General features: G+C 40.4%; 16 protein-coding genes and 2 long non-coding RNA genes across 34 annotated transcripts in view; 8 read left to right on the top strand and 10 right to left on the bottom strand.

Moving 5' to 3' along the window:
* Positions 1-2838: 2838 nt before the first annotated feature.
* On the top strand, positions 2839-6076 carry LOC144212576 (uncharacterized protein C11orf87 homolog). Its single transcript, XM_077740560.1, has 2 exons — positions 2839-3136; positions 3239-6076. The coding sequence occupies exon 2, from the start codon at positions 3382-3384 to the stop codon at positions 3715-3717; it is 336 nt and encodes a 111-aa protein (XP_077596686.1). The 5' UTR covers positions 2839-3136; positions 3239-3381; the 3' UTR covers positions 3718-6076.
* A 5778-nt stretch (positions 6077-11854) lies between these two features.
* Positions 11855-21684, bottom strand: mybbp1a (MYB binding protein (P160) 1a). The gene is made up of 27 exons (XM_077740555.1): positions 21443-21684; positions 20466-20561; positions 20277-20360; positions 20115-20189; positions 19796-19903; positions 19288-19478; positions 18946-19113; positions 18621-18738; positions 18254-18552; positions 18085-18189; positions 17893-18018; positions 17581-17787; positions 17201-17318; positions 17005-17092; positions 16383-16546; positions 16191-16292; positions 15970-16107; positions 15631-15801; positions 15384-15541; positions 15179-15310; positions 14977-15055; positions 14432-14563; positions 14287-14355; positions 13564-13677; positions 12786-12971; positions 12584-12708; positions 11855-12512 (listed from the first exon to the last, which is right to left on the bottom strand). The coding sequence occupies exons 1-27, from the start codon at positions 21671-21673 to the stop codon at positions 12191-12193; spliced, it is 3906 nt and encodes a 1301-aa protein (XP_077596681.1). The 5' UTR covers positions 21674-21684; the 3' UTR covers positions 11855-12190.
* A 426-nt stretch (positions 21685-22110) lies between these two features.
* tbl2 (transducin beta like 2) lies at positions 22111-24470 on the bottom strand. Its single transcript, XM_077740556.1, has 7 exons — positions 24297-24470; positions 23807-23925; positions 23547-23731; positions 23310-23461; positions 23120-23246; positions 22715-22867; positions 22111-22643 (listed from the first exon to the last, which is right to left on the bottom strand). The coding sequence occupies exons 1-7, from the start codon at positions 24421-24423 to the stop codon at positions 22184-22186; spliced, it is 1323 nt and encodes a 440-aa protein (XP_077596682.1). The 5' UTR covers positions 24424-24470; the 3' UTR covers positions 22111-22183.
* Positions 24471-25138: 668 nt separating this feature from the next.
* On the bottom strand, positions 25139-25886 carry LOC144212574 (claudin-like protein ZF-A89). Its single transcript, XM_077740558.1, has one exon. The coding sequence runs from the start codon at positions 25841-25843 to the stop codon at positions 25211-25213; it is 633 nt and encodes a 210-aa protein (XP_077596684.1). The 5' UTR covers positions 25844-25886; the 3' UTR covers positions 25139-25210.
* A 1345-nt stretch (positions 25887-27231) lies between these two features.
* Positions 27232-28319, bottom strand: LOC144212573 (claudin-4-like). Its single transcript, XM_077740557.1, has one exon. The coding sequence runs from the start codon at positions 28224-28226 to the stop codon at positions 27582-27584; it is 645 nt and encodes a 214-aa protein (XP_077596683.1). The 5' UTR covers positions 28227-28319; the 3' UTR covers positions 27232-27581.
* Positions 28320-31278: 2959 nt separating this feature from the next.
* LOC144212328 (high mobility group protein B1-like) lies at positions 31279-34674 on the top strand. 2 transcript variants are annotated; one of them, XM_077740106.1, is made up of 5 exons: positions 31279-31436; positions 32973-33153; positions 33394-33539; positions 33605-33779; positions 33999-34674. In XM_077740106.1, the coding sequence occupies exons 2-5, from the start codon at positions 33007-33009 to the stop codon at positions 34155-34157; spliced, it is 627 nt and encodes a 208-aa protein (XP_077596232.1). In that variant the 5' UTR covers positions 31279-31436; positions 32973-33006; the 3' UTR covers positions 34158-34674. The 2 variants fall into 2 exon arrangements, with proteins under 2 accessions (XP_077596232.1, XP_077596233.1); XM_077740107.1 differs by lacking the exon at positions 31279-31436 and adding an exon at positions 32309-32327.
* Positions 34675-35484: 810 nt separating this feature from the next.
* Positions 35485-41284, top strand: LOC144212329 (ubiquitin-like protein 3). The gene is made up of 5 exons (XM_077740108.1): positions 35485-36144; positions 39365-39473; positions 39562-39648; positions 40406-40483; positions 40553-41284. The coding sequence occupies exons 1-5, from the start codon at positions 36118-36120 to the stop codon at positions 40603-40605; spliced, it is 354 nt and encodes a 117-aa protein (XP_077596234.1). The 5' UTR covers positions 35485-36117; the 3' UTR covers positions 40606-41284.
* A 2014-nt stretch (positions 41285-43298) lies between these two features.
* Positions 43299-44349, top strand: LOC144212913 (olfactory receptor 1F1-like). Its single transcript, XM_077741107.1, has 2 exons — positions 43299-43718; positions 43795-44349. The coding sequence occupies exons 1-2, from the start codon at positions 43299-43301 to the stop codon at positions 44347-44349; spliced, it is 975 nt and encodes a 324-aa protein (XP_077597233.1).
* Positions 44350-44861: 512 nt separating this feature from the next.
* coa4 (cytochrome c oxidase assembly factor 4 homolog) lies at positions 44862-45910 on the bottom strand. 2 transcript variants are annotated; one of them, XM_077740714.1, is made up of 2 exons: positions 45697-45910; positions 44862-45529 (listed from the first exon to the last, which is right to left on the bottom strand). In XM_077740714.1, exon 2 carries the CDS (start codon positions 45526-45528, stop codon positions 45262-45264), a length of 267 nt encoding a protein of 88 aa, XP_077596840.1. In that variant the 5' UTR covers position 45529; positions 45697-45910; the 3' UTR covers positions 44862-45261. The 2 variants fall into 2 exon arrangements, with proteins under 2 accessions (XP_077596840.1, XP_077596842.1); XM_077740716.1 differs by having other exon boundaries at positions 45761-45910.
* Positions 45911-45922: 12 nt separating this feature from the next.
* Positions 45923-54343, top strand: LOC144212657 (uncharacterized). The gene is made up of 4 exons (XR_013329794.1): positions 45923-45980; positions 48620-48699; positions 53103-53196; positions 54091-54343. It is a non-coding gene; the product is annotated as an uncharacterized LOC144212657 (long non-coding RNA).
* Positions 47768-49927, bottom strand: tpbgl (trophoblast glycoprotein like). Its single transcript, XM_077740709.1, has one exon. The coding sequence runs from the start codon at positions 49919-49921 to the stop codon at positions 48845-48847; it is 1077 nt and encodes a 358-aa protein (XP_077596835.1). The 5' UTR covers positions 49922-49927; the 3' UTR covers positions 47768-48844.
* On the bottom strand, positions 53927-57842 carry smyd4 (SET and MYND domain containing 4). 2 transcript variants are annotated; one of them, XM_077740704.1, is made up of 10 exons: positions 57647-57842; positions 57266-57416; positions 56923-57012; positions 56101-56857; positions 55852-56037; positions 55630-55793; positions 55405-55540; positions 54844-54960; positions 54651-54774; positions 53927-54535 (listed from the first exon to the last, which is right to left on the bottom strand). In XM_077740704.1, exons 1-10 carry the CDS (start codon positions 57778-57780, stop codon positions 54412-54414), a joined length of 1983 nt encoding a protein of 660 aa, XP_077596830.1. In that variant the 5' UTR covers positions 57781-57842; the 3' UTR covers positions 53927-54411. The 2 variants fall into 2 exon arrangements, with proteins under 2 accessions (XP_077596830.1, XP_077596831.1); XM_077740705.1 differs by having other exon boundaries at positions 56104-56857.
* Positions 57281-67893, top strand: LOC144212656 (replication protein A 70 kDa DNA-binding subunit-like). Of its 6 annotated transcripts, none has more exons than XR_013329792.1 (7): positions 57281-57433; positions 58479-58526; positions 61557-61650; positions 61725-61793; positions 62614-62697; positions 63621-63707; positions 65809-67893. XR_013329792.1 is itself a non-coding variant. In XM_077740710.1 (7 exons), exons 3-7 carry the CDS (start codon positions 61616-61618, stop codon positions 65870-65872), a joined length of 339 nt encoding a protein of 112 aa, XP_077596836.1. In that variant the 5' UTR covers positions 58072-58354; positions 58479-58526; positions 61557-61615; the 3' UTR covers positions 65873-67893. The 6 variants fall into 6 exon arrangements, 4 of the variants coding, with proteins under 4 accessions (XP_077596837.1, XP_077596838.1, XP_077596836.1 ...); XM_077740710.1 differs by lacking the exon at positions 57281-57433 and adding an exon at positions 58072-58354; XR_013329793.1 differs by lacking the exon at positions 62614-62697.
* rtn4rl1a (reticulon 4 receptor-like 1a) lies at positions 65385-73279 on the bottom strand. The gene is made up of 3 exons (XM_077740708.1): positions 73125-73279; positions 68837-69291; positions 65385-67971 (listed from the first exon to the last, which is right to left on the bottom strand). The coding sequence occupies exons 1-3, from the start codon at positions 73135-73137 to the stop codon at positions 67129-67131; spliced, it is 1311 nt and encodes a 436-aa protein (XP_077596834.1). The 5' UTR covers positions 73138-73279; the 3' UTR covers positions 65385-67128.
* Positions 73280-74440: 1161 nt separating this feature from the next.
* On the top strand, positions 74441-94174 carry LOC144212950 (uncharacterized). Of its 9 annotated transcripts, none has more exons than XM_077741157.1 (9): positions 74441-74671; positions 76623-76772; positions 83788-83897; positions 88416-88505; positions 89719-89866; positions 90632-90716; positions 92523-92616; positions 92765-92857; positions 92964-94174. In XM_077741157.1, the coding sequence occupies exons 5-9, from the start codon at positions 89815-89817 to the stop codon at positions 93183-93185; spliced, it is 546 nt and encodes a 181-aa protein (XP_077597283.1). In that variant the 5' UTR covers positions 74441-74671; positions 76623-76772; positions 83788-83897; positions 88416-88505; positions 89719-89814; the 3' UTR covers positions 93186-94174. The 9 variants fall into 9 exon arrangements, with proteins under 9 accessions (XP_077597283.1, XP_077597281.1, XP_077597285.1 ...); XM_077741155.1 differs by having other exon boundaries at positions 90620-90716; XM_077741159.1 differs by having other exon boundaries at positions 92382-92616; positions 92765-94174.
* LOC144212951 (uncharacterized) lies at positions 93555-117391 on the bottom strand. The gene is made up of 5 exons (XR_013329849.1): positions 116886-117391; positions 111672-111719; positions 105025-105102; positions 94147-94232; positions 93555-93982 (listed from the first exon to the last, which is right to left on the bottom strand). It is a non-coding gene; the product is annotated as an uncharacterized LOC144212951 (long non-coding RNA).
* On the top strand, positions 109958-117699 carry pitx1 (paired-like homeodomain 1). Its single transcript, XM_077741153.1, has 6 exons — positions 109958-110095; positions 110795-110839; positions 111310-111381; positions 113203-113448; positions 114749-114984; positions 116808-117699. Exons 2-6 carry the CDS (start codon positions 110806-110808, stop codon positions 117384-117386), a joined length of 1167 nt encoding a protein of 388 aa, XP_077597279.1. The 5' UTR covers positions 109958-110095; positions 110795-110805; the 3' UTR covers positions 117387-117699.
* Positions 117700-118972: 1273 nt separating this feature from the next.
* LOC144212760 (pterin-4-alpha-carbinolamine dehydratase 2) overlaps positions 118973-121896 on the bottom strand; it is a 5926-nt gene continuing 3002 nt past the window's right edge. Inside the window, exons 3-4 of the mRNA XM_077740878.1 lie at positions 119219-119299; positions 118973-119151 (exon numbers count right to left, since the gene is read on the bottom strand). Of these exons, the coding sequence (XP_077597004.1) occupies positions 119056-119151; positions 119219-119299 (177 nt within the window). The 3' untranslated portion in view covers positions 118973-119055. The remainder of the gene's footprint in view (positions 119152-119218; positions 119300-121896) is intronic.

Here is a 121896-nt window from a genome sequence, read left to right as displayed (position 1 = left end):
GAAGAAAAGCTCATCCGCCCCACTATTTTAGTCGCCCTTGATGCAATTATTCACAGTAACAGTCAGCAACTCCTTGCAGATGGATTTATAGCCCGGGCCAGGCAGGATCCCACCCTAGAGCGGAGTTACGTCCATCCTAACGTGACGGAAAGGACGCAAATAAGGTTCTTAAGCTTGTTCGGTCCCAGCGGTGTGGCTTTACGTCACGTTGGCTAAACGACCCCGATGGAAATAACCACGTTTGCATAAAAATCAGCATGTGGCGGCCTTGGCTTTGACGGAATTATCGTCAGAGCCTCCTTGAGGGAGAAAAATGATCATGACTTGCGCACACTTGCTTTGACTTGTGTTGGTGTCAACAACTACAGGAGCCTAAATTGGTCATCTGCTCATCATGCATGCCAACACCCGCACTTTTCCATCGAAAAGTCATTCTCAAGTCCAAGTGATATTTACTACAACAGTTAGTCGCAAGCCCTTGCAAACTCCATCTCCAAGCAAACTCTCCAGGTGTTTATTACAGCGATGTGGGAAATATTGGGCGAACATAACGCAGGGAGACAAGGATTAAGCTCCGAGACAACATTAGCTCCCAAGTCGTAAATATTCAAATCCAGGTCTTTTTCTGGGAGTGCAGCCAATTCTCGCGTTGATAAAAAGCGTCCATTAACATTCTTGCCTCGGTGCATAATAGGAATTTCCTCATGAAAAATGGAACGACTATTCCCCAAATCAATCGTTGCGGTCCTCCCCCTGTGCTCAAATGGATTGGACGTGTGTGGTTGTCAATGGCGATCAGCGAGTAGTAAGTCATTTCTGAAAGGAATGACATGTAGTTTTGGAGTCAAGTTAACTAGCGAAAAGAATGATTCAAATTACTTTTAAATCCCAAATAGGTTTGAAGTACAAATTTGGCGTATGAGAATTAAAATCTCAAAATGAAATGAGATTTTTTTGGGGGGGTTAATCTTTGCTCTCATTGCTATTATTTGTAAATATGACAACTGTGATGGCACTGTGTTCAATTCATTTAGACTGGTGGCATCTTTCAGTCAGAATATATATTGTGGTATTATGAAAATGTAGAATATATAAATATGTGAAAAGTAATTTTTCACAAATTTTGATCATATCTTGTGCTAAACATGTTGAAGAAAAATGCAGCTTTGCTTACCTTTTATCTTTCTCTCAATATCAGGTGTTTTTGACATCATTTGCTTGAAAATAACTCCATACTTCCCCCGGGCCTGGAAAAAAAGCCAAATCACAAAATATTGTTTAATATCACACATGACAGCTGAGTAGTCCCAACTTTATGCAACCTAAAGTCATTTTTCAATAATATTTTATATAACATTTATTTGGAGTGAACGTTAAGCTTGACTTTGAGATGTAGATTTTTTACTATTGACAAACTGCACAGTTTTGGTGTCTCATGAATATGAAATAAAAGCGATGTTCACGGTGGTTAGTCACCCTCCCAACATTTGCCGGCTCTAAACTGGGCATGAATGTTTCAGCATGCACTTATCTACAGTGAGTTCATCATCCCGGGACCTTTGAAACATTCCCCGAGCACATCCATTTTTCATCGAGGCCTGCTGGCGACGTCCGCGGGAACGACTGGGGAATGACTGTGAGAATTATTCTTTCGTTTTTTTCCTTTTTAATTGTGGGGCTGTGGAATAACAAGATGGGTGGCCTTCGTCTTCTGCTTGAGAGGCGATACATTTTTTTAATCATATTACCACTTTTAAAGTAAGAAAAAGTCCCTGAATTCTTTTGACAACATTTTTATGCTGTTGCTAATCAATGAGTTTTAAGTAGTGTGCATGCAGAAGACTTAGAGCTCTGTCACTAGTAGTTTCCATATTTTAGAGGAGATCCACATAGCTGATTCCTTGATACACTGGGCTAAACCTTAAGGTCCGTCAAAGGTTTATAAATAGCATAATCCTTTTGTTATCTGAAACACTTGTTCTAAAAATACACTAAATAAACTCAAGCAATATATTTACATAAATACACACATACACACATACATATACATGTATAGTATATGTGTATGTATATATGTACATACATATACATGTATAGTATATGTGTATGTATATATGTATAGTATATGTGTATGTATATATGTATAGTATGTGTATGTATATATGTAAAGTACATGTGTATGTATATATGTATAGTATATGTGTATGTATATATGTATAGTATGTGTATGTATATATGTATAGTATGTGTATGTATATATGTATAGTATATGTGTATGTATATATGTATAATATGTGTATGTATATATGTATAGTATATGTGTATGTATATATGTATAGTATATGTGTATGTATATGTATAGTATATGTGTGTACACACATATATATACATACACATATACTATACATATATACATACACACATACATATGTATGTATGTATGTATGTATGTATGTATGTATGTATGTATGTATTTCACGTTTCAGGGCCATATTTGTCTGGGATGTTGACATGGATTAGACATCTAGTACCGTCAATGGCAGCTGATGAGTTATTTGCCACATCTCAAGGGTCTTAATGATCCCCGCAAGATCCAAATCGGAATCCGACCAACATCCTCGTCGCACTCAGACACCGACCGCACCCTTGGGGAATACCACAGTGATTGCGGTCCGACAGCGCGACGATAATTTACCTCCTATACACACTTATCATTTGGCTTCGGGTTGAAGCTTTGGTATTTTACGAACTATCACTTTCGGACGCTTGGAGGCAGAAATACTCATCCCGAGAGAAGCCAGCGGAGCTTTAATGCAGATGCAGCTCTCCTCATTCACATGCTGAGTGGAGCGGCAGAAGAGGAGGAGGAGGAGGAGGAAGAGGAGGGAGAGAAGGGAGAGGAGGGAGGAAGGAGGAGTCCCCCTCCACCCCTCTTCTCGCTCCAGCTCTGCTCATTGTTGGACAGCTCTCTCACGCACGCAGATGAGGAGCTGCGCATTGAGCGGATTGCGGCAATTAAGACGAGAGAGGTAGGCTGGAAGCTTTGAGCTCCGACCTCAACATCATTGTCTTCATCCTCCTCCTCCTCTTCCTCCTGAAATGCGTCACTGCGCCCTTGCATTAACTCATATGCCAGGTAAGCCTTTTGTTATTGACGTGCTCATTTAACCAAGGCGCCCTTTTCAATGCAATTTGTCATTTTACTGTGAAATGCTTGCGGTGTGTTATCTGCTTGTAGGTGAGCGCATGCGTGGTCCGGCTTCCCCGCGTTGAGCCATCACCCCTCCCTCCCTCCACACACACATACACACACACACGCACGCACGCACACGTACAAAAACCTCAACAAACTCACCCATCACGAAGGCTCCAGCGGGCCGGATGACGCCCCCGAGCTCCGCGTCGTGCCCGGGCGTCAATGGCACGTGCGTGGAGCAGCTGAGTGCGGCCTTCCCGCCCTTGTCGTCCACACTGGCTCTCCTGGTGCTGGTGGTCGCGCTGGCGGGCGTCGTGATCGTCTCCGTGGCCACCTTCCACTTCCACAAAAGGAGGCTGAAGAAGCGGAAGATCCAGAAGGCGCAGGAGGAGTACGAGCGCGACAGTCGCAAGGCGGCAGCGGCGGCGGCGGGAGGGACAGCGCGGCCGTGCGTCATTGCGCGCCCGGTGCGCTGTGCCGCCGACCGGGAGGATGGCGGAGGAGCCCCCGCCGACTGTTAAACTCAGGGAACGAGACTGTGGAATAAACAGGAAAAAGCAATAAGGCACAAAGAACTCTCATCCGTCTCTACTGCTGCTTGCCGATGACTCTCACGCAGAATACCGAGCTTAGATAGTGATTCCCAACACCTTGACATACAAGTTCAATTCCTCCCACCGTAACATTCATATATGGGAATTTCATTGGATCTAAGTTTGTAGGTATATCAAATCATTTTTTGAGAGTAATCCTTCACAAATTTTCAGTGATAAACGGTTCATTTCGGATTGGCTCGTTTCATAGCCGACCAATCCATTTACGGCTGGAAGCGACCGCTCGATCGGCTACAGTCCAAATAGATTGGACGTCTAGCACTGTCAAAGGCAGAGGATGCTGATTAGAGGTAGTTCTCAATCATTAGGACCGCCATAAAGAATACGCAGCTTTCGATATAGCATCTTCGCTTCCATTTTTCGTCAAAAAAATTGACGTTTGTTGCAAGACTTGCTTTTGTATCTTTAGTGCAGTGGTTTTCAAACTGTGGAACTCGGCCGGCTGAGCTTTATGATTATGATACAGCAGCAGGTGGAGCTCATCTTAGTACCGAGCATCTTTAAGAGGGCTTTAAAAATGAATGAAGAACAATACAGGAAAGGAATTTTCACTGCCTACATGGACAAGTTTGTGTTTATGTTATTCCGGGAGGAATGTTTGTATTTTAATTTAATTATTAAATAGAGGCCCTGCAAAAACAGTTTGTGAACAACTAACTGCAGCAGTGCAGGAGACCAAAATATTCTCGAAAAAAAACTAGGACCACTCAATTCAAAGAATTTAACTGTTTTTGATAAATGGAGTGGATTTATATATCTATATAAGAAAATATTAGTTATGTCAATCTACTACAAGGACCACTGTTAGTACTCCCACCCCATTTTGAGAACCACTGGCTTAATGAAGAGTATGCATAGTGACATTAAATATATTTCCTCTATTTTGAGACACAAAATAATCATATGTCCACACAAAAAAAACTCCGAAGTCAAACCACTCTTATCTCAAAGCGGGATTGTTTTTACAAGAAGAAAAACGTCAAACAGAACCCGAATCAAGAAATTATGACTCATTTCTTTCAGCACATTAGTTGGGAATCACTGGACTAGAGCAGGGGTGTCCAAAACCCACCCAGGGGCGTCTATTTTTTGTTGTTGACCCTCATAAAAGCCCCCATATTGTAACAAGAATACAACATTGAGCTCTAAATTGCTTTTTGTGTAAAACTGTCTACTTACCATTATTCAGTGCAAACCTCACCTGTCACTGTCTTGTGCTCAGGGAAAATAATTCAACATACAAAAATCTGATAAAAAATTATGTTTTGACTACATTTTGCTGTCAGGGAACTATGTTAACATGTATTGGTGAACTTCATTAAGATTAAGTTGTTCTCTGCTGCCTTTGCTTGGCATTTCTTCACAACCTTATTTAAGACTGTGGCATTTTGCTGTCTATTTATGTCCATACAAGAAGCATAAATGTGGCATAATTATGAAAAATTCAGCGCGACATTAAGAAACAAGATGAAGGGGGAAAAAAAAAGAGGGAAGAACTACAAAGATTTCTGGATCTATGTATGCGACCGACCCCTCGATGAAAACCCCTTTTCTCCTCGGACACGCCTGCTCTAGAGTGCCTCGCTCGGAATACATATTCTCCCGCTTTGCCTCTCGCCTAGGAAGCTTGGTTAAACTCTGGAGACGTTTAAATTTTAACCGGTCTTCGGGACGTGACACACGATTGTGTTGAATTATTCACACGAGGTGACACAACACACATGTCGTAATGGCTTATCAGATATTCCTTGGCATGTCCTCTGACGCCCTAGCATAATGTAGTTAGTTAGACTCTTAATGGATGTTGTGCTGGTGCTGTTAGGCAGTGCAAACACTGCACATATAGACATATAGGCTTCTTCATTTGGGCATTGTAGTATTACGTTCTTCCCTATATGAAGTGACTTGAAGTGCTCCAATGTCTTTTTTAGACATCTTAGCTCTAGTTATGCAAGACTTTTTGGCTGTAGTAATGCACATGAGATTTGTTTTTTTTTTTTCTTATTCCGTGTCAGATAGTAGCTAACCATTGAGTGCTAATATTTGGCGTTTTTAATCTAGAGATTGTGATTATGAGAATCCTTCCCCGGGCGCGTTTTCTTTCTTTGTAAACTCTGTAGTAACATTAAAGTGGGCCTATACATACATTCTATCAGTTCACTGTACATGTATGGCATAATGAGGAATGTTTTCTGTAATCTGCCTTATACAAGGAATATATTGTATGTAGTATTTAGCGTTTTTAAATAAATATTGAAGAGGGGAATGGGTCTTTTAATCAGTGGGGCTGCAATTCCATACATTATTTCCAATGCTGGATGTCCAATTCGAGAGAACTAGCAACCAATGAATGAATGAATGTAAAAAACATTTATTAATGGTATATATATATATATATATATATATATATATATATATATATATATATATATATATATATATATATATATATATATATATATATATATATATATATATATATATATATATATATATATATATATATATATATATATATATATATATATATATATATATATATATATATATATATATATATATATATATATATATATATATATATATATATATATATATATATATATATATATATATATATATATATATATATATATATATATATATATATATATATATATATATATATATATATATATATATATATATATATATATATATATATATATATATATATATATATATATATATATATATATATATATATATATATATATATATATATATATATATATATATACCTTATGTATCTATACGCATATATACATATATATATATATGTGAATATATATTTTCATATATAGACATATATGGTGCAGTCAAAATTGAACACTTATGGAATAGAAGGTGTCAGATAGCATTTCCAACAGATCTGACTAAAACAGTTGCTATTTTTTCCCTTTTTTTTTTTACAAGCGCAATTTATGAACATGTATCTTCTTGCTAAGACGTAAAGAGAGGAACTGACAGGAAAATATATGGATATTAGCTCCAGCTTAAGTGACTGGGAATGGATTGGGGAGAAAGTGACCATGGGAATATGGAGATGGAGGTCAAACTGGCTAGGAATAGAAAGAGAAGATGGCGGGAAAGGATCTGAATAGATGAAGGTCAAGAAGGAGAGGAGGTCGTACCACGCAGGGAATTAGTAGAGTTTAGCTGGGATTGAAGGGAACACAACAAATAAGTGAAGTGACCTATAAAGTTTGGACCGAGAGGAGAATGAAATATCTGACAATAATGAATAAACCTGGAAAGGATGGGGGTCAGCCAAAATCAAATATACTGCAGTAATTAAAGTGGTGATTTGGTTTGGAAGGGCCAGTCATTAAGATGGCGACCACGGGGATATAGGGCAGTATGGAATGCGGGTCGATGGGGAACGTTTGGAGGTCAGTCGCAGGGATGGATTTTGAGGGACTAAGGAATTAAATGGTAGAAAATGGTGGTGGTCAGTGGTCCAAAAAAATGCTAAAGCCAATTTTTAGGATTGTACAAAGTACAAACAAGACCAGTGACTATGGAATGGCTGCGATCCAAGGGGTAAAAATTGTCAGACTACTGACCATGGAATGGAGGTAATGAATATGTGGTCAAGAGTGACGAGAAAATGAATGGATTTCAATTACCATGAAAATAGCGGAATTAGACTCCAACAATGAATGGTGGGTGAGTCCACGTGATTGGTTTGATTGATAAGATGTTTAACCAGAAAATGCAATTTGTGGATAAATGACATGGAGGAACTTGCTCTCTTTCCTATGGATCACTTTCTGTTCATTTGTATCTCTTTACCAAAACCTAGATGATAACATTTGCCCACCTTGGTTTTGTGAGTATTCTGTTGTATGAATTATGTGAAACGTATAAAAGTAACATTTGAAACTTTGTAAATACTGTTTCTTTGGTATTGAAATTGCAATGGAAAGTTTGCCGGCATTGCGTATTGTATCAAGTTACAAAGAGACAATTTATGTAGGTTTTCATGGGGAATAACCTAGATTTCACAGGTGTCCTCATTTTATCATATTTGAGGCTTTTGTTATCTCAGGAGACATGAGATACATTTGCCAAAATAAAGTGCTTGTCCACAGTGGCTTGACTCAAGTGGCTTTTGCTTTTATTTTCCATTCTATATCAATTTTGTAAGTACTAATGTTTACAATTTACATTAAAGTAGTGAACACAGTCACGATGAAATGCCATATGTTTGTTAACAATCCATTATTACTAATAAAGGACTCTAAATTGATTAATTAATTGCCAACCTTTTATAGGACACTCATTTAACTCTAAGCGTCTAATCCTTTTTGACTGGTAGGAGCAAATTCACATTTATACTGTTCCCACATTAAATAACCTGGATGGATATCTACTGATGTCAATGGGAGGAAATAAGTGAAATCATATGGCCTATTCAAGTATAAACCGCATTATTATTTATGTAGAGTAACCTTAGAAATGGGAGTTGATCCATTTGTAACATCTAATATATCTAAGATATTTTTAAATCTCATTTTCTGATATGGTTTTGCAGGAGGTGAAGTTTAGTTTTGGGAGTTTGGAGTGGCTATATGAGAAATGAACTTGGCCCGGTGTTGAACTGATAAATCAGGAGTACATTTGAGGTCGCACTATCATCTCTGGGGGTACTTTACGAAATTTGATTGATTGGATTTCGCTTAGCCACAGCCCTTAGTCCTTTTCTTCGTAAAAATTATCCCAAAAATGCTTTACACATTACCCCTTCACTTACCATGTTCTCATCAGTTTAGTCTAATTTGTCTTATATTACCTGTTTTTATTGGAAAATGGTTAATATATTTTGTGTAGGAATTTGTTTTTTTCCGTCTGACCAAGCATGATTTGAGTGATTAGAGCACAGAACTAAGTGCTTTATTCTGTTGTTTTCATCTAAATATTTAACTGAAGATTATGACCAAGGGAAAAATGATGTATGGTCATTGAAATGTGTTGTTTTTTTTAAGCTAAACTTTTTCATAGAGCTGAAGTTAATGAAGCCTAAGATGCTTGTGTTCATACGTCTGTCAAATACAGAAATAGCACTCGTTACTGACACTGCGGCTTTAAATGAGATGCGCCATATAGTCGTGAAAATACGGTATTGTGAATAAATCTGTGATAGTGGGACTTTAAAGGATTACTACCATTTTCGCCCATTGCAGTTCTCTATAGTCCAATTAAAAGCATGGCAATTTATTTGTAGTTGTGTAGATACTAATTCATAGGCTGCCAGTGACAGATGGCCAAGCTATTTGAATTGAGTGTTTGTAGAAAATGGATGAAAGATGTTCATGTTGAGGCCTCTTATTTGAAATTGTACTAGTGACAAACTCATTAAATTCCCAGCAGAAAGATGAAAATAATCATAGTGTTGAACTATAAGAGTTAAAAGATATACACTATTTTGCCTGCCAGTCAAGTAGGAAAAATGCACCAAAAGATGCCCCAAAGACGGTATACATGGCACCACCTGTGGTATCGGAGGACAACACGTTTTAAGTCTGAATGCTCGTATATACTATTGAAAAACACGGCGCCAAGACAAATTGGGCAATAAACACTTATCAGATGTCCTTGTATAAAAAAATAAAAAACACTACAGTACATTCAAGCCAGAAGACTCCATAAAGCGAAGGCATGAATTCAAATGCTTACCTCCGTTTAACTTTGTGCCACAGTCGCTTCTCGCGGTCGCATTAGCAGATTGCTTCCCGCATGTCGCTTGAGGGGACAAGGAGGACGCCGCCGGGGTGCCTCCTCCTCCTCCTCCAACTACTGTCCGGGTTCATCAGATGATTTGTCACCTCGGCAAGCAGACTTGTTACAACAGGCCTTTTTTTCAGCTCTGTGTTGAAGGGAACAAACACTGGGAGGGAATAACAAGTAGGCCTTGGTAAAAGCACCCATCACTGGAAAAGCAAAGCACAATATAGGAGAGGCTTCTGGATTTAGGATCCGCTCAACCTTACAGTCTTTGACAACATTATGCAAGTAATAACAACATATGAACATATGAATTTTGATAGACTACAAAATGATTTAATTGAAAAAAACATGCTGGTTATTCTTCTTAAATTTGGACATCATTATAAGAAAATAAAACATTTGTCTAGAAAGTTAATGTAGAAACATACACTGATTTTAATGAAATGGCATACCGTTATATTTAAGAGATATACATATACAGTAATACCTTGAGATACGAGTTTAATGCGCTCCGAGACCGAGCTCGTATGTCAATTTACTTGTATCTTAAATCAATGTTTCCTGTAAAAATGGACTAAAATACAAATTCATTCGTTCCCAGTCTCTGAAAAACACAAAAAAACAGGATATTTCAATGGAAAAAGATCTTTTTATTGGTTTTAATTCATCACCTACTCACATAGTAACATACACCTATCTACTGGTTATGATGGTTCAAATGTGAAATTGCTCAGTACAGACAAATGGAGCAGACGAGAGAGAGAGAAGAGGAAAAGGACTTGATAGACGTACTGGTAGCATAACATAAACTTTAAATTATACACACACTTAAAAATAAGTTTTAATTTTACGTTCCACTAAATTTAAAGTCTTGTGCAGTAGCCGAGACAAAGTTGATTTCAAGTCCATGTAGATTCCGCTGGCTTTTTCCTCTTATTATCGACTTGGTCACGCTATCTCCCGCTAACTTTTTTTCTTTCATCCATATTAAAAGAAGGCTCTCCATCTCTTTATGAATGTCACTGCACAGCTTGGAAATTATGGTTAATCCTTTGTTTGGAAGGCTTAATCTCCTTTATACCATCCTTCTGTTTAAAGGATAGTACATATTATCGAACTACTCCACTCATATTGGCGAGCCATCTCAGTCAGGTGTACGCCACTCATGTTTTTCAATTATTTTGTCCTTGATATGGATTGTCATCATAAACCTTTTCTTCTCACTACCTTCCATTGCACCGGCTTCCTTAGGATCCATTGTTTTTTTTCTTAATTCTGTACTGATTAACGCAAAAAAAAAGCCCATCAAGATGCCACTAGGCCCCACTTAAGGCACTACCCGTGGCTCCAAACAAGTGGTCGGGATCGGAAGGCGTTCGTTTTTCCCGCGGCCCAAATGAGCCCGGTGATGGATGAGGCAGCCGCCCTTGTGACAAGTTTCCCGGATTGATGGCAGCGGGGCCTCACTAGGGCTACGCGCGTCGGTTCTAGGGAGCACTACATCAGCCTCGGACAGCCAAATTAGGCTTTGCCGTGATTGCTCGCCTTTTCGTGTGTTTGTTTGTCGGGGCGAAGCGGCGCAACGTCAAACGCCGCGTGGAGATCATTTTTCAATGTTACGTAAGCTCGATGGCCGAGTATGAGCAGTGCGCATTCTTTCAAGTAGGTAAGATGTTCCAGACAGGTTTAACTGTATTTTTAGTCTTTGTCCAAATGACAACAAGAATCGCTACCACTTAAAATGGATTAGTGCTGTCAAGTGGGGCCGCTTACATTAACTGGAGACCAAACAACATCTACATGTTCGGCAAATTAATTAAAAAACTATTTTGACAGTGAATAGTTGAATAGTTTGGCAACATTGTTGCCCTAAAAACTGTCCAAATTGCCGTACCTCTACTTAAAAATGTCTCTAAGTACGAACGTTTCAGGTTCCGAAACTCTTTGATATGTAAATATGGTATGTATCTGTTATTTTATCTTTAAATTGTCATGGTGCGAATGAAATAAATAAGCGAGTTATTCATCGAAAAACAGTAGATAAGAAAGTGGTGTGCGGTTGACTGATTTTGCAAAGCAATGCGGCCGGACTTTTTAATTTTGTCTATTTATCCACATAATTTTTGCCTCTATTATTATTCCAGTGCTGGGTTTTGCTCAAATGACAACATCAAATTTCCTGGCTGTTTGCACCTTCTTGTTGTTTTGTTAGCAACGATTTCCCACAGCTAATTAATGTTGCATAACACACAAAAGGTTGAAGAGTGAGTGCAAATTGGTGAAAAATCTCCAGCAGGAGAGAAGGATTTATTGTTGTATGGTTGCTTTTTTCCTCTTCTAACAATAGCATCGGCACATTGAGAAAAGTAAGCAATTTCATTCTCATACTCTTTCGGGACACATGATTTCAACTATCAAAATGGTTAATAATGCTATATGAACAGGAATAAAAAACAAAAAATAAAACAAACTGGATACTGCCATTGACAACAATAGACATCTAATCCATTGGAAGTCTCTACCAATGATGAACTTATCAAAAGAGTCATAATTTTGCTTTAAAAAGAGTCATGTGATTGGACGTCTATCAAAGTCAATGGCACTGGAAGATTTAGGGGGAAAAAAGATCTGGGAGTTGTACTTGCCGTGGATATTTTATATTTTCGTTTTCTTTCATTTTCTTGGCTTGTCCGGCTTGTGCCGCCTCGGTTTGCGCCGCCCGCTTTCTCTTCCTCTTGCCCTTTCCTTTCTCTACCCCCGCATTGTTTGCCGTTGGGGCCGAGTTTGCGGTGGCGGCGGCGGCAGGCTCCAAGACGGGCTGAGGGCGTTTTTTCCTCTTTTTGCTTTCTGGCAGGAAGCCCTTCTCCTTCTTGGCAAGCTGCTGCTGCATCGGCACGTCCTTGTCAGGTTTTACCTTCTCCACTTTGGGCCTCCTGAAGATGGCGATGATAAACAAATGAATTTAAATACGCACGTCAACATCTAATGTCATTGCAGCACTTACAGAACACCAAAGAATTTCATGACAGCCCAGTAGATGTTCTGTAGTGGTCCTGTTATCTGAAAGCTGATGCCTTCCGGTATAAGATCCAGGACCTTCTTGAGGTCCAGCAGATCAACGGCCAGCTTCTACAAACACAAAGAGAGCGGATGTTTGTTTTGTTTCTTCCTTCTTTTTGGAGTCGTCGGTTATGGTCACGACTTACCTGCTCATTGACGTTCTTGACCAGAAAGTGACACAGCTTGAGAGCTTTCAATACCTTCTCCCGCAGAGCCTTGCTCTCCGTTTGACCCTCCGTTTGACCCTCCGTTTGACCCTCCGTTTGACCCTCCGTTTGACCCTCCGTTTGACCCTCCGTTTGACCCTCCGTTTGACCCTCCAGCTTGAGAGCCTGAGAAAAAAAGGGGTTGATTTAATCAACTGTCCATTAAGGACAAATCCCATTAGGAAACTTTTCTATTTACATTTTTTATTTAATACAGAGCAGTGATTCAATTACCAACGTGTATGACAAAAAAAAAGTAAGCCCATCTGAGTTTCTCTTTCTATTAAATAATCATGTCACGAGACTCTCATGACAAATAATCAATTCTGCCTAGCGATAAACAAGGGGAAACTACCAGTGTGTGGAAAATGAAGCCTGGAAGTCTTTTTAACCCTTCAAAGGGCAACGGTTGCCTTTGACGGCGCTAGACGTCCAATACATTTTGACCGTGGGGTGAACTCAATGTCACAGGAAAAAAAGGTCCATTTTAAGTTTCAATGGCGGAAGTTTGTTCATGAAATATTCACAAAAAAATATTCATTTCCCCTCCCAGTCAAAATGGATGGGAAGTCCAGCGCCATCAACAGCATTAAAACATTATCATTCCCAGTCAAACTTAAACATTCTATAAAAGCTATATCAACAGTAATTTATTTTTAAATTAAAGCTTATGGCCACAACGCTGTCACCGGCAATATGAAAGGAAAATGTCACTCACCTCAGTCAGCTGTGGCGTCAACTTGGTGCAAATTTCCAACCATTGGTCGCCTTGCATCAATTTCTGCACAACCCTGCTCTGCATGGCAGCCAACGTCAATACACACGCTTGTCCCTAAAAACACACAAATTATGATATCAATACAGTAATCCCTACACAAAAAATGACTCAACTCTTTTGGTGCCATTGAAAATGATAGATGTACTCTCAAGTGGCTCTTCTCATTTTTTTTGTTGTGAATTGAAATGGGTTTGTCAATAGTAGACTTTCAATCCATTTAACCTTTAACGCAAGTCGTGGCTGCTTGGATAACTTTAAAAAAACGAACAGGACATACACCCGTTTGAAATGAATGTGTATTTAGTTATTTTATATGGGAAAAGTTGATTTGAGAAACGAGTAAATTGACATATGAGCTTGGTCCTGGAACGCAATCAGCTTGTATCTCAAGGTATTACTGTACAATCATCTTCTGAGCCACTCATGAAGGTCATGGGGTGCTGGAGCCAAATATGGGCAGATATGTATAGACATGTTTTTGCCTTTGAATATAAATTGGGTATTGTGGTCAAAAAAAGTAATCAAGGCAGGCTGCATCATGTACATTGTCTGATGGCAGCCAAAGAGTTAATAATTTTTCTACATTCTAATTTAAGTGACCTTGATAGATTAGAAAATGCCCCCCGCCCCCAAAAAAAGGTAGTCGGGAGGAACGACAATTACCTGTTGGTGCTCTCTGACGGCAGATGTAATGTGCTGCACCGTCGCGTCCAATAGATTAACACTAAAAACCTGCAAGACACACACGCACACAAGTCTATAATAGCGCCATCATTCGGGGAACCAGCTGTCAGGTTGCGCGGCTCACCGGAAATCTGTTAAACAGGTCGGTGAACATCTGGGTGGTCAGAAGACTATTTCTGCGACTCATGAAGGAGAGCAGCATCTCCCGAAAGACATTGGTCATTCGCTCCACGTCCACGTTGCCCATGAATGTGAACTGTGTAGAAACCCAAAATTAGCATGATTTTTATCATACAGGCTTTCGGCCTAAAGGCCTAAAAAATATAAGATATTTTTATTTGATTTTTTACCCAAATTTTGATTCAATAAATAAATGAAATCTATAAAACAGATATTCAAGAAACTATTAACTTGATGACTATGAAGAGCTAAACTGAGGATGGCCCAAATTATCTTAAACTGACCCACTTTGTGACCTAGTAAAATGCAAGAACTGGAATTGCATACAAAAAAAAAGATGACTGTACGGCTGGTATCATTTGCAGTTTTGATAATGGCACTGCATTAGCAGTCAAATCTTAATTGTACTTTCATTGCTCTTTTAACTTATGTGTTCTGACCAAAATGTACATTTTGTTACAGTGAAAAAATGAAATGGGACAAACGTACATCTTCAAAATTTCTGGGTAACGTTTTCTTTTCTGCAATGGGAGTTCCTCGCAGCACTTTAATGACATACATTGCGGCGCTACAGTAGAAATAAAGGAGAAAAGTTATTGGTGTTTATCATTAAATGGCCTCAAAATAAATACAGCCATCCACAAGTTTGTTGGACATCTCTATTATAATTAATAGGTTAAGCTTTTCTTACCTAAAGTAGTAGAGGGCAACAGAGGACTCTGACAACTTCTGCATCGTTGTGATCAGCTTCTCGGCTAAGTCATTGAGTTGCTGCTTCCTGTCGTCGACAGTCTTGCAGTACCTTTTGGAACTGTAGAGGTTCCTACAAAATATATATTCAAGATGTAACATCAAAAATCACAGGTGGCTTTCTTACGATGCTAACTGCGACTTGCCTGAAAATTTGAGCAACTCTACGTAGGAACTCCTGCTCTTGCTGTTCGTTACCAGATTTCATACCTCGTTCAATCACGTAAAGCAGAGGCTCTAAAAGGTCTAGAACTAGAGGGCTTGTGGACTCCTTGGTCACGAATACCTCCACTAGGTCTAGCACCTACAAAATAGGAACACGTTCATAGTATTTCATTTATTGCTTCTGCTATAGTATATAGTTGACACCAGCATTGTTATTCCTTCACTCACCTTTGTCTTGAAGTTGCACACAAGCAATTTCTCTTTGCGAATTTTGTCCTGGGCGTCCTTCTTGGCTTGGATTTTCTTCTTCTGCTCCGAGAAGAGTACCGATAAGTTCTTGTCCAGTTCCATCATGGTGTTGTCGTCTAAGTCTTCATCACTGCCTTCCTCCTCTGGAGCCTGGACACATGCAAAAACCACAGATTATGACCTCATCACCATGGGTTCCTTTAAAGAGGGGACATTTTATAGACTTTTTTTGTGAATGTAATGAGAGTGTCCATCTTGTATATAATAGCGCCACGGTGTGGTCACACTTAATATTACACACCAGTCGAAAAGACTGACCGTAGTGTCCTTTTGCTGCAGCACCTTCAGCAACTCCAGTTTGAAGTTTTGGTCCACCTCCATGTTTTCTTCATTGTCATCCTCTTCAGATTCATCATCCGAGTCATCTGAGTCATCTGACCCGTCTGACTTGGCCTCCTTTTTTTTTAGGAGTAAAAAAATTGACATTATAGACAAAAGCTCAGTGATAAAATTCTGCAAAAAGAAAAGTCTTCCATCACCATCTCTTCGTCACCATTCTCCGTTTTGTTCCGGGGTTTCTTGGCATCGTCCTCGACGATCACGGGGCCGTCCTCATCGCCGTCTTTATCTGGATCCAAGACCTACATGTACACAAGTGCAACAATGTACAGTAAAGAAGTCGCCCTATCAGACAAAGAAAAAGCAGTTTGAAAAAAAAAAGGGGGCCTTACGTCCAAGATGGTGGTGAGGGTAGCGGCATTGACATGGGGGCTGACAGAGGCGAAGACTGTCTTGCAAACCTGCCGGATTTGTCGGCTGTGCTGTGACAGGAGAGACAGCAAGATGTCCACCAGTACCTCCACCCACTCCGGCTCCTCCTCTTCTTGTTTGTCAGCTGTGAAAAGTTACAATTTTGACTCATTTACTCCCATTGATGGGATTGATCATTCACTGCCAAACTGACAAATTTTAGAAGTGTATCATGTAAAAAAAATGCCTTTATATGCACAAACAAAATTCTATCAATACACTATAATAGTATAATGGATTCCCAAACAGGAATTTGATGAACACATCCATATTCATATCAAAATATGCATATCCAAAAAATGCAGAATAACGTTGAGTGCTTTGGTCTGGTCTCATAATTTAGTTCAAGTAAAATTGTATTTGTCATTGGTTAAACTATACATTTAAGTGGACAGGCAAGTTTTCACTTTTGTTCTTCCCTTTGTATTTTGCTGGTACAAGTTGAGCATCCTTTTTTGGGGTGAGAAATATGTCCTCTTTTATTTTAGTATCATTGTAAAAACAAACTTACTTCACAACAAACGTTTCCTACACAGGGCTCACCTTTCTTTATTTTCTTGGCTCGTTTCTCCTGCGCTTTTTTAACGCAGCTTTGCAAATCTTTCATGACATCCACCAGCTCATCTGAAGCCTTAAAAGATACGAAAAAACGTCTTGTAAAATGTCATTTTTCACCCATGGAAGGCGGGCCTTCAAAAAAAAACGAATGTGATGGCAAAGCTAACTCGGGCAATCATACCTTGAAGAGGTTCATGCCCACCAAGAGGAAGAGCTGCTGGAAGGCAATGGTCTCAGGCGAGTAGCCCCTTCCTCTCCTTCTTTTTTTCTTCTGCAGGTTTGCCACCGACTCCAACATGCTGGAAGAAAAATGACGTTCAATACAATAAAGTAGTGATGGTACTTGATTAAGTTGCCTTCATGTTAAGTCCAGAAGCATATTTGGTGTCCCAGGAACTGCCCAAAAGGCCACAAAAATGTGCCTTTTTTTTTTAAAGAATGCACATTTTTCTTGTTGTAATTAAAGAACCATAATTAATTCATTACTAAACACCCTTCCTGACTATGATTGCAAATGTTTCAAAGTGAAATGTCGTCACCAAAGAATACAAGGGTGCCTACCTTTCCCAAGCCAGCTTGTGCTCGGCATTGAAAGGATGGACGGACTGGACAAACGTGTCCTTGCCCAGCAGCTCTTCTGCGTACTGGGCCATGCGGTAGAGCCACAAGGAGCCGTCGGATGTGACGCCGGATGTGCGCTTATTGAACAACGGCCCTTCTTTGGACTCTTCGTCCGCCTGGGGCAGGTTATGCAGGGAGAGGAGGAGCCTGGGGTGGCAGAGAAGAAACGTTTGCTCATTTGCTGCCAGCCCTCCAACTTCAAAATGGCTTGGACGTCAATTGCTAGAGAGAGAGAGATGGTCGAGCACTCACCCAAAGAAGGTACTGACAAGCACCGCCCTGGTTTTTTCATCCAACGGAACGTTGAGCTCATCTTGAGTTTCCGGAATGTCGTTACAGGTTTCTTTGGTGGCAAAGAATGCGTGGAAAAAGACAAATCTGGAAAGAAAAAAAATGGTCATTCATCAATATTAACACTTTTGGGACTCTTTTGTTTTACCGTACCGAGCAGTCTGCATAATGAGCGCCTCGTCCTTATTGACCTGATGGTTATCAACGATGGAAGCCAGCCTTGCCACAATCCACTTCCTCAAGCGGAATATGGACTCCCTTCAGAACCAAAGGAATTATTGAGCAGTTCACTTTGCAGGCGCCAGAGATCCTTGGGACTCACCCTTCTAAGTTCTTCTTTTCTTCCTTGTACTTCTTCTGCTTGCGTGAATCAAAGTTCAGCATCCCCTTCAGGTTGGGCCGCAAGAAGGTGGTCCTGAGCCACGCTACGTATTCCTGGACCACCGGCGGCCGCAGGTGCTGCACCACGCGCCACACAGAGGGCACCACCGGGTAGCCTTGATTGACCAACGAGGAAAAGCCCACCATCACCGCCAGTTGCTTCTTGTCATCCTCGCAACCCTCCAGGAAGTCCGAAACGTATGTCTCCATTTCGGGAGCCAGCTTGAAGCGTTCTTGTTTCTGGAACATGAGGTATAGATGCTCAGTTTTGCAGTTCCCGCGCAATTGAAAAATACTTCTGGACAAACCTGAGCGGAAACCACGTGCTCGCCGTAGTGAATCATGGCCTTCCCGGAAAGAAGCTCTTGAAGTTGCCGTAATGACAGAAAAGGCAAAGCTCTGCCCAACAGTCGGAAACTCACGAAGCTGCACGTAGGAAATGGTTGATTTTAATCACACGTTATTTAAGTGTGTATATGTATGTACATACACATATATACACATACATACATACACACACACACGTATATATATATATATATATATGTGTGTATATATATAGAATATTATACACATAGATATACATACACACACACACACACATATATTATTCTTTTTCTCCTCTTGACTCACTGTGTGGGCCCCCAAGACTCTTTTAGCATTCCCCCTACAATGGCTTTGTTCCAGAAGAGCTGGAAGCTGTCTTCCTTAAGTGAGAGCTTGAGTAGGTCCAGCGCCACTGGCGGGAGTATGCACTGCTTTTTCGTGGCCTTGGCAGCCAACTTTAAAAGGTGTGTCAGCCTGCAAGAGACAACAAGGCACAATGTTGTGGTCAGAGTAAAACTAGAGAAATTTTGATGCACGATTACAAAAAATTAAATTAAATTTAAAAAAAAAAAACGTCATGAATGCAGATATAACATGGAAGTTGGAATGATTCTAAACTAAGACAAAATAATACAATAATAATCTTACTTTGCGATATTGTCATTGTTGATGATGGTGGAGGAGCCCAACAGATTTTGAAGTTTGTTAGAATCAAGTGTTTGAGGAAATCGCTCCAGGGCCACCAACAGCAGTCGGAGCTGATCCGGAGTTTGGAAGGCTGCCTTCAGATCGGACTGCAGGGCGGTCAACAGGACCTCCTGAAACACCTTCTCAGGGACCTGATGGGAGATCAGAAATGGTAAACATTGCCTTTATCTAATACCTCTGTTTGTTGGTTATGTTATCTGTTTATAAAATAGTAACCCAGATGATGATACATCTAATATTATCAAAATTGTAGGATAGGTTTGTACCAAACAAGAGTTGATAACATTTTTAGGTAATGAGATGAAAAGTCACAGAGGTCAGAAAAGGCATTTCCCGATAAATCATTTCATGGTGCCTTGTTTTACCAAATAGAGCCACTCTTTGAATTTAGCTGCTTTGGCGAAAGCCTGCTCTGTTCAAACAGTCCTGTTTTTTTTCATGTGGCTACCTCATTTAGGATGTCCATCATGGTGTTGCTGGCTAGATCCTTCAAGTGTTGTCGGTACTGGCTGAGGTTTTGCAGAAGCTGCACGCATCCCAGCACAACCAACGGCTCCTGTGTTGCAGGGGAATTTCCAAAGTCAAATACCTCTTTAACATTCACTGGAAAAGCTAGCATTTGCCTGCTTTGTAGCTGATTTATTTTGGATTCCAAGTTCATTTCTCTGGCATTTTGCAACATCCATCAACTTTCTACAGTAATTGTTCTCATTAGCCTAACAGTTACACTTTAGATAAATACTTACAGTGTAGTGTACTGTACTTACTTTGATGAGGCGGCCGGACTGATGGAGAGCGAGGATACCAAAGAGGCTCCCAAATGCAGCATTTCGCAATAATTTCTGCGGCATGAGCAGAAGAAATAATTGATTTCTAATTTTTTCCCCCACAGTAAGTAATCTCACCAAAAATAAATAAATAACATTTACCTTTGGGGTTTTTTCTAAACTGTATTTCTCCTGGATTCTGCCGAGTATGTCTTGCAGAGTAAGATCTTCAAAAGCACTGAGGAGCTGGAAAGAGGAAAACAGTATTTCAGTATTGAAGCATAGCATAAATACTGGCAGGGCAAAAAAAAATGTAAACCCAAGGAAGGGTTGGAGGGAATAATCGCCTACCTGGCCCAAAGCCAGACTGAACCCAGGTCTTGCCACCTCCCGGTTGTGAGCTAGGCCATCCACCAGCCTCTTTAGTGTGTATTCCAGCTCATCCTCCTACAGAAAACAACATTTATAAACAACAAATAAGGAAAACATGTTCTTTAAATACACAATAGGAAACCTAATTAACTAAAGTATATATCAATGATTATTTTATTTCATTCAACTGGGATGGCTGGCATTGACTCATCATGTTTCAATGTCATTGACGGTAATAAATGTTCAATGAACTTTTTTGACAGAGAGAGCCATAAACAATTCATATTTTCAATTGTTATTCATTGAGAGCCATACTCAGAATTTACTAGAAGTAAAAATACATGAAAACGTGTGCATTTTTAATCATTTTACTGCCTTTAAAGTAAAAAAAAAAAGTCTCAGAATTATGTTGACAAACTTGTGACCCTGATGCTAATCAATGGGATGCATGCATGCAGAAAGGTTTAATTAAAAACTGGAAGATTAAAACGACTCTAGATATAGTGTTCAGATTTTAGCTCACAGTTTAGCGGGGGGCCATAAGCACCCATCAAAAGAGCCACACGTGGCTCCCGAGCCACACGTGGCTCCCGAGCCACACGTGGCTCCCGAGCCACACGTGGCTCCCGAGCCACACGTGGCTCCCGAGCCACATGTTCCCTACTCCTGGATTGGAGGAATATTGCAGATTTGCAGTCAATGTTAGCCAATAGAACAGTGGGAATGCACTTGATGTTGTTCCTAAGATTCAGTGTTGCAAATGGGAATAGACTATAAATAAATAATGTGTACTCAAAGTAAAAACTGTTCATTTTAAAAAGAACTCTGGATCGTTCATCATTGTAAATGACACGGATGCATTAGAATAGCAGTGAAATAAAAATATAGATCTGTGATACAATATAGTGTTCTAAATAATTTCATTACATCAGAAAAAAATTACAACGTGTTGTCACCTTGTTGCTGTCTTTCAGGTATTTAAGGAGGTTTTCCACAGCCCTGACACGAACTTCTTGTTGGGGTTTGGCTAAGTCCCAGAAAAAATCGAGAAAGACTCGGTTCTGATGGAGGATGCCGGCTGTCTGCTCCGATTTGGGGGCTGTTTCCACGAGATCTACCATGTTCGCGTCCATCTCACATGCACATGCTGCAAAAAGGGGGTGGTAAACGTGCTTCTCTTTTCCCATGGAAGCGTCTACATCCGGGTCGTATTTTGTATAGGAAACTTTATTGACAAAGATAATGCAAGCGTTTGAGATTGTACGTAGTATTTAACATTTTGTGTCAACGCCCATTTACAATTATGAATGAAACTTTTGTAAATCAGTCTATAGTTTTGCGATTTTAGTATTTTAATTGAGAACTCACCTCAGTTTTTGTCAAAGAATCCACCTGAATTCATTGTTTTAAGATGGTTGGCTAATATCACCTTTGTGAATGTGATATTATTTGAAGCAAAGGCTGTAAAATGTTTAATATAAACCTCAAGGGTTTGTAATTTCAAATCAACACTTAAGATAAAATTAAAACATTATAAATGCAAGGGCCCATGCCTGATCTTTAAAAAATTGAGAACATATTTTTACAAGCTTGGCAAAACAAAGGCACATCCAAAGACCAAAAGTTTATCTTGGAATAAAAAGATGCTCTTTTATTAAAACTCATTAAAAAGACAATCATGTTCAGTTGAGGTCCTTTCATGAAACACGAGCAGATAACACAGTCTTCAAGGCTCTCTGTGCTTCACTAATCTGTTTCTCCAGCCTCAGTTTCATGCCCTCGTTCTGTGCCTTCTTCAGCATGTCCTGCATGTCCTGAATGGTCGCCCGGTAGCCGGGGGCATTGTGGAACACGCGAATGGCCTTATCGCCACAGGACGCCAAATAGCGTCCGGTGGTGTCGAAGCGCAGGTCCTCGATTTGTATGCAGTGCACTGAGAGAAACCGCTCCTCCAACGCGCCGCTGCTCACGTTGTACATGGCCACGTTGCAGCCGTTGCTGATTGCCACTACGCGGCCGTCCGGCGACATCGCCACAAGGCTGCCATCGGATGACGAACACTTGACGGTCTTAAGCAGGTAAGGATCCTGCTGCTTTTTGTACTCAACGTTGGTGTTCCATGACTTCCACGTGCCATCTTTGGACAGTGTCACCATTCTGAAATCATAAAGAAAAAAAAAGAGTAAATTAACCTTGAAAATGACAAGTGGCTGAGACAAGAGTTTTACTTGTTGGAGTCATTGGAGAAGGCAAACGCGCGCATTCCTGCTGAGTGGCCTTTCAACTCGAAGGCTCGGGTCACCTCCTTAAACTCTCCATTCTTTGAGAAGCACACCTCCCAAACCTTGACATCAGGGGTGAAGCCACAGGAAGCTACAAACCTTGAAGGAGAAACTCTATTCAGCGAGGAATATATCCTGAAAATAATATCATGATATACACCAAATTTTGGTGGTTTTAGCGTCAGATGTATGCACATTTCTTAACTCAATGGCTGCCATTGATGGCAATAGGCACCCAGTCCAGTTTGACCAAACCATGATAGCAATTACTTTGCATTAAAAATAGGAGGCTGTAATAATATTAATAAAAGTCTTTTTTTTAATTATAAACAAAGGAAAGAGATGTACAACCTGCCACATGGAGAGATAGCTACGTAAGCATTGATCATCTGGTTGGTATTAATAGAGGCCAGTATTTGTCCTTTCAGGTCCCATATGTGTATGGTGGTGTCACTGTAGGCACTCATAATGAACTTGCCTGCATGAAAAAGCATGCTGTTACATTCAAATACCACATTCTTTGAACAATTGTGCCACATACCATTCTCTGCAACCCCAATGTTTATGATCTCAGCCTTGTGTTTAATCGGAAAGTCCTTGGGGGCAGCTTTGAAGCCCATGGTGCCGTCGTCTTTTTTGCTCATTTTGTAGACACGCATCGTGTCCTCATTAGCCAGCCAGGTGATAAATGCCCTGCAAGGAAAAATATGGGAGTTATAAAGCTGTTGATTTGTTTGCTATCTTTAATCAGATGTATTAACTTTCTTCCACGGCTAACCTGGAGTCCGGGCTAAAACGCACCAGCGTGGCATGGTCCAGTTCCACGTTAGCTCTTAGATATTTGTGTTCCCGGTCAAGGAAGTCTTTGGTGTTCCAAAGTCGTACAGTGCGGTCCTCGGAACATGACGCCAGGTATTTCCCATTGCTGCTGAAATCCAAGCATGTCACATAGCTGCCGTGGCCCTGAGCAATATAAAAAAACACTATTTTTATTGTACCCATTCACACCACTCAATGTTCAACCGCTTCTGCATTTACCTTAAGCGAGGAAGCCAACAATGGATGACTAAAGTTGTGTTGTGACGTTTTCTCTTTGCGGCCGCGGTGCTTGTCCAGCTTATTTTGTTTTTTGGACACAGGAGCCTTTGCTGCATTGCCTTAAGATGGAAGTACAGGAAAAAGACTAAGACAAGAGAATAAAAACTAACACAACTCAAAGTAGATGACTTGCAACAGTTTTAACTGGCAATGTTCATTTGCTGGCAGCGAAACTTTTAATTCACAACAGAAGGCTGTAAATAGGCAAAAAGGTCAAAGTTCACCTACACTTCAAGTGTTCATATCACCAACTGTTTTCTTAAGTTAAACAAGATGGAGGTTGTTCATTTATTTTATTTTTAAGTACAAAAGAAACATAGCAACTATATTTGAGAAAATTACCCTAGAATCAAGATGGGGTATTCACATCAAGTCTCAGGTTAGCACACGTTAGCTTTGGTGCAAGGCAAGCTTTCGTTTTATGTCTTACCAGCAGATACGCTTGTCTGCTCTGCAGTCTCTTGAAGTTCTTCTTTCCGTTTCCCAACAGCGAAGGCTACCAAAGCTACCAGTACACCCAGTAACAAAGTCAAGGCAACCAATGCAACGGTCTCCATCTCTGCAGTACTGACTACTTCCCAACTGCCACGTAAATTTAATTAATATATATATATATCTCACATTCAGGTATAGTTGCGGAAAGTCGAAGTCGGCGGCGTCATTAACAGACGGCCATCTTTAAACAGAAGACTTCACTGGCTCTTCTACAGTGTACGTGTTGAGTGATTTTCTCCACTGAAATATTTTTGCTACACAAGTTTTAAAGAGGAACCAGAACAAAAATAAATAAAACAATCTACATGGTAATAATCCTAAATGTCTGCATAGTTTGCCAGTGACATTCAGATATTACAATCCCACTAGATAATGTCTTGTTTTGAAAATTTTAAATTGTTTTTATTTATTTAATATTTGATGTCAAACTGGTTTCACAAACTGAAGAAACCAGATTTAATTTAGCAGCCACAAAAGTGGAACCAGGTGGCCAGAAGGTACAGTTTTCAATGAGAACAGACTTGTTCATAAGACCTTTCAAACCCAAAAATATTTAAAAACAAGAAGTTACTTGAAAATGAGGTTCATTCTTACCCCTTTAGACTAAGCAACCCCTAAAGAGAAAAAGATCCATTTAAAAAAAAAAATTAACTACAACCTCAAGATTTGAAATACTGACAAGACAAATCCAGCCTAAATACTCCACTTTTACAGACATTAAAATGCATCATTATTTTTCCCATTAGCTGGAGAATTGAAGACAAGGTAGAAGGTAGATAAAGTTTAAAAAGTGACATTTATTAAAATTTCATCATAAGCTCATTTAAAACAAGACCATGTCTTGAGGATTCAAACATAGGCCCCTCCACTGGCAGCTGAGCGTGGCGCAGAGTATTTGACCGAGTATCTGCCATCTTTCCGGGAGGCGCAGCTACACAGCAACAGGGCCCCTCCGATGAGTAGTAGGCCAGCCGACCCCCAGCCAACAAAAAGTGCAGCACCCAGCTCCCGCCGCTGCGATCCGCCCAGCACCGGGTTGTAGAAGTTCCGAATGACCACGTGGGCTGACCACGACACGGGGATGAGAAGCAGCAGGCCGCCCACCAGGCACAGAACGCCAGCCGCCGCCACCACCCGGGACTTGGCGGTCTCGTCCTCCAGACAGTTGGTGCATTTACCTCCAGCACTGGCCATCAGAAGACCCAACAGCATCAACAGAATGGCGATGACCACCATGGCACGGGCCGCCTGCAGGTCCCTCGGCAGGGCCAGCATGGAATCGTAGACCTTGCACTGCATCTGGCCTGTACTTTGCTTCACGCAGTTCATCCAAAGGCCTTCCCAGAACACCTGCGCCGTCACAATGTTGCTACCGACGAACGCTGATACTTTCCACATGGGGAGGGCACAGGTCACAATAGCACCCAGGAAGCCCAGGACACACAGGAAGGTAGCCAGCATCTGCACACCTGCGGACGTCATCTTAGCGGTTTGTTGGTTGGAGAGTGTGAGGATACTATCTGAGCTTCACCTGTGCTATTTATGCACCTAACAAGCGCCTGTTGATTGGCCATCACACCTAATGGAGATTGGAAACACCTGAGGAGAACCTGAAACACACACACACAAACACACACACACACACACACACACACATAGAGCTCTTAAAATGAACAGTTTTTACATTAAAGGTTGAAATCAATCAGTACCTCATGGCAAAAATAGATTTGTGATGCAAAACCCACAATAATAATGGTTATTATTGAATTGTATATATATAAATATATATATGGATATAATTTAAAAATGAATGTTTAATGTCACCCAACATACAACTCCCCCCCCCCCCCCCCATGCTCACACTATTACACCAGGTAACATTTTAATTATTGAACAAATATAACTAGCAATTTGCTGCAAATGACCTCGAACATTACCTCAATACATTGTGTCTGGACAGTGATCATTAACCATTTCAATTTGCAGATTGTGAGAAAATGTCATTCGCCTCTTAAATTTCTCTTGCTTACTTGGTTTTCACACACAATGAAGAAGGCCTGAGGCAACAGCATACCTGTCAACCTCGAACCATTTGTGATCTTACCAAATTTTGTTTTCGCCCTTACATATATGTATAAATACATGGAAAATCTTACCACTTTACTTTTTTGTAAAAAATCACGAACAACAAGTAGACATAAACATGAAAGTAAACATAAACAAGGGAACAGGAAACGGAAATCACATGGTGAAAGTGTTACAAAACGAAATGTTTATCATGATCTTTTTTTTTTAGCCAATCAGAGGCGCCGGTACATATATCACTTGGCAGACATGCGTTTCCGGGAAGAAACAATGGCGGATGGTGAAAAATGGCTAGAAAGTGCCTTAATTTATTTTTTTTTCTCAAAATCACCGTTTAGCGTACCATTTTCATGTGTACAGCGTACCAATATAAAAATGGGCTTTCAGTTGTACCAATTACGGCGAGAACGTACCAGTTGACAGGTATGCAACAGCCGTTTGTCGTTTGTCGTCGATCTGGTTTGGGTGTGGCGCCTGAGTGCAATGGAGTTTCTATGTTAGTTGGTGACTAATCATCCTCTAGTCTAAAAGGGCCCCCCATAAAAATCTCCCTCTTAAAATGGTCTTAAAATCACAAAGAAACATTAAATCAGTGCCAGTGAGAAACAAACCAACAACCAAAGGCAAACAAAGCGAATACATTCCAACTAAATTTATGGATGCCGCCTTTTTTAATCATCTCCTAGTAGGTTTCGAGTACCGAAACTGGAGTCAAGTGTTTGCTAAAGGCATTATCGCACTCCAAAAGTGAGCAGGTGTCGAGTGAATAAAGTCATGGAGACAAATTGGGATTATTAGAATAGATTATAAGATATTTATTTACATGTCATCCAAAATGACCCACAAGAGAAGGTTCCATTTATAAAAGTCAAAAATAAAAAGGATAAACAAGAAAAACTACTATATGGCATTTTAAACATAAACCACACTTCCTATTGGTGGAGTCGGCATCAGCTTGTCTACTTCCCGCTGAGATGGCGGTCTCCCTTTGTCTTCACTCGTACAATTTGATGTAAATTTTCATTTCTTGAATACAAATGAAGTGTCTTTGTTCGGCTATCTATGCCATCGGCGTAGAGGTTCCGACAAAAAAAAATTGAAGGCCCTTCCACTTGATGTCAGAAGGCGAGGCCCTCTAGACGTAGTCCTTTCCGGACGCCGGCGCCGAGACCTCGGATCGCGGCGCCTTGTAGCGTGCTGAGTACGTGCCCTCGTCTTTGGGGGGACAGTTACTGCACAACAGGCCACCTCCGATGAGCATGAGGGCGGCGGCCCCCCAACCGATATAGAGGGCGGCGCCCAGCTCCCTCTTTTGGGCGCTGACCACCAAGGGGTTGTAGAAATCCCGCACCAAAGTGTGAGCTGTCCAGCACACGGGGACGAGCAGCAGGACGCCGGCGGCGATGAACATAGCCCCGGCCGCTATACCGACTTTGGCCTTGGCCGTCTCGTCTTCCACGCAGTTGGTGCACTTGCCCCCAGCTACCGACAGTAGGACAGCAAGGATTCCCACCACAATGGCGATGACCACTAGGGCACGCGCCGCCTGCAAGTCGGAGCTGAGCGCCAGCATGGAGTCGTAGACCTTGCACTGCATTTGCCCCGTGCTCTGCACCACGCAGCTCAGCCAGATGCCTTCCCATATCGTTTGCGACGTCACGATGTTGCTCCCGATGAAAGCCGTCACTCGCCACATGGGCAAGGCACACACTATGATGGCACCAATCCAGCCGATTAGACCCAGGGCAGAGCCCAGGATTTGGAAGCCCGCGGAAACCATGGCGGACGTTTGATCTGCTTCTTCTTCTTCTTTTTCTGTTCTTAAGGATGTGACCAGCCAAGTGACTTTTCAATTTGGGGCAAGGCAAGTAGCGAGCTGTTACTTATCAACTGGCTCCAAGGGGGTGTGGGCCTTAAGGAAAACGCCCATATTGTCCTCCCCTTTAGCCAAAACCTGTCTGTCCACTTTCAAAGACTGACACGAAGAGGCAAAGAGAACGTTCAACAGCCACCTGTGAAACCCTCCCCCCGCTAAGAAAATCCAATACGTAACGTAGCCTTCTAACAGACGCAGGTTTCACCTGAAATTGCAGGAAGAATGTCTCCAGTGACGCATAACACATCCTACCATATATGGTCACTTCCGGGAACACCTGACTCTACGCAGAATGACCCAATTGATGCTGAACAGCATGTCCACATTACACTCTTTCTAAAATTGTACCCAACTAAAACCTATAAATCCAACCTAACTTTGTCAAGCAAAATTAGATGCATCCAAAAAGCGGAATGTTCCAAACAATAAACAATTGGCCTTTACTGTGTTCATCTTAATTGATAAAATAGTGCAAAAAGTAGAAAGATTATTAAAGTGTTTCCTTAGTTTCACCTCTTTAAGTAGTTATATGCCATTTACTATGTGGTCAATATGAAACAGTTCCTTTGTATCTTATCTAGGACTAATACCATCAATGGGAGACAAAGAGTTAATCAACTGCATATTAACTCACTGGTCTCCATGAACAGTGAAAGATTAACTAGTAGTGCTAAAATTGAACTATTTTTACTACATTGACCACGCCGTAACATTACCATACTAATACGGACAATAATAAAACTTAAGAAACGGGTCAATAATCATTCCATTCTACTGTCGTAACAGGTTTAATGTTAATTAACAAATTCCTGCCATTGATGGTGATAGTGAACCAATCCATTTTGACATGATCATTCAATGTCATTCTACTTCAATTGTATTTGAAGTCCATTGCTGTTAATGACAGTGAAATAGTTCATCTTGGTCTTCACATTTGTGTGGTCTTGAAGTAAAATGTTGGAAAAGTGGTACTGTCATACCAAATAACAAAGAATAACTGAGACCATAAATCACAAATGTAAAGAAAGAAAGCATTCAGCATGAGTACAAAACTCTTGATGAGTGAACTTTTTCATCTTCTTCCTGACTTTGAGAAGAAGGAGGTGTCATGAATCAAGTTCCTTTTTAAGTGAGAAGATCATAGCGGCTAAGAACAAAGAATGTCATTCAGAGACTCATTGTGGACATCAGTCGGCTTCTAAAGAAAGAAAGAGGTGGCTTTGGGCCAACGGATCCTTCATTAAATTTTATTGACAGTGAGAAAAGAGGTGCACTTGTCATGAATATCCCGTGTGTTTCAGCAGTTTCTCCTTCTCCTTCAAAAAAACAAAAAAACAAATTTGAAGCTTCTTGGAACATTGACAAGTGGGCCTTTGGTAAAAGGACTCAGGCTGACAATACCAACATCATTTTGTCAGATTTTGTGCAAAACAATGTGTAAAAAGGACAGTCCAGTGACGAGTGTTGACCACGTCGGCTTCACAGTTCTGGGGTCGAGGGTTCGATCCCAGGTTGTGTGGAGTTTACATGTTCTTCCTGGGCTTGAGTGGGGTTTCCACAATGGTAGAACACATTAAATTTACCCTAGGAATGAATGAGTGTGGCCGTGTATGCCTGTCCGTCTACTTGTGCCCCGTGGTTGGCTACCCACCGATAGATTCCAGCATGCAACGTGACCCTTGTGTGGGGGGATATGCAGGAGTGGATTTATTAAATGTCTGCCCTCCGGCCTGAAAGTCTCCCAGTCCGGCCCTGGTTTGTGGGTGCCCCTATTGGTGGAACGAAAGTAAACTACTATAGACTGCCATAGTTGATGTCTTACAATGCAAGCAGAGATGACAGAGCAGTCCAAATGAGCCTCCTCGTGGCTAGTCATGGTATGTACAGGCCAAATGATTCCTACATACAGTGTAGTACTACAATAGTAATATATACGTAAAATATATGTAAAAACTGGTACTACTAATAATATATATGTGCACACACACATCTACACATCTACACGTCTACACGTATACACATGTACACGTATACACATATACACGTATACACGTGTATATATATACATACACAGCCTGGCGACCAAGTGGTGGGTGCCCGTTTGGAGTTTGCATATTCTCCCGGAGCTCACGTGGGATTTCTCCAGGTACTCCAGTTTCCTCCCCTTTCCCAAAACATGCAGAGTAGAGCAGATTTTGGCTGACAAAAGTGATGCAAATAAATTTAAAAAAAAACATGGCATTATCATCCGCGACTCGACTTTGGACAAAGCAGAAGATGAGATGAGACACCATCATTCGAAATCAAATAAAAAACATGACACTCTTTCCAAACTTGCACACTCATTTTGACTTTTTGTTGTGAAACTGCAAAAAATATTGGCAAACCTTTAAACTTCCCACTATGAAATGAATAACTACTCAAACAGAAAGATATCCATGAATGTGTCAAAATAGTGACAACCAACCCCATTCTCCCCTGTCAGTACCCACTGTAACTCTCAATTCAAAACGTTTACATGTGAAAACAAAATAATGAAACAGAGGAAATTGACTGTTTTAACAAAAACAAAAGTTAAATTGTTGACTCATGATATCTTTTTCCCACCAGAGTCATGTTTTTTATTATTTCACAAGGATATGTACAAGTCTATAGTACTTTTGCTTTTACCATCCCTTTCGTGGACGGAACATACGCTGATGTAGGTGACAAGAATTAGACCCCAGACCACGCTCGGCTGTCGGCACCGTCGCTTCGCCTCTTCCCAGTATGTCACCGTGACTGGCCGAGCCGGGTAAACCCACTCACAGTGAGAACAGAGTAACACCAGTGCGAAAAGCTCCGGCGTGCTCCGCTCCTACACAAATATTTTCATATCCACGCGCCCCCGGAAAACTTCGTGACGTACCACCAAAGCCCACCAATGGTCGCTCGTCTTCTATTAGGACAATGAAAAGACTACGGCCAATCTCAGGAGCGCCAGCCCGCGTGAGGACCAATGAGAGGCGAGCTCCATCGAGAGTAATGTTAGAGAACGGAGGACTGAAGACACTGCGTATCGCTTCACACAACACAGCCATTGCCGTGTATTGAGAACCCAGTCACAGTCGCTTGGTAAGTAAGAAACACGGTTCAATTTCCACTCTTGCAAAGCTGCCGGGACAGGAACAAGCCACAAGATATCATCACCGACTCGCCTTTGTTAGTTGCTTTTTGTTTCGTCGTGTCGAAATGGCGGAAAAAAGCCGTGAAATGCAGTTAAGGTTAAAGAGTAGCTCGCGAGTACAGGACTGGACACGGTCGCATTTGTGAACAAATACAAATAATCATGAGCGCTGAACACGGCGGTTAACTGCGGATTCGCAAAGGTGAAATATTTTTACTATTTTTTCGCACTTGTGTGTACAAAATGGAGGCAAGTGGTCTTGCGGTTATCGCGTGAAAAATCCGAGAAGGACGTCTCGTCACTGGCGACAATGGTAGCAGATTGGCCGTAAACGTTAGCTCAGCGCCTCCAGTCGCTGCGTAAAACATGACAAAATGTGCGAAAAAGTGTAGAAAAAAGAAAGAAATACGAGGAAAATCACCCCCGAATGTGTGTTTTCTGAGTCTCTCGGTTCCCAAATTGATATTTATTTGATAGGACGAGCTTCACAGTGAGCTACGCTTTACTGTAATGGCTGACTGTATTCGCATAGGAAACAAGGCGAGCGTCGCACACAACGGTGACGACCAACTTTTTCCAAGCGGCTTTTTTCGCCCGCGGAGCCCGCGAGCGAGCCGTCTGGCTGCGGCAAAGGCTAGACAAGACCCTGGTGGTGCCAACGGTGCCTCGCGGAGCTCCGTGCGGCGTCGCTGGGCCGAATTACGAGCGGCTCTAGCTGCCCCCTCCGCCAATGACTGCGCGCTGACACAAAGAGAAGGGAGCCATATTCCTTCCATGAAGACGAGCGGCCATTAGGAGCTCATAGGAAAGCGTTCAAGTGCGAGCCAATGCAAGTCAATGTAAGCCTATGTGGAATGGGAGAGTACCGGGGTGACAGCGGGAAGCTCGCCGGAGCTTTCCGCGAGACCCCGAGAGCTTGCGGCGGGATGGAAGATGACATTTAAGGGGCACTTTCTTTCATCGCGAGGCCATTCTCACAAAATGGAAGAAGAAATATCGCCGTCGTCGTTGTTGTTGTGTGACCTCCTTTTCTTACGAGCGCCATCGACAATCAACTCGCCGGACCACTCCTCCTCTTTTCTCGCAACTTTTCGCCGCTTTTTACAGCGGCATTTAAAATAATATTTTTTCCTTAAAAATAATAATTCTAAAAAATTTAAAACAAATAGCTATTTTTTTTTCTTACGAGTCGCACAAGAGTGATGGGTCACGCTTTTATGAAGTATTATGTTGTAATAAATACACCCCTTTATGTGTGATTTTTGTCTTTTTGAGTGATGTGCCGCATTTGTTTATGGTTTTGTATCGTAGTGCCTGACGTAACGTAGAGTAGTTGACAGCGTCACAAAGTTTAATAAACGCGTAGCTCGCATCAATGAATGCAAATGTGGACCATCGCAGTGGTTGCATACCGACTTTTCACCTGTTTCATTCCTAGTTGAATGTATATTTTCCCACTTCTAATTCATTTTATCGGGTTGCAGATTTAGTTTGGCTTCAGGTCTTTTCCGTGCCAGGATGAGGAAAGATCCGGCAAAGCCCCGGGGCAAGATGTCCTCGTATGCCTACTTTGTGCAGACGTGCCGGGAGGAGCACAAAAAGAAGCACCCCGAAGCATCTGTCAACTTTGCCGAATTCTCCAAGAAGTGCTCTGAGAGATGGAAGGTACTGCAAATAAAGTGGCAAAATATTATTTTTTTTTAGCCCTGCAAAGGTTAAAACGGTGCTCAACAACCCAAATGCAAAATGCACATAGTAAATATTAAATATGTCTTCAATGTGCATTAGAACCATCATTTTCTGCAAGTCAGTTTTGCCCACTTATTTTTATTATATTTGACAGTTTATCAAATTCATCAATGTCAGTAGTTGCTTGATTGACGAGGGTCTCCCGCTGTGGTTTAGACCATGTCTCCCAAGGAGAAAGGCAAGTTTGAGGACCTTGCCAAGCAGGACAAGGTTCGCTATGATCGGGAAATGATGGACTACGTTCCAGCCCGCGGAGGAAAGAAGAAGAAGTTCAAGGACCCCAATGCTCCCAAGAGACCTCCGTAAGTACCAAATGCCGCTACCGCGTTTACCCCAAGTCTCCACTGAGACCAATTTTTTGGCGCAGGTCAGCCTTCTTCATCTTCTGCTCCGAGTATCGTCCCAAAGTGAAGGGTGAGAGTCCAGGCCTGACTATTGGCGATGTAGCCAAGAAGCTTGGCGAGATGTGGAACGGCACCTCAGCTGAAAACAAGCAGCCCTTCGAGAAGAAGGCTGCCAAACTCAAAGAGAAATACGAGAAGGTCAGTTTGCTTTCACTGTTTTAAAAGTTATTAGGTTTCATTCAATTTAAAGAAGACATGAATAGAAGCAAGGGATTTGATTGGCAAAAAGATTTGTAAATCTGCCTTTTTCTGTTATAAAATCTTCTAAAAGTATGTTTTAAAAATCGGCCAGAGATTTTTTATATATTTATATATGCAGTGAAAAGTTTCCTAACCATGTCCTGTGTGATTTATTAGGACGTGGCCGCATACCGCGCCAAGGGTAAGGCAGGTAGCGGCCCAGCACCGGCAGCCAAAGCGGCGGCCAAAGCAGAGAAAGATGATGACGACGATGATGATGATGATGACGAGGAAGAAGATGAGGAGGACGACGACGATGATGACGATGATGAGTAGTCGGCCGGTCGTTCGGGTCGCCATCTTGTTTGTAAAGCATTTAAGACGCCCCATGTACACAGTTCACTTCAAAAAAGAAAAAAAAAACATCCATTAGTTGCATTGAAGCGGTTGGGTTGTTGAGGGGTGGGGCTAAATGAAAAAAAACTGCAGAAAACGGCTGTGTATATCACTTGTTTTTATGCTGTACAGTTTGTTTCTCTTTTTTGTATAGTTAACACTACACACGTCTGGTGTCCGTGTCCTCTTTCTCGTCTTCCTCCTCTTCAGGGGGGTCGGCAGGCGCTGGCTTACAGTATTTAGCCTAGCTAGACGTGCACAGCACATAAAAAAAAATGAACGTTAGATTTCTTCGTGTTTTACTGTGGTATTGTTTTCTTTTTTTTTGCCGTCAAACGTATCACTTTTACTGATTTTATGTACCACTGTTATAGCAGCACCAGAAGAAATGGAAAAAAAGCCTCGTTTATTGTTAAAGTTTAAATTGCTTCTGATGTCAATAAACATTTTTGTAATATTTGGCATGTTTTTCTTTCGAAGTGTACGCACACAAATAAATGGCATGCTGACTTAACGTAAAAGATTAATGTTTAAGAATGTTCTTTTTGTTATGGTTAAAAATCTGTAAACATCCAAAGTAATTATAATTTCATAGCCCATCTGTTTGTCCGTCCGACATTAAAAGAAATTAACCACGCATAACAATGTCAAGTAGTTGATATGATTGTTTTATTGTGCAGAATTCATAATTCGTTCATGAATGCCAAACGTCGGGCGACATCTGCTGGACACAGAACATCACTCTAATTGTGGCGCGTGGCTACAATGACCCATGTAATCCACTACATGTCGCTGTTCTACAATGACCCATGTAATCCACTACATGTCGCTGTTGTAAAAGCAAGAATTAAAGTTAGTGCCAATGGTGATCAACTAATAGAGAAAAAAATAATTAAAATGATGAACAAATAGAAATAACATAAAATGGGGCGAGGGGAAGAAACGAGCAGAGTGGCGAATAAGTGACATGAAGTAAAGAAATGAAGAAAGTTCGGTAGCTGTATCAGAAATTACCCGAAAAGAAGCAGAGCAGCTATTACTTCAAAACAATAACACGTGCAATAACAACTTATTTTTAAAAATCATCCTAATAAATCCTGACCATAAAGTACATATATAATTTTTACATAATTTTTGGCCATGAATGTACCACTTGTAGCAGCAAATGTGGATAACGACGAAAGGTAAAGTACTTTATGTTGAAGGGCTAAAAGACAAAACGCGGCGTAGCCTTTTGGTTGACGTTTTGACGACAGCTAAGGGGCTAATGCTAACTCGCTAATGAAGTAGCCGATTATCCGTCAGTGCGGGCTGTGACGTATTCACTCGCTCTGTGACGACGCGGACGAGTGAGCCCGTACCACCGAACCCATTTTTTTTGGTTCGCCTTTCTACTCTTTTGTCACAATTTTCAAATCCACAACGTCCATTGACCGGTTCCATTATAGAAAAGAAGGGAAAATAGTGCATCCGCTTGTCCCTGGTTCCGTATGGCGTAGTTTTCCCATTCCTTCGTCGTCATCTTCCTTCTGCTTCACATTGACGGCGGAACCGAGTTCGAGGCTGGGGGACGACCGGGGCGACGAAGGTGGTCCACGGGCCTAAGCGTCGGGTAAAGGTTGGCTTTCGAGCGAACTTGACGGCGGTGGGCATGATGTTGTCGAAGTGATCTTGCCTTCCTAGCGAATTATCGAACATGTCGGGCCAGTAAGAGGACGAACCAGGACCGGCCTGGACGGACGCAGTCTGGCTCGGTGTGTTGCTGGTCCCGCTTGAGAGTCTTGAGCCGCAGTTTTGACATTTGTTGTTCCCGGGACCATTCAAGATCTCCGAAAAAATAAAACATTTAATTGCTGTCATTGTCGAGGTGGATTTTTTTGGGGTTTGAACGTCTTTCAAGATGACATCCAGCACGCCAGCAGACATGGTGAGACCTTCATCACCCCCCCCCCCCCAAAAAAAAAGATGAAAATACTTTACATTGGGGCCGTCATAAACAATTATTATGATTATATGTCGATATTTGCAATGAATCGACTCATCGGTCAATATAGAAATCTCATGTCATTTCCTGTTCTTTTACACTGGCTGTTGAAAAAGGGGACCAAAAAAATGTGATGACAGAAGTTAGACAATATATGTTATGGAACTATGTTAGAGCATGTTTTTTTTCTGAGAAAATGCAGGTGTTTTGCTGCCAAACACGTCAACAATCTCTGGAATTCGACCCACAGACAATCAAAATACTTGATCATCAATCTGATCATTGATTGGCTGTCGATTGTACGATTGATCAGTACAACCCTACTTCAATGCTGCCTACATTTGATACTTTGTTATCACCAACAGTGGAAGTTTATCAATTAAAACTCATTACAACCCCCTTAACATAAATGCTACAAAAAAGTTTGGGGGTTCCACAAATAGTGACCCCCCCCCCCCCAAATGTCAATTGATGACCAGAAATGTGAATAACTGGGGGTCCCACTTTATTTGTTTTCCCAGTTGGTGTGCTCTCAACTCCAGTGTTTAAAAATAGCAAGACAGCACGGATTAGGGTTAGGATAACCGGTTTTATTTTTCAAGTACCCAATGAATCCTCAAAGGCGTTCACGCTCCATTTCTGCCCAGTATTGCAATTCAACCAAATACAGATTCGTGCTAATTAAACACAAATGCGGAATAACCATTATGTGCAAGGGGAAACTGTTTATGTAAATTTCTATTCCATTCTGTTTTTTATCAACTGTAGTAAGATACTACATTTTAAATGAAAGAGCACTATTGTGAGCTAAATAGTAGACTGCGGTAGATTTATTTTTTGATTACAAAATGTTAAAAATAAATTGACAAACCAAAGAGACGATAAAACAGACCAATAACCATAGTTCCTAGTATTCTTAAAGTCTTAAATGCAGTTTCATACATTCCGGCAGTGATTGAATGACTTAAAAGTCAAAATACATGGTGAAAAAACTGTTTTGGTAATCCACCCATGGAAAAGGCTTACTAGGCAGTTTTGACTATTTATTGAAAAAAATGAAAAGCTGTAAATGGCAGGAGAGTAAAAAGAACTGACCTCAGCAACAGGCCGGGTCGGCTGTTTTTCTGACATCATGTCAACCACGCCCGAGGCTTGACGTATGTGCCAATTGACAGACATACACACATGACATAATATTGACTGATTGCACAACTCATTTTGTACTCGGATGTCAACTGACCATTCCTTAGTGGCGGAACCGCCATTTTTTTGTTGTTCTTTGAGTGCATTTTTTAAAAGTGTAAAATCCCTGAGTGAGCAGTGGCTGGTTTTTACATAATGCTTGACTTTTTATTTTTTGGACCAACGCTTGAATTTGGGTTTGCTTGTGTGTGAGAAGTTTGTGAGTGTTTTTGTATTGATTGTGAGTCTGGATTTTAATAGTCTTTTTTGTTGAAAATGGACAATAATAACAAACATTTACTGCCATAGCGGCTAACGTCAAATCCAATCTTAACGTCGTTCAATCAATGCCAGGCCGTTTAGTCTCAATGGATTGGACGTCCATTGCCATAAAAAAAGGCATCAAAGTATTTATTTTATGAAATAATACTGCGTCTGTTTGAACCACAGGAATATTCTTGATGTATTCCTATAATTTCATTGTTAGAAGTGGTAATATAACAAAATCACTATGTGGTTAATGTAAAACTAACTGTTAATTTTTAGAGTCGCTCTGGTATGTCTCTTATCATTGACAGACATTTTTTTTGCTTTATGTGCAGTTGTTACTTTATTTTTTTATTTATTATTTCAGTGACTTAATTATTATTTTTAATGATAATAACCTTGGATTCTCTTTATACATTTGTGCATGCATATCAGTCTTTTCTGCAAGCATGTGTGTGCGGACACACCATCTGGTGAATTCCAGCACAGATGAAATTTTTGCTTCCCTGTAGTCTCACATGGTGAGCTACGCCCTTCAATGTGAAGGAGAAACGGGAGGAGAGAAAAAAAAACAGCAGTGTTGACTTGAAGCCGCTCTCCTATCTCATGTTTTTTTTTTTTGGCTCCATCTTGCCCATCGTTATGCGTGTTTGCCCTTTAAATGTCTTTTCAGACCCCCTGCGTGTCTCACTGTTATTGAATCTGGCAACATGCGGGGCAAAAAAATTCACACAAGCATTAGGGATGTCAAAAGAAAATGCATCAGTGAGTTTGTTCTGAACGTTCCTTAAATTGTCATCGATTTTTTAAATAAGTACAAAAAAGGGAAATCTTTTAAAACCATAATTAGTGTTTATATTTCTGGAAAAGGGGAGATAAACAGTAAGATATTGTCTGACTTGAATCCAAATGATTTACATACATTAATTACAAATATCTATTTTTGAATGGGAAAACAGTCAAACATAAAAGTTGTAGTTTTGGGTTGCCATCAAAATTTCCAGCAAACATGATTTTGATATGAGCAAAAAAAAAAAAAGTGATTTCACAACGGTTTATGGCAGCCTAAGTTTCAAGGTCCAGTTAATGAGTGCATCTCTCTGGCCCATGCCAACGGGAAGTCATTAGCGCGTAGCTCCACAGGAAGTGGTCACGTACAACCCATCTCCTGGTTATCGGTCAAAGGGGTCCGGTGAGGCACAGGAAGCGCATTGGAAATTGATCTGAGGCTTGTGCAGCCAACGTCAATATTTGCTTTAGCTCACGTTGTGTCACGCGTGCATACAATAAAGTAGCAGCTGGGTCAGAGTCCTGTCTTTCATACTTCAGTGGACTTGCGCTGACATCATAATTTATGACATAATCGCCATTTATCCCTGAAGGATAACGTTCTGCATACTGGCTTTCTCAGTTGAATGCATGGAGCCTTGAAAAAATTGACATGACCGTTGATGACCGCAAAATATCTCTAGTGGTTGTTTTGACAGTGATCCTTACTCTCCCAGGGCCTTTGTGGGTTTTCTCTGGGTACTCTGGTTTCTTCCCACATTCCAAAGACATTCATGGTCGGCTGATTGGACACTCTAAATTGCCCCTAGGTATAAGAGTGAGCGTTACATTAGGAAGTTACAGCAAACAATGTAGTTTTGTTATGTCACATAATGCATATAATATAAACACCAACTATTTGATTCCTTTTCCTCACCACTTTTAGATCAACCTGAGACTCATCCTGGTCAGCGGGAAGACCAAAGACTTCCTCTTCTCTCCCGACGACTCAGCGGCCGACATCGCCAATCACGTTTACGACAACTGGCCAACGGGTGAGCGCCTCAAGTGTCATTTTAGCGGCAAACGAGGACCTTTTGCAGTTCCGTGCCTGCAAGGACGTGCCTGTTTTGACATTTGCAGACTGGGAGGATGAGCAAGTTCGCAGTAACAACATCCTCAGGCTGATCTACCAGGGACGCTTCCTGCACGGCAACGTTACACTGGGAGGTCAGCACACACGTTCTGTCCTTCTTACACACTTCTACTCCTTCTCACTCTTACACACACAGTGTTGTTTTAGTTCTGTGGCGGCAGAACAGAGGGTGCTCAGTACTCATGACAAACGGCCTTTGAGCCAGACAGGAAGTAGCGAGCGAGCAGGGACTCGCAGTTGGGAGTTGACTTTGGGTTTTCAGGGCAAACAATTCCTTTCTGACCTTTCTTCAGATCTCACCAAGAAGGATTTATTAGTGTATTGTATTATTGTATATGTATATGTACATGTGTATATATATATACATACACATATACACATATACACATTTATCTATTTACACATTTACACATATACACATATACACATATACACATATACACATACATATACATACACGTACACATACATATACATATACATATACATACACATACACATACATATACATACACATGTACATATACATACACGTACACATACATATACATATACATACACATGTACATATACATATACATATACATACACATATACATACACATGTACATACACATATTCATACACATATACATACACATATACATACACATATACATACGCATATACATACACATATACATACACATACATACACAGATACATACACATATACAATCACATATACATACACATATACATACACATATACACATATATAAAATGGCATATTTTACATTTAATTGTGCCACATTGCTTCCAAAATGACGTTTTTTTTTCTCTTTGTTTCAGGCCTGAAGCTTCCCGTTGGCAAGACCAGTGTTATGCACTTAGTGGCCCGAGAGACCCTGCCCGAGCCCAACTCCCAAGGTAAAGCACAGCATGTTATGTCTGATACTTATCATTATCTCCACACATTTGTGTTTTTTTGGCACACAGGTCAAAGGAACCGGGAAAAGCGTGGGGAGAGTAACTGCTGTGTGATCCTGTAACTGGAACCCTGAAAAGCTCCGACGCCCCCTTTTTCTCAAAACCGCTAGACCCTGCCTCGGGTCCCCGCTGTCTCAATACAACAACAACACAGCCCACGTTCGACCACTAAACTGGATTTAGCTTTTGTTTTACAACACTGTAAGCCTTCTTCACACATACAGGTTGGGATGGGTGGTGAGCTGGTTGCCATGGGAACGATGCCTTCTTTTTCTTTAGAATTCTATCAACACACACACACACACACACACGTGCTGGTGGCTATCTCATGCCAAGAACTTGCTCCAGAATAGCGCTGTCTGCACAGATTTGTCCTTTTCTCTGCTTGAGTATTCATGATTTTCTTGTAATCGTGAATTATTAATGATGTTCATTTGCACAATACAGCACGTGCTTCCTTAGGCACATACAATAACATGTAATGTATGTATGGACAGTATGTGTGTGTGTGAGTTGGTATGCAAATAAATCCGCGGACAGGATGCGTCATTCACTTCTGACCTCCTCATGATTGACAAATTGATTTTGATGTATGCTTATGTTTCATTTTCTTTTATTTGGAGTGAAAACGGATAATTATTGCAATCCAATATGTACAGGAAATCAACATTTAGTGTTGTAAATAAATAAATGCCTAAACACACCTTTAAACTAAATAAAGCTTATTGATGGATCACTGAACTCGCTTGATTTGGTGGTGTCAGAAAGACGTGACATGTGGTTATTGTGGTGTCAAATTAACAAGATAGGTTGGTACACTCCAGGAAATGATTACAAATAATGTTAACTTGTTAACCATGCAAGATAATGGAAAAGTCAGGACTGCTGAAATAAGAGATTTTAACTAGGTTGTGAGTTTCAGTGATTTGTAGTAAGTATACATCTTGAAATGAAGTATATATAAGATTCTGATAATGAGACAAAAAAATGAATGTGATACCATCAGCTGCTGTTAATTTAGTAGAACATGTTTAGGCTTGTTTGGAGAAATTGGCTGCTGATGTAAAGTTGTACATGCTGCCACTACGTGGTCAAATGTAACTAAAACACAAATAAAAATCAAATATTATCGCCTCCACATATAAGCTGTACCCTTAAAATTGCATTAAAACCATTGAATTTTACAATTTATCTCGTATAAGACGCCCCCTGAAAACACTAATCCAATGTTGAGAAACTCTAAATTGTGTGTGATAGGCTCCAGCACCCCCCGCAACCCTACTGGGTATAAGCGGAACGGAAAATGAATGAAAGAATATGTATTTTGTTTCATTACATCTTGGAAAACAAGTTTTCAGTACTACCAAATGAAAGTTTTACAATGACGTGGAAACTTTTCCAGACACAACAAACAACTGTGTCAATAAAGTAAGCTTTATGTCACCTGAGGATCAATTAACCACTTCACTTTAAGTCCAATGGGAGCAGAAGTGCTAATTGCAAAAACAAGTCAAATCCCCTGAGTGAAACTCTGACATGTTTTTCAACACATGTATCCGCCCGCTTTAATGATGTGTTTCTTCATCAAAATTTATTTTGCTTCTTATAAAGTGGAAAATATGGTCCTGCAGAATATTGTATTGTTCCCAAAAAATAATGTCCAGAAATACAATAGGCTGTATCTTCTCATTAGTAATCAGTTTAACTATTGTTTCATGAAATATTTACATTTAAAACGGAATATTAGAATTATTCAATGTGTACAATAACTCACTCATCTATTCATGTAATGTATGTAATAATGGTAGAGAATAAATATCAAATAAGAGATATTCTACTTATTTTTATATTAAATACTCCCCCAAAATATTCTACAATTGTTTTATGTTCCCATTACTTGGGGTAATAAATATAAATAATAATACTAAGAATAATGATATCATGCAAAATTATATGTACTCATATATTTGTTTTTAATTTACAAGATAAAAACAGCAAATTCAATCGCATACAAATGTTAATGCATCTATAAAATTATTTATGAAATGCAAATATGTTTCCTTTGTTAAAAATAAAAAGATGACTCAATTAATTATTTCTTGAAATACATAAAGTTCTATATCTTCCATGTGTAAGAAATCCTGGTTTTAAAACGGGCAAATTCTTACACTAATTCTCATTACACTCTCAATCCTCTATGGGGATGCTAATTATTAATAATGGGGCCTAATAATAAGTCCCGTGACACATTATCTCACTGCAACACCAAATATCAAAATGATGGGAATCATTTGTTTCCCCATTTAAAAAAAGCTTCCCTCTTCCACATGCAATTTGAAATGATTCATTGTTTTAATCTAAAAAAAACACAACTTAAATTAAAAAAAAATCAAAAGAGGTAAAAACTCCATTAATAAAGATTGTGTACTTGGGGTTTTTAATGATTTTTTTTTTCCCAGAATATTCCATTCAGATTGAGAATTTCTTTGTACGAGCATTCAAATTTTAAAGATTCTATGACTTTGGTGAGGGTGGGGCATTTTAGTATCACTTTCTCTTTGTTCCATTTGTTTTTGGCGTCTCCACTTGTTTTGTTGCAAAATGGTCGCCAGGTTACAACTGCTTCGATCTCGCCCGGGGTTCCAAATTTGCCATTTGGGCCTCAAGTAGGCGTGTCTCGCACAGGGGCTCGTCCCCTCAAATAGGCAAATGTGGCGAGCAGAGGTCCAGTGAGGGGGGCGGGAAGGCCGGGGCCATGGATCTGTTCAACCCAGCCGAGGATGAGAACATCTCCATGATACACCCCGAGTACTTCATCATCAATGGCCTATCCAAGCTCCCCCGAATCCATCTGTACTACGTCTTTCTCTTCCTGCTCTACATCGTGTCCGTGCTGGCCAACAGCACCGTCATGACCGTCATTTGCCTGGATCGCCGGCTGCAGACGCCCAAGTACGTGGCGGTCTTTAATCTAGCCTTTGTGGATCTCTTTGGTAGTTCGGCCTTAGTCCCCAAGCTCCTTGACGTCTTCCTGCTGGGCCATCGGCGCGTTCCCTTCCGCAGCTGCCTCACCTTCCTCTTCTTTTGCTATACCTGCTTGTCCATGCAACCCTTCAACTTAGTGGCGCTGGCCTACGACCGTCTCTTAGCCATTATCTTCCCGTTGCAATACCAGGTAAGATCTACAGTTAGGGTTAGGGTCAGGTCAAAGATCAACAACCTTGCCACTGTTCTAAGAGCTTTCCCCACAGGCGAGGATGACGCACCGCTTAATGCTGTCACTGATCCTGAGTTTCTGGTTGGCGGTGTCTGTCTTGGTGGCGCTGGCCACGGGTCTGCTGACTCGGCTGTCCTTCTGCAAGTCGGTGGTGATCAACAGCTACTTCTGCGACCACGGCCAAATCTACCGACTGGCCTGCAACAGCCACTACCCCAACTACGTGGTGAGCTGCGTCTACCCGGTGTTGTTGTTCTGGCTGCCGCTGGCCTTCATCCTACTCAGCTACGTGGCTATTGGCCGCACGCTGGCTAAGGTGGCTACTTGGCGCCGGCGCCTCAAGGCCCTGCGCACCTGCGCCGCACACCTCTCTCTGGTAGCCGTGTATTTCACCCCGCTGCTGGTCACCTTCACTTTAATGGAGAACATCCATCCGGATGGCCGCATCGTCAGCCTGTCGCTCACCTCCGTCTTCCCCCCCGTGCTCAACCCCGTCATCTACACACTGCAGACGCAGGAGATCCAAGAGGCACTCGGCAGGCTTCTCCGGAGAGCGCGCTGCCGAAAGCGCGTTGTAGCCTTGAAATAGCCTCTCGTATTGAGTTACGGCAAAAAAGCCGGAAAAATGACGTTACCGACATTACAGTAATACCTCGTTTATCGTGGTTTGTAAGTTCAAAGACTTGGTGCAATAGTGGATTAACCGCGATGTAGGTACAGTTTTAAGGACGTCTATTTAATATTATTTGGAGTTTTAAAACTCTTTCTGTCATATTATTTATCACCAGTGGCCTGTAAAATACTCCAATTGTGTCTTTTTTTCTCTATTTTCAAACACTTTCTGTACTATATTTTAACTCCTGAGGGTAGACACTGCTCTCTAGTGGTCTGTAAAATACTCTCTAAATCCTACTTGCTTTCCCCCTCCCATTGCAGTTTGTATTATTGTTCCTATATGATAAACTTTTTATATATATTTGGCAAAGTGGTGAGAGTTAGGGTTAAGTGTACGTACTGGCATTGCAGATGCAGGTCACATGACTCCCGAGCTTTGAAATGTTCATTAACCTGGGTGGAAAAATATTACTGACTCCTCAAAACTGTCTTCATTGATATGTTTATTATTATCCAAACTGTTTCATAGTGTTTTTTTGAAAATAAAATGTAAAAGTCCAGAAAATTGTTTTTCTTATGAATATGATTTGAGTGTCTTCTTCTCCAACATTTACTGCTTCATAAAAAAATAATGCCATTACACTGTATCACAGAATACATGAAATCAAGATTAAAATTGTGGTCTTTTTCATTCTTAAATCTCCAAAATTTTCATATTTTTTACAACCTTCTGGATGTGAAAGGTGTATCATAACAGTATAAATGTAAAGCATATCCTGCATTTTTGTTCTTCTTATACTGCATTCACATGGTCAAATATAAATGAGGCATTGAATTAGTGCAGAAACTAACAGGTAAAACAAATCCAAAACTATTGAGTTTGCTTTTATGAGGGCGTGATCTTGGCCATCTGGCGCGCCTTACTCAAGTGTTCCTGCCGTGCTTTGTGATGGTTAATCATGCACTTTTTAAAGGCATCAACGTGGTTCTGGCACGCTCGCCAATCCTGATGCTGGGCCATACAGTTCTGCAGCTCCTCGTGCAGACCGGCACAGCCCGTGCGAGAAATCATTTGCTCCACAGGGTCCTCAGCATCTTCATCCTTGTGGTCCAACCTCTTTGTGCTTCGGTCGTGAGGAGATGGGGATGTCATTCTGTAAACAAATAGGACATGATGAGTATTTTAATAGTTTCACTTTGATATATTTTCTCCTGTTGAAACGTGCTATTGCTACACATTTTCTTCTGGATTAACATGTATTTGATCATGCAGTATGATAGTTAGATTGCCTTTTTTTGTTTCAAATACGTGTAACTGTACCTGTATTATTTAGGTGATCCAAACGTCCTTTAAATCACCTTTCAGTCTGTTCGTATTTCCATACCTGTTATTTTTTTCCAGATCGCTTTCTTGTATGTAGGATGTGAGTCAAACGATGTTTTATAACAAATTCACCATTCAAAATTGAATATAGTAATTCAAATTGTATGCTATTAAAAAGTATGCAGTTGCTGGTTTAACAGTTTCTCGGGGGACACATTTAAGTGTCGGACCGAATGTAATACCTTGGTAAAAAATAATTTTCACTAAAATGATCATGCTATGTAAGTATTTATTCTTTTGATGATAGGTTTCAAATATATTTGACGTGATTTTAGACAAACTGTGTAGCGTTATTGTTTATTTTTAAAAATATTTTATTTGCTTTTTTTGTAAACTACTGATGCAACGCTCAAATAGCACCCACTCCTACGCAATAGTAGAGGAAGATATCGCGATACTTTGTATTCTAATTCTACTAATAAAGCCCTTCTGTCTTGTAAAAGTCGAGAATGTTGCATTATGCACTGCTATTGAGAGACATAATGTTATTCCTCAAGTAAACTGCTGACCTTACAATACATTGTTCGTTGATTGACCTCAGGTCGACCTTTGGACGACCTCGTGGGGCCATGAATAAAAGCCGCGGCTTATCTTGGTTCTGCTTAATTTCATTTTTTTGTGTTGTAATTAAGAGCCCAGGTCAGCCAAGGTGCTTGATAAGACGTCAGCATTAGAAAAACAAAAGTTCTCCTTGTTGTTGTCTAATCGCTGATTTTGAATGCAAAATTCAATAGTGGAAAATGTAAAAAAAAAAAATGTCACACTTTATATAGATACCAAATGAAGGAATATTTTACTCAATATGATATTTTGTCCCTGTGGAACGATGGATGCAATGGCAGTTTTGGGGGTGACCTGGTGATGTTTATTTATTTATTTTCATATAAGCCTCCAATGAGCCTCTATTGTCTTATTAATTCTTTCCACAATTATCCCCTTTATCATCCCAGTAAAATAAGCCCTCATTTAATTTAATAGAGTCACCCAATGACACTTTCCAATACCCCCCATAATGTATAGAAATATACAAATTTGAATAAAATGTAATTAAATTTTAATTTAATTAATCAAAGGTCATAGGTCAGGTGTCCAACACGGTAGGGTTAGGGTTAGGCGTTAGGGTTAGGCTAATTAGCGAGCGGTTCACAAACTGGATCAATTTGAAACACATTTACTGCCTAATTAGATCAAACTTTTTAAGATTCATATAGATTTCCCCAAGTATCGATTAAATTTCAACGCAACAAAATTATGTACTTTTGCCCTTTTGTTGTCCTAACATATATTCATTACATATATACATCACTTAGACATCATAAAGTATTAAAAATATTAAAGCTTCCCTATGTCGCACAGGCTTGCAAAATTGAATCACAATAAAATATAGTAGAAATATTCGGAGAGTTTAAAAACAAACCATCGTTTGAAAAGATATTAAAGATGCCATTTTTAAAAAAATGCACTTTTTTTTTGTCAAGTTGCCACTTCCTACTAGCATTGAAGTCACCTTTGCGGGAGCAACCGCTGTTCTTTCATTACAGTGTGAAATGCGCAACTGATTTATAATGTGTGTGTGTGTGTGTGTGTGTGTGTGTGTGTAGGTGTGTGTGTGTAGGTGTGTGTGTGTGTGTGTGTCCTTCGCCCCAGAATGGAGGTCATGCTATCATCATCATGAGAAACAAGTCAGCAGAATTAATAAATCCATTGATTGTGCGTGTGTGCACACACAAACATTTAAGCCTTATGATAAGATGCTGAGTGGCTAATGCTAACACACACAATCAGGTCCATTAATGAACTCAAAAGATAAGAACGATGACCATGATGAAGATGTGAATAGAATTATTGAGGATGAAAACAAGAGTGATAATGATGAAGAGGAAAAAATATTGTCTTTCTTTTCTTTTTCATTATATTTGAATTTAATATCAGACAGTTATGTACAAAAATGCTTTATTGACATTTTTCCAAAACATATTTACAAGCGTATTTAATATACATTGGTTGTCATTGGCGGTAATAGACGTCCAATCCAAATGGATTGAATACATATCGACGTCAATGGAACAACAAACAATAAAATGTGTATGCGAGAAAAAGTCTTTATATTTGAATTTGCATTTCCCCCCTAAAATGTCACATATACAACATGTGCAAAATATAGCTATATTTCTAGGAATGAAGCTCCTCCTCTTTCATCAACATAGTTCATTGACAAGGCAATACATTTCAATATCAGCACAAAAGCTGGATTTTTTTTGTCTAACAGAATGAGTTTTAAAAATGTATGAATACAATATGAAGGATATGCTGTACAGTATATGTGCAGAGCAGATAAAATACAGATTTGGACCTTTATATAAACTATTTTTAGTGGTCACAAACTACATATTTAAGGCTATGAATTTGTATTTTTGTGGCCATGCACCAATAATATTTTGGGTGCACTTTGAATGGCTTTATATTGGTGCATTGTGACCAAAATGTACGTTAGGATAGATTATATGCAGTATACCCATAGCATGGCCATATATTATTATATTGTGGCCACAAAATATAAATTTGGAAGAACAAATGAGTTTTTGTGGTCTCATACGGCACATTTAGGAGTCATAAACAAGTATTTAGATGCTACAATGACTTTTTGTGGCCACAAATGAAAAAGTTTGTGGTGGGATTCCCCTTTTGGCTCAAATATTGTGAAGTGGAGCACCTAAAATCCTGCAAAACTAGAAATACGTATCTATTTGATGTATATTAGTATTTTCAATCAGCTGACTTTGTTGCGGGCAAGCCTGGGATCGATTGCTGCTATGATGGAAATATGAATGGTTGTCTTTTTCTCTGTGTTGGCGACCAGTCTAGGGTGTAGACTGCCATTTGCCAGAGGTCAGCTGGGATTCACACCACCAACCTGTGCAACTCTTAGGCGGATGCAAGGTAGGGAAGATGAATGATAGTATTTTCTATGCACACTCTACACAAATTGCTACGGTCCCAAAAATGTAGCCTTGCACCAATTGATAGTACGGCAGTATAGTAGAAGTAAGTTTGGAGTTTTTAGAGTTTTTGGCGTTTCCGGCGCTCAGACAGCCACGTTGGCAAGCCGCGGGTCCGAATCCTGCTCGTAGCGGTAGTGGTAGACCTCCATCTGGTCTCGGCAGGCCTCGCGGATATTGTTGAGCCAACGCTTGATGCCGCCTCGGTTGAGGTAGATCACCATGAGGAAGACTAACCCGATGAGAGCCAGCACGATGCCTAGGAAGACGTAGGACACAGCCTCCAGGTTCTCATTTAGGCAGTCCACGTCCTCGGGGCGTAGGCCCTCCAGGGCCAGCCCGCGGCGCGACTCTGGCTCAGCGCAGAGGAGGAGCGTGGCGTCGGCGCATTGGGAACCGTTCTTCAGCCACCAGTAGAAGGCTTCCAGCTCGCACGTGCAGCGGAAGGGGTTGAGCGCCAGGTAGACGCGAGTGCGCCGATGGCGCTCCAAGACGCTGACGTTCTCCCGCCCGAGGTTCCGGATGGAGTTGTTGACCAGAACCAACTGATGCAGCTGCTGGAAGGCGTCCAGCCGGGCCAGCGGGACACCGCGAAGACCGTTCCCCGTCAGCTCCAATCGGTGGAGGTTATGCAGGTCGCCGACGGCTAGCGCGGCCGAGAGCTCCGCCGCCGCCGCCGCTTCGGGCGCCAGCGTCTCGTTGAGGCACAGCGTGCGGAGCTCCCGCAGGCCTCGGAAGGCGCCATCCGACATTCGCTCCACGCGGTTGTGGCTCAGGTCGAGCAGGCGCAGGTGTGGCAAACCTGCAAAGGCGTCTGCCTCGATCACGCGGATGGAGTTGGCAGACAGCGACAGGGTGAAAGCCGCCGGCAACTCGCCGCCGTCTTCCGTCGTGAATGCGCCGCCTGGCAGCGTTGTTATGTCCCTGTCGCGGAGGATCAGGGTGGACGTCCACGCCGGCAGGTGTGGTGGGAGCCCCGAGCCGCCGTCACCCAGGCAGCTCACCGTAGCGGAGTCCCGCGTGCACGCGCAAGTTTGCGGGCACGCCTCGTCCGCGCGGCCACTCGCCAGGAGCGCTGCCCAGCCGCACCACCACCAGCAACGCCAGCGCACGGTCACGAGCACGCACAGCCGCCGCGGCTCCGTGCAGGCGCGCGTCCGCATGGTGGATCTCGTGTGAGCGCCGGCGCGGCGAGCGGTGGCACTTATCGTCTCCCTCGTGTGCACGTGTCTGCGCGTGCGTGTGAGGCCAACCACAATTGGCAGGGTTGCTAAAAGTTGCTGAATTGCTGACGATGACGTCATCGTCTATCCGAGGCGTGAGCTCCATTCTTTTACCTTACCTGACCAGTGTCTGCCATTTGACAGCAATAGACACTGTGGTTTTTTTTCAGCTACATCCGGTTGAATATTCTAAATCAGGGATGTTAAACAAGTTAGACACAAAAGAGCAACGTTTTTAAACTCTTGAGAATTAAAGAAACACACAAAGTGGAGATCATTGGAAGGAGCATAGAAAAATCCAATTATATATATATATATATATATATATATATATATATATATATATATATATATATATATATATATATATATATATATATATATATATATATATATATATATATATATATATATATATATATATATATATATATATATATATATATATATATATATATATATATATATACAACTTTTTTTTTAAATCCTGCAGCATAAAAAAATGCTGGGTAATGTTATCAAGCTTCAACACCCTTGACACATTGGACGTCTATAGTTGTGAATGGCAGTCGATGAGCTATGCATGTGACTTTCTCAGATGGCACATTTATCTTTATGCACATCATGTTTACTTTTGTCTTCTTTTCTCAGCAAAAAAAAAAAAAACCCGAGTGATTCTGGGCAAACAAAACCACATCTGGTTTTCTCAACATTTCCAATCATTTTTAAAATCTTCTCATTTACGTATAATCTCAGGCTCAAATTCCCTGCTGACAAGAGAGGAAAAAACTGGCACTTGATTTACTTTATACCTGCACTGGCAACCCAAAGATTTTGTCTTTGGGTGAGTGTGTGTATATATATATATAGAACAAATACACATTTACATTACAGTTATCTGCACATTGCACTTGAGTCAAAGCAGTATTTTCCACGATTGCCATTGTGTTGATCCACAAGGTGTCGTGGTGTAAGATAAGGTCGCGTGTCTGGGAGCTAGCGATAAGCCTCATAACCCAGCAGCGTGCTCCGCAAACAGCAGTCCAGACACTTCAGAACTGCCTCACCTGATTTAATAGTGGAGCACCTGACCTGGTCACGGTTGGCCGCAACCTGACTCTTTTTCCAACCAAAGACAGTCAGCTAATAACCACAACCATAGCCCTGATATGTGCACTTCACTTGGTAATGGTTACCTTCTGATAAGCCTACCATGCTGAAGATGACAGTGTCATTTGTGGTGGTGGTTTCCATTCGACTTATCAATTTCAAAGAAAGCCATGAAAGACATGACGTGCGCGTCAAATAATTTAAAATATGCCCTGTGAGATGTTAATTATTGGGTAGCACTGAGGATGAAAATTAAGTTATTTTTAGCTCTACATTAAAAAAGGCGACGCTAATAAATTCCATCATCGTATCTTTCTCCTCCTACTCCATCTTCGAAAACGTTCCATTGCTAATGGCGGGGTATTTTCAGCAACGTGAAGGATGCTTCGACGTCATACTTCATCACACTTAAAGAATTGGCGCTGGGTGTTCAAGGACATTCTCATCGCAGCTGATGGTGAAATATTTAAACATCACTGGCATATTCTACGACAGTATTTGTAGTATTTGAGAGACATTTTGAACATTTTTTGTCCTGTTGATGAATTTGAACTTTTCTCGCCAGGGCGTGGAAGGTATCTCTGTTGCTAAACGGGGTTTCATGCTCTCTACTAATCATTCAGCGCTTGTAAATAAAACAAAGTGTTTTCTTGCTCCTGCCCAGTCGACGTGGAAGGAAAAATCCCCACTTAATCTGCACTTTGGAACTCGATCTGGTTCCAAAAGCGCTCGGCTGCCGTCTCCGGTCTCGCGCTGACTGGGCCACGTTGTCACTGATACGATTCCTGGCGCCGCTGCGCTGTTTTACCATATGAGCCTGTGACTGTGACGAGTTTTAATGGTATTTTGGTACTGACCATTCAGTTAATTACTTCTCTTTAAAAAAAAAAATATTGTAAAAAAAATGATTGGATGGCCACCAATTACAGGTTAAACACTATTGTATTTTAACATAAACAGTTATTTCCACATGCATTGCTCCACCGTTTGCATTCATATCCCCGTTGCCTCAATGTTTTGAGCATCATTGACTATGTCAACAGCATTTCCCATTGCATGATGCTAAAAGGCAAAAAAAAAAATTCTCCTCTCATGAACATTAACAGAATATTTGTTGTTGTTGATTTTTTAAAGAAGGTAGTCATAATGCTAAGATAATCCATAATGGCCGAATTTGGCCCCTTTGCCCCAATGACTTATTGATGTGGGATGGACAGGCGACACCGACTCCAACAGATCTATTTCGAATCCCCGCGAACACGCCCCCCCCCCCCCCCCCCCCCGACTCCCCCGGCCTGCGTCTTCCTTTCCTCCATCCTCCTTCCCCCGGGAGGCAGTGACAGGTCGACCGTTCATGCCTTATTCATAAGGACCAAGAAGAAGAAGCTGCGGGCGTACAGGCGCGATAAATGGGATTTGAATGGAAATGAGACCCTTCATTTTTCAGGACCAATATCCATCAGAAAAATGAATACAAAAGCAAAAGACTGGGTCGGCATGGTGGTGGACAAGTGGTTTGCATGTCCGCCTCACAGTTCAGTCCCTGGTATGCTCCAACCTTCATGTGTGCCCCGGTTTAGCGTGGGTTTTCTTCGGGTACTCAGGTGCCTCTCAAGTTTTGTCCCAAAGAAACTTTTTTTTTTGTGGAGAAAGGGGATGTTTTCTTAAAAAATTATATTGTTATTGTGCATCAGTAAAATTAGGACATTTTTACCATTAAAAAACATAACAAAAACAGATGAAAAAAACGGAAACATTTTTCATCATCCATACCACTCATCCTCACAAGAGTCATGGGGGGTGCTGGGGCCTACATGCATCAGGCGGGGGACTCCCTGAATTGGTCGCCAGCCAATTGCAGGACACAAGAAAAAAAGATTGTCCTCACAATTCACCAGCCAACTGCTGATGCTGCTTATTTCTCCACAAACAATCCAATCCCCTTGGGTGATTTTCCATCTCCCTCTGTTTTATGAACTACCATTTTTGCTTACTGTTTTTTTTCTCCTAGGCGCCAATATCCCGGCTGCCTGGTGCGGAGACAGCAATAAGTGCAAATAGAGCAGAGTGTGTCAAAATGAAAAAAAGATTTGCTGAGTCACAAGGTGAGTCCTCATCGGCTGACCGCTTGCCATCACGTGTGGCTGCGCTGAGGGTGATGATAACCTGGTATGTCAGTCCTACCATAGGAAAGAGTGTCACTTTTTTGCTAGATATGCTAACCTATAGGTTTCCAAACTGTGGCCTGCAGCGCATGATGAAAATATCATTGCATTTGACATAATACATCATAACAAAAATTTCCCTAATATGGGATGAAATAAAATTCTAATATAATCTAGTCTTAACACGATATATATATATATATATATATATATATATATATATATATATATATATATATATATATATATATATATATATATATATATATATATATATATATATATATATATATATATATATATATATATATATATATATATATATATATATATATATATATATATATATATATATATATATATATATATATATATATATATATATATTATATATATATTATATATATATATATATATATATATATATATATATATATATATATATATATATATATATATATATATATATATATATATATATATATATATATATATATATATATATATATATATATATATATATATATATATATATATATATATATATATATATATATATATATATATATATATATATATATATATATATATATATATATATATATATATATATATATATATATATATATATATATTTATATATAATAATAGGGAATTTATCAAAATGAGATATTTGCAAAAACATTCTTTATTTGGGACAACATGAAAACAATCAGTGCATCAATTTAGGTTGCATGAGGCATTCACAGCTCAAACATTAAGCCCACAATAATATAACATAATAAGCATTCATTTTAATCGGTCCTGAAAATTAAGATTCTAATTTTTCCCCAGTGATAGTGAAATGTTTCCTGGAAAGCCTAATGTGAGAAAAATGACAGCAAAAAAGAGGAAGGCGACCTATCCTCCGAGACTTCCTCAGTCGTCCCGCTCCGGGGGCGTGAAATTACATGCGGCTTCCTGAGGGCGATGGCCGCCACCTGAAGGTTACCAGACCGCCATGCCGTAGCGTCATCTATCTACCGGCAAATTGAAATGACGTCATGACACAAAAAGCCAATGCCGGTAGGGTGCAAAAAAAAAAAAACTTTTTGCTTGAAGGTTTTAATATTAACAAAAAATAGAAAAGCTTGTATTTGGGTCAAATGATGGGGCTTAGTTCCGTAAACACTCCTCCATGGCCTCCAGTTCTTGCACCTGAGGGCAGAGGGCACCGCAGTGCAGGCTCAGAAGGCGTCGGGCTTCGGGGATGACGCCAAGCGCCGATGCTTTGCAACCGCTGTGTGAAAAGGACAACACAAAAAAAGAGCAGTTAGTACACATCATTTTTCAAATAGTTTGCCTATAAATATCTGTATATAAACTATTCCAATTAGAGAATTAGTTTGGCTTACGCGTTGAAGTGCAGCTGCGCAAGTTTGGCGAGTTGTCTCGCCATTTCCACACTTTCCTTGCCAAAGCTCACTGCCACAGCGGCTCCACTACGCTCCAGATGCACCGCTGCACGCGACCAATCACCTACAGCAAAGAAAAAATATTCCAGTGGCACAAACTTGGAAAAGTTGGGGCGTCTTGATTTTAGCGCACCATGGCTGGCATGCGTCCTCGCCATAATGTCTTCGGCACGACCTCGCAAGGCGTGCGTCGGGGCAAGCATCACACCCGCTCTGTGTCCGATTCTTTCTAGTCGGGCGATGGCCTCGTCTGCAAAGGAAGAAAAAACACCCTTAAAGTCAATATTAAGAAATAAGCAAAAACAAATTTCAATTATATTACCAGTTGTCTTGATTATTTTCCCTCATTTCGACATCAAGTTAGTGGTTAGTCTAAAATGTTGCAGTAAAAATGTTTTTCATATTCATTAATTTTCTGTAATACTTATCCTTACACACTAACTACTTTCTTATGATGATATAGTTGATGATTTAATGTCACAAAAGGCCAGGAAAGTAAAATTTTGCATCCAATCAATCATAATTCAATTATGTTGTCATATTTTTTTAAATTTCTATGGAGTCAAAATTAGCATTTTTTATAAGCATGCATTTGATATGCATAAATAATATACCATTCCTGTGTTTGGGGTACATTTGAGGTATATTTGTATGGGAGAGCTGTCTGCCCAGGGTAGCAAAATTAGCCACTCACAAGTCTTATCGCTTTCCAGGAGTTCAACTGCCACATCCAAGTCTCGCTCGATCATCCACAGATGATTGGTCAGCTCATGGCGGCTGAACGTGCGACCGCACAGACGGCAACACCAACCCCCTCCGCTGGAAGACAACTTCACATGACACACAAGCGAAAATAGTCGTAAATAGTTGGCTCTAAACGAGTGAACATGAATAAACCCCAACATCAGAAAACTCTTACCAAGGGAGAATCTTGGCACGTGGCACACAGCAGTCCGGACGCTTGGTCGTCCCGCCCCTCCCGCAATGGCTCCTCCCGACAGGCTTCACACTTGCACGAGAAAAAGTACTGTTCCTGCAGGAGTCGCCGCCGCTCCACGACACCCATTCGGCTGGCGTGAGGACCTGAGTGAAAACAAGTTGACGTCTGATGGCGCCTAAGTCGGAAAAGGAAACATCTCACCATAACAATGTAGGACTTCGTGCCCGGGGTGGACGGTCTGGGTGGCTCGGACGGTAACGACGCCGTTATCGCCGAATGTTAAGCTGGTGTTGGGTCGACACGAGTGGTTGATGAGACTCAACGTCGGGAAGAGAGCGCTTGCGATCCGTTTTTCTTGACAGGACACCACGTTGGAGTCAAAAAATCCTGCCACACAAAACATCTGTTAGCCGGCGACTAAAATGTTTGGTGTTGTGATTGAATGGTCACCACCTTGATCCTCTAACGTGATGACGGCTTGTGCGTTGCACCGCAGTTGCAGCAAGTGCCTGAAGGCGGCGCCACCTAGCCGCCGCCAGTTGAACGCCTCGCTATTATTCGTTATTTGCTGGAGTTCCAGGCAAAGCGTGGCTACAGTGACGGCACACAGGAAGCGCATGCTAGCGCTGTGTCGGTCCAGATGGTGTAGGAGGCTGTAGATGCCCGCATACGCAGCGTCCAGTTGTGCGCCGTCGCTTCCTGACGGAATCTTCTCGACGCCAGCTTTGAGCGCCACCCTCAGCGCTAACTGCGACATGACACCCACTGCCGACAGCTCCGCCCCTAACGGGCACTCCCGGCGGTGGTGCTCCTCCCAGGCGCGGTCCCTACAGCGAGCGCCACAGTAGCGCTCATACGAGCAGCCGCCACATGGGACTGGTCGCCAGGTGGGGTTCAGGCAGGCGTGGCAGCGCAGACGTTCTGACCCGAATGCGTCGTCGCCCGGAATGACGACCGAGCTGTACGGGCGGTCGCTCAGAATCACTTCTCCGGCCTCTATCGTCTCCGAAGCCTCTACATGGCGACCTTTCTCCGGGCTGGAGCCAACGGTCGCTTTGGGGGACATGTCCAAGCGCTCCTCCGGGTCGTTGCGAGGGTCCGACGGAGAGAAACGTGCCAGACACTCGGCCCGACGCTTCTCCAGCTTATGCACAAGAGCCGCCGGGTAGCCATTTCTTTCAGCTTCTGATAGGTCATCAAGAGCATCCTGTGGATGAAGTCCTGGAATTAGCTAGCCAGTCATACACGGTTTAAGCTTTCTATTGGTCTGACCTGGTAGCGCTGCAGGTGAAAAAGTGCCGCAGAACGGTTGGCGTAGCACAGCGGCAGCTGGTCCGAACTTTTGGGGGATAAACATACACCCTGTGATTGGTGGGAGACAAATATGACACATGAAATTGGGAGTGATGTTTTTTTTCCTCTGCATTATGTACGGAAGTGTTGTTTTTTTTAATGAGACAATTTTGTTCCCTAGATCATGTGTCAAAGTGGCGGCCCGGGAACCAACCCGAGTCTGACACCCTTGCCCCAAGATAAAAGTGGGTACCCTGTTTTCCTGTCATGTGTGACTGCATTTCAAAATAAAATGGACATAAAAAACAACAACAACAACAACCTGTGAGTAGTGTAATGCTGCTTCCATGTACTTCTTGCATTTGAAGCTGGCGTTGCCTCGTTCCCTGCAAGCCGCAGCCTCCAAGGCGTCCTTCCGCGTGTAATGATGTCGTCCTGCAGAGATGCTGCGTAAGCATTCCACGTCATCCTGCCTGGAAACATACATAAGGTAAGGACTAAGGTATTCATTTTTTATACCTCATTCACTGCCATTGACAAGGATGCACGTCCAATTCGATCTGGCTGATCGCTGCCAAACTTTTTTATTTCAAATTAGTCTTTTGCAGTAAAAGCCAGCCGATGACTTAAAAACATCAGATCCTAATTTTAAAAGCATCATTTAAATGGACAAAGTTAACATAAGAATCCAAGAAACACTCACGTTGTCAAATTCATGGCACTTTCAAAGACATCTTCTAATTCAAGCAGGGACTTGAAACGCTTCCTGGTTGCAGGTTCGAGTGCGGTCCATTTCTGACCAACGTAATCTTGCCACGCGAGACAAGGAAGGTCCATTTAGTGAACTAAAAATGTGTTTACATATACGAATGGAAGCAAGCAGCCAACATACTAGCTCGTTATTTAGTGACTCTATTTCTGCCTTCAAAACAAAATTCACATGAAATGTTGTTTGGGGTCTTATGTAATCAGGTGGTTTATGTGTTTCGTTTTAATATTAGACTATTCATTATTGAGATATTACTACTATGTGTATTGTTAGGAGATTTCTAATAACTATGTTATTTTTTTATGCTTTTATTTTGATTGCAAAATTCATCCTATAAACGGACATGACGTTTCCCTGTCACTTCAAAATATAGGACGCTGCGGTATTTGGTTGATTTGATCATTTTGTGATTTTAAATGTTAAAATTGTTTTAAAGAGAATACAAATATGAGTTATGCCAGTGATCTTAGATCTTAGTGGTACTTCCTTTTTTGTGTGTTTTTTGGCGACTTTTATATGTTTTGAAAGCGTGATTACTGCATAAACGCACTTTAAACTTATCACTCCCGAAAGTTTTTGAGCATTTTTAGAACTCTTTTATACTAAGATATGACTGCCAGATTAGCGCAAGGGGCAATCGAGGTAAAAACTAAATTGTACATTATTTGAACATTATCACAGATTGTTAGTGTAATCCCTCTACACAAAATGTGGTCTTTTGTGGCAAAAAAACCCACTTTAACTTTAACATCACTATTTCTTCCAGTCCCTGTTCAATGATGTTCCAGTCAGAAATCCAGTGTTGCAGGTTATGGTGAGTCAGTCTTATTTAGTCATAATTATTTCAGTTTTATATTATATACAGATATCTGATGCCTGAATCTCATGATATGATGATGTGATACAATATGATATGATTAGACAGTTGTTACTCAATCTGAACAGTAGACGGCGCCATTTATCCTTTTAAGAAAGACTGGCTTCCCTTTTTCTGCTCTGCATTTTTTATACGTTAACCCGTTTCATGATGCATTTTTAAACCTTCAAATGTGTGTCTTAAAACCCATATGCAATAATGAAACTGCTATACTATTCTATGGTATGCAATGCTAAACTATGCTATTCTGTCATACTATGCTAAGGGTTTCTAACCGTCCCTTGAAAAATGTAATCGTCCCATATTGAGTTTTTATGCTGTGTGAAAATTTGTGTCCAATATGAAGTAAAAAAATAGAAATGTGCTTTTTAAAAATATGCAGACAAATGTTTATGTGATATACATTAATAACTCTGCCCCTTGGACTGAACGCTTCACTTATAATAGATAATAGGTCAGGTGTAATAATAACACATGATATGGAATTGTGGGTTTTATTGCATCTCCATGTTTTTGGTGGTCTTTCATTTGGGGAATGCTGGTAAAAAATCACGTGCATGCACGTAGGTGTTGCAGCTCTTGAGCGCACTGATGAAGATTGACTCAACCAAGACGAGGCGTCGCGTTAAGTCGTTGAAAAGCAGCAAAATGAATGCGATTAATAATCTTGATCATGACTATGCTTGGCGGGCCGGGACAGATTAACAAAAGAAGTAAACATAGGAAAAGGCCAGGCCACATTTTCCTATGTTTTCTGTATAGTATTCAAATTTCATAAAATGCTGCATTACTGCTTTCCTGTCAATACTTAATATAATCAACAGGATCATTGGTTCTTTATCAATAAGCTAAATTACATTGTAATGCAGTGCTTAGTTGTCAATATTTTAACCTGATAAAAGTATTTCATTGCCTTGAAAGAGAAGGTATTTGTTTGTATGTTGTACTTGGCACATTGTAATGCAATTATTTTTGCTTATTTTTGGGTCAACCCTCCTCATTCATTCAGCCAATGTCTCAAACAAAAAAGGTTTTTGTGTTTTTTTGAAAAGTTTGACCATGTTGCAATTTCAGTTATGTAACTCATTTTTCAATATGGCCGTCAACCCATGCCAAGCCTCGAGGTGTTGCGTCGACTGAGTCATTGGCGACTGGTCGCTGTCCAGCAAGGGGCGAGGTGAACTCGCAGCAGGCGGGAAGATAAATACCTCTTACAACAGGACGTCCTGCCAAGAGATGAGAAAGAAAACTTTTTGAGAAAATTGACACCCAGCCATGCGACAAACAGCCAAGATTTTATGATAACTTACAAGGTTGACAGTCGCTGTAGTCTTAATTTGATCGGCTGATGATGCCAGAAATTCGTAGCAAAGGAAAAGCAGCCTGCTTGAATTTATCACAGAAGATTTGCAGATATGAGCGTCTACTTGTACTGTGGAAGGTGACCTGAATATTCAGTTTTGTTTATAGATCTAAAAAAATGTTTATTTTACCTTTTTTTAATTGATTTTTATATTTTACAAAATCCTTTTTGAACTAAAAACACGGAAAATGGATTGAAAAATTACAATTATTGATTTAAAAGGGGGAAATTCAGGGAATTTGATACATCTATACTCTTTATTTTAATTTGATCCTAAAACAGTCAGTCGGCACTCATGATTTACTTTCCCTGGCCACACAAAATGATGCGGTGGGCCAGATTTGGCTCGCGGGCCACCACTTTGACACCTGTGTTGTAGGTAGAATCCCAAGAGAATATTCTAATTTGTAAACAGAGTCGTAATAACTGACACCTGGAAAAATGTCAACCAAAAACTCAACCAGAACTTCAGTGAGTGAGTTGATTCATTTTTTCTAGCATCCATTTGACTTAATTCCTCTCAACGATGACTCAGTGTTATGTTTCTGTACCTTCGTGTTGGTTCTTTGAAACTTTGTCTGCCGTTTTTTCCCCCCCAAAACTTTAAAAAGACATTTGAATGGTTGATGGCACTACCCTGGGAATTACGCAGTCGCACAGCTGTGGCTCGCAAAGCGCCCGATGTGAGCGGTCGGGATGCTCATTAGTTGGAAAGCAGCTCTGCCTTAGGAGCCTTTTGAAAATGATTTTCAACTCTTTGTGCAATGCCTATGCATCCAAGTAGGCCATGTTCAGTCTGATACTAACCATCATAATACATACTCTATGAATGCTATACATATACATTGGCTGGCGGTACAAAAAAAGTAAAAAGCGCTTCATTCGGCATAAAAATGGTGTCAAAGTAATGTCAATTTTTCCAGTTGTTGTTCTAGTACTTTTCCACCTGAATGACAAATGGGATGTTCCAATCTTGCAAACTGGATTTAGCAAAAGGGAGGCCCCTCCCTCATCCGTTTGATTTCATTGTTGTGGCGGCCAGAATTTTTCCAAGAAATTCAGTTGTTTTTAACGGAAAACTAGTTAAAAAAAATGTCTTCGGAATGTGGGAGGAAACCGGAGTACCTGGAGAAAACCCACGCGCTAAAAACTGCCTGCCCTTCCACAGAACACTGTTACATAAATTATTTAGCATTTCAATAGATAAGCCTCTGTGTGAATTTAATACATTAATTTTGAATTCTCTTTGAAAGGATTGTATCATTTAATTAGCATGTAGAAACTGGTGATCATTTTGTACTTTGAGTATTTAGAAGAACAAAGCTCGAGTAGATTTTTGAATTGTTTTTTTATCATAGCAGGGTAAAATTTGCTAAGAAGATATAGGTTGCCACACATCTAGGCTTAAAAAATAGTAAAGGAAACATCTCATGTCATATGCACATATGTATGAAAGTGGGTGGATTACATGTGTCACACTGAAATATTGCAATGACATAACCACACAGTGAAAATGCATCATTTCCAGACATGTGCTTCTTACATCTTTTCTCACTGGGAAAAAACATGGGTGGCTTTTTTCAAACTGCGCTTTTACCTTCTAGTTGGACAATCCGAGTACGAGTGACCCACAACATGGAGATCCACAATTGGAGTAACTTCAATGGGGAAGGCAAAGTCTTCAGCTTTGACAAGAGTGTGAGTAAGAATGAGACGAGCACGCGCCGGGTCACGCGGCTACCTCAATGTCGTGTGGCTTGCAATGTGTGTAGGGAGAAATCAGGATCACTGCCTACAACTGCCAAGTGGACACATTTTTCTCCCTGGTGGAGCCTAACGAGGTCAGTGCATCACTTTTCACTTATTTAAATCCTCGCAGTCCACGGGGATAGACGTCCAATTTAAACAAAGGAGGATGTCGTATCATTACCTATCCTTTTAAAGCCAAAACACTAAATACATGATGGCAAGTTAAAATTAATTAAACTCTGACTAGTTCCTCAAAACGAATATATTTTCCCATAAATTTCTACCACATTTGTATGATAAATGAGTTTGTTCTACAGTGTAGTCAACCTTTCGCCCAAAGTCAGCTGGGATAGGCTCCGGCACCCTGCGACCCTGACAAGGATAAGCAGTGTGGAAAATGAATGATCATATGTTTATAGACTGGAGTAAATTAGTCTTTTTGTAAGCTGAATCACGTTTGACGACTACATGGCCTAATTCGTTGAATAATATGTACTAAAACGTAACACATTTGAATTATTTAATATAGCTAACCTAACTTTTGATAATATTCTGCTTATCCTCACAAGGCTTGTTTTTGAGATGTGAAAAGACACACAGTAGCCAGAGGATATCCACACAAGCAAGGGGAGAACATGTTTGAAGCCACTGGGATTGAACCCTCGATCTGAGAACTGCGAGACACGTGTTGACAACAACTCGTGCTGAATACATAGCCAACATAATAACCTGCGTTAGTCGGATCAGAACTGAGCGGACTGGATAGGTTTTGGGTGTTACAGTGCACATATTTAACTTAAGGGCTTCCATTGAAGAAGCTGGATGTCCAATGCGTTTTGACTGGGAAGGGCGGATAAACATTGGGTTCATCAACTCAAAAAATTGTTGTCAATTCATTTGCTTCTGGCTTAGGTCTCAGGGAGCTCTATTGTGGACTGCTTGGTCCATACTTATGGTGAACCCTGAAATCCCAGAAGCATTCGCACTCACATCCTGGTGAGTGCCATATTTTCCCCTAAAAGCCCAGGCAACTTCTTGTTCCATTGTTTAGGATTGTCGATTTCCACATCTGTGTGCTTTTTCCTTCTCAGGAGAGAGCACATTTTTTACACGCGTGAGTATCTTTGGAAGCAGATGGGACGGAGAAATGCAAAGCTTATTAGTCGGCGTGTGGTGCTGCGTTGAGAAATTGTGATTCATTTTGTCATTAGAGACAAATGGGAGGGAATCCGAGCACTTTTGTTAGTGGTAGTTTCACGTAATCATTTCCATTTTTTAGCGTAGTTTAGCATCTTCCAAATAAGAGACTTGTCTTTTACAATTTTTTTTACAACTCTTGTGTTTCTCCGGGCTTCCTTTGCTCTCTTAACCACCCGTGTGCGTGTACATTATCAACCCTTGTCAATCTATTTAAACCCCGTGTGTTTGTTCGTGTGTTTCCCCATGTCTTCCATGTCAGGTTCAATTTTGATGATGAAAATATACCAATTAGGTATACGTAAAACACAAAAATTCTATTTTTTAAATGTAATTTTAAAATATTTTTGTTAAAAATGGGATATAATACATACATTATTATCTGTGTATGTGTGTATAATCTTAATTTGAATGTTTGGATGAAACAAGTCAGCAAACATGATTTATCCTGGCAAACTGCACAAAGTGACCGGTCAGATCTGGTCCACAGGCCTCCCCACTTTGACAGTTGTGCTCTAGTTTCACCGTTAGTGACAGTGCTGAATCCTTTCTGACTAGGAGGGGAAGCTGGAAAGTGTAAAATATTCATATGGCCAACATAACGGCGTCTCCATCTCAACGATGTGCCCCATGACAAACACGAGTTTGACACGTGTGCTCTTTCTTGCCCCTTTTTGGTAGTGTTTGATTCTAATTATTATGATGTGTGCTTTGCTGGCCAGGATGAGGAGGCATTCAACTAGGTTTTCCGGAAAGTCCACTTCAGTACGCATGTCTTTAGGAACAGAATCAAGCTGGAGACATTCAATGTAAGCGCAATCACACATGCATACACACATTTGCAATGTGCCATTCTGTGAAGCCGCATGTATTTGTGGAACCACCTTACTTAAGCATTCATTTGGTCTTTTTTAGTTTTTGAATTCATATTTCATGCTCACAAGAATAGCCCTTCTTTGGAAACATTTGAGTAAAATGAATACTTAAAGTGATGGAGCATTGTCCTTCAAAACTCTTAAAAAAAATTGAAATGACACTTTTAAAATGGTAAATTTGATTAAAAAAAGGTCACTTTTCTAACATGTAATGTTATTGTGAAAGCACATGTAATTTTGTATTATTCTAAATGTAAAACCTGTTTTGGTTTGTGCATTCTCTTCCATTTCTGCCTGGACTTCTGTTTCATAATCTAATGTTGCCAAAGCTCTTATTGTCTGAGTGTGACTCACTTTGTGTGTTCATGTGGGCAGTTTTACGCGTTTCATCATTTCGGCTTGGCTCATATGATGCCTTTTTTTTTTTTAAACAAAAGAAAAAATTATTTGAACGAGATTGTTGTTTTCACAGCTTTCGTTGTTCTTTTCTAACAAGTGACTCATGGTGGATTGGCACGGATGCCATTTGTGATGGCAGGAATGCACTGTGACTTAAAAGAGTTGGAAAATGCTGGTTTATTTTTGAACACAGCTTGGAAACATGTATATAGCCTATAAAAAGAGAAGCTGCTTCTTCCTCTGTTGTTGGAATAATCAAGTTCCCAGAACGGAAATGGAACCATTTCAAAATATCAAGTTCAAATCAAGTCTCCCAAGCCAAGAGTTACTCAATCTGTCTTTATTTAGCTTTGTAACGTTGTATAACAGTGTGACGCGCATCTATATTTTGGACGACATTGTGAAGCCGTAAATAAGTCCACAATTGCTAAAAGTGGCCCGACAATTTCTGTTATTGTTATTGACAACATTGGCAAGTGATTGACATCATAAAGTGAGGGGTTTGATTGTCAGACACTAAAGGTGTCACGGAGGTTGACAGATAGAGGTGGGAGGAGGAGACTGTTTCCATGGTAACCAGTTAAGGCATGACAGATTGGAGGGAAGCCTTCTGTAGCTTTAAATCAGCTGACATGAGGCTTCAAATTAATAACCACGCTACTTGTTTGTCATTGAGAAGTACCTACTTTCCCCCCAACTTCTTACTTTGCCACCGCCAACACATCGGCACACTTTCAATCTCGTCTTTGATGGGCAAGAAGGAAGTCGACAGCCTTTAATTGAAAGCCTTGACGAGAACGTGGCCGCCGCCGCCTCGTGAGGGATGCTCTAATTTCTAAATCTTATTCGCGGAGTCCAAAAAAAAGTGTTCATCTAATCAAGGGTGAATGCAATTTAAGTTGTGTCAGAAATTTGTGGGAGGTCTGGTGGGAGTGAGTGGGTTCAAATCCAGGTCATGTCCATCTGTGTGGAGTTTGTATGTCCTCCCCGGGCCTGCATGGGTTTCCTCTGGGTACTCCGGTTTCCTCCCACATACCAAAAATATGCATTGAAGGCTTATTGGACACTTTAAATTGCCCCTAGGTGTGGTTGTGAGTGTGCATGGCTGGGAATCTCCTTCTGCCCTGCGATTGGCTGGCCATCGATAGCTGGGATAGGCTCCAGCACCCCCGCGACCCTAATGAGTATAAGGCAGTTCAGAAAATAAAATAAGAAAATTGAAATGTCTTACCATTAATCATTAGTGAAGGCAAAGCCATCCTAAATTATCTTTGCATTCCAAATATGGGCATGTTGGCATTGGGTGGGCACAATCTAACGGCCCTCTTAAATCCATTCTTCTAGTGGACACAGTATGCTAACTTTGTTAATGCTAACACTTCTTTTGACCTCCTGCTCAGCTCACTTTTAATACACCCTGACAACACGACGTGCGTGTTAAAAGTCTGCTGCATATTTGATGGGAAAAGAGAAAGTAGGACACTTTAAAATGGCCAAATACTTTTCTTTTTTTTTTTTTTACCTCCTTCTTCTCTTCTTGGTTTATTATCATTGTGCCTCAGGTTGCATTTATTAGTGGGTATGTTGCACAAATACAAGACAGTTGTTTTTTTGAGGACACCTTCTGTTTATTTAGGAACAAGCATGGAGGTGAAAACGAAATGGGTGAAGGAGGAAAATCAGACGGCACACCTGGATAAAAGAGATGAAAATAGATGCGGAGATGAGTTGTGAAGGATGAAAAGATGATGGAATAGATGGCTTGACGGGAGGGAGGAGGAGATGAGAAAGGACAAGGTCAGCAGAAGGCCAGAATGGAAAAGACATGATGGGAAGATGAAAAGCAAGATGACAAGATAGCGAGCACTAGAGGTCAAACTGGACAAGATTGGACATGGCAGGAGTAGTACAGATCTGACGGTAAAGGACATGGAGAAGATGGAAAAAAAAGTGGCAGGGGATGATGATGATGATGAAAAACTGGAGGAGATAAAGTTGAAGGAAAGATAGGATTAGAATGGAGTAAATCTACAGAGGAGAAATTGAAAATGGAGCAGCATGTTGATGATCCAAGTAAACATATTTCACATTTCAATGAGAATCTTCCTGACAGGACGACACAAGATTGGACAAGAGGCACCACATGCCTCCAATGTGGCCGTAAAGATCCACACAAACTGTTTGTGTCAGGGTTAGGATCGAGGCCTTGTGTCAAAAACAAAGACCAGGCTTAAGACATTGACCTGAAACATGGCTCTAAGACCGCATCCATGGCTAAGTAGTCCATTAACAATGGAAACCACATCTTCCATCATTTTGAAAATGGAGGCTTTTGTCTCCAAACTTGAGGACAGAAAGGCCATTAGTAGGCACTCTCCTTGCGTGGGTGGCATCTGTTCAGTCACATTGCCTTGGGGTTTTGCATTGGCTCTTCGGCATATGGATACAATGTAATGCCATTGTGGATTTTTACACATTAATTATAATGCCACAATCCGGGCAAAGATCCATAACTCTTGAAATTGTATACAAAAAAACACTTTATGTAATGTGGCGAGGGGATTACTCAATGGAAACTGAGTAGATAGGAAAATTGGATGAAAACTCGCTTGGGTTGTGGCTCAGTCCAATCTATTGAATTCAGTAAAGCACCCCCTGAGATAATAGTGTGACTTTAAGTCTATTGTCATCAAGAAAGAACCCTGGAAAGGTTGAATGTAATAGGAAATTGCTCTTTCATTGAATTGAAGACCACCTGCTAGCCTGTCTACATCTAAAATGTATTAGGTGTTAGCTTTCACCATTCAAACTTTGTGGACTTGGATGATTGAAAATCTCCACAGATAGCAAAAAATGTACCTTTCCCTGACCTGAAAGAATTTCACAATGATCTGATAAAATATTGCACATACTCATCCCCTCAAAGATTTTTTGACACTGGATTTGTGAGTCCCCTCTAAACTGTCCAGTTAAAAGTGACCATGTCCTGGGTCAGTGCAGTTATCAGAGACGTGAGCAGAAGTAAGCAGGAAAGGGTCCCTCGATGGGGTTTGCTCGCCATGTTAAATGCTTTCTGAACACCAATCGGGGGCCCTGCTGAAGTTCTGGGGACACACTTGTTCTTCCTTCTCACGGTGGTCGACTTGTCTTGTTTACCTTCAACGTCTCCTTTGTGCTTACGCCCACGCCTGGTGCAGTTCCCCCGAGCCCCTTTGGGGGGTCGCGGCGGGGCCGTATGTGGCGGGGGGTTGTGCTGGTCGCCGTGGGGCAGGTACGGCCGCTGGTGCCGATCATGGTGGCTCCGGTGACGATTCAGGTGGTTCAACGATTCGCCCACCATCTCGACTTCCCCCTTGGGACAAATGGGTAGCTGGTCTTTTCTTAGCGTCTTCAGGTCTTTCCCCACCATCTCCAGAGGTGAAAGGCACTCTAATGAAGAAGTAGAGCCCCGGAAACTCCGTAGCCAGTCCCAAAGGGGGAGCGCCCTGCAGTCGCAGACCCAAGGGTTGCCGTTGAGGCGTAGGTACTCGAGGGCCGGCAGGAGAGCCAGGCTCCCCGCCGTCAACTCCGTCAGGGAGTTGTTAAACAAGTAGAGCGTGGTAAGGTGCCTCAGATCGTGGAAAGCCAGTTTGTCAACCCACTGGATGCGGTTCTGATGCAGGAGTAGACGGTCCAAGGCGCCCAGGCCCCGAAAGGTGTTCTGGTGGAGGCTCCACAGGCGGTTGCCATGGAGGAACAGATGGCTTAGGTTCAGTAGGTCAATGAAGAGGTCGTCCTCTAGGAATTCCAACTGGTTGTCCTATGGGAGAGACCATGGTTTTCGCTTGCTTTATTTACTCTCCTTTCTCTTTCGGGCAATACAGTGAACAATAAGGCTGTTTGTTTATTCAAATCAGTTTAGAATAGGACAGTTGTCTTTTTTTTCTCGTCAAGGGCTTGGCCTCTATCTCCAGCAAATAGAGATTACTGTATCCCATAAAAATATTGAGATCTATGGCAGGATTTATTGCAGATAATCCTTCCAATCCAGGATACAGATGGATTATTGGTTTTAACTTCTGTTTTTTTCTGAGCATGCAACTACAAGGGAGAATTAAAAAAAAAAACGCTCTACTTGTTTAACAATTCCATTCAAGGTAAAAAAAAAAAGCTACTTATTTTACTTTCAGGGGAAAATATTTTGAGGTGATAATTTATGATTGAAATCGTGATCAGATGTCAGGCTTTTTAACTAAACAAATGGCTGAATGTTAAAACCAACCACATGTATACATGTACATCTATGTGTATGTATGTATATGTATATTTATGTACATGTGTATACATACATACATGTATATAAATATACATGTATACATATATATATATAAATATACATACTTACATACATTTATAGAAATATATACATGCATACATGTATATAAATATACATACATACATACATTTATATAATTATACATACATATACATACATATACATAAATATACATGCATACATATTTCCAAATATACATACACATAGATGTACATGTATACATATGGTTGGTCTTAACATTCAGCCATTTTTTCTGTCTGCAATGTTTTTATTTTTTTTTTAAGATGATTTTAACTTATTGAATCATTAGAGATAACAACGGATCAAAATTAGTGGCACTTTTGCTTACCTGGAGATAGAGATATTGGAGGTTGTGGAGGTCGTTGAAAATGCCAGGCGGCAGTCCCAGCAAACCACAGCGATACAGGTGCAAGGCGCGCAGGTTGCCCAGACCCCGGAAGGTGTCCACAGCCACTGCCTTTAGGTGGCGGTTGTCGCCTAGGTCCAGCTCCTCCAGCAGCCGGAAACCGCGGAAGGTAGACGGTTGGATGTAGGAGATATTGTTGGAGTAGAGCCACAGCGTGGCGGCGGATGGCGGGAAGTGGCCGTGCAGGAGCCTGGCAATCTTGTTGTTCTGGAGGAAGATGCGCTGACCGTGCGGCGGGATGTCCTCGGGCACCGTCTGGAAGTTATGGGCCTGGCAGGAGACGGTGCTGGGTGACGTGTAGCAGACGCAGTGGAGAGGGCACGACAGCGAAGCGTCCAGGCCGCACAGAACAAGCAGCAGCTCCACGCCACCGTAACCTGAATGGGAGGCGGTCATGTGAGTCCACATTTCATTGTTTTCAATCAGAATGACCTTTGTTATCATAGGCATTGTCGTGTTGTGCTTTGGACCGCCGCCAAAATTGCTTAGAAATTGAAATACAGTCAAATCAGATGTGAAGACTATTCGGATTTGGTCCGGATTAGACCCCTAAAATATTTTTGGACTGGCGTGACTACAAACCGGCAAACTCTAGTGCAGAGCAAAAACCCGTTCCAAGACTTTGCCGGAGAGAGAGGTGGTTTTGGTTTGATTCCACGCCAACTATGAGGCGTTTCAATACATGTAGGAAAGTGACCGCGTCGTGATCCCAGCCACTTCTGAAATCACATACCTTTTTACATTTAAAGCATATGTAGCCAAATGCATTATGGGAATGTTTATGGCACTCCAACACACACCGGCACATTTGTGCATGCACACAAGTGCTTTTGCTTGAAGTGTCTGATGGCATGAAAGCAAAGTGGACGGTTCTGTGCACGTCCTATTTAAAGTAGCATACTTTCAGCCTGCGGGCCCTCGTGTGCCGCTTTGAAGTCGACGCCATTAAATACACAAACATTTAGAAAACACTAAATGCTAACATGCGGAAAAGCAAAACGACAACCTACTATAGACCACATTTGACGGTTTCGCATACGATTTGGCGTGATCCATTTTCGTATGTTTGTTTCTGCCTGGCAACAGATGACGCTTGAACAAGCAGAGCAAAGCTGAAAATGCTCCCAGGACTCCATCAATAATTGATGGCCGGCACACTAAGTTCTTTTTCTCTCTTCGTACTTGATGTCTCGCTTCAGTTGCACCAGCCCAACAACCCAAAGCCGTATTTTCAAATGTTTTATTTTTTCAAATTGAAAAAAAAAAAATGCAAGCTTACTCTTCCTGTTATTGGCTGGTGTTCAGAATCAGGACGTCATGTTGACTTTTGGCGTACCCTCACGACAACAAAGTGATCTTGGACACACAAACACAAGGCCATGCAAGCATTTGCATACAAGCCAACAGCTGTAAAAAAAAAGCGTGTGAATGTGTGTGCCAAGTGGCTGCTTTTTGAGTGACAGCCAAAGTAATTGGGTCTCTTCTGAAGCGTTGGACTAATCTCCACAAAATGTCAACAAAAGGCATCCTTCTGGCCAAAGACACCGATTATGTATGCAATGAATTTATGGATGTACATTACGACAGATGTATTTTCCTTGTAAAAGAGTTTTACTCTGATCCGAAAATGTTGCTGGTTGAATTTGATAAATGATTGCTTCAAAAAAATCTCCCATCTGCCAAGATGGCACTGATGTAGATGATAAATGGATAGACTAGGAGAGAAATTTGAAATGTGGTCTTAGAAACAAATGTGGTAAGCACGTCCGGCTCACTGTTCTGTGATCGAGGGTTCAATCCCCAGTCAGTTCTGACCTTTTTGTGTAGAATTTTTTGCATGTTCTCCCTGTGCATGCCTGGTTGAACACTCTAAATGGCCCCTAGGTACGAGTGTGAATGGCTGTGATTGGCTGGGATAGGTTAAAGCACCCCCTGCGACCCTTTGGAAGAAAAGTGGGATGAATGAATAAAACATTGTGTGCATACAAGTTTGAGAAGCATCATGCTAAAAACAAACCCTTTCCCTGCCTTTTAACTTGAGAATAATTCGCAAAATTCCCCCACTGCCATTTTTTTGCTAATTTTCATCACATTTTGAAGTTTGTTTCATCCTATGATGAGGACGCTTCCCCAGAGGATGCAACTCTAGCGCCAGGTGCGCCGATTCCCCCCGGCGTTGTCAGGCAACACGCCAGCCATCAGTCCGCCGACTGTCGCTAAGCTAACACGTGGCAGGCTTCTGTTTATGTTTCTGAAATTTTCAGATAGTAGACGAGTCAAACCATGGTAAATATTTGCTTGAAAAGGCTCATAATTCTTGAAATAAGCTTGGTGACTGCGCCACATGCTGCTTCACCCACTGCGGGCGGGTGTCATGTGGATGTTGTGCACCATCCATAAACATGCATAAATTTACATAAGGTTGCACACGCGATGGGCGGCCAAGCGGATGAGTGGTTAGCACGTCCGCCTCGCAGCTCTGGGGACCTGGGTTCAAATCCACTCCACCTGTGTGGAGTTTGTATGTTCTCCCCGGGGCTGAGTGGGTTTTCTCCGGGTACTCCGTCTTCCTCCCACAGTCCAAAATGGTAGGCTGATTGGACACTCTAAATTGCCTTGCCCTTAGGTATGAGTGTGAGTGTGAATGGTTGTTTGTCTCCTTGTGCCCTGCGATTGGTCGGAGTCAGCTGGGATAGGCTCCAGCACCCCCTTAGTGAGGATAAATCGGTTCAGAAAATGAGATGAGATGCACACGTGATATGGAACTTTATACCAAACTGCAGTCACCATGGCAACATGCAGACATATTTTTCATAGCCTCCTCCACTGTATTGATTTTGGCATCCCCGGCCGTCTTCTATCGGAAAATTCTACATTGTTATTTTTCTTCTTAATTTGCTTATGCAAATGACGCCCATCAACTTTTATCGAATCAATTGTCTTGCTCGTGGTCCATTGGAAATTCAAATTGGAAATCATTTTTCAAATATTTTTGAGTAGGGCTGCCAACATTCGTTTATTCGGGACTATTTTGGTATTCTAATTGTCATTTTTGACTCAAACAAAAACTCAGATAAAATGTTCCCTTAGTTTTTGCGCGCAACATCAAGATGTCCATTTGTATTGTTGACATCAGTAATTGTCTGTGTTGACCAAGTTCATGTAAAGGTCACTCACACGAACTAAAAATAGAAACATGGTGAGTGTAGAGTGCGCGGAAAGTGCCAGCTAAGCATCTTTTCTAATTGAAGCGGAGGCTAAAGATGCCAACCAAGATGAAAATACTTGTGAGCGCAACGCAGGAAAGCTAAAGCGAAGGCGTGTCAGTAGACGCCGCGTGATGCGTCGACGGCCCTAAGAAGATTAATGTCAACCCGTTTCTAGGACGACTGCCATTGACTGCCAAGCCCACCCAAAACCTCCATCAACCGGGACGCTTCGCTTTGACGACAAAGGCATTCAAAATTATTAACAGTCTCAACCTGGCGCACATATCATAGCCCGTAATGACATAAGATGGCGGCAAACACTTTCCGATAAGTTTATAATAGTGTGTTACGCATAGTATTGATAATACACGAAATGACCATCAATGCTGTACAATATATACTTTTGTGGATTTCGCTTCCAACCCAAGATGGCTATGCATACCACCGTAACCTACAATTATTGTTCTGCTGTAAATTTTAATGTTTATCACTAATCGACGTCCAATCAATGTTTATCTTTATTCATCCCGTATTGGTGAAATTTCGTTGTCACAGTAGCAAGAAGGTGAGAATGCAGAAATAGGAAAAAATAGATAGGTAATAAGTAAGTTAAAGAAATAAATACATGAATAAATATGAAAATAAATAAGTGTGTTGCTAATATATATAAGCATACATATATAAGTACATACATACATACATACACATACATATATATAAGCACATATACATACATACACATAGATGTACATACGTACATGCACATAGATGTACATACGTACATACACATAAATATATATGAGCACATATATACATACATGCACATAGATGTACATGCATGCATATGTATTTAATTTTAAAATGCAAAAGCTGTTCTTTGAGTTATTATAATGATCATCTGAAATCTGAGAATATACAGTTTTATGTTTTTTTTAAATAGACACAATAGGTCACACGCACATATGCACACAAAACAGTAGATGCGTTGTTTTGGGACTCACCGCGCACAAACATTCTAGAAGGTTGTTCGTCTCACGAGCAGCATTCTTATTCTCATTGGCTGGTACGTGAAAGCGAAAAATGTTACAAAGTGTTGGAGTTGACTTTGTTATCCAGCTCGTCTACGTCTTCATCCTCTTGTGGACTCTTACTTCATTTCACCCAGTCTCTTTCTCTCTCTACCACTCACGCTCTAACTCTCTCCCTCCCTCTCCCTCCCTCTCTCTCTTTTTCTCTTTCTACCTTCTACGTGAATTTCATTAACTCAATCCTTCCCGTTAATAGGCGTAAAATCTAGCATGAGTGATCTCATATTCGTGGGGCATTTTAAACCCCCTTGAACCTGCAATTGAACCCTCAAACTCAGAACTGTGAGGCCCACACGCTAACCTTTCCCCACTTGACCGCCTATATTCATCTTGTCCCCCCAATTTTAACATTTGAATATGACTTAAAGGAATGACAAAATTCTCATTAATTATATGATAAAAGGATTAAAAATAATTTAAAAAAAAAAACACAAACATGAGAAAACATTGAGCGTGTCTAATAAATGAAAAAGGTTCATTTAGTCTTTAAATAGGTTTTTGGGTTTATTTTGAAATCCTGAGGCGGGGAAAAGACTCAGATTGTGTTAACAAAACTTAAGATACTTTTGACAAAATTTGGAGTTCTTGCAGGGAACAGTTTTTATTCGATTCACCGTTAAATTTGTATTTACACAAGTTCACCTCTATTAATATCTTACAGTAGCATCTTCCTTGCTCTATGATATCTGGCATTTTAGCGCCCCACAGCGTGAAAAGATATGAACTGCAAATTCAACAAAATAATTCAAATATATAAATACTTAAAATGTACTTCAGAAATAGCTTTAGACAATATTACCAAAACTAGGACAGGGATTTCTGTTAAATAACACATTATAATAATAAAATAATTCATTTTAAAATGTATTTTGAAGCTTAATAATGAATATAGTACATAGATAATTATTATTTGACATTTTTTTCCCCTGGTAAATAATACTAAAAAAAAAACGATTCAGTTGTTTAAGGGTAAACATTTTATCATGAATAGGTAGTTGGATTTTGGATTTTTAAAATTGAAATAGGTGGATTGTTTTGTTTGTTGCTATTTTGACCTCTGACCTCTTGGTTTACCTAGCCAGCTGAATAATCAGTGACCTCGGTGACTTGTGTTGCATTCAGCCAATCGATGGATGCGATGCTGGCACACTTGCGCACGAGGCTAAAGCTAAATCAGGCAACGTGGATGCAATAGGTGGACACCCCCCCCCCAACCCCCACCCCCCACCCAAACCAGCGTTTCAAACAACAGTGCATCTTTTAAGTTGAAATCGATGTCAGAGTAGGTGCAAATAGAAGCGATCAAGCGTCGAAACTGGGGAACATCTTTTGTTTTTCGTCCTAATCTGCAAAACGTGCAGCGATGGTAGAGTTGTGAGGGAGTTTTTTCAATGCAAAACTATATATACATAAACATTGAATGAAACCAGACTACCTCAAGGGAAGACCTGAAAAATAAGGTAAGCCAGATTTGTGCAGATTCTAGCGTCATTTATTAAGATGCATGATGTGTGGATATTATTGATGAAATGTTTTGGCTATATCATTAATGTGGAGTAAAAATGCACATGCTGATGGGAGATGTTGTACTGGTGTGTGTGGCCATAGCAAGCAATTAGGATGTTCCTCTTACTGGCCATCAGTGTGTTCAGATAGGTTGTGTGTATGCACCGATTTATGAAAATGTTTAGGGAACATTGGTTATCGGCAGCTCCACCTGCGCCTTTTCAAAATATTATTACTGTTGTAGTGACATGGAAATGACTATAGATGGCGCTAGTTCACTATTCGTCACTTCATTGTGGATTACTACTGTCATTTGACTTTAAATTTAGTTGAAAGAACAGCAATGGACATTTATTCAAAAAGTATCAATAGCTTGACTCATTCACTGCCAGCCAAGTTCAAAGTGTGTGTTGTAGTAGTTAGTAGACTTGATTCTAGAATCACTTCCCAGTTAAAATAGATTAGACGTCCATTACTGTCCCTAGGTTTTAGTGTGGGTGTGAATGGTTGTTTGTCTCCTTGTGCCCTCCGATTAGCTGGCCACCAATTCAGGGTGTCCCCTGCCTAAGTCAGATTGGATAGGCTCCAGCACCCTCCGTGACCCTAGTCAGGATAAAGCGTTTCAGAAAATGATATTCTCACTGGTATTTGACTATATTTGATGAAGTGTCCAGTGAGTATCAATGACACATAGAAGACCATTTTGTGAGCCCAACTTCCAGGCAGCTGTAAATTGCTTTTTATTGGTGTTGACCAGGTCTCCGGGGTCAAACTGCGGTTATCCGAGGCCGCGTGCACACATGTTCCCACCCCAAATTGCATATTCCATCACACACACACACACACACACACACTGATGTAGTTTGTCTGTGCGTTTGTTAATCTGAGGGCCAGATCCTACGGGGTCAAGCCCGGTAGATAAACTCCAACCCTGGAGCTTCGAGACTCTCGCAGATCTGCAAATCATTAAGCTCAAGGTGATTCACGGCGCTTTTGCCCCAAAGGATTGTGGGAAGACTCCCTCCCTTGCTCATCCTCGCTCTGTAGTAGCTCAGGAGAGCCACTCAAGGCACCTCTGAAGATAAAAGCGGCCTCAGCGATGACAGGCCGGGGATCTCCATGCAAATCATGTCTTTGTACATATTGGATCACGTGCTTGTGAGGCTTTGTGGGTTAAAAAAAAAAAGGTTCTTATTTTTGCTGGAACAATATTGCAATGCAAAATGACACGAAAAGTCCATTTTTTTCACCTCTGTAAAATTTAAAAGAAAAATTCCGACTACACCTTTCCCACCTTGAAAAAAATATCACTTGGGCTTCATTAGATGGAAGAATCCTTTCAAAACGTTTGAGATCTAGATAAAAAACATTATATTTTTGATATACCGTATTTTCCGCACTGTAAGATGCCCCTTCATTGAATGTCCCACTGGAATTGTTTTCCCGTTTTATTAGAAAACTGAACACTTTTACGAGATGGCTGTATTTCACATTTGATCTGGGTTTAAAACCAAAACAAAAGACTATATTGATCTGCAATAAATGCCACACCTCCACTAAATGCCTGGAAGGTTTTTGGTGTCAGGGCGGGGGCTTCTGACCACCTGTCATAGCTGCTTGGCCTGCGGCTAATTGGGATCCCAACCTTCTTAAAGCTTTTTGATGTCAGCACAGACTCATGTACCCCCTCTGACACCCACCTAGGTAGAGAGGTGATGATAAAGGCTCACCCCAAGGGCGAGCTTTAGTGACTCTGCAACTTTTCTTCGCATTAGTTCGCCGCCTCATCGTCAGCATTTGGCAGTTTCCAATGGCTTCCCTGTCATCGAGTCACATGTCCTTGGCGCCGATTGTTTTTTTTTTTTTTTCATTCAGCCCGACTGACGCCGTCTGATTTCCTCACAGGCTTAGCGGTCACATGACACGAGGCTTTGAAGACATCTCTATGGCAACCGTGTCATCCATCTATTCATTTTCAATGGCCTTTATCCTTGTCTGGGATAGACGGGGGTGCTGGATCCTACTTCAGGTGATATTCAGCTGTGGACCAAATGGGTAAGTCATGAAATTCAGTTTTTCTTATGAGAATTGTTCATGTATTTGTCTGTGATAGACATCAACTGGGTTTGAACATATCAAAACAATAAGTTGATAAGATTTTTTTTCTGAATTTACTTTGTTTTCAGAGAATAATTCAATTAGAATGAAAAAAAAACAATCAAACAGTAGAAACATTTTTAAAATGAGATAGCCGACTGTAATGACCACAATTCAAGGCCATTGACACCAATAGAAATTTAATGCATTTGCAGCCACATCTCCTACTTCAAATAGATTGGACAGGTATCACAGCCAATGGCACCTAAAGAGATAACTTGACAAAAAATGCGTAGGTGGAGACATTTGATTACGGAACACTTTATATCCTTGGCATTATTTTCAATGGGAAATTAAAAGAAGCCAGGATGACACATCAAGGGCTTCGTAAGCTTCTGGAAAAGTGTGTGTCGTGTGTTATCACGCTTATGCGGGCCACACATGTATACATCTTTTGTTTCGTGTGTTTTGAGTGTCTAAATCTTGATGTTTTAAGCCATGGCTATTTATACTTTTAGGAAGACAGGACCTCCAGCCTGGACCTGTCACACACACACACACACACACATAGTTATACACACAGTGTGTGGGTGTGTGGTGCCGTGCGCCATCCATTTTGGCTTCAAAGTCCATCAGGACAATGTGGCACAATCAGGAGCTTACGGGAGGATTTGAGGCATTTTGCTGCCGGGCTTCTCACACATAAACATACACTGTGTCGGTCTGTGTGTGTGTGTGTGTGTGTGTGTGTGTGTGTGTGTTATTTAGGGGGCATTTTGCTTTTTGTTGCCAGGCCACAAGCACATTCACAATAGACTGGACTAATAATTGTTTTGGAAAAATGCTTGTCAGTTTCTAGGATGTCTACATTCCTCAATTCCAAAGACAGCTATGTTTTGGTCAAATGTAAGGACGGAAATAGTTGTCAATTTCAAGCATTTCTAATGACAGAAATACCAGTAAATTCTTATGACGTTGGCATTTGTCATCTCTTTCGGTGGAAATAACTGTCAATTCCAAAGTTACTCATCAAAATTGCAATATCTCAAGATATGGCATTTTTTTTACTTAGTTTAAATATCATCCTTTAATTGTTAGAATATTTATTATTTGGATGAGTCAATGATAAAGGGCAACAAATTGCAACCTTAACAATAGAGATGGCCATGGGAAAAAAAAACTTCAAAGTTATTACTTTATCTTAGCTGACTTGATATATTATCGTGAAGAAAAGACCAAAAAAAAACTTATTTCTACATTGATGAATTCAAATTTGGCGGTGGTCCCCAGCTCTTTACAGATGGACTGCTGTTTATACCTTTTACATTGTATAGAAGTATCCATCCATCTTAACTTTTGGAATGAAAGCACCACTGCCCATTTGACCTTTAGGGAGCACAAGTGTATTTGTGTGCTTGTAAGAAGTCAGAGAGGGTCAAGATAAACCATCATCGACACCATTTAAGGGCTCCTCTTCTCACTCCCTAATGACTTCAGTCCTCCTTACTTTACACAAGATGTCCATTTTAGAAGGCATTTTTTATTTCACTTCTTCTTCTCTCAGTTGAGTCTCGTGGCAAAATGTGGTATTACACTGAAAGGCAGGAAAAAAGAAATACTAGGGGTTTCCCATATAGTATTCTAAAGTTCAGCAGCAAGGAAGTGAAGCTTGTAAACAAAGCCACCGTGTCAGGAAATCAGAGCGAATGAGACAACAAAGCCAGCAATCTGAAAAATCAGCGTAATCGCCACGCACTCATTTTTGAGGGGGGAAATTGCGCTATTTGTAATTAATGCTCAATTACAGTCAATGCGGTCGCCCCCAAATCCCTTGTGAGGTAGCACATGAGCCCCCACAGCTGGTGCACATTGGCCCGTAGAGCTCTGGTTACCTTGTTAAGGTGCACCGGCTTTTTCAGTTGATCCCGGACAGCGGATTGGCCTTCAAAAAAACAAAAAAGAAAAGAAAAAGTCTGCAGACAGGAGAGACTCATTTCATTTGGAGCGACAGTTTTTTTGTGTTCCATAACTCAATCTTATTAATGTGTTCTAGTGTGTTTATATTAGGGAACATTTAATATGCGAAAATGGAATGTGTGGTACTGCATTATTATCTCATTGACGGCAATTGACATCCAGATTATTTTGGCGACGTAAGGAGATATTTAAATACTTTTTTTGTGTTTCTTTGATTTCTGTTGATAAAACTTTGATGCAATTGACTTTATATTGTAAATATCTATTTTAAACTAGAATATATTGATAATGATTGGGAAACACTGCACTAACTATTAGAAAGGAATTAAAAAGTGGCAAATATCTATCATAGTTAAAGAAAGTAAAGCACAAGCTTCCCAGTAAAAATAGATGCCTTATCTGTAACTATCAATTGATCTAAAACATGACTATTACATTCTCATCTATCACCATTAATGTCAGCCATTGAGTTCAAAACAAAACTCACAAAATGAATTAAAAGAAAGTACAAAAAAGGGTGCTTAAATCTGCACCCTGAGGAATCCCACATTTGATCTCTATAGCGCCACGTATTAGGTCATTTCTTTTTAGGCGGAGGGTCAAAAGGGGGATGCAGGTTAGGTTCCCAAATGTCCCACGTGGATTATTGGCCGCGGTTGTCTTTGGTCATCAGACAGAAGCCGTCTGTCAGCCAAAGCGCCCGCTTGACTCGGGCTACCGCACCCAAGGCGTTAACACAGAGCCGACGCCTGACCGCCTCGCCCGGCAGACGGCGGCCCGGGGGCGTCCGATGGATGGCAAGTTCGGAAACTGAGATTTGTTGACAAACTTGCTATCATATCATTTGTGTAACCTAACTTGGGCGTGTCGTTTTGAAAGCCTTTACTATATCGTATAAAAACGTCAGCGTCTTAAGCTTTTTAGCACTCTCGCTAAGCCATCTTTGTATACAAACTGACTGACACGTCCGCTCGTGAGTTGCCATTGCTGACAGTTGCCCGTTTCCTGGGCGCCATTTCGATAAAGACGACATTTTGACCCCTGCTCAGATCTTTAAAATAACAACGTTAAAAATCCGAACACTTGGGCGCTGACAACGAGAGGTCGCGTCCTTACGCTAACACCCAACTTCAACCTTTACATTGCATAATGCACTTAATCCTTTCTTAAATATTTTTTAATAGATTCAGATAGGGCAAGTGTCTCAAACTTTCAGCCCGGGGGCCAACTGGGGCCCACAGGACAATATTTGTGACCCCCAATTTGGCATGTGAGATTAAGACATTTTCCTAAAATAATTTGGAATAAAATGAGTTAATTGAAGGAGTCCTTTTGGGAAGAAAAAAAAAAATTTAATAGGTAATAAATAAGTCATGAGGAATTAAAGTCAAAATTTTGAAATGTACAACAAATAAAGGGAAAGAAAGAAATTTTCAACATTGCTTGTTTTTGACATGTTCGTGAGGATAAATCATAATAAATTGGAAAAAAAAAGATTAACACCCACTGCCATCCTTCAGAAAATGAATGAATGAGTTACAATGTAGAGAAAAAAATACTGCAAAATCACATTGGTAAATAAATAAAACAATGTTAGGATCCATTTAGAGGGGGAGGCAAAAATATTGCTTTAACTTTTTTGCAGTCAAAAACATTCACGCTTTACTCTTTGATGGAGTCGACGCTCGATAGTGGAAATGAGTTTGCACGGTGGCTTTAATTCAAACAAGCCCGGACATAGCAAAGTGGATGAGGGCCAACAAAAGCCGGGCGTCCTCCGCGCCATTCTCTGGCGGTAGAAGTCCTTCTGGTACGCAAACAGTGGCAAAAGTTTGACGATGTGTACACGCGGCTTAGAGCCGCCTTTAGCCGGCCAACATGTCCGAGCATGAATGACGGATGCCGCTTTGTGTTGTCAAATGTACGGGCCCAACCTTACTGCTAGCGCCGGATAACGTAACCTTTGATAAAAACTTACAGAAACCAATGAAACACTTTCGCTTCAACTCCATAGACATTGTGCCGCTCCTTCTGCCGTGTGACCCTTGGCCATTTGGGGGCAGTATAATGAATGATACAAAAAGCGCAACGCAAAATCAATGGATGCAAACAAGCGACTAATGGACTCATTTCCATTAGGCCAGCTTGTTATCAGTATGTGCGTGCGTGTATTTGCCCTGAGGCATCCCGCGCTCGTGGGTAATCCACGTTGACCGGGGGGCTCCGTGCACCATTACAGGTCAGGGCTCCAAACAGAGGATCAACAAATTCCTAACTAACGAGAGACAAGGGGGGAAAAGACTTTGTCCTTATCGTCTTCCTCCTCCTTTAAATGACAATGTGGCAAAATTGGTGACTTTTTCTTTACTACTTGCACACAATTCTAATTACAGTGACCTTAAAATTTGTAAAGAAATTATATATTATATATTCTACATTATATATGTGTATATATGTGTATACATGTGTATACATGTGTATACATGTGTATACATGTGTATATATGTGTATATCTATGTGTATATCTGTGTATACATGTGTATATATGTGTATATCTATGTGTATATCTGTGTATACATGTATTTGTATACATGTGTATGTATGTGTATATGTGTGTATGTATGTGTATATGTGTATATATATATATATATATATATATATATATATATATATATATATATATATATATATATATATATATATATATATATATAGATATATATATAGATAGATAGATAGATAGATAGATAGATAGATAGATAGATAGATAGATAGATAGATAGATAGATAGATAGATAGATAGATAGATAGATAGATAGATAGATAGATAGATAGATAGATAGATAGATAGATAGATAGATAGATAGATAGATAGATAGATAGCTAGATAGATAGCTAGATATATATATATATATATATATATATATATATATATATATATATATATATATATATATATATATATATATATATATACATATATATATATACATATATACATATATATATATATATATATACATATATATATATATATATATACATATATACATATATATATATGTATATATATGTATATATGTATATATATATATATATATATGTGTATATGTGTGTATATATGTATGTGTTAATATATATGTATCATCCAATCTATGGCTGTCATTGATGATATTTGTGTGCAGGCCCTTAGCCACCTTGGGTGTCATTTGGGGACTTTTATGTTAATCTTGCCATGCATGGGAGCAGGCGCAGTAAAACGCCCACCCCCCCCCCCCCCCCACCCCCAAACTTCCCTCCCTAGCTTAAAACAACCTCCTCTTTCTGTGTGAGCAAAGGCAACACGGTACATACTTGATGATGGATGGCGCTTTCTGCACAGTTTACTCTGCAGCGAAAACGCCTTTGAGTGACTCATTTTTCAGATTGAAAGAAGGAGGGAAAATATGGGCACGCTCAGAATACATCACAAATATTAGTCGTTGCTGTGAATGGGACAAAGAAGAAGTGCAGTTGATTCAAAGTGGACCTTTTGTATTATCTTTTGTTGGTTTTGGCTTCTTCTACTTTGCCTTTTAGACACTTGAAGAAAAACAACAACTTTATTGAGGTCTGAAAAGACGCTATAAAGCCCTTGAAAACGAGTATTCGATGTGGCCTTAATACACGCATTGGCTGCTTGATTCAGTGTACTCAACAGGGAATGAATGTTTCTACACCGACAAAAACAAACAAAGAAACTGCATTTAAATAAGAGTATCACTTAGTTTGTCAAAGCAGCGTGGGAACAAGCACCCGCACAAAACCCGTCAGATCACACACTCGTACAAATAAGCACACCCAGAACAATCACAAAAATGAGAATGAATCATCTAGTATTGAGATTCATGCATCAGATTGATAAATCGTGCAAAAACCAGAGTCAACCTGTGTGAGGGAATGAATTCATTGGGATTTCTATCAAGATCAGACAAAGGAAAGAAAGGCAGTATTATCAGACAAACAGAACAAAATCAGCCTCTCCGGAATTTAGTGACTCTGTCTATACAAAAAAATTGGTACAGTTGTATTAAACCTCGAGAATTTAGTCATGTCTCGCTTCCCCTAGTCTGAATTGGTGGCTATAAAAGCACATGGGATTGGTCAACTCCACGTACAAAGAAGTCGCCTTCACGCTAGCTGCCGTGTTTATTAAAGGTACCCCAAGCCCCTCCCTTTCTCTTTTTGTCAACGCCCTCCCTGTTTTATTTATTTACCCGCTACTACGACGACGGCGAAAACAAAATCAACTGGGATGTCAGATCTATAGGAATCTAAAAGGGAGCTAAAAACCAACTGACACAAGACAAAAAGTCTTATGTATTTCACCGCAAATTTGAGATACAAATGCTTTGCGTTGCCAACGTGGAACAAATAAAGATGTCATTTTAAGGCAGCGCCCTACAACGAACTTTTTTTTCCTTCAAAACTGTTCCAAAGATTTTTTAAGTTAAATGTCCAAATAGGAGTTAGTCCAGTCTAGTTCTCAGTTGTTCATGTTAAATGAAGAACCATATTTTGTAAGTAGACTTTTATAGTTCAGTGCGACTTATATACGATATACGTCTTTTTTTTTCACTCTGACCACCAACATGTTGTGTTTTTATACATTTTTTACCCTTTCATTGTGCACTTTTTGGCTAGTCTGAAAAATACTAACTCAAAAATGTACCATAATATGATAAAATTATCAGTAATTCATCTGCAACATATCAAAAAAATGTGGTAAGTCTACTTTAGTCCTTTGTTTATGTATACTTTGTCCAAACATATATCTTAAAAAATGATTATAAATGATTGAGCAGGTCGAATTCAATTTGTCACATAAAAAGTCATTGTTAGCTAGTCATCTCATGTAATATGTTGAATAAAATGTCTCAAAAAGTGGATGGAAAGTGATGTTAAAAAAGAAAGACATGGCATTTGTTTAATCAACTTTTTTTTGTATCCCCACAAGGATCCCGGATGAACCTGGATCTTATCCCAGCCAATCACAAGGGGCGTGGATGGACCTGGATCTTATCCCAGCCAACCACTGGTCAGATCCTGAATTGGTTGCCAACAAAGGTAAGTCCAATTTAATATCTAAAAAAAAAAACTGTATAATGGTTGAGAAATTCTCCTGAATTTATATATTTCTAAATAATAATTCAATAATCAAAAATATTTCATGGTTAAAATAAATAAAATAGCCAAAGCAGCCAGAATAGGGTTCGTAGTCTAAATAAATACAGCTCACAAAAATTGGGAAAAAAATAATACTATTTAAAAATAAATATGAATAACAACTCTAATAGACTTCATGAGGCAGTTGCTGTTGAATTCAGCAAGCCTTCAAAAATGTTGTGTCTGGACCGGTCGCGTCCACGTTTGCAAAGCGAGACCCAATAAAAACCCTCCGAGAGTCGCACGCACTCCCAACAGCGCTTCATCACAATCCAGACATTGATGAAGAGCCTCATCGGGCTTGTAAAAGCGGAGATGGCCCGCTTTGAAGTGAGCCTGACACTGTCCAGACGCAAGTCTATGTGTACTACTTAGCCCGTTCGTGTCTGTTTGTCATTCCTGAGTTCGAAACGTGGATGTAAACAATAGCTACAAATGGCGATCTGTCGTTTCAACCCCATCGGAGGCGATGGCCCTTGAACCACAACCATCGGCCACTCGCCCAGTCGAAACTGAACAAACGATGAACGCTCGTAGGGACGCGATAGCGGCCAATGACTAACGTGACCATTTATTTGCTAATTGACGCATCGTAATCAGCTCAAACAAAGATAAGCGCACTAAAGCTGGTTAGCTTTGCCATTAAAATCAGGGAATACTTGTTCAAGCGCCCATCAGAGTGGCGCGTGCTGGTGAGGACTGGGGTCCGGCAATAGCCCCACCCCCAAACCTCACCATGAATCTCCCCATCCCCAACCTGTTTGACGGTTATTGAAGAGGCAAGTGTCAGCGTACGTCCCGTCACTTCGTAATTCTTGTCGCGTCTTCCTACCAAAGGCTCTAATGCATTCCGTTTGACCTTCCGGGCTGTAAATCAAGTAGCGGGCCTCGCGTCTTCAAAGTCTGTGTGTGCATCAGTATCCATATTTACATATCTGTGTATAGGTCATGCTAAAGCCTGAAACTTATTATGTTCAAATGGGAAATCTGTCACAATGAACTGTGAACCTCCTCGTGTTATAAAAAATGAAACAAAGCGCGACAAAATGCGAAAGATAACCTTAAAAGATGGAACTTGTTAGGTTAAATGGGACATTTTAAATTGATCGCTTATTCTCGCATGGATCTCAGTGGGTGCCGGAGGCTTTCCTAGCCAACAATGGACAGCAGCCTGACAAAAATGTGAAATTGATGAAATTAAAACATCAAACCGGCTACATTGAAATGTCAAAATTGAAGTATAACATTAAAATTGGAATAGGAATCCTATCATGTTAGAACGTGAAAGTCATTATGATAAACTTAAGACTTGCAAATGCAACATTTATAATGTCAAATGTTAAGCCTATTATGTTAAAATATTTTCAATACTTATATTTTATATTACAATACATTTCAAGCTAAAAAGGAGTTGCAAACGAGGTCTTTATTGCCTTGTCTTTACTATACTTATACATCATCCATGTTGATCTATATATAGAAATTCAAACTATGAAAAAAAAATCTATATATCTATATATATTTTTCAATTAAAAGTGCGTGTACACACTTTTGGGCAAATGTTCAACGTTATCTGTCTTTTTGGAACATCCCAAAATACTTTTTTTGCACTTCCTGCCCTAGCATGTGGACGTCATATCATAAAATGTAGGATTTGTCGGTCTAACAACAGCAACATGGATTTGAAAAGTAGATCCAGGCTTGATTAAAAGCGGTCCCGTTGCCGACATTCCCGGCATTCCCGCGCAGCTCCTAACCCCCCGACAGCCTTCAATGATTAACGTTCCCATGCGGGGCTTACGGACGCTGATCGCCGCAACCTTTTTCTTCTTCTTGACTTTTATTAGACCCGCCGCCGACCTTAATTTCAATGTTTGCTACAAAGCGCTACTGTCAATTAAATGCTGTGCATGGGAAAAAGTTGCAGCTTGGGGGGGGTCGGATGCTGCAAAAGGATGCTGCGTGAGGTCGACAGGGGGCACTAGTTGGCCTCCCTGGCCTTTGCGTTGAATGGGTGAGGGGATGTCTAACATATATATATATATATATTTTTTTATTTTTATTAATCACAAATTTAAACCTTTGGTCACTACGGTAGACAGCTATTTAAAAAATGGACACTTCACTTTTAACATTTAATTTCTGCTACTTTTGGCATAGTTACTAGATTTAACTGTATTAGTGTACAATTATATTGCAGTGCTTAATTAAATAGTTTTTGCAAAGTGATTGCAACAAACACCCCAGGAGAAAAAAAAGAATGGGTGTGTGCCCACATTCATTTTAATTAAAAAATTATTTGACCAAACCAATTGAGCGTATAGCCCTCACGACCTCGGAATGTCCATGTCAGGATTTCTTTAAAAACTTTTTAAAGGCTCCCTTTTTTTGTGGTCATCTAATGAGGGGGCAGCGAGTGTGAAACCTCATTTTGAAGAGTTAATGAAGGGCCTTATGTCAACAAGCCACTTAAACCGCATACAAGCAAGCTGCGGATTGAAAATCAGAGGAACCAGGATGAAAACGATGTGGAAAGATGGTCACTAATGTCTTTGTTTCGTGGTTTTTTTTTTAACACTACGATAAAGCGAGGCTTTTGTGGATTCATGCTATTTTATCACATCCAAATTTAAATCATTCCGTTGGGCAAAACGCCAGACTGTAAGGAAAGCCTCAAATACCCTAAGTACACATTAAAAGTACTACAAAGTTAAAATCCTCCAGGTTGTATTGCAGCTTTTGAAATTGGAAACGATCTCCTCAAAAATGACAAATCTTAGCCAAGTGCAGTTGTCAGTTGTTTGAGATTTGGAATAAAAAAAGATCAACTACGAGAATAAAATTCTAAATCATTCTTCTACAACATGACAAAAATGGAGACCACTTTAGTCCTCAATGACTCAGATATGACTCGTTTGATCAATTATCGTTAAAAAAGTCAAGATTGTTGATTAGATTAGATCAGATAATTTTATTTATCCCATATTCGGGTAACTTCATTGTCACTGTAGCAAGAGGGTGAGAATACAGAAACAGTAAAATACATTTTAGACATAAATAAATAAGGTAACAAATAAATAAAAATATATAAATGTATATAAAAATAACTACATAAATACATATATAAATAAATCTATGAATATATCTAAATAAATCTATAAATATATATATAAATATAGAAAAAATAGATCTATAAATATATATATATAGATTCAATATATACATAATTAAATAGATCTATATATATGTATATAGATTAAATATATAAATATACAAATTAATATATAAATACCGATATAGGTAAATATATAAATGAATATATGAATAATAAATAAATAAGCATGTTGCAAAGTTGTTGACCTGGCTGAATTCAATTTGGAATCGCTATCCAGTAATATGACTGGAAATAGAGTTACCCCATTCGTCTCATTAAAAATATTGCATGAAGTTTCTCAAAAAAGTGTATCATTGTTACACAAACAAAGAGCAAAACTTAAGACTTAAGCGCCTTGTGATGAAAGCGGCAAAAGCATCAAGTGGGATGGCTGAGAAACCTTTCCAAAAAGTAAACTTCAAAAAGCAACCCATAATAATAATAATCTTGATCATTTTTGGGTTAAGTGTGGGGTCAAGCAAAGCAAACATATGGCGGCGCTCCTGAAGTCGCTTGCGACCGAACCTTTGCGCAAATGTCATCCCCATTGCGGTCCGTTTTAAAAATAAGGGGATAGAAAGAGTTAGGGGGGGGGGGTTAGGATCAAAGATTAAATCTTCCGAGGGATATGAAGGCCTTAACTTTACTATGGAACAGCAGAGGTAAGCCGACGCCATGAGAAAAAAATAAAAGAATATGTGCCTCGGGTGGAATAGAAATATGAAAAAATTAAAAATAAGAGATGGAAGGAGTTAGGGGGGGTGAGTTCAAAGGTCAAATCTACAAAGGGAAATAAAAGAACTTAAGTTTATCATGGAAAAGCAGAGGTAAGCCGACGCCATGAGAAAAAGGAATAAGAGCCTTGGGTGGAAATATATGTAGAACGTGGGATTGCTGCTTTCCAGGCTGAAATAAATAATGGCGTATAGGCCTGAGATTTACAAGCTAGAAAAAAAAATGTATAAATCAAAAGAAAATGGTGACTTTTTTTAGACTGATTTATACAGAATAGAAGTCAAAATGTATACAATACCTAAGTAAAAGTACAAATGCAATTGTATATTTGATATTTACTGTTAAGACTATAACTGGCAATAAAAAAATCACAATTTCAGCTGTGTATGACAAAAAAATAAGGCAATTCTGCCTTTAATTATAATATAGTGTCAATTGTGATATGTATTTGTGTTTTATGATAAAAACAATTTAAAGAGTGCGGCTCCACTGTGACAATTTACTTACATTTTCTTTTTGTTTTTTAAAAGGCATCCAAGAAGTTGTACATCCTTTTCTTTGGTGGTCCATCAAGGTCATGGCAAAGCAAGACCAGAGGGAACTGGTGCCCCTCAGACAAGGTAAGCTAATTAGCTAATTACAGAGGAAGCAAACTTGCGAGTGTTGTTGTGGCCTTTGGCTGCGTGGACGCGCCGCAATGCGAGCGAGTCAAACGCAATTACCAGTCATTAGAGGATTTCCAGATAATTGTGGCAACTGCAGGAAGTTCAATCTATCTTCTTGTTGATTGCGGGGATTTCAAGAACCCCCACTTTTCAATTGTAATATTGGATGGAGAAAAATGACACGACTATCATCAAAAAGATCTTACCGACATTAACTAGATCGATCTCTAACATTGTCAGATTATATATTTATACATTTATCTATATGTGTATATATATGCATATGTATATATGTGTGTATATAGATATGGATATGTATATATATGTGCATATTTATATATGTATATGTATATATGTGTGTATACATATATGGATATGTATATATATGTGCATATGTATGTGTGTATACATATATGGATATGTATGTGTGTATATAAATGGATATGTATATATGTGACTATGTATGTGTATATATATATGGATATGTGCATATGTATGTGTATATGTGTGTATATATAAATATGGATATGTATATATGTATACATATATATATAAATATATATACATATATATATATATATATATATATATATATATGTGTATGTATATATTTATATGTATATATGTGTATATATATATGTATATATGTGTATATATATTTGTGTATATATACCCCATGCTATTATTTTTTTAATGAAACAATTCATGATAAATAGTTCATTTTTTACTATTAATAGTACAAGTCATTTTAATAGAAAGTCGAGTAAATGGGAAAGGAAAGTCCAGTAATGTAAAGTACTGTACGATGAGGTAAGGTAAGATAAGATTCCACTCTGTGGGTATAATGAACATTTAAATGCATATGAAGCCAAATTCATTACATTTAAAGCAATCAACAGATTCATTGGCTGGCTCGATTGTTACGAATGTTCCAATTTCAGTGACATTGTCAATCCGTTTGGATTGGACGTCAATCACTGTCACGGATGACAAAAGAGTTCATAACTTTCATGCAGAACTTGTTTCTGCCCCGCCATTCAGCCGAAAGTTAGAAAAAAGCAAAGTGGGACATCATGTCGCCGTGTCCGTGTCAGCTATCTGCATAATACTCCAAAGTGCTTACAGACAAACTAGTTGATCCTGACCTCATGTCTGCTTCTCTTGACAGGATGGGATGGTGGGGGTCCGTCCAGCTTCACCCATGCTTCTTGATTGGCTGTACTATCATTAGCATCATCACTGCTAAAGACCGCCTACGCCCCCCATGACCCTCCCAACTTCTTACATTCCTTCGCAATGTACATGCAATACAAAAGGTGGGTGACGCTCTGCCCGTCTTGACTTCATTCCTTTCTTTTGACACACACACACTGAAGAAAAAGATAGCAATATGTAGTGAGGTCTATGTTTTCCTTCAGCCAGGTACCTGTAATTCCCGCAGGGGGGGATTTAGTTGTGGGAGAGAAGGGGACAGGTGAGGGCCAAATTAAGTGGTTTTCAGCCTACGAGCAACAAACAGCGCTATGGATGAATACTTTCTAGAAATACAGGATTTTTAAAAGTTCTTTTTCATTTATATGCACTAGAAAAATACAATTGAGTGTTAGTTCTCTTAAATAAGATTCTTTCTGCTGAGATACACACTATAAAGATATTGTTAGACCCCTTTAAATGTTTTGTTTAGGTGTTTTTATGCATAGAAATACATGGATATTGTTAATAATTTAAAGGTTAAATTAAGAAAAAAAAACAGGTGCAGTATTTATTTTTTATTTGGAAGCTTATGTTTCACAGAAGAAAATAGAGATAAAAATTAGGAGTAGTGATGAAGAATAAGGTTAAAAAAAAACTTTATTTTGTATTTCTTGACAATTAAAAAGCCTATAAAACAAATACAACTTACAGTATTGTACATAATCCATTCCATGCCTTTGTGTGCGTCATCACCCTTTCATGAAAAGATTAGAGAGTGTCCGCACACTTTTGAAAAACTTTCAAGATTTGTTGCTCGCTTGAATAAGGCTTAAGATTTTAAATCTGATATCTGCTTAGCAAAGTGTGATCTTCAGTTTATGTTACAGATCATACTTTGGGCCACGCGTTGGAAGACCACAAACATGGACGCTGGCCGCTTCGTCTTGTGTGGGCGGGGCCGCAGACCGACAGGTGAGTCGATGGAGTAATTGGTTTCCTGGAGAGGATTAACTTGTCAGCCGTGGGCATCTCCCTTAAACAATATGCCGGTAGTGTGGATTCCTGGTGACCTTGGCAACGAGAATCTTTTTTTGCACAGTCTTTGTCCTTTTTTTGTATCGCAAACCTTTTAGCGATATATAACACGTTGGTTAAATTACGCTCTTGGGCACTTAAGACTAAGATATTTTTATGATTGACCAGGAATCGAAAGAAAAATATGCTTAAAGCAAACGTGACCCGACTTCCTCTCCAATTTTGTTCATAAGTCCTCAAGGGTTTTATTTTTTAGGCAAGTAAAAGCATTACCTCCTTGTTGTAGGAAATAACAGGGATGGGCCGTGAGCGGCAGCCCTTTCCTTTTATCAAGGGATTTACATTTGATTGACACGGAGAGAGCATCATGACACATGCACAAAATAGCAGCTGGCTGGAGGGCAAAAAGTGGAAGCCATTGAGCGAGGTTCCCACCGCGCGGCTGTATGACAACGCAAGACAAGAAAGAAATACAGAGACAACACACGCCCAATCCTTTTGGTCATGTCTAAACAAACACCCAATGAGATCGGACCACATTGGCATGTTAGATGCGTGAATGTTTTGAATAATTTTGCTGAAGGGATGTCAATATAAATATATAAATATAAATGTGTGTGTATATGTGTGTAAATGTGTGTGTGTATATGTGTAAATGTGTATGTATGTGTATGTGTAAATGTGTATGTATGTGTAAATGTGTATGTATGTGTATATGTGTAAATGTGTATGTATGTGTATATGTGTAAATTGTGTATATGTGTAAATTGTGTATATGTGTAAATTGTGTATGTATGTGTATGTGTAAATTGTGTATGTATGTGTATATGTGTAAATGAGTATGTATGTGTATATGTGTAAAAGTGTATGTATGTGTATGTGTATGTGTAAGTGTATGTATGTGTATATGTGTAAATGTCAATATAAATATATAAATATAAATGTGTATGTGTGTATATGTGTGTAAATGTGTGTATATGTGTGTAAATGTGTGTGTGTATATGTGTAAATGTGTATATATGCGTGTAAATGTGTGTGTGTATATGTGTAAATGTGTATATGTGTATGTGTAAATGTGTGTGTATGTGTAAATGTGTATGTATGTGTAAATGTGTAAATGTGTATCTATGTGTAAATGTGTATGTATGTGTATATGTGTAAATGTGTATGTATGTGTATATGTGTAAATGTGTATGTATGTGTATGTGTAAATGTGTATGTATGTGTATATGTGTAAATGTGTATCTATGTGTTTGTGTAAACGTGTATCTATGTGTTTGTGTAAATGTGTATGTATGTGTGTGTATGTGTATATGTGTAAATGTGTATGTATGTGTATATGTGTAAATGTGTATGTATGTGTATATGTGTAAATGTGTATGTGTATGTATGTGAATGTGTAAATGTGTATGTATGTGTTTATGTGTAAATGTGTATGTATGTGTTTATGTGTAAATGTGTATGTATGTGTTTGTGTAAATGTGTATGTATGTGTTTATGTGTAAATGTGTATGTATGTATATGTGTATATGTGTGTGTATATGTGTATATGTGTATATGTGTATGAGATAAATGTACAAGTACTACTGTTTTGTCTCACAGGTTGGTGGTCTAGTGGTTAAGTCATCAGTCTCCCACATCTGTGGACCTGGGTTCAAATCCTAGTTCATGCAAAGATTTTCCCACTATTATTCAGGTAAAAGAACAAGTACTAAGAACAAGTACTACTGCCTTCTCTCACAGGGTGGTGGCCCAGTGGATAAGTCATCAGTCTCCCACATCTGTGGACCTGGGTTCAAATCCAAGTGCAGGCAAAGATTTTCCCACTATTGTTCAGGTAAAAGTATAAGTATTAATGCCTAAGTGTTTAACTGAATAAGTCTTCAGTAGTGGATGAAGTATTTTGTCCAAAAAATTACTAAGTGTTTCACCCCATTTCCTTGGATGAAATATTTCAGTACAAGTACTACTGCTTTCTCTCACAGGGTGGTGGCCCAGTGGCTAAGTCATCAGTCTCCCACATCGTGGACCTGGGTTCAATTCCCAGTGCAGGCAAAGATTTTCCAAATATTGTTCAGGTAAAAGTATAAGTATTAATGCCTAAGTGTCTAACTGAATAAGTTTTCAGTAGTGGATGAAGCATTTTGTCCAAAAAATTACTAAGTGTTTCACCCCATTTCCTAGGATAAAACGTTTCAACACCCTTGTATAAGTGGGGCACGAGTTGGTGTAGTGGGTTGCACACTCGCCTTTGCACCGAGAGAACGTGAGTTCGCTTCCCGGTGTCGGCGGTTCACTGACCAAGCAAGCGGTCGAGGGTCGGCCGAAGGCCGACCCGAGAACGCCTTTCGCACGGACAGGTCCTTCAACTGTCTTCCGAACTGCCGAAGGCAGTTCGGAATATAACCTTTTGCTGAAAAGTATGACTAAGTGTTTAATATAAATAAAAAAGTTTTTTCTTTTTTTTTTTCCCTTCTTCTTATTCCATTGACCAATTCTTCTTCCCAAGTATTTTCAGCCAAACGACAGCAGCGGGAATTGAACCCAGGTCTCCCACACGGGAGTCCTGTGAACTAACCTCTGCGCCAACCAAGTGACTACACTTTTCTTTGTAATCATTTGAGTGTCTTTCCAAGAAGTCCACAGAAACAACTAAGTGAAAAAGTGTCCGAACCGGGAATCGAACCCAGGTCTCCCACACGGGAGTCCAGTGATCTAACCTCTGCGCCAACCAAGTGACTACACTTCTCTTTGTAATCATTTGAGTATTTTAAGAAGAAGTCCACAGAAACAACTAAGTGAAAAAGTGTCCCAACCGGGAATCGAACCCAGGTCTCCCAGACGGAAGTCCAGTGATCTTACCTCTGCGCCAACCAAGTGACTACACTTTTCTTTGAAATCATTTGAGTATTTTTAGAAGAAGTCCACAGAAACAACTAAGTGAAAAAGTATCCGAACCGGGAATCGAACCCAGGTCTCCCAGACGGGAGTCCAGTGAACTAACCTCTACACCACCAAGGAGCCACAGTTTCCTTTGTAATCATTATAGTGTCTTGACAAGAAGTACACAGAAACAATTAAGGCAAAGGAAAATATGTCCCAGCCGGGATTTGAACCCAGGTCTCCCGGACGGGAGTCCGGTGAACAAACCTCTGCGCCACCAAGTGGCTACACTTTCCTTTGTCATCATTTGAAGGTCTGGACTACAAATACACAGAAACAATTAAGACCAGTTAGTGTTTTCTATCAAAATTTGAATGTATCATGAAAAACAAACTAATAAAGCAAAGCCTCGAATGCTGAACGCTGACATTTAATTATTAAACAGATAGATAAAATAAAAAACTATTTTAAAAAAACGACTCACTTGACAAACAGCTCATTATGGCGTCGACAAACTGCTCCTTTTTGGCCTTTTTGGCCAAATTCTCTGCTTGTCTGCTCGTTGAGGAACTGAAAAACAAACAATGAAATGATTTATTTTTAATCATAAAGAGCTATAGGTAACAACACAATGTAGCCAATCTGTTTGCATGGAGCTGCTTTGCTTCTACAAGGCTTGATGGACTAATCTGGATTAATGAAACCGTGATATTATCTTTTTACCAGTAAAGTCAAAGTGACATTAAAACAGTTGATACCCTAATTAACAAAAGTTTTGAAAGGGCAGGTTTTTTTTCCCCATCTGCATTTGACAGTGTGATCAGTTAGATTGGTCAGTCATTTGTTAACCTGTGAATGAAAACATGATGGTCTGATTTGCACCAGTGCTGATGAGTCACAGGAATGTGACACAGTTGGTTTTAACTTGCACGCCAGTGCCCCGAAAGACGAGCGGGTCCTCGATTGACGGCAAGCCGCCCGTGAACACCCCGACATCGGTGTGGTGGATCAGCTGAAGAGCTTTCTGATCAACCGTGAAAGTTGGGCTTAGGTGAGAGTCAAAACATTGAAAAACACTTTCTTTGTAATGCTGCTGCAGAAACAACAAGTACAATAAGACACATTTGTTAAATGCACGCTTCTTTAAGAGTGTCAATCACAGCTGAGCTTTTGTGAGTGTGTGGGATTCTACAACACATGGCTGACACATTAACGCATGTTTGATTAATGAAGCCACCTTACCCAAAACACCCCACTCCTGTGACACTACAAAAATGGGCGACATTTTGCGAGGCAGAATCCACAAACATGACCTGCCAAACTGCCATGTATTCCAGTAATAAGGCTGACAATTGCCAATGTGCTGTATATAAAAAATACCTGAAAAGCATTTGAAAGTTTAGATTTTCTTTCTTTTTAAATGCATTTTTTTTGTTTTTGTTTTTAAATGACCCAAAAATAAATGTTCCCCTTCTACCTAATATCTTCATTTGAATTTTAGCATGAAACATAGTCAACACACATGATTTACTTCTTTGGGGTGGTAAAAAGTTATGTGAGGGGCCGGAACCAGCCCCCGCTCCACTACTTTGACACCTGTGCATAACTACCTCCAACAACATGGACAACACACTTACTAGTATCACTGAAATGGGAAAATAGATACCTCATTGCACAAAGTTAAATGTTAGAGGTAAACAAACAATGTGCAGACGCAGATCACAAGCATTATCTTGATCCCCCGCCTCGTCCCTTTCCAACGTTGAACGATTACAAATTGCTAAAGTGTTTGTATTTGTTTTCCTCTGGCCGATGGTGGGGTTTCACATTTGATTCTGGATTACAGGTTCTGGCAGCCAAGAGGGCAGGCGGTAGCCACTTTGTGCTTTTTTTGCAGAGATGCATCCCATTGTTTTCACCAAAGCACAACAGACTCAAGTGAGGCAGACTGTGATACAATCAGCCCCATTCACTGATTCCTATCACTGCTCTTTCTATTATGGAAAAGGTGATGGGCTCAGAGTACTTAGATTAACTGAATACAGTACTAATGTGTTTGTGTTTACTTCTAGTTTGCCTTCCAGCAGTAAATAAAGGACTTTTCACCAGTCTTGTGTGTCGCCTTGCCAGACAATTGATTGGATTCTAAGAATCATTCCAGAAAAAAATGTCTTTTACAGACATTCTCATACTCTGACATCAGCACAAATAGATTGCGAGAATGATTTCCATTGTAGGGGTTTGGGAACAAGTTCCAAGAGAGGTCGCCAATTAAGGGACAGGTTATCAGAGGTGAGTGGTCGTGTGTTAAATTGTAATCTCTTGTGAGGCTAGTCAGTTCAGAAAATGAAATGTATTTACAGACCAAAAAATATGGAAAACAGTTTATAGTTATGTGGTTGGTCTTGAAGAAAGTTGATTGTTAATATTTGCAATGTTGATGAAGCAATCAATTTCTGGAGAAATTTCAAAAATATGGACAACTTTTCAATTCTTTTCTACTTTAGATGATTGTCAACTGTACAGGATTCCGAAACGAGGTCAACGCAAGGATGACTAATCAGTCGGCCAAACCCTTCAAACGAACTCAAACAAAATAGACGGAAAGCCTCCAAAACGTGGTGGTGAGGTTTTGCCAGGCGCTATTTTCAATGTGCTGTTGATTTTGCCGTGTTTGCTATGCGCGTGGGAGGTTCTGTCGCGAACGTGCAAGAAAACAAAAACGCCTTTCGTCCAACGACTGCAAAAACACAAATGGCGGCTGTCGCGGACTTGATGGAAACAACAATGGAAGTAGTACGGCTCAGTTGAGCTGTGCCCGTTGGGTTACAGATTCAACAATTGGACATTCAATGGATGAAATGACATCCGTTTTTCACAAACCATAAATCATAATAAAGTTGTCCAAATCACCACCAAGGCTTAAACCACCGTCACCTGTCACATAAATCAGGGAACGGCAAATAAAAATGAATACGCAAAAAGTATATAAAAGTGCAACAACTCTCAACAACGTCCATTTTAAAATGAATATTTGTGCTATCAAGATCAAATAAAGTTTTAATTTTGTTCAACGTGATTACTGACAACCATTTTTCCCCATTTTGGTGGTGTGCCTTGAGATTTTTTTAAAACAAAAAAGATTGGGAAACGTTGGTCCATTTCAAAGTTGAAATAAACATTTATCCTCCATTTCCTTACGTGAATAAATTAAAATTCAATCTCCATGTTAAAGGTTGATTAGAGTCTCATATCCACAGGGAAAGTGGAATAATTCCTCACGGATCAATACAAGCTGATTATTATAACCTTCTAATGAGATCACATTTGATGGCGTGCTAATGGGCCACAATTACTTGCCAAATGTAGCCCATTACTTCGGACTAAATAAGTAAATAACTTCCCCCGCGCGCTACTAGTTCACCCTCTCGCCTCTTCCGACAGGAGCTAATCCCCCCCCATACGCCCGAGACACTTTTATGTATTCTATACGAGGAAAGGTGCGGAGTGGAAGAGGGGGGGGGGGGATGCACGTAGGCCTCTAAGTGCCCCCCTTGAGAGCGACCCGGGCCGGGGAGCCTGCCAATTACACCCGCGAGTCGGTCAAACGGCAAAGCGCGGCCGGGGCCGACACGCCAGCGTCCGTGGAGGTGACATCATGGATATGTATGACAGAACGCAGCAGCGGCGCCGTGATTTCCCCAGGTAACCGCGCTAAGCCTCACGCGGGGAGCGGATTTGTCTGACACCTTGTTTAACACAGACGTCAAAAACAACAATCGTTCTTACGACAGGGGCGGCCGGCGGTTTGATTGACAGCTCGCCGTTTACGGCGCATCTGCTGAATGATTAAGTGCGGATGGAGCCGTGAAGGCCCATTGTTGCTTCCGCGCTACGAGCGGTTTTTGCATTGGGAGTTTGACGTTGGTGCACTTTTTTTTTACATATAATATTATTATATTATTATTTTTTTTTTAAATCAGATTAAAAGAAATGGATCAAAAGCCCTATTCAGTTTTTTTTTTTTTTTACAAATCCAAGTTTTTTATTCTTAGTTGGGGAAAATGCCTTTTAATCATTTATTTAAACTAAATATATTTTTATTATGTTCAATATTAAAATGGAAAGCAGAAAATATGTTTATATATATTTACTTTTAAATTTGACTAAATGCCTTTTGAACTAAAAAGTATAAAATAAATTGCAATTATTGATTTTAAAAAGGGAAATCTGGAAATATAATTTACATCTATAATCCTCATTAGAATTTGATCCTAAAACAGAAAAGGTCACTCATGATTTACTTTTTCGGGCCGCACAAAATGAGGCTGTGGGCCAGATTTGGCCCCCGTGCCGCCACTTTGACACCCGTGTACTAGATTAATGGGAATGGGCCTTACGGGAGGGAGGTTACGGAATTCAATTTGAATGATCGCTAATGGGAGGTCAAATTACTTAAAAAGGTCCAATATGTGACTTTTTGATGGAACTCCCAAAATTATATCAGGATGGATGAGCAAAATAGTTTAAATTTGGACCATTTGAAATCCTAATTTCCTTATTTAATAATTCAACTTGGCCAATTCAAGTTACAATGTAAAAACAGATCCATTTTTTTCTGATGTGGAATTGTAAATCCATGCATTTGAATGACAACATATCAACATCATTTAGAAATAGACAACTGCAACTCTTATCTCTGGTTTGTCAAATTCCAACAACATTCACTTCCACTTGTAACTATTTTCTCTAGTGACAGTCAGGGAGACATCCCCTAAAGCATAATGTCTACCCCGCAGGCCCAAAGCGACGTCGCGCGGAACCCATGTCAAAATCTCCCGTCTGCTTTCTTTCCGTCTCGTTACACACGACACGCACCAACAATTTCCACCTGCCCGACCAGACGGAAAAGCACGGGCAAAATCACAACCCGAAAGGCTGTCAAGTTCACGTTGGGCAAATGAAGGCCGGCGAATGGGAAACGGCCGCTACTTCCAAATTGGTTCGCCGAGAAAACGAGAGCGAGCGAATGCGGGTAATTACGCCAACGGGGCGACATCACACCTAAAATCCGGAGATGGGGGCTTGTTAGCGGGCGTCTCCATTAAGACTCGCCCCTCGTGGACATCTCCGTTCTCCACCTTTTGTCTTCCCGCCGGACCCAAATTGCCTTCCCCCTGACCTTCCCCAAGCCGCCTCCCCATTTATGCGGCGGCGCCGCGCTCATGTATATGCATGGTAAATCCCCCCCAGACAAACGCGCCGGCTCGGCCCAACTAAAAAAAAAGCCACGCGGCGCTCTCGGGTCAAGTAGCCCCTCGCGTGTTACCCCTCAGTTCGCCTTTAATCAGAAATAGCGAGGCACGTTGACTCGGGGGCACCCGAGGGCGTCTCTCCCAGCGGCTATTATGCCCCCCGATTGTGGTTTCTTGGAGAGGATTTAATTAGAGGAGGTGGGAAGTTTTCAAACTAGACGTAAAGTGTCGCTGGGCGGAAATCTCCGTCAAAAAAATAATACAACTAAATAAAACAGTTATACTCAAATGACAAAATGAGTTTTTGGAGATATGTCGATTTAATACAACATAGCGGAAGGTTTGATCGCTGGTTTGGACATTCCTATGTGGAGTTTGCATATTCTCAGGATTGTGTGGGTTTTTTCAAGGGTGTCAGCCAACTTGAAAGATGTTAAATTCCAACAACATTCACTTCCAAATTGGATTTTCTGCAGAAAAAAATGGCCTAGTTGTTTTCTCTGTCTTTTTTTCTACTCGCTTTACATTATTATGTTGACTACTTATGTTTTACTAATTTATATTATTAGGTAGATTATTTATTTGTGCACTTTATAGTGAATCTTTAAATCTTATTATACTTGTAAAATGACAATAAAAGCATTCGATTAGATTCAATTCAATCAAGTCGCAAAAACCAATTTTAAGAAAACAAACATGTTTTCAAGTTTTCACCCTTGCTAAAAACATTCTCTTTTTGATCCCGTTACTGCTTTGAAAACATATTTTTCCAACCTAAAAGTTGCATTTACCCCCAAAAGTGCGATTGGCGTGTTAGATGACAGAGTGCGAGCAAAGAGGGCAAGAAGGTAAACGCCATTTCAGCATTGACGGCTGGCCTACATACCGCAAGCGTGACTCAAAAGCTCAGATCGGATTGCACGGGCGGCATCTCTCGTTTTTTTTTTTTTTTCCCGACGTAATGGCCTCCATTTGGAACAACTACAGGGCTCCTTCCAAAAATTCTATTACAGACGCTTAAGTGGCCTGGTTCCAGCGCGATTTGTGTTTGCGCCGACCGCACTAGACTGTTTTTTAAGCCACGCGGCCGCACCACGGTGGCTGTAAAAAGAGGGGCCCCCCCCACAAAAAAGAGAGAGAGAAAAAAGGCTGATATCGGAGAGGGGTTATTACAAGAATCTGTCTACGTGATGGAGTGCAGATGGCGCCGGCGAATGTTTGACAGGCTACTGTCCGAGTCCGCGGCAGGTTGTGTCCGAGGGGCCGTTCATTTTGGGTCATTTCCAGTTCACTTTGAGGGATTCGCAAGTCATTGTCTCTTGATTTCGAGCCACTTTGTTTTCAGTTTGTCTAGCATGGGTAAGGGAACTATGGCTCGGGAGCCACATATGGCTCTTTTGATGGGTGCATATGGCTCCCCGCTAACCTTTGAGGTCAACTATGGAAACGGCTGGTGAGAAAGCACGAGAATGATGTTAGTATTATGGCGTTGACAAATTCCAGGGCCTTTTATTCATTTTTTTTTAAATTACACTTGTACACGGATATTGTCATTGATACTCGTTGATTAGCAACAACGTAAAGATGTTGTCAGAAGAATTCAGAGACTTTTTAAACTGTGTTTCCATGGCGTTGCCATTTTGTAAACGGAGATGGCCCAGTTTAGCACTGTGGAATCAGGACAAGTACTGATTGTGATAATGGAGCGCTCTTTGTTTTGATAAGTAGCCCACTGTAGTTCTCATATAGCTAACTTCTGATGTAAAGGAACTTTTAATGATGACTGACTCATGTTGTGAGTGCAAACAAGAAAGTCTTTAACTCATCACCTGCCATTGATGGCCATATAGGATTTCCACTCTGAAAAATTCAGAGCTACTTTACACCCTCCCTACAGGTAAGCGGGCGTCGCGTGAATGTTTCATGACCGCCGGGCCGTAAACGACACGCTGGAAGCGGATGCAACCAAGGCCTGCGATGGCAGCTCGCGCCAAACTGCGCCGCTTTGAATCGGACCGGGCTTCCGATAGCGTGTCATTTAACGGAGTTAAGTAGACAAATTCTCACCGCGCGCCGGCATTTCAAGACGGATCGTGTGTCCCGGCCGCTGTGAGAATGTGAATAAACACGGCTAAACTGGGATAATTTCATGTTCCGCGGGCGTCGGGCGCGACCGCAAACGGCGCCCCTAGGCGCTGGCGGCGAGCGATCGATCGCTTCATATCTTCGTCATGGGGGAGGAGGGCAAGGGGGGGCGCTGCCATTTTTTCCCCCCCGCAGGCAGCTGAAAAAGCACAAGAGCCGCAAGGTCCATTAGGAGGTTGGCGGCTGCATTAAAGGGGCCACTGCGCTCGTGCTTACTGTTCAATCTTCCTCTACTGAAAACTTGTCTGACGCTAAAAAACTCTAAGGGAGCAACCCGACAGATTTGTCGGTCCAATCGCGATTGGTCAAAAGGCCAAAAAACTGCTCTGGCTATTTTTAGGGCATTTTGGGAATCAATGACACTCAAATTTTGCCTCTAAACATGACAATCCTTGACAGATTACAACTTCAACATTAACTTTTAAAGTGGCATTGCATCTTTTTTTAATTTCTCGTGTAATTTCTTCCAGTTTGCTAGACTATTTGCATTGAAATTTCCCAGAATGTAAATTTTTACCACTGAAAACAGATTATCCTGAATCAGAGTGGGCATTTATAAAAGCACATAATGGCTATTTATTATTTACTGTATACATAAAAAGCAGGAGCGACAGTTTATCTCGTTGTTTTGACCGGCGGCGTGAGAGAGTTGCACTTCTGCCAATCAAGCAGATGACACGTGTTGATGGAAGCCGCCACCGATTGTTACGCCCTCGTCTCCCTTCTCTTTCTGTTTTTACTGCAGCTTTTAACCCCGCTCACTGACTGTAATGGAGTGTGTGCGTCAGAGCTTAACACAAACACAGGGTAATAGTATTTTTGCCAACATGCTAATCAATAATATCACTTTGACTGCTTTTCTTGCTTCAATATATAACCAACAATAAAATACACCGAAGAGTAACGGACAATAAAACACACCTAAGAGTAACCAACAATAGAATACACCTATGAATAACCAACAATAAAATACACCTAAGAGTATCCAACAATAAAATTTTGACGGACAGATCCGCCATAACTGAACACACAGCAAATTCTGTGATCTCTCTGAAGTATTAGTTCATCTTTCGATCTCTGCCAGATCCTCAGTAAAACTGGTTTTTGGATGTCATTGATGTCAACGACAGTGAAATATGATCACTTAATGCCAACCTTCCCAGTTGAGTTGGATTTCTGTCAATGCCAGGGAAGAATTAAGGCATAAATGTCAAAGCGGTGTGTCGAAAATCACTTCATTCATTACACTGCATCAATTTATTGTTTGGCTTCATGTAAACAATAGTCAAATTCTACATGCTTTCCTACATTAATTACCACAAGGCAGTGTTAAAACTGAGAAGTGCAATAGAATTTAAGCTTCTTGTGCGAGCCATATTCAAGGACCTTTCATCAATTGCTGCAGACATAAACTGGGTGCAGTTGAATGAACAGGATGTCAATCATTCAGGCCGTCCTGATATTTTTGGGAAGAATATTCCCTTATATTTCTCCAGCATACAAAGAAGGAGTGACAATTTTGATTTTGCTCTCTGCACATGCTCGCATTGTTCCATAAACATATCAATTATACAGCCGGGAGAGAGGTAGGATTGAAGGGAGGGCCTGTGACGTAGCCAAGCGTTTCGCGTGAGGCTGCAAATTGGCTGCTGACGCTCAAAGACAGGCGTCTGTTTTTGGCCGCCAAATCTCAGCGCGGGATCTCGAGGGGGGCGGTCCAAATCCCACACGTTCCCCACTTGAGCGTCCCGCTTGCTGAACGGCGCGAGTGCCTCCTAACACACCAAATGAGGAGCACTAAGACGGCTGGCGTTGAGCTATGGGAGTCACGCCGGGCTCCCGCTAAGCCCTCGCTTTTTGCCTGTCTGCCCATATTTTATTCTAATAGAGCTTCCTTGACTTTTCAACAAGTTTCCTGGATAGCTTCCCTCTTAATTTGCGATTAGCCGTGACCTATGCGCAGGAATAATTCAGTCGTTACTCATGGCGTTACACAAGGACAGAAAGGAATCCTGCTGGATCACCACATCAAAAGCGGAGGGGATTTTTCTGAGTTAAAGCGTGATTAAAAATTTGACAGCTCAGACTTTACCTCTGCAATGAGCAGCAGGTTTTTAGTCACTGATACGGCTAATGCCAAATACATTGCATAAGTACTACCAATTGAATATGAATTGATATCTCACAGACTGCATAAATTTCATATACATATATAATATACAGTACTTTTTTTTAAACTATACATCGCAGCAGTATATAATTCACAACATCCCAAAACATTTAAATGACCAAAATTCAACAAATGGTGACCGAAAGCCCTCCCAGACCAAACGGCGTGGACGTACGTCCCCATTAGTGACACTGTAAATTGACTATTCACTACAGGCTCCTCCCATTTTAAACAAATTGGAAGTCTACCGCCATGGATGATATCCCACAAATTAAGCAAGCTGACCAATCACATAACCAAGAGGTGAAAAAGAAGATAACATAAGTGTAGAACGTGAAAATTGATTTTGTCAGTCAAGCAAGAGGAGAACACCAGCTGTGTTTATTTGACCTTTGACCCCTTAGGGCCACTCCAATCTCAACAAGAGCTCAGGCTGACATACACACACACTTCCAGGATTACAAGCCCCCTCCTCAATTAAAAAAATGGCAGAGGTCAGATCGAGTGAGAGAACCGGAAAGAGAAAATAATCAAGTCGCGATTGTACTGTATCCAATTGGCCATGATGATGATGTCATCAAGCTTGGTGACTGATTGCTATGACACCTAAGCACTTTCAAAAATTGTACCCGAGCACAAATTAGCCACAAGTTTGCATAGAAACCCGCCCAGTAACAACACACAGAACATGCAATAACCCCCCACCACACACACACACACACACACACACACACACAAGTCTGGATGTTTAAGCATACGTGCGTGAAGACAAACACCACATTAGCGTGCCGCTCCAGCGGTGGTCCGAGAATCTCGGGCCGCCCCCTCCCTTCTTTTGTCTCCCCCACAAAAGCTGACAGGTAAACAAGGCCGTCATGTTTGGGCAGACCCACCTGAGAAAAAGCTCTCAGCCTCACCCGACACACCCTCCCTTTTACTCCCCACCACCACCACCACCACCACCTAAAAAAAAAGCCCCTGTGACCTTTTCCTTCAACAGAACTAAACGCCTCCTTGCCGAAAACCCAGACAGAGAAATTGGCGATATGATATTTGGTGGTTTTTGATTAGTCTGCATGTTCTATACTGGCGGACGCGCTAACCACTAAGCCACAGGGTAGCTTAGTATTTTGATTTATTTTTCCAATTGAATTTGTGGTTCATTTTGTTTCAATGAATTTACTATTACTACATTACACTACATTTTACTGGCCACTATAATGGGAAGATATTCCAAAGTTGACACTTAAGACCTTTAAATAGGGAAAATGACTACTTTTGGTCATTAAAAACTAAAAACCCTTGTTCTACATATTTATTATTACTTTTCATTTTATCTGATAACATAACACCTTTGTATCAATTGCTCAACTGACGTGCATTAGTTTATTATTTATTTATTATTATTTAAAAAGTAGGTCATCAAAACACGATAATCTTTCCAATTGTATTATTTGAAGGTTTTACTTTTTCTAACAAATTTAATAAACGAGAACGTGGAATGCTTGCAGTAACCCATCATAAAACTAGTACTATATAAAAAAAAAAGGTCCTTACTTGGACATCACCTAAAAAAAAAGGGTCAAGTGACAATAAAAGTAACTTCCAAACACGTGTAAAAATTCCGCCGCGAGCGAGAGTGAAACGCGGTCACGTGTGTGCGTGAGCTACTGTGGGAAAACGACGTGCCGTGAAGCTCCCCGAAGATAACCAGAGTGGCAGTAGCTCATCCTCCTACTCTCTCGGCCTCAAACGCATGCATGTGTCATTTGCGCCTACTGTTAATGCATACCTGTGTACGTTGGAGTGCCTGGCTCGGCCTGGCGGCGTGGGAAGCATCCATCATTCCAATGGGTCTTGCAACATCTTCCTGAAATATACGTTGAAAAGAAAATCTGAAGTTATTTTTCTATGATGAAAATTATTATCATATATTGATTCATACAGTTGTTTCATGATTGGAAAAGACTTCCAAGTCGTATAGGCTTGGTAGCTGTCAATCATGGCCATTGCCATGGCTTTTCGATGATGCCAGCCTAAAAAAAAATGTTAGTGTTTGATAGATGCATAAATTCCAGGGTGCCTGATTATAGACTGCTTATTTGGAATGGGAACATTTTGCAGTAGCAAGACAGACGAGACACACAAGACATTGTAGACCTAGTTAAAAGGTGGCCATAAGGAGCGTGGATAGACTGTCGGCTTCACGGTTCTAAGATCGAGGGTTGAATCCTAGGTTTGGAGCTTCCAGGATGGACTTTGTACATTCTTGTGTGGGTTTTCTTTGGGTTTCCTCTCACACAACCCCAAAACAGTCACGGCGGGCTGGTAAAACACACTAAATTGCCCATAGCTGGCTGACCACCAATTCAATTATCCCCACCTCGAAATCAGCTGGGATCGGCTCTGGCACCCCCCATTACCCTGGTGATTATAAGCGGTTCGGGATAATGAATGAATAGACATTTTGATTTGCCGACCATTGCTTAAAAAAATGTGGATATGAAAATCAAATGTAAAGGAATTAAAATAGTATTTTTTAAACTCAATTAGAGCATTTCCCATTATAATAAAAAAACAACCCTCTTTTCCATTTTTGGGTGAAAAAAAATGAAATATCAGAAAATATCATATCATTGTTCAAAAGACTCAATAAATATTGTCTCGTGAAATGGGTGATTTATAACCCCGATGCCGAGACGTCCAGATTTAGATAAAAGCGCCAGGGACGAGTCGGCGGCTAACCCCCCTCCCCACCACCCGCCCGACGTCCTCGTACCTGCTAGAGCGGCTGGAATTTCCAGAGCCGGGTTGTAAATTGTACGAGTGCTTGCTGGACTTCTGAAAAACACATCCATCACATTGCTTCTAAAGGGAGGATGTGGGGACCAATGCGTGCGTGCGAATAAAACAAGTGATGGACGAGCCCGGCCCGACCAGGACTTTGTCTTGCAACTTCCCACATGAAATGAAAGTGAAATGCGGCTGTGAATTATGCTCCTGACCTTCTTTTCAACGGTGGATGATGTTTCCATCTAAAAAAAAAAATGGGTCGAGAAAAAAATCCTCCCAAATTATTCTAACCTATTAATTTATTGGTCACCGTTGGCCTTTTGACTGAATTGGACGTCTATCGCATTAATGGCGGTGAATGGGTTAAATACGACGGATTATTGAGGTAGAGCAAAGGGGGGAGAAAAATAGGACAATTATGGTAAAGTTGTAGTATTAGTATGAGGAAAAAAGTTGTAATATTACGGCATTTAAGTTGTTATGAGAGAAAAGGTCGAAATAGCACGAGATTAGAGTGTTAATATTGAATTACATCATATTTATGGATTTTAGGATTTGTCAGTCTGCTTGTGCAATCGGCTGGCCGCAAGTCAGCTGGGATAGGCTCCAGCACCCCCCATGAGGATAAAGCGGTTCAGAAAATGAATGAACTATATTATTTTGAATGATAACATCATATGAATGCAGTATACTTAATACATACAGCTAAAGTAGATGCTATGTACTTTACCTCAACAATATTGAGCATTTCATATTTTTTGAATCGGTTTTACAAAAAGAAATCCTTCCTCTTTAGGATCATGTATATGAATCATAATAAATTGAAAAAAATATTCTAATGCTTTGTTGTAGTCCTTAACTAAATTAAGATGATTAAAGTAAAGTACTTTGCAGCAAATTTAACTAATATAGTTGCATTGCATGCATACATAAAACTACTTTTTTTCCCTCATACTGATCCCGCAACCAACAACTTTGAACTCATAGTAATATGACTTTAATCTTGTGATATTACAATGCGTAAATTACGATTTCCGTCTCATACGACTTTAATCTCGCAATCCTATTTTTGCCTTTTCTTTGGACCAAATCCATTGTAGTGAAATAAAGTAGTCTACAAAAATAAAATAAAAATTTCAGACATTTTCTGACAGCATGAAGTTGAATTATTTTTCAAAACGTCATCCGATTGGAGGAAGTGAAGGGTCGGGGGTTATTTTAAAGGGCCGGTGCGACGCAACACGAACCCGTAAAGCGGCGCGATAAATCTGCTCGGGGTTCGCCGCGCCTCTGCTTCCGAAGTATCCAGATGTTGAAGATAATACATCAACGCAGAATTTGGAGAAGGAGACGCAGCTAAAAAAAGACAACAATTTCTATTCTGTTGGGACTCTCTTCTATCACTATCAATGGCAGTCAATGAGTTAATACGTAAAAAAATGATAAAAACATTTTAAAATCTCTATATCTATGTCTTAATATACATTTCCTGAACCGCTTTATCCTCATTAGGGGTTGGCGGGGGGTGCTGGAGCTCATTCCAGCTGACTCCGGGCCAGAGTTGGGGGACAACCAGAATCGATGGCCAGCCAATCGCAGGGCACAAGGAGATGGACAAACATGCACACCCATACCTATGGGCAATTTATAGTGTCCAATCAGTCTACCATGCATGTTTTTTGTAATGTGGGAGGAAACCGGAGTACCCGGAGGAAACCCACACAGGCCCTGGGAGAACATAGCAACTCCACATAGATGGATGTGACCTGGATTTGAACCCAGGACACCAGAGGCCCACATGCTAACCAGTCACATTTTAATATATTTTTACCCAATGGCGATCTTCTGCAAATGAGTGTTTATGTTCAGATCTGGGACAGTGCACTGCAATGTTCCCTCTATCTTTTCACATATCAGGACATAGACAACCTACAACCAGTGTGGGAAACATCAGAATTGCTCCCTATGACCCCGCATCAGTATAACATCTGCCATCAGCAGGTGGATTTTTTTTACCACCCATTAATGATCTAGCCAAAACATTTCATCATTAACAACAACAACACATCAAGCATCTTAATAAATGACACTAGAATTTGCACAAAACCGACTTACCTTATTTTTCACGTCTTCCAATGAGGTAGTCTGATTTCATTAAATGACTAGTTTTGCATCAGAAAACTCACACAACTCTACCTTTGCTGCATTTTTTGCAAAACAGACGAAAAACACTCGACAAACAAAAGATGTCCCACAGTTTCGATGCTTGTTCTCTTCTATTTGCACCTGATCCGACCGCGATTTTAACTTAAAAGATGCACCGTTCTATTTAACGCCGGTTTGGGGACCCATCACACGCATGTTAGCTGAGTTAGCCTTAGCCACATGCGCAAATGCGGTCAATGACCTGATTGGCTGCGTAGCGTGGTTGTATGACATCCAGCGATTGGCTGGGCATGTACAACTCGATGAATTTCACAGTAAAATGATAGAGGAAATAAAAGTTACCTATATTTACAGTGCGACCAGTGCGCAATTATGCAGTTGCGCAGCTTAGAGGGAAAGTTGGTACACTGCCATGCACTTGCATGACATTTTATAGCCTTCATGCATAATTGTAGTTTATAGCAATGTAAATACATTTTAAAAAGAAAAGGGAATCTTATCTTGAAACGGATAAACCCATTAAATGGAGATCCTGCTTGGATTTTTACAAAAACAACTGACTTCTGACATTATATGTTTTATTTTTTCTTCTTTTTTTAAAATTATTATTACTTCTTTAATTTATGATTTTTCTTTTTTAGTTTTTTGAACACTTGCTGATGTTTAATTCTCAACAATGGAAAATGGAAAATTTTAAAACACTTAAAAAGACCCCAAACAACATTTATGTCTTTTTCTGACTCATTTTGCCATGCCTTGTAGTTGTTTTTATGAGCAAATTATGTAAAGTTTCTTTTAAAGAAGCACAAAAACGAGTTACTTGTAATGACCCACATTAGGAAACAAGACTCTGGCTACCAATTTGCTGAGCAATAATTATGGAGACACACACACACACACACACACACACACACACACACACACACACACACACACACACACACAGGCAGAGACTGGGGCTAAAGGGCCAAATAATCCCTTGACCTATTTGCACAGAGAAGTCTGCCTCACCTTCAGGGGACGATTTAACTCCTGTAGCTGCTCATTGAGTAATCACACATGCCTGCTAGTTAGCTGAGAGCGTTAAAGCGGAAAGGCAGGCCTCACAAGTTGTCCATTAATCCCATCCAAAGTGCAGACATATTTCTATTCAATGGCAAGCATATTAGTAGATTGGAATAACTCAAACTCCACTGTAAGTCAATGACGACAACAAACGTCCAATTCATTACGAGAAGGAGCTCAAAACAAAGAAATAATAGAAAAACATCTTTTGGCCAATTGACTTTTACCATTTGATCTGTGCTTGATAAATGTAAAATTATTTTGTGAAATGACATTTAAAATAAAATATTTGCTTGTTCACAGAATGATTTGATAAACAATTATTTCCAGCTTGTATACAGATAACACAAATCAACAATTATGTTTAAAAATGATTTCAGCTAGCAGTCTCGTCATTTTTAAATTATTTCCTGTGGATAAAGGGCACTTTGGTAATTAGAAGCAAAATATTTGCTGCAAAAACGCTACTGAATTAAAGATTTTGTCATTTAAATTGAATTGTTGATTATAATTAATTTGAAGCTGGCAAAAATAATCCAATTGACATGCAAGGTCATTTTAAAGCGCTCCTGTTTCAGAAGACAATGTTTTTCGCTGGAATAAATATGAAGAAAAACGAGGAAAACTGCTGCTATAAAGATGGGGGCGATGGCTGGAGGGCTGTGACGTCACCTCACAGCGAAGCGCGACCATCAAGAAAAGCAACGAGTCGCCGAGGACGCTCCAAAGCAAACAACTCGATGCACGTGAACGCAACACGCTGCAGTGGATTTTAATGGAGGCAATCTGAGTTGATAAACTTGGTATTTTTTTTACTCTTCGGCTGGAAATCACAACCGGTAAGGACAAAATATGATAAATACGTTCCATATACGCGTTATTTTGAACAGGAAGATATTTTAATGTTTATTTTGAACAATTCGGGTTTTCTAAGGTTGGAGTGGAACATCTTGCTCTACGTTAAAGATCTTTGAATGCACGTGCATGTGAATTTGTGTGCGTGCGTGTGTGAAAATCACCTCAAGTGCAAAGCATCGTTGCAATTTATTATTTTTAATTTTCAGTTTATGTATAATCTATTGAGGATGTCTACGTCACATTTTGGGGTGGTTTGTCTATTTTTTGCAAACATTTCAAAATTTTGTAAGAAAAATAATAGTTTTACAATTGGTGCAAATGCCAATTGAAATGCATTACAAATTCTTGTTTGTTGTTAACAAATGGGTTTTTGCATCCTATTGTTGCAACAATATCCGAGGACCTTTTTGATATCATATATTTCAAGTAAATATTTAAGCAGACCAGACCAGAATAAATATTTTTACTTCGTGCAAAACTCCATTGGAATTTAATATGATTCAATGTACTAGGTTTTTATTTTGATTTTTGCTTCATAAACTTTCTAATATTTGGCTATTTGGTTTGCCTCTCTCGTTACAATTAAAAGCGTTTTTGTATTGAAGAAATGCATGAAAAAGGCGAATGTTTGTGTCATATTAATCGATTACAACGTGACTTTTGGGTCTTGTTTTTGCCAGGCAACTGGATTATGGAACTAAATCTATCTAAGAATGTGGATTCAGGTAAGAATAGTTTGGTTATAATTGTAAATTTGCATTGTCAATACTTTAGAAAACAATGTAGTATATTTATAATGCTGCTAATACACTCAAGAAGAAAAAAATACCTTTAAATATGACTGAAAAAAGACCCTGCTCTTGAACTAATTATAAACACATGAATCACTATTTGAATTAGAAAATGTTCTGCTGTGTGGCTTCGTTTTCATTTCGGTACTAAAGTGCTTAATCAATAAGATAGCAGAATGCTGAAAAAGAGTTGTAGGGGAAATCCATTGAAACTTGCAATTAAAATGCAAACTGATGTGCTGTGATAATAAAATGAGGAAAAATCTCTTAAAATCCCGAGATGAGGCCCATTGTGTTCATTTTGCATCGATTTGCTCGTACAGAATTATTTTTTCATATGGAAGATAACGAAGAGATTTATCTTCCAATAACATTTCTAACAGTATTTTCCCTTTAATTTAAAGCTCGTTCGTGCTTTTCCACCTGCTCTGGCAGCAGGTTGTTGCTTGAAAAGGGGAGGAAAGACCATCACCAAGGTAATAATCAGCGGTGTCCTTCTCCTGTTACGAGTCTACCTTTTCGCTCTCATTTGGCTCACTTTTCATTTTCGCCTCTTAAAAAGCAACCTTAAAATTCCCCCAAATGACCTGGAAATATCCAAAAATCAGCAGAAAGCGACCAGTCAACAAGAAGAAGCGTAGAAATTCCACCCAAATCAATGGCAAATGATCCAAAATTGACAAAATATGACTGATAAGGACACTGATGACATCTAGTAGGCAGTAATTCCTAAAAAGAACCTAAAATAATAATAATAAAATCTTACCCGAGGAGTCGAGAACAATCCCAGTCGGTGCATGTGGACCTCACAAGTCTAGAAAAATGGAGTAAATAGTAAAAGGTCAACAGGAGGAAAGTGTGCAGTATTGAACATAAAACCTTCCTGTCAAAAAGGGATTGGACGTCTATCGCCGTCAATTGAAGCCAGACTCTGAATGGCATAATGTTACGTCCAGGTACCCTTCCCTCAATTTGGAAAAGTATCACGTCAAATTGAATTCGAAAAATAATATAAAAGGCCTTAAAGTGTCAGATTTTGTGAGATGCCTTAATTGAAAAAAAAATACAAAACTATACAGGTAATAAAAAGATACTCGCTGTTTGAGCGCTGATGCTTTATTTGGTAAGGTTGCGTTCAATGACCGCTCGGTCAACCTGGATCAAACCAATGCAAAACCGGGATTACACATAAACACTTCAGTGGGTCATCATGAGTTCAAAATAGTCGTAAAGGGTTGTAAAAAGAAGATATGAATAGGTACGTTCAAGGACGCTCGTACGTCACCAGACATCACGTGCTCATCAATGTTTAATAGATGCCCCATGTGGTTCTATTAACGTTTACCGGTCAAAATAATACAATTAGTAAGTACTCTTATACATTTGGGAAGAAAATTCTAAGTGCCAAAAGTGGAACATTGGCCAAGACTTTTTGTTAATCAATAAAAATGATGAACCAATTTGTACAACATCATAAACATTTATCATATTATATAATTCGCCGTGTCCAGTTTACGAACATCCCAAATTTCGACATTTGCATAAAAAAAGAATCACATTGGAATATTTCGGCTATGTATGACAGGAATATTTGTCCCAAACTATTCTTCCACCAAACCACTACTAAACAAACATTTTTTTCTGGAAAAATAACCACAGTTGCGTGCTATACGACTTGTCTAAATATTCTATGGACATGTTTTCCATCGGAATTTGTGCTATGGCGCAGCATTGCTCACCACTGGACTTCCAGGCCAAATTGCATGTGGGTTAACCGATTGTTGACTTGTTTGACAACACGCATTGTTCGATAAGACTCGCGTGCACGCGCACAGCCCTGGCCGAGGAACGAGTCATGCTTTCTGATGGCAAATGTTTGCTCAGCTCAGCACATACACGCGTATTTATAAGAGAAACATGGCTGCACTAGCGCATTGCATCGGAATGATGGCGATCTTTTAATGCCACGAATTTGCTAGGTTTTTGTTTTTAGTTTTTTGTTGTTGGCCCCACTGGAGTAGAATGCTAAATTTAAAAAAAATGCTAATAGCGCGTCGCACGCTTTTAGGTCTGGTCTAGTGACGTCACACAGGCAGGCTCCGAGGTGGGCGTGGCCTTAGGAGTTGGCTCCGACGCACACGGAGGTGCGCGACTTTCCTCATCTCTTTCACTGCGACCACGCACGTCGCCCGAACCGGACTTTTGTCGGACTTGTAGCGGAGTGGAACCGCCCTCCCTTCCCTCCCATGTCGGCGCGGACTGACTGCTGTGCATCCCTCCTTCTCGTCTGCTCCAAGGTGTCATGAATTTGGAGCGGCTTTCCGAGGCGGCGGCCCGGGCGCACGCCAACCCCAGCACCCCTACTGCGCCAGCCCCGGCCCCGGCACAAGCTCCAGCCCCGGCACCGACCCTGACCCCGGTGCCGCGTCCGCTGGTCCCCGCATTCCACTTGCAGCCAAGAAGCTCCAATGTCAACGCGGGCACTCGCGGAGGGGCTTTGCAGGACCACTCTAGCAGCGATTCATCGGACGCCGAGTTGGCAGGTAAACTCCACAAAAAAAGGTTACTTTACGTACGTAAAAAGTGATATTTGGGATTGATTTCTTATCTTTTCTTTACGGAACTACAGTATTTCCTAAAACTACAGGCAAACCAATGATACTATCTGAAAAGCACATCTACATCACAGGCCAACAACAAAAAAATATTGTCAAACTTATCGTTTCCCACGACGCTGATTATAAACAATGATATAATTGCAAAGGGAAAATGACTATTTCTGACACCAAATAAATAAATAATTTGCCCTCCACATGTAAAGTAATTGCCCCAATAACGCTCTACGGTAGGATTTTCTTGATTTCATATCGCATTTACCATTGACACTGATATTACGATGATCTTAATCCTAAATTGTTTGACGTCTAATCCATTTTGACAGGGAGGGCTGACCACGATCATTTGTTAAGGTCAAAGCTCCGTTTTACAATTCTCATGAGTTGTTGTCAAAGGACGAAAATAGTGGAAAATGCTATTAGCTTTAGTTAATGTATTTTTCACTCTTAGTTGACAAATTTGTACATGAACAAACCCATACAAAGTCCTGTAAAATAAAAAGTCATTGGAACCATACAATGCTATAATAATATTAATATATTCAAGTAAATGATATTTGAGTATAAACCAGTGCCTTTAGTTATTTAAAGATAAAATAAGCATAAAAAGAATTGAAAATTATTTTGTGCACATGTTAACAATGCATTAAAAAACATTGCAATCATAGTAAAAAGATGTTAATAGCCACTAATTCGGTTTTTATCAGATGAAAATCCGGATTTAACATTTCCAAGAAAGTCTATTTATTCTAACCAAGCAAATTAAGAACTACATTTATAAAAGTCTTATACCCACGTATATGTTTTATAAATGGTTTTATTTGGGCGGAAATTTTTATATAGTGCACCTCAAAAACATTTTATGGCACTCATTTGAATTTTCAACCCACCATAAAATCATCGATATTAAGTCTGAACTATATACATATTACATATTGGCCAATATTACATCCTACTTTAACGTCTGCTTAAATTCTACTAAAACACTGCATTTAAATCTACAAATACACACTTTTCCCGTGTTGATTATTTACTCCTACACCCTCATACTTTGGGGTCTTTAACCTTTGTACGCCTGAAGGACCCGGGCAGATAGGAGCCGGTTGAATAATAAATAAATAATGATGTCTAAATATAAATACATGCACAAATAAAGCTATTCAACGTCAATATTATGGACACTCCTCGTGATTTGTGCCGTTTTTGCTGCGTTTTACTGATGCCGCAGCGGAAAAGGAGCGTCCTGCCGAGCTGCTGCTCCGCGGCGGCGGGGGTGGAGGAGGAGTAGCCGACGAAGGGGCCGCTGATGACCCCAAAAAGAAGAAGCAGCGGCGGCAACGTACGCACTTCACTAGCCAGCAGCTCCAGGAGCTCGAGGCCACTTTTCAGCGGAACCGATACCCCGATATGAGCACCCGGGAGGAGATCGCTGTGTGGACCAACCTCACCGAGGCCAGAGTTCGGGTAAGTGTGTAAAGATTTACGGGGTGCGTCAGATGACTATTATTATCTCATTCTCCATTTGGAGTAACGTTGAAATCCGAAAATTAATGATGCGTAAAGCTTTTTTTTTATTCGTAAAAATGTCACAGGAACCGAAAAGACGACGTATAATGTTAACTTTACCCTTTAAAATGTCTCCTCTGCGTAAAATATTAAATCGACTCTGTAAAAAAATCCTAAATTATGATCCACGGATATCATATCATATATTTATAAATGATCCTGGGTGGCTTTTATTAATGAAGAAACTAACATAACTTTCTTACGTTGTTTTATACTGTCACATACATACACATCAACTGTATGTTTAAAAATGTTTTTTTTCACTATAATGTTTATTATAGACTTTGTAAAATATAGAAACAAACATTCCTAACTTAATAGACGCGTAAAAATATATTAAATTTTTTTCCAGGGTGGCTTTTCTCAATGAAAAAAGTGACCTAACTTTTTCCAAAATTGACAGTTATTTTGTTTTATTTCTTTTTTGACCTTGTAATGACAGCTCTTATATTTGTTATTTTATTTTTATATTGTTTAGTGTTAAATGTTTTGAATTTGAGTTCACATACAAGTTTCTGGCGATAATTGTTGTGTTTTGGATTCTTAAAAGACAAAACACATTTAATACACAGCAGATGCAAGTTCAAGAGTGTAAAAAGAAAAATAAAGTGCTCACAGCAGTTTTTCAATCGCTTCACCCACTCACCCCCTTTTTTATCTTCCCCCCAAAGCATTGCAATTTGTGTTTGTGCTGCCAACAATGTGAAATATTGCACGATTGCATGTGTCTGGTGTGGTTAAAAATGTTCTCGTTTAGTGACCCTGCATTAAAAAAATAAAAAAATAATTTAAAAAAAACATGCGGCTTGTATCAACTAAATGTAATTCTATAAGACAACTAAATTATCTCGATAAGTAACACTCCACTTGTTAATTAAATTAGACTAATTTGTAACTGATAATAAATACAAGAATGTCCATATTTTTTCTTGTTAAGCATGCCTATAGAAAATCTTTAAAAGTTAGTTCAATGTGGACATTTATCTGGTTCACACTACATATTAAACCAATGTTTGTTGGTTTTTATACTTGACAAACAGTTGAATGAGGTTGTATAGATAAAAGCGCTAATAGGGTCATAATATTAGGGACACCAACAAATAGGGTTCTTTAACTTTTTAGAGGGCACTAATTTAACTCATCAGCTAATGTTGACAGTGAGCGATGTCCAATCCATATTGACTGCAGGGAGAGGCTGGCAGAAATGATATGAAGGTCTATTATAGTCAATTCTATAAAATATGGAGTATTGGAGCTTTTTCATTGTATAAATTCTAGTTTTACATTATTTTTACAAATAAAATCCTATACATAATTATAACACAACTGGTGCCCATATCATTTATCTGGACACAAAGTCGATATATGGTTAGGTTAAATTATAGCATTACAAAAATATATACTGACGTTGTTTCAAAAAAGGCAAAATGATTAGTGTTACTAATTCTTAAGTGCAAATTTGTGTAGAACGTTCGCAGGTGTGCCTGGCAGATGCTTTTTCAAAAATTAATCGTCCGGTAAAATGAATTAGACGTCTATTAATTGTATTGCATTGAAAATGTTTGGACGGGGAGAGACTATGCTGCGTTCACGGGGCATTACATCTAATGGGAAAAATGGCTACTCAAATTAAAAAAATGACCGTTCAATCGATCGGACACCCCGCCATGACTTTTAAAACATTGCCGAATACGACCGTACGCCCTTTCTCTCTTCGACAGGTGTGGTTCAAGAACCGTCGAGCAAAGTGGCGTAAACGCGAGCGCAACCAGCAAATGGATCTGTGCAAAAACACGTACCTGCCTCAGTTCAGCGGCCTCATGCAGCCGTACGATGACATGTATCCGGCAGCCTACACGTACAACAACTGGACCAACAAGAGCCTCCACGGGCCGACGGCGCCGCTAGCCGCCAAGAACTTCCCCTTCTTCAACTCGATGAGCCCGCTGACGTCGCAGTCCGTCTTCTCGTCGTCGCCCACCTCCATTTCCGGCATGAGCATGCAACACGCTGCTGCTGCGGCGGCCTCGGCCGGTATGGCCCACTCGGCCGTGCCCTCCATGGGCGGCCCGCCGGGCCTCAACAACATCGGCAACCTGAACGCCATCAGCAACGCCGGGATGTCGTCGGCGGCCTGCCCGTACGGAGCGGCCGGATCGCCCTACAGCGTCTACCGAGAAACGTGCAACCCGGGCCTGGCCACGCTCAGACTGAAGTCCAAGCAGCACCACCCGACGTTCGGCTACGGTGGCCTGCAGAGTCCGGGCTCCGGGCTCAATGCCTGTCAGTATAACAGCTGACACCACTCGACTGGATTAGGGCCGACGCTACGTCACGGCCGTCGGATTCGAACTCGGATCGGGCGGCTTTTGTGCAACTTTTCTCTCGGATCAAGACTCCCTATGATGTATATAATCTCTACAGGCTTTACGTGTACAATATTTGTCTTTTTTTGTGCTTGCGTACCCATTTCTTTTAAGAAAAAAAACAACTGTCCAGGAATATAATATTGTACATATTTCGTGTGTTAGCTGCTTATTTTTGTGTTAAATTGTTTTAAAATGCTTTTGTGCAATTTGGTGCACAATCCCCGAAAGTTTGTACAAATATACAAAAAAAGGACGGCGGGTTGTTGTGTTGTTTGAATAAAGTGCAAAAAAAAAAAAAAAATGAGACGGAAATACCCAGTCATTGATTCATTTTGTTAAATCGTCACCCGTCAAAAAACTCCAGACTTCAAATATTCGATAACAAGGACGAGGTTTGTTAATCTAATCGATTGAAGTTCTTATCAGCGCCAGACTGATATTGAAAATATAACTTCTTTTTAGCTGATAAGATGCATGTTATGATTAAGCGTCCATTATCTTGATAATATATGACAAATTATGACCATTAGAGGTTATATGACTTTAAGAGTCATTTAGGGGTTATCTGTTTTGACATATAGAAATATTGAATGGTTACATTTTGCAAACCTATACACTAGCGTTTACTAAATTTACTTTTATTTTAATATTTTTATTAAGATATTATTAGAACAAATCTTTTGCCATTGTGATTCCTTTAGTCAGATGAAAATTATATTTTAGACATTTGGACTTATAATTGTACATACATTTTTTTTTAAATCCTATGGTATCTATGACATAGTATGAGGCATTGTGTGTGTGTGTGTGTGTGTGTGTGTGTGTGTGTGTGTATGTTTGCATAAAGTGTTTCCCAACAAGTCACAACAGTGAAAACGCAAGCGGCTGGCGTTAAATTCTTTACCTGGGTGCGGTGATCTTGTAAGGGAGGGGGATGAATTATGAGAACCGGAGTACAACTTAATTCTTAATTTTTTTGTTTTATAAATCTCTCGTAACCTCACCTAGTTTAGCTCTTTCTCGCCAACAATAAACGCATTATGGACGCTTGGTCAGGAGGCAAAAGTCTCACGAGAAAAGAAAAGTTCTTAACATTGTGTCCTTGTATTTAACCTGGAGACATATGAATACATCTATTTTCATATTCCAAAGTCCCCTCAACGAATTGCGATGCATCAGGCCTACCTTGTGTGTTTTTGGGATGTGAGACGGAACCGGGGAGCAAACCCACGCAAGTACAGGCACAACACGAAAATTCTTTTTGATAGGCACCCAGGCAAAATGGATTGGAGTTTCATCACCGTCATCAATAGAAAAGTCATCAATAGAAAAGTCATCAATAGAAAAGTCATCAATTGTTTCAAGTGGTGATTCAAAAAGTTGGGGTTTCTTGTTATTCTATGAGCTACAGTCAGCCAGAAGAAACCTAGCGGGCCGGAAACAGGGGTCCATACGTTTGCCACGTCAACTCGATAGGGTTCAAGTCTGAAGATTGCATCAACAAGCACACCTTTGAGTACAAATCAGATACTTTTATCTACAAAATAATGCTAAGCCATTATTAAAGGCAAGGAAATAAATATGGTAGTAATAACAGAAGCTACATGGAAAGAGCAATTTTGTCGATAAACTTGGCCATCTTGACGTCTCGCTTGGAAAGCCCACCGCAGTCGTGCGTGCTCAACGTGATGTGCACCTGACACACACAACATTTAAATGATGTTACATGGGTGTGTGTGTGTAGGTAGTTGGTAGGAAGTCACCTTGTTGTAAGAGTTGAACCACTCTGGGTGATGGTCCATCTTTTCTGCTTGCAGCGCCACACGTGACATGAAGCCGAATGCCTGGAAATTCAAATGATGAAAAAAGTGGACATATATTTAACATATTTCAAGTATTGGTTGGCTTAGGCAATATCATGGAGTAAATGATGCCACTTAAAAATTGAGTAAATAATTAAAAATTAAATACCCTGCAAAGCAAAACTGATCAAAAGTCACAAAAATTCCAAAACAAATATACTTGATTCATTTTGGCATTCTGTAATAAACGTCAAAACCACTCTTTAGCCGATTCTAAATATCACTGTCATAAAATGAACAATATAAAAGTGTTCAAAAATCATCTTTAGTGGAAAGTACTCTGGTCAAGACATCAGAAATTGTCTTAAAAACAAAGCTATTTTATTCAATTTTTGAGAAAATATACACATGGGGAAGGCCCAAGTCATGCATATTGTTATATGGTTAAAGATTCATATATTTATTGATGTTACCATCTTAATAGTTTAAAGTTTTGAGCTAAAATTAGGCAGAATGTGTTGGTCAGTATTTCACACGTAGATGTATTTGGCAAAAGCTCAGATTTTTCGACCTGATTTTTGATAAAATAAAAAAATAAAAACATTGCACATTTCAAGAGCATATTTCAGGTCAAGTAATATTGGTCAGGCATAAGAAAGCAAAGTCTGCCAATCTCAAACTCTTTAAAAACGTTCGCAGGAAATGACGGGTGCGCACTCACAGCCGCTTCATATTTGGCGTTGGGCACACGGCGCATTCTCCAATCAGGACGCGCGCTCCTCGTAATTATCTACAAAGTCCTGAGCAAAATCCCCCGTCCGCCGCCCGGCGCGAGGAAAGCGCCGGCCGGCCGAGCGGCCGGCCCATTTCGGAGCAATTTCCCACAGCAATCTCAATTAAGCCCCTAAACACTTCCTCCCCGCCTAATTAGATCAACTGAAAGGCCATTGTTTACACGGCCGCCTCGCGCCACCTGACATGACCAAACACCATTAGACGCGCAGGAAATTGCGTTAGGCAGGTTTGCGTCGTAGCCAATTGCGGTAAAAAGTCCAAAAGGCGACCCGAGCGTCCAATTGGTTATCCAGCCCCGCCCATCCATTCCAGTAATTGGCATATTCCTGCAACTTGACCCGGCTGCCACCAATTTGCCGTCCGAGGGGGTCTGCGTTGTGTCCGTTTGCCGTCAGCCGCCCGGACGAGCCCATTGGATAGCGTGCTCGGTTGCCCGGTTTGTCGTTTATTGGAATTTATTCAACTTATTGGCTGCCATTGGCAGTGATGGACGTCCCATCCGTTTTGACTGGGAGGATTGGCAGGAAATGATTGACAGCATTAGGGTCACCTAGAGGGATACTTTTGGGGGTGAGTGGGGGTGGGGGGTAGGTTAGATAAGGGTATAATCAGTTTTATTATTATTTATTCTAGGATTTTCCAACAAATGACTATTAATCTTTTAACTATTAGTAATACAACAAAAATGGCACAATAAAGGGATTTCAATTTAGAACAATTAAAAATATTTTCATACATTTGTCTTCATTAATCATTTAAAATGTATAGATATATTCACTCATAAATAATTATACAGTCATGATATAATACCAATAAATGATCATACATTTATGAATCAGGAATCACAAACTAAGAAAAATACTATTATTCTAATACTGCTTTGGTGATTTATTTGATCAAAGTAAGAATATACATCACATGTTAATGCCAATTGTCTATCTGAAAAGCCTTTGGTGATTTAGTGCTATTTAAAGAAACTTGACAACACCAAACTTCCACGCAATGGTTTTTCTTTTTTAGCCTCAGCAAAGATGCCAAAATAACATACTATTTGTGTTGTCTCACTTTGGCAAGTGTTCCTAAAGTGGAGAAGCCAAGAAGTCGGAATGTGAAACTAAAGAAGAAAAACGACAAAGCAACATGAACCCAGACACAAGAAGATCTAGAAGACAAAACAGGGTCGGGTGGGGGTCCCCTAATCCCAAAGTACAAATGATTGGGAATTGAATGTCCAACGAGCCTGGCGAGACATGGACCTTTTCCACCCGGGGGGCGGTGGCAGCCAGGACACAATGGCCGGGAGGGCTAACCCTGCTAACGACATGGGACCGTGTCAAGGGGGGTCAAGGACTTGAGTCCATCTTTGACCTGGCACCAGTGCCTGTGTCGCACTAGCCAATCTCTTCTATGTCCTCAACTGGTCGCCAGTCGGCCAATCAAAAACCGGAAGACTTGGACAGGAAAAAAGGTGGCCAAAACACCCGTCGCCGCCCCCTCCTCGGTGGCGTAGCTGTCAAAGTGGGCTAATTTGACGAGACGCTACGCAGGCCCCCGCCTCCAATAATCAGAACCACACTGGTGCCCCCCACCCCCTCCGTCGGCCATTTTGCAGCTATTACGGCGTGATTGTCACACAACACGGGATGAGACGCTCCGACCGCGGCCGCCGCCTGGAAGGAACACATGTCTGTTATTTACATATCGGCTTTCCGCCGCTGCGCCGTCCAAAAGGGGGCTTAAGACCAGCGCCCAGTGCGTCTTGCCAGGACTAAGTGCATGCAGATTGCGCCGCGCTAACAAAGATGCGCGCGCACGTGGGCCCGCGTTCTTGACGGCTCGGCAAT

Source organism: Stigmatopora nigra, chromosome 19, assembly GCF_051989575.1.
Source record: "Stigmatopora nigra isolate UIUO_SnigA chromosome 19, RoL_Snig_1.1, whole genome shotgun sequence".
NCBI lineage: Eukaryota > Metazoa > Chordata > Actinopteri > Syngnathiformes > Syngnathidae > Stigmatopora > Stigmatopora nigra.
Note: the sequence above shows the minus strand (reverse complement) of the source record. Positions and strands in the feature narration are given on the sequence as shown.

Coding starts and splice junctions, on each gene's coding strand:
- tpbgl (XM_077740709.1), bottom strand. CDS start 49,921: ATGCGGACGCGCGCCTGCACGGAGCCGCGGCGGCTGTGCGTGCTCGTG.
- LOC144212913 (XM_077741107.1), top strand. CDS start 43,299: ATGGATCTGTTCAACCCAGCCGAGGATGAGAACATCTCCATGATACAC. Junction 43,719..43,794: donor TCTTCCCGTTGCAATACCAG/GTAAGATCTACA, acceptor CTTTCCCCACAG/GCGAGGATGACGCACCGCTT.
- pitx1 (XM_077741153.1), top strand. CDS start 110,806: ATGGAACTAAATCTATCTAAGAATGTGGATTCAG. Junction 110,840..111,309: donor ATCTAAGAATGTGGATTCAG/GTAAGAATAGTT, acceptor TTTAATTTAAAG/CTCGTTCGTGCTTTTCCACC. Junction 113,449..114,748: donor ATCGGACGCCGAGTTGGCAG/GTAAACTCCACA, acceptor CTGATGCCGCAG/CGGAAAAGGAGCGTCCTGCC.
- LOC144212950 (XM_077741155.1), top strand. CDS start 89,815: ATGACCCTCCCAACTTCTTACATTCCTTCGCAATGTACATGCAATACA. Junction 92,617..92,764: donor ATTTTCCCACTATTGTTCAG/GTAAAAGTATAA, acceptor TTTCTCTCACAG/GGTGGTGGCCCAGTGGCTAA. Junction 92,858..92,963: donor ATTTTCCAAATATTGTTCAG/GTAAAAGTATAA, acceptor CCCATTTCCTAG/GATAAAACGTTTCAACACCC.
- coa4 (XM_077740714.1), bottom strand. CDS start 45,528: ATGACATCCCCATCTCCTCACGACCGAAGCACAAAGAGGTTGGACCAC.
- LOC144212656 (XM_077740710.1), top strand. CDS start 61,616: ATGGGGAAGGCAAAGTCTTCAGCTTTGACAAGAGT. Junction 61,651..61,724: donor TCTTCAGCTTTGACAAGAGT/GTGAGTAAGAAT, acceptor CAATGTGTGTAG/GGAGAAATCAGGATCACTGC. Junction 62,698..63,620: donor GCATTCGCACTCACATCCTG/GTGAGTGCCATA, acceptor TTTGCTGGCCAG/GATGAGGAGGCATTCAACTA.
- LOC144212573 (XM_077740557.1), bottom strand. CDS start 28,226: ATGGTTTCCGCGGGCTTCCAAATCCTGGGCTCTGCCCTGGGTCTAATC.
- LOC144212328 (XM_077740106.1), top strand. CDS start 33,007: ATGAGGAAAGATCCGGCAAAGCCCCGGGGCAAGATGTCCTCGTATGCC. Junction 33,154..33,393: donor AGTGCTCTGAGAGATGGAAG/GTACTGCAAATA, acceptor GCTGTGGTTTAG/ACCATGTCTCCCAAGGAGAA. Junction 33,780..33,998: donor TCAAAGAGAAATACGAGAAG/GTCAGTTTGCTT, acceptor GTGATTTATTAG/GACGTGGCCGCATACCGCGC.
- mybbp1a (XM_077740555.1), bottom strand. CDS start 21,673: ATGGGAAAAGAGAAGCACGTTTACCACCCCCTTTTTGCAGCATGTGCA. Junction 18,739..18,945: donor GAGTCTTGGGGGCCCACACA/GTGAGTCAAGAG, acceptor TCCTACGTGCAG/CTTCGTGAGTTTCCGACTGT. Junction 18,019..18,084: donor CTCATTATGCAGACTGCTCG/GTACGGTAAAAC, acceptor TTTTCTTTCCAG/ATTTGTCTTTTTCCACGCAT.
- LOC144212574 (XM_077740558.1), bottom strand. CDS start 25,843: ATGACGTCCGCAGGTGTGCAGATGCTGGCTACCTTCCTGTGTGTCCTG.
- tbl2 (XM_077740556.1), bottom strand. CDS start 24,423: ATGGAGACCGTTGCATTGGTTGCCTTGACTTTGTTACTGGGTGTACTG. Junction 23,462..23,546: donor CGTTTTAGCCCGGACTCCAG/GTTAGCCGTGGA, acceptor TTTTCCTTGCAG/GGCATTTATCACCTGGCTGG. Junction 22,644..22,714: donor TTCTCCAATGACTCCAACAA/GTAAAACTCTTG, acceptor TTATGATTTCAG/AATGGTGACACTGTCCAAAG.
- smyd4 (XM_077740704.1), bottom strand. CDS start 57,780: ATGGACCTTCCTTGTCTCGCGTGGCAAGATTACGTTGGTCAGAAATGG. Junction 56,858..56,922: donor TTCACCTGCAGCGCTACCAG/GTCAGACCAATA, acceptor CTTCATCCACAG/GATGCTCTTGATGACCTATC. Junction 54,961..55,404: donor CCTGGAAAGCGATAAGACTT/GTGAGTGGCTAA, acceptor CTTCCTTTGCAG/ACGAGGCCATCGCCCGACTA.
- rtn4rl1a (XM_077740708.1), bottom strand. Junction 67,972..68,836: donor TCCAATATCTCTATCTCCAG/GTAAGCAAAAGT, acceptor TCTCTCCCATAG/GACAACCAGTTGGAATTCCT.
- LOC144212329 (XM_077740108.1), top strand. CDS start 36,118: ATGACATCCAGCACGCCAGCAGACATG. Junction 36,145..39,364: donor CCAGCACGCCAGCAGACATG/GTGAGACCTTCA, acceptor CACCACTTTTAG/ATCAACCTGAGACTCATCCT. Junction 40,484..40,552: donor GCCCGAGCCCAACTCCCAAG/GTAAAGCACAGC, acceptor TTTGGCACACAG/GTCAAAGGAACCGGGAAAAG.
- LOC144212576 (XM_077740560.1), top strand. CDS start 3,382: ATGACGCCCCCGAGCTCCGCGTCGTGCCCGGGCGTCAATGGCACGTGC.